Source organism: Filicampus tigris, chromosome 3 (genome assembly GCF_054856515.1).
Source record: "Filicampus tigris isolate MCC_2025a chromosome 3, RoL_Ftig_1.0, whole genome shotgun sequence".
Classification (NCBI taxonomy): domain Eukaryota; kingdom Metazoa; phylum Chordata; class Actinopteri; order Syngnathiformes; family Syngnathidae; genus Filicampus; species Filicampus tigris.
The window spans coordinates 20,586,801-20,700,224 of record NC_141219.1 but is presented as its reverse complement, the minus strand read 5'-3'; the positions used below and the strand labels follow the sequence as shown (position 1 = coordinate 20,700,224).

The window sequence follows — 113,424 nt, the reverse complement described above, 5'->3', positions numbered from 1 at the left end:
TACCATTTTGTGGCTTCTGAGTGTCAAAGCACTATATGCTGAAGGGAGTTGAGGATCTTCATTTAAATGCAGTGGTTTTCAACAACTCCATGCTACTAATACTGCTAGTGACATTATAAAATTCTTTAGCACAACTACACCAGTAGTACTAGTACTACTACTACCACTTGCAGAGCATAATCGCTTCTTTAGTTTCTTCTTAGTTTTAATTGTGAAGAATGAACGGCGGCATACAATGCTTTGCATTTTGTTTACACCAACGTTCACGCCTCTAAATTGCCTTAGAGCAGTTAAACATGGCACAAAGTGCATCTGTCGTTTTGTCACGTAAGGCTTGAAGCGTTTGAAACAATGCCTGTAAATTTTAAGATGCATGTACAGTTAGGCATACACCTCTGTACTACTACCGCTTGTTGTTTGGTAGCCTCTTTTTTACGACTGATTGTCATGCACGCATGCGCAGAGGAGATATGCAAGTGGTTTAAGGAAGCCCATCATCTGCTCATCACCTTTTGCAGCGTTGGAGCATGACCTGGCCTGTAATGTGCGTCACACAATCTCCATGCGCCATGCTTGTGCTGTCGGTCTTGTCAACAGCAAGTGCAATTAAACGAGCAGCAAACCGGACTCATGTTCACGTCACAGATTTACAAGGCTACTTTTATGATCTCTTTGCTTTCATAATCTCTGTGTGATGCCAATTAGGCATAGAATGCTTATAAAACCCGTGATTGGGGCCCAAAAACATCTTATTGTATTTTTAAATTCTCCATGCTTTATATTAATATATAGTATTTGAATACAGCTGGTAAATATGATATTACTGTCGTAATTTTATGTTATAACCCTGAACTGGTTGCTGGCTAAAATAGACAAACAGCCATTCACAGTCACATTCCCACCTATGGCCAGTCGTCATTGAACCCAACATGCATGTTTTTGGAATGTGAGAAGAAGCTGGACTACAAAGACAAAGCCTATACAAGTGTGCAACTCCACACAGTAGGTACAGAGCCTGGATTCAAACCCCCAAATTCAGATCTCTCTCTCTCCCACTAATAGAGATCCATCCACCCATTATCTATACCGCTTGTCCTCACAAGGGTCGCGGGCGTGCTGGAGCCTATCCCAGCTATGTCATCGGGCAGCAGGCAGGGGACACCCCGAACTGGTTGCCAGCCAATCGCAGTCTAACAGAGATGATGACATTCTCAAAATAACATGGATAAATCCTCAACTCCAAACCACCTTGCAATTATTCACAGCGGTATGTCATTTCTCACTGATGCCTTGAGTGTCTCAGTGCAACTTTGCAAATGGTTATGCACAAATAGCCTACAATAGTACAATGAGTCCACATTTAAAACATTTTCCAAATAAATACATCATGCTGATCCAAACTTACTATCTGATTCTCATGGTTGTGCAAGTCATCATATGCACAATAATGTAGTCTGTTCAATTGTCAAAATTAGTCAAGAACATAGTACCATGAATACCATATATGAATTTCTTGGGGCATTTGATAAATGTTCATGGAATGGAGCTACTACCACCGTACTCTCTTTTTTTCAATCCGATTGAGGATTTTTTTTTCCCGCTTGGGGTTGGAGAGTTTATGAACATCAGGCTGAGGTGTAGAGGTCCCTGCTCCATGCAATGGCTGCTGCATGCGAAGACATCACAGGGAATTATTGTAGGTCCTGCATCGCACTGGAGATGGTGTAAAAGTTAATGTTTGATTTAATGGATATAATACTGTAAATTATTGGGAAATCCAACGCTGGATTGAATGTGTTTCTTATGGAGTGAATTCAACTGCGGTGCCCTGACCTCCAAATGTCTGGAAAAAGGGTTCAATGTTGGTGGCAAGCCAGACCAAAATTGAGCTTGAGTGATGCGTGATGTCCAGACAGTATGGTAGGATCAATTTAACTGCCTTGGTCTTCCACTCAGGGTACAAGACAGTTCATGTGGACACAGAAATAAAGGGTGGGATACAAGGACTATCAAATCCAGATTGGTTCACATCAAGAACAATTTGTTGAGGTGCAATTGTAATAATTTGTTTTCCAACTATTTTGTGAATTTAATACTAGTCCAAACACAGCATTCTGTTTAATGTTTTTTTTTGTGGAATATGAATAAGAAAGCAAAATGCACTCGTTTTTAGCCATCTCAGGGGGCGGCCATTTTGCCACTTACTGTCAACTGAAACTTACATCACAGTTGCTATGGTATAGCAATCAATCACGGCTCAGCTTGCAAATGTCACATGACCAAACTCATAAAACTGCTTAACTTATATTCCACAAAAAAGCAATATTATTAATCAGATTGCAATGTTTAGAATAGTGGGGCAGCCTAGAATCTATTGTAGGAAAGAAATGTTTTGAATTCTCAAACTAAAACGTAAATAACAATCACAGCTTCATTTGTTGTGGAGAAAAGTAAAATGAGTAAATTGAAGGCTGTTATCATATAAGTGAAAAATTTATGTGATTTTTCTGTTATTACTTGCAAATGCAAATACATTTAATGCACTTCATTGCCAGTGACTACTAATATAAGGAATTAAACTTCTTGATGAACTGTCCAGCTACTGAATGTTAAAAAAGAGCCAAAAGAAAAACGTTGCTTGGTAATTCAATATAATTCAGATAAAATCTTGTGTGGGTGAATGAGTCTCAAGTGGGGAAGCTGTGCATATTTACAATAACTTGACCACTAACCCTGAACATGAGCAGCTAACAGATACAATTTGAAGTGATGTCCAATAAATGTGGCTGCAAATGAGAATAGCATACTGCATACTCTGTCCGATTGGTATATTTCTGGCTTTCTGTGGGAGGAGGGACAAATGTATTGGATTAACGGAATACATGTATCGACGTTATGTATTCATGATACCAAAAAAGGTAACTGTAATCTGTTTCTGTTTTACCTTTCACACACTACAAACAAAAATACCGGTAGTCACGTGGCAAGGTTTGAAAAACTATGAGGCTAGCAAATCTTCTCTCACAGCATGAGGTTATCGACCTTATCCATCGATCTCTGCATCATGGTGCGCAAATGATTATGAATAAAAGGAGAGGGAAATGTTGAAAAGGGAGGTCAAGTTGTTGCTTTGTCCAATTAGATTAGTTATTCTGCCTGATTTGTTTGAATGAACAAAATGAAGTAGGTCACTAAGAAAATACTTCCTTTTATATTTGAAATTGAATGACATCTTATCTTATAAATTCACGGCAATGTTAAAAATGATATAAAATAGATAGATGGATAGATAGATAGATAGATGGATAGATGGATAGATAGATAGATAGATAGATAGATAGATAGATAGATAGATAGATAGATAGATAGATAGATAGATAGATAGATAGATAGATAGATAGATAGATAGATAGATGGTTTACAACTGCACTGCACACATGAATTAATTATAAAGGGTATTCAAGTTCAGGGGAGGGTTAAGAAAGATAAAAAAGAAACTAATTAATTTGTGTCTCTTTAATGTAATTTGTCTGTTTTCCTTAGTTTTCTATACTTAGTACTCCTCCTCTCTCTATATATATTTTTTAATTAAATCAAACTGCTTCTGAGCCTTCAAAGACTACATCATACATGCATGACTCATGTCAAGCATTTTCATTCCTTTCAAGTATCTTCTCAACTGTACAGAAAAGATGCTATTTGAAGAGCAATTTGCTTGAAAAATATCTTATTTGGGCACAACCTGCTTGGCTTGCCTTATTCCAAAATATGCACTTTGTGGTTACCAGGCCATATTATGTTTGTGATGTTTTCTTTGTTCTAGTTGAACATTATTTATTTAGTCATTGTTTAGTTGGTTTAAATGGATGGCTATCATAACAAGCCATTTGAGTGTTTAGTCTGTATCCTTTATATTCAAGTTATGGTCTATGTCCTAGTATCCTCTTTGTAAATGTATTGGAGTATTGTTTTCTTACCACTAGAGGTCATAGATGGTTCTTAAATAGGTGAAATATAGATTACAGCTTCCACTCAGTTGGGAAGACTTTATATGTTAGAGTGTGTTTGTGGGAATGTTTATCCATTCATTCAGCAGACAATTTGTCATTGTCATGTTGGACCTGAGACACGACAGCACCATCTGTGTTGTAGTTCATCCCAAAGTCGATTGGCTTTCGGTCAGGTTTCCTTGCAAGATGTTCCACATTGAACTCAGTCATGCTGAAACAAAAGGAGGGAATTTACCAAACTGTTCCCACAAAGTTGGAATAGTCCGAATAGTCCAAAATCTCTTGGGAAGTTATGATTCAGAGGGAAATAAGACTAGCAAGTGTGTCTGGATATTCGTCCGTTTATGAGTGATTCTCAAACGTTTTATTTACACCAAGTGACACCTAAAAAAGTAAAAAAGTAAAAAAATAAAAATAATATATATATATATATATATATATATATATATACACTGAACTGGTTGCCAGCCAATCACAGGGCACATAGAGACAAACAAACATCCGCACTCACAATCACACCTAAGGGCAATTTAGAGTATCCAATCCACTTACTAAGCATGTTTTTGGAATGTGTGAGGAAACCGGAGTTCCCAGAGAAAACCCACGCAGGCACGGGGAGAACATACAAACTCCACACAGGAGTCTGTATCGAACCCACGACCTCTGAACTGTGAGACGGACGTGCTAACCAGTCGCCCACCGTGCCGCCCTCATATCCTTTTATATATATATATATATATATATATATATATATATATATATATATATATATATATATATATATATATATATATATATATATATATATATATACACATATATATATATATATATATATATATATATACACATATATATATATATATATATATATATATATATATATATATATATATATACACATATATATACAATTTATACTGTCAAATTAAGCACTGTTTGAACACTAAGATTGACTATAGAAAAATGTGTGCATTGAAAAAAATTTGCCTAAATTAATGTTTAAACACAAACGTTTCTTACAGATTAAATGCGGATGTATTGCAATTAAAAGGGAAACTAAACAAAACTGTGTTTAGTCAGATTATGATGATTATTTTGCATAGCACTAGAGGGAGCCCAAGTTCCACATTTTCAAAATTACTGTAATGGATGGATGTTGTAATGTATCGAATGTTAACATGGTGGTCTCAAGTCTGACTCAGCCGATGTGGACAGTGTTCGAGCAAAACTGAGAAGTGTGTTTATTAACTGTGAGTGTGTGTCACCACAAAGCTAACTTTTTTTGTTTTCATCTTTTACTGTAAAAGAATGAAAGGGTGGATGCTAACATGATGTCCGCAAGCCAGAGTACAAGAAGGCATCCTATGAAGCAAAAATGGTTTATATGATGATTTTTCAAAACGCATGTTGGCAAAGTCAAGCATCGGGTGTATCTTTTTGAAGCCAACAGAAAAATTGTGGCCTTATGTGCAATTTGTGGTTTATTTTCCCAATCCAATCCATCCATTTAATTCCTAGCTGTCTTGGAGACAATTTCAGCTATTTAAAAAAAGGCAGTAAAGTCTTAAGTTATTCAAGCTTCAGTGTTGTGCAAACTAGTGGCTAATATTGGAAGCGTATTTGACCATGGCAGGCATGGAAATCTGATATACTGCCTAAAAACAACAATCAATGTTGACAGTGAGCGCCAAGAAGAGAGAACCAATCATTTTCTTGCTATTGTTGTCAGAAGGAACAACAAGATGACGTTGACAAGAAATCTTTAATAAAAGACAAAGAGATACACTCTGGAGACGTTTGACTTGTCATTGGTTTTATGTACAGATGATTCATGCAAAGCCCATACAACCACACTCACACACAAAGACACACACACACACGCACACACGCGCACACAATTACCAATAATCTTCGAAATGCAAATATACCATAATGCATGATTTTTGGCCATTAGTGCATTTTTTGCACACACAAAGAAACGCAAATGGAAGCCTTAAAGCCGCGGAACATTCATTCGATAGCTTTACGATCCCACTTTAGGTCCATGTACTAGTAACATAATTCATCACACTAGTGGAATGACTTGTGGAAAGACTAGCAAAACGACTATCTTGCTAGTAATGATTTTCCACTACTGCTATCCACTCGTGTTAGTTCCACGTCTTTAGCATACTAGTCAGACAACTAATGACCACGGTTGCCAACCTCAGCACTAGCTTACATTTGGATCCTGCTAGTACTAATAGTGATGTGTTGGATGCCAACTGGTGGAATTTTCTATGCAGATTTTGCGGTCTACTGTAATGTTCAAACGGCTTTCTGCAAATCCATGACATCCAGTTTAAGGTCTTACTAGTGGGCCAAAAGTGGCACTAAAACTTCTACTAGTAAGACACAGTCATTCTGCTAGTGCACAATGAGTGACGACAAAGAGCATACTAGTACATGGACCTTTTTTTTGCTCACCAGTCCATCAATGAAATGGAATAAATGCTCAAACAGTTTCCCACGAACGCATACATGACACACATTGTCCAAGGGTGCGCGTGGAAACACACGGTCTGAACGAAACAACCCTCAGTGAGCCACAGCCGCAGGATGTTCCAACTAGCGCCATAGAAACGGATGCAGGAAACAGGAAGTTGACAGAGAGAAAGAAGGAAGTGACGCAGGCAATTCGGGAAGGGTGAAGAGGAAGCGGCCGGGAGCGGCGAGGCGGTGTAAGGCAGGTGAAAGGTTAAAGCGTCCCCTCGTCCAGCAGTTTGTTGATGCCGTTGCAGATCTTCCTCAGAGACAGTCTGTACTCGTCTCCGTCCCCGTACAGCTCAGCCAGGAACTCGCCGTGGGCAAAATGGTTGAAAACGTGGTCGATGCGAGCGTGCGAGCGAGCCGTCAGGTGCTGCTCGACCAGCGTGTGAAGCAGGTCCCGGCACTCCAGCAGTAGCTCGGACAGAATATTCCGGTCAAAGGTGTACTCCACCTCGTAGAAGGACACCGCCGTCATGGCCGCCTGGTTCATCTTCTTCTTGAAGCGCTCCACCGTGTCCAGCTCGTCGGGGCTGAACTGGTGGTTGCGGTACAGGATGCCAATCTTGAGGGCGATCTTGATGACGTCCTTGATGATCTTGTGGGCCTCCTTCTTGCTCTTGGTGAACTCGCGACTGGTCTTGTAGAGCTCGTCCAGGATCTCGCTGCTGGTGTCGTCCGTCAGCATGTTGGCCACCACCATGGTCGCCATTTTGCTCAGGATCTTTTTCTGGGCCTGCAGAGCCAAGGAGCGTGAGTTGAAGCTCTCGTGTCCTTGAGGAAGCAGAGGGAAAAAAAGCAAGAAATGAGAAGGCTCATTTAGAATAAGAGTTGCTAGGTTTTACAGCTTAACTGTTGATGCAAACAGCGCACGGGGGTGGTAAAAATACTCCAACTCTGTACTCAAGCAGAAGTACATAACACTTAAAATGAATCAAAAATAACTCTGGTAAAAGTAGAAGTACTAATTCAACTCGTGTACTTAGAGACCGTAGATCATCGGTGTCCAAAGTCTGGCTTGGGAGCCATTATTGGCATGCGGCACACTGAATTATATATGATACTGATAGACACATTACAACACACAATTTATTTTAAATTGTTAAAAAAATTCCTCATGACAACCCTGAGGGATATACAGGGAGGTGCAAAAGTAGCTATACAGTACCATAGTACAGTACAGCACAGTATCACATCGGTTAAATTAGTGACATGTGATGAATATATTTTTGTTATTTTGTATAATAAACACAGTAAGTATTGTATGTGCTTTCTGTTTTCTACAAGTATAACTGTATGCCGACTTTGCACCCTCCTTGTATCAGTTTATATTTTCATGTATTTAGTATGTGTGGGCAGGCATAAGAAGTAGCATCTAGACAAAGTAGCATCCATTTTCCCCGGCCCTAGTTGTGGTATTTGATTGACAGTTGTGGGAGATGTGGTTTCAGAACATTCATCAGAATCACCCACAGCATTAGAGAGCCGAGAGAATAGCTTCACTTTGATGAAGCCACATTTTATACTTGCCGATTCTTTTCATCATCCAAATATGGCAAGCCTGTTAACAACACTCTTCTCTGTGATGGTCAAATTTAAATGACACTTATTTAAAGTAAAAAATGTATTTACAGTGCCCTCAGTTATTGGCACCACTGGCTAAGATGTGTTAAAAGCCTTAAAATGAATTCAATTTTGACTGCAGAAGCAACCTCTCATATTGAAAATTGCAGAAAAGATTCACCAGACACAGAAACAAGCTCCTCTCATAGCCATCTCAGTCCCCAGACCTCAACCCCAGTGAAAACCTGTGGAGTGAGGTGAAGAGGAGAGTGCAGAGAATATCCTGGTCGCTGGATGATTTAGAGAGATTGTGCAAGGACAAATAGTCGAAGTATTAACATCGGGTATGCTAATAATCGTGGCACACATGAATTCATGTAAGAATAATTATACCTTAATGTGGGATTTTTTTTCTCCCACAGAATAAATGCACTTGACTTAAAGGTTGGCTTTTCTCTGTTATTAATTGTGGTCCTATGTTATTCAAAAACAACAACAACTAAAGAACACATTTTAACCGAGGTGCTAAGGATTATGGAGGGCAGTGTAAGTAAAAAAGTAAAAGGTAAATTGTTTGAACACCGTTATGTCTTTTTTACATTGTGCGGTCACCTGTGGCTATTGAATAAAGTAATACGCTTATTTTTAAAATGTAAGGAGTAAAAAGGACATATAGGCTACAGTGTGTTTTCAAATGTAGTAAGTAGAGAATACTTCCATAATGTACAGTTTTGTCAAAAATCTACTTAAACACAAACCCAACTGGCAGCTTCTGCTATCTTAAGCAGATCTTTACACGAACGCAGAAATAAGTCAACGCGGAGTGTGTGGAGCTGAACATTGTACAGTGTACTGTACAGTAGTGCGGTGCAAGTGCATTTTATAACAGGGCGGCGGCCTTCTTGGAGTTGGCAGCAATTCGATGGGCCTGACTGAGGAAGGAATGATTACTATCTACTGTGGATAACATTAAACAGCTGCAGAGTGATAACAAAGCCTCTGCAACACTCTGTCCACATGCTTCACAGCTGTGTACGCGTGGCTGTAACTATACTTAGCAAATGTTGTCAAGAACAGTGATGGTTGACATGTGGATGTGAGGAACTGGCTAATGAAAGGTTTATTATACTTTATGGCGGGGCAGTAGTCACACAGTCTGTGACCAAAAGTATTGGGACTCACAGCAGTTGGGGACGTGGTTGGATGGTAGCAATATGTTGATCACGTGATCACGATAGAAAAACTTGGTCAAGCAAGATAGCAAATACATTTTTTTTTGTACCCTGTATCCTGTACCCTTTTCACTAAGGGGACACACAATGTGCTTCACTCAGACATTATATAGACATATATAAAATACAGAAACGAAAATAAATACATTAAAAAAAAAAAAAAAAAACTAAAAACAATCTAGGCTTGCTGTAAACAACTTGCCATTAAAAAAAATGTTCATGTCTACTGAAGAGGCAGCTCAGAGCTTTTTGGGCAAGGGACTGCAGGACTCTTTCACATTTAGTTTTCAATTACATGTTAGGGACCTAACTGGACATTTTAACCATATCTACCAAAGAGATCCTAATTTGGGGTCCAACATTTGGAGTCAAGCTGTCAGTGGAAACACTTAACACTTTAGTTATCGCCACATTCAACTGAAGCACGTTGTGAGACTTAATTGTAATTGTAAGATCAATTGTAGTCAAGCAATCATGCAGTGAATTATTTTATTGGTCCTATCAGGATTAAAATGAAAACAAATCGGGATGTTATCTACATACAAATTTGCTGATGATATCACTATGAATAAGCATGTAGCGCGAAAAAAGGATGGGCCCTAAGATTGACCCTTGAAGAATGCCGCAGTAAAGGGTGACCGACTCAGACTTATGGGGGCCAACAACCACAGAAAAATAGGCATTTTATAGAAAGCAGTAAGTGAAAATACAAATTCAAATGTTCATTCATGTCTGCCGACTTGTTAACACGTCCTCCTCACAGTACAGTGGGTGTAGGTTTGAATCCGTCCCCGGCCTTCCTTCATGTTCTCCCCGTGCCTGCGGGGGTTTTCTCTGGGCACTTTGGTTTCCTCCCACGTTGCAAAAACATGCGTGGTAGGTTAATTGAACACTCTGAATTGTCTGTAGGCATGATTGTGAGTGTGAATGTTTGTTTGTCTGTGTGTGCCCTGCGATTGATTGGCTGGCAACCAGTTCAAGGTGTACCCTGTCGAAAGCTGGGATAGGCTCCCGCCTGTGACCATGGTGAGGATAAGCGGTTTGGATAACGGATGGATGGATGTTCATTCATCCAAAACACTTATTTTCCCTAAATGTGTCGTGGAATTTGGAACTGGAACACCATTTTAATGTTGGTCATTATGGTGGTACTTGGAGAGCTAAGTATTTAATTAGGTGGCACTTAGTATAAAAAGTTTGAGAACCACTGGATCATCTGAACAAGTGTTTGTGTGTGGGTGCATATCCACAAGAGGCTCAAAGCTGCACCACAATGGATGAAAGCCGGTCAGTGGCATTTCGTGAGTTAGTTTAAAGCAAAATGACATTTCACGCAAACATAATTAGCCTAGCATGACATTTAGCAACAAAAAGCAAATGCCTGTCTGAAATCATTTCAAAATACAAAAGAGGGCATGTGCCCTCTTTTGTATGGCATTATGGGAAGACGAGGCTCAACAGCAGGCGGGAGGTTGGTTTGACACAAATATATATATATATATATATATATATATATATATATATATATATATATACATATATATATATATATATTCTAATTTAAAAAAATATTTTGTTTATATAGCTATGCCAACCACATATAGTAACAGGTACAACAATAAAATGATTTTCCACTAGACAAAGGGTACATAATGACCCCTATAGCCACTTTTTGTGAATCGTTTGTGCCATGAGATTTTTTTCCGATGTGAAATATGTGCTTTGGCTTAATAAAGTTGAGAAACACTGCTCTTGACGACCAAACCATTCCATTGCAAATAAGAAAACCATAAGAATAAACAGCAAATTTTAGTAGACATTGACCTTTTGACTGAATGTGGAATCTGCATTTTTCCCCCCCAAAAAATCCATTCAACCTATGAACCACATATCCTCACTAGGGTTGCGGCATGCTGGAGCCTATCTCAGCTGTCTTCATATATTGCCAAATTTGTTGAGTTGTTTGGGGAGGGGCAGATGAGATGGGAGACTAGTGCGCTCGCTTCAATAATCGGATGCAATGGTAATCAACCTTTATTTGTATACCACCCTAAATTGGATGCCCGGCTCCCACTCCCGTGTGCTCCACCTTGCGCATGCCACTGCCCATGACTTGCTGTTGTTGCCCTCGAACAAAGACTGTTAAGTATTAGTTTAACAGCAGTTAGTTGTTTCATCCCAACTGTGTAAAGTTGAAATACATTAAGATGTCACCACACGGATGTCATTGTACACATTATGTTCCTCTAGCAAAACCTGGATATAACAGCATGGTTTTCATTAGGCAGATCTGTGCTTCACATCAACAAGCTCTTTATCGTTGACATTTCCTGTTGCTCTGAAGCATCTCTTTGTTGCTGTAAGCCTCTCATATTCCTAAAGCAAACTGGAATGATTTGTGAAAGCACACTGTTGGAAGCAACAGCCTTGCAAACCACAAAGAATGTGTGCACTACCAACTTCAAAAATGAATCACTGATGAGTGAATTCTGTCGGCAGAGCTGAAATTACACGTACAAACACCAGAGGTGGAAAAAATACTCACACTCTTTTGCATGTTCTCCGTTCCTGGGTGCCGGCTTTTCTCCGGGTACTCCAGTTTCCTCCCACGTTCCAAAAATATGCATGGTAGGTTGATTGAATGCTAAATTGTCCCGAGGTATGATTGTGAGCGCGAATGTTTGTTCATTCTTGTGTGCCCTGCGATTGGCTGACAACCAATTCAGGGTGTACCCTGCCTGCTGGCCGTAGACAGCTGGGATAGGCTCCAGCAGGCCCGTGAGCGCCCCTTGTGAGGATAAGCGGATTGGATAATTGATAGATGGATGTTCTATGCAAGCCCACTAGTTGAAACAAGGCATTCTGATAAATATTGTGTTTGTGGATTAAAAATTAATCCACCCGTTTTTAGCCATCTCAGGGGGCGGCCATTTTGTCACTTCTGTCGACTGAAAATGACATCACAACTGCTCAGGGCTCAGGTAATGACCAGTCACAGCTGACGTGTTTTCTGAAGCTGCAACACCTTGATCCCAAGATAGACTTCTTTTTCAAAGCACGGTTGGATTGAAAACATGATGAACGATGATGATGGAGAACACTTGGAGGTGTGAGTCAGAGTGTTGGTTGCTGAAGGACGCGTGTGAGTCAGAGTCTGGTTCAGGATGTCACAACAGACACCAAAATCCTCTTTGACCGGGGCAGCTGTGTCGAAGTGGTTTTCGTGGCCACCTGCCAGAGCGGGCATCCCAGTTCTCATAAAATACAAACGTGTCGGCTTCAGACTGCAGAGGGACGATCAACCACCCACCCACACTTATGCACATCGCGGAACAAATTAGCACGACCGTACTGTATATCTTTTGTGACACCCTCCTGGAACTTTTCCGACCCCCCCCCCCCCATGAAATGCATACTTTCTTCTCCTGGTGAATTAGGCCCATCCAGTGCAAAATGAAGTGAAGTGTTTCATATGTGCTTGTGGAAGAAGAGCTCTCCACAGAGGGCCATCCAACCGTAGAAGCCGCGTGTCCATCAAAGACGTTACATAAGAGTGTTTTGGAAGTTGATTTTTGGCGTCAGGATTAGGAAGGTGCCCAATACTCCACCGGTATTGGCTGTTGACTGTACAGTCCCTCTTTGTTCCGCTTGATGTTTTTGGAGTGCTGAGTCAACACTTTCTGCTGCATTACTTCAAAATACACATACAGAGTGGAACATGGAAAGCCGCCAAAGTTGCCATGCGAAAAATTATATGGCGCCCTCTACAAAGTACATCTGGATTTAGTTATTCACTTTTAGTCTGGCAAGGAATAGTTATAGGAAATACATGGGGAGGAAACTAAATGTAAAACCCAACACTTAATCTCCGGTTAACATTTTACCAAGACATGCTGTATATGATCACATCCTCACACTTACTCAGCATATTAGCGAACGTCTCCTATCCTGCTGCTATACACCATCATATTTGTTTGATTTTATGGCGTGATGCAGAGATTGTGTGAGATGTGACTAAAAGGAATGTGACATCGTCTCTGACCGCAGGCAAGCAATGACAACATTCTGCTTTTAGATGTACAGTAAACCCCAGACATTTTTTGGGGGGAATTGAACATTTTAATTGTTCTATCCGTAAAGATACCACAGACTATGATCCTTAAACACAGTTCAAAATATATTACTCACAGATGATTGTATTTCCAATAATTGCAACAGAAGCGCACTTCTCTGTAACTTTCACTAACAAGTTGTGCTCGTAGTAAAGCAGTATCACTTTCACATACTTCCTTGAAACCAATTATGAATATGATGCCATTTTGTGGAGCACGATGTAAAGAGCACACAATTGTGAATGAGTGCATTTTTCAGCAAGGACAGGTTCCACAGAAAAAAACACAAATATAGTGTTTGATTTCCGAGTTTAATTCGTTTCAATTATTTGAATGGAAGTAATGAATTAATCAATCCATTCAAGTCACACATTGTGCCCCTTCTGGTGTGCTGCACCAGGGGGCAATTATAACAAAGACATAGACGACAAAGAGTTTCACAACTGAATAATAACTCAATAAGCTGCAGTTTATTCGTTGTTTTTTGGAGGATGATGATAAGGATGATCTGCCTGAGGGGAATTGTTATACTGTCTGTCTCCATGTGTCACTGCACCGTTTGTGTTCAAATATCTGTTGAGACCCTGGGCTTGATGCTAGTTTTTTTTGCCCTTCTATGGCATTTTGCATTGACTATGGATAATGGATGGATGGATGTTAGCATTAAGATAGCAGACCCTAAACACGGCAGAATGTTTTTGCTGTGCTTCTCCACAGCTCCCCAAAATCCTGTCTGGATCAGATATCTCACACTCATGCACAAACACACAAACACGCATGCGTTGCTCGTGACAACATGCAGATGTTAAGCATTGGATGACACCAGGTGACACGCCGCAGGTGCATGTGTTGTTTTGCTGCAGGGCACAAAAACACGCACTAACCATGACCGCACGGATATGTACTCTGCATACACAAAAGCACGCATTCTATTTACCTCGGCATAAGAACCTTTTTTGTCTCCCTCTAAATATTATGAGTACAAACAGTCAAAGAGCTGAGATGTGAAAGGGTAGGAGTGTTGTTGGCAATAGTTGATGATGGTAGTATCTTGAAAATATACCGGTACTCGTATTTTCTATTTCTATCTATCTATTCTACCTTCTTCCATTGCAGTCAAAATTCCTCAGACGTGAATGGCCCATTAGGGCTTCATTGAACCTTTTGAAATGTCACAGTGATGGCAATTTTCCATGAATGGTAATCAATGTGATTGCTTCTTGGTGCTTTGGGAGCAAGCCAAATATGTAGTTCAAGTGGTTTGAATTAAGGCACCACGTTGTATCACGTCATGGAACCGAGATGAGCGGTTTGACGTGTACAGGTGCACCTGTGCTCTTAAAACTGTTTGGTTAAAAGTAATTCAAACTGACTGAAACGGTTAACCCAGCGCTGGGTCCAAAAGGGACTGAGCTAATACTGGGTTATTTATACCCAGAACATTGGGTTGAGGATTTGACCTAGCACGTTGGTTCGATATTTTGATCCAACAAGGGGTAAAACTACCCATATGGATGAGTTAAAGCTATCAAAAAAGGGTTACCAGGTTATCAGTATAGCTGTGGTTAAAAATAATGCTAACTTGATTACCATCATTTTCTAAGATGCACAACAACTTTCCCCTGTCAGGGGTCGCCACAGCAAGTCACTTGCATGAGATCTTTGGTGCAGTTTTTACTCAGGATGTCTTTCCTGATGCAACACAGCCATTTTTGTCCAGGCTTGGGACCAGCAGTGGCTCGCAATCAGCACATGGCCTAAATTAAAAGGTCTTGCCTGCGAACCTCAATCCGTCGCCACCAACATTTTCTACAAATGTTACTGTTACTCCTTTTGAGTTGAAAGCAAGGCTCAACTTTGTTCGTTTGTTTTAACAGACATTTAATGTTGTTCACACGACCCCAGAAAGAAATCAAATAGCACAATATTTACCTCATTGGCCACATTTTCTCAAAAGGAATAAAGTCCACACAAATCTTCTCGACAGAATCACGACTTGTCTTCTAGGCCAAACTCCTGCCTTGTCTTGTTGGTACAGCGCCTGCTACGGCTATCATATGCATTAGCTACCTGTGTCCCTCAACAACAGTGTATACACGCGGAACAAAGAACAAGTTCCCTCTTTTCACGATGGTTTTAACCCAAAATAGATTACCAGAAAAGTATAACTTATTTATACTTTAACAGGAAATAATGTCTTTATTTATTGTCCGTTTAAACAACATTAAAACTGTGAGATAAATGTAGGGAAAAAAAAGAGAGTTGCCTTTGACGGCAGCTACAGTTACATTGAAAATATTTCGGCTTCGTTGCATGCCACAAAATGGCGACCAGCTTCAGCTCTTCAGCCCACCCAAAATCATCTTCAACCCAATCTGTTGATTTAAAAAAAACGAGTCAACAATTTTTTACTACATTTTTTTTAATCAACAAGTTTTCTAGATGAATTTTTTGCCCTGATTGATTCCAAATCTGCCCTAGTTTTTCTCCAGCACAACAGGTTTTCATAATAATAATAATATTATAATAATGATAATAATAATATGTATTATAGTACCATTATAATTAGTCATATTTATGAATTAAGGCAGGGGTGTCGAGATCCGGGCCTCGAGGGCCACTATCTTGCATGTTTGGGATGTTTCCAACAGCTCATCAGTAAGCTCTGCAAAAAGCCTGATAACAATACTGATCATTTGAATCAGGTGTATTGCAGGAGGGAAACACGTAAAACATGCAGGATAGCGGCCCTCGAGGACCCGATTTGATACCCCTGAATTATGAATTAAAAAATGTTTAGGAACACGTAAAGCAATTCTGAATGAAATTTGCTGTTGAGCAGTGTAATGAACCCAACTTGGGTAAAAGTAACCCAACGTGCTCAAATTGGATGAGTTATGAAAATTACCCAGCATTTTTAGTGTGTGGCTTTCAAAATGAGCCTTTTTTCAGACTCTGATGATCCATAAAATATTTCTTTTAGTGTCTCGCTGTGCCTCTGTAACAGCGGACTGGTACCGGTCGGCGGTGGATGTGGTTGAGTTATCTTTGTAAAGGTCAAATAGTTGACTCAGCTCTTACATTGGATCTCATGCGATTGATTTGACCTAATGTTTGGCCAGTGGGTGATTGCAGACAGATCCATTCCTGTGAATCTGGCAGTATATGTCTGCTCGTTCTGTGGTCAGTAATGACTGGATATACTCCCGGTTGATAAGTGTGTCATCCGCGGGGACCACACCAACCTTGCATCAATTCTAACAAAATGTCAGAGGAAATTCACTTCAACAGAACATGCCTGACAGTTTGCATTTCCCTTTTTTTTCTCTGGCCTTATCTTTGCATAACTACTTTTCATATTTCTGGGCTGCAACTGGAAAAGAACGTTTTAATGACCTTCTTGGTTCACAAGCTTGAGCGGACAGACGGCTGTGCACCACAGATTGACTGGTGGAATTGGAGGAGGATTTATTTATTTGTATTATTTCTTTTTAAATGCAGAATCTTTTTCTCCTTCTAAGTCTCTCCTCCTCTCAGTCTGTCCTGTCAAGATTCCACTTGCCTATTTTTAACTGCCACTGTCACATAATGACTCAAACATGCCAGCCGTGCGCGTCACGTGTACTCTATCTGTAAATATTAAGAAGAAGAAAAAAGTAGGTAATTGAGAAGGATATGGTCTCCTCACAGGGGGGGTAAGTAAGATTTCTTGTTCAAGCTCACGTCATGTTAAATATTTTCCAAGACGTTCTGGTCTAAAGGAGGTCATTCACCTCACTATTAACAACTATTCAAGATGTAGAGGGGTAATCAGAGCAGCAGGGTTAATGAATAATTCTCTTTTAATTCCACTAAAGCTTTTCATCAGCATGAGTTGAAAGTCATTTTCCGTGTAGTGGAAGTGGATTAGTTACTGTGGCAGAAACTGGAACATGCAAGTTTTTTAATGGAGTCTCAGCTACACAAGGAGATGTGTACATCCCTCTAAAGGATCGCTGAACTATTTTGCTAACTTGACAGAAAAAATGAGCTTGTCAAATGAATGTTGGTCTTTAACACATTCGGACTTCTATTTGAATGGACGTAGCTCAGCAACAGCAAAGTCATAATGTGTACCGGTACTTTGTAATTTGTATGATTTGTTTTAATCTCTGTGTTATGATGATAGGTTTATCAGTGTAAGGGACCTACAGTATGCAAAAGTGTTGTGTAATTAATGCGCGTACATTAATAAAAGATTATCTTATGTTATTGTGTACAGTGTCTATTTTCTGGGCTACAATCCGATCCCGGGGACTGATCTACCTTTGATTTGCTTTGATTTTGATTTTTTTTCCTCATGAGAACTAGTGACAACACAATGCAGGGCTTAAACTAAAACACAAATCTTCGAAGTTTTGCACAGGTGATGTTTTAACACTTACAGACTGTTCATAAATAAAGGTGAATACATAAATAAATACATATTCCATGCACACATTGTGTGTTATGAGTCAGTTTTGACCTAGGCCAAAACTATCCTCATAGTTGTCTAATCAAATTATAAAATGATCATTTCATAATGTATTACCAGTAATAGCTTGTCTGATTTAAATAAACGTATGATTAATCTTGAATCAATGTTTCAGAGAAAAGCGCTTTTTGTGTGAAGGCACCTTCTGACCCCTTTATGACTTCTGTTATGTTTTTAGTATGTTACGCTGCTTTTCCTTTTTCACTGTTCCCAGATGACCCTTCAAAAAGCAAAAAGTGCATGTTTCTATGGGAACCAGTGCAAATGTGGTGGGAACACAGACAGTTCCCTGGGCTGTTTTTGCATGTACAATTCCCACCGTTAACACTATTTTCCTTGAAAACACGCACTGGTATATTTTGAACCTATTTTAGTAGATGTTTTTGTTGAAGCCATATTACAGTAATCTTCGTTTTGTGTCTTTTGGAATGTAGTTCCGTGATTGTAATACAGGGTCTGGTGCGTGTGGCCTTTGAGCTCATAGAAAACCACTTGCAGTAAAAGCTTTTTTGAGTCAGAAAGGGACACGAGCACAAAGTGCCTTGAGGCTTATTTGAGGCTTTGTCCCTCATCTGCGTGTCTCCCTTCTAATGGCTATGTCCCTGCAGAGTTGAGGCCAAAACAGGAAGTGGCAGGAGATGCGACTGATTAATATGCCGTTGGCTTGATTGCCTGTCACGAAGAACGTGGAAGAAAGTGACATCGGCGACCTCTACCTCGGCTCCCATCAGAGCCACTCTGCCCTATGAAGGACTACACATCCAATCCAGTCCTCAGGGGATCACAAGTGCTACAGACATCCTGTCTGATCAGATAGCGGACCTTGTGGGATCGTTGCCCTTTGACCTCTATCTGCGTTAACACTAATGCTTCAGCCAGCTGCGGATTGCTATTGTTTAGTTCGCACAGAGCCAGGCCCACTCAGCTGGTTGGTCGGGCATGGGAACTGGCTGCAGGCTTTTTCTGCTTCCTTCCCTCCACTGTGGGAGCTTTTCTCTACCACCCCGCTCTGCCAAATCCGCATCACTGACACATAGCAATACACGGAACTGATACACAGGAAGCCTCTTGCATATAAACAGCAAAAGTGGCTTGTTTGGAATGTTAACAAATACAGCAAAAGCGACAAATTTTATGCAAGCGTTTTTTTTTTTACATTCATTTTGTCGGACTACATTTACATTATGATTTGGTTGAACATTATGGTGTTTAAATAGAATAGAAAATTATCTTTAGCTGTACGCTATGCTCTTTTTGCATGTGTTGTTCTTCCGTGTGTGTTAAAGTTGCTGGAGTTGGAAGATGTATGAATGCAGGAAAATCTATGCTAATTTAGACCAACAATTAGCATCGTATGGTAGCATTAAGATAGCAGACTTAGTTCAACTTTCTAGTGCTTAAAGATTTTATTGTGTGCTGATTGTATGTGTTGATGCTTTTGGTGCGTTAAAGCAGCACTTGCTTGTAGGTTCCTTGTAGCCCTAATCCTAGTTCGAAACCCTACTTTTAAACCCTAACCATATCATGAAACTCTACTTTCAAATCCTAACGCTAATTTCAAACCCTACTTTGAAAAGTTAATCCTATATGAAACGCCTCCTTTGAAACCTTAACCCTAGATTAAAACCCTACTTTCAAACACTAACCCTAGTTTAAAACACTACATTGAAACCTTAACCCCAGTTTAAAACCCTTCTTTGAAACCGTAACCGTATTTTAAAACCCTACCTTGAAACGTTAACCCTAGTTTCAAATCCTACTTTGAAACCCGAACCCTAGTTTCAAACCCTACTTTTAAAATCTAACCCTAGTTTGAAACTCTACTTTCAAACCATAAACCTTTTTTGGAACACTTATTTGAAACCCCAACCATAGTTTAGAACCCTACTTGAAAACCTAGTTGAAAATATCAACTACCACCCAAAAGCTTTTTGTTGTTGTTGTTGTTGTTGTTGTCGTTGTTTTGTCTCCATGGCAATATCATATCTAATATTGGTGGGGTTTTTTTTCTAAATCTTGCCTTGCCAGTAATTCTTTCTTAAAGACCCCTAAAGGAATCGAAGGTTTTTGGAGAGAAAGCAGAGGAGAGAATTTTGTGCGGAAAAGTCTTATAAATAAAACATGTACATTTCATTTCATACCATTCACTCAAGGAGGGAAGAAAACATCTGAATGTGTGTTTGTCTGTGGGTGTGTGTGCGCGTGTGCGCGTGTGCATGCGTGTGCGGGTGGCCTTTGCGCAGGTGGGAAAAATAAAAACCTGCAACTATGTCGCATCATTTGAGAATGAGTGACAAAGACATATCAATCTGGAGGAGGTGGTGAGGGTGGTAGAAGAAAAATGACTAGCTTTGTAGCTCCTGTCAAAGTCCCTTTGCGTCACATCATCTTTCCCACTAGGAATATCTTTTCCCCTCCAGCATCATCGCCTCTGACACTTTTATTTTGCCAATCTCTTCCTCTCTAACTCCATTTCACCGAGCCGAGCGTCAAGGAAGTAAATGTTTTCCGGCCCTGGTTGAGTAGCTTCTGTCAGTGGCCCTCGCCAAGTCTCAGCATGGCGTAGCATTGCTTTAAAGGAGACCCACATGGCGGTGCAAAGGCTCCCACTCAACACACTCTACTCACAAGCACACACATCCAGGCAATGCCAACCTTCCCCATAACTCTGGCCTCCCGTTGGCCTCTTTACTAGTTAACCCATTTGGACTCAATTTCCAGTCAAGTGGGCCTGTGGGAAGCTCCTAAGAGAACCAGGATTGATAGATGCAAAGGCTGCAAAGGGCCGCTTTAGGAACAAGAAGACTAAAAAAAAAAAAAAAAAACTTCATTTGGTGATCTTGTGATTTTCATTCTTCTTCTGGCTTTATTAAACCCAATGTACAATTAATTTACCTTTGCAGTCATGAACACCAACTAAATCGACAAAAAAATTAAAATACAGCCACGGTGGTACCTTGACTTCAGAGTGCCTCAACACTTGCAAGGAATATGGAGAAGACATTGGACAAGCAACGTGGCAAATGGTCACTGCAGCTGGAATCAGACCTTGGGATTGTACTCACTAGGCCACGCCTCTTAAAGGCACACTCCGAAATGAATACTATTGTGTGTGTTGTATTTCACTTTATTAAACTCTAACACCAGTTTATTTCTTAATATTGCAATGTTGTTGGTTTTTGCACAGGATAAAGGATACATGCCTGCGCATGTTTTTATGTTGTCTGTCCACATGCGTCGATGCACCGTTTGATTTAAAATATTTAAAATCATATTAATGCACTTTGGATTATTTATATATTATAATGGAACATCTATCTTTTCTCAGCTTGAATTCAAAATGGCTTTCAGTTCCATGAGCAATGAAATCCGATCCTGGGCTAAATCCGATGTCGTGCTGTCACTTTGTGGCTTCTACATTACAATTAGTAACCAACGTTGGGCACATCTGCTCTCCTCACATGCCGAATCAGTGTCCACTGAAGCTGTACCACATGTATTTTTCTATTCAACAGCCATGAGGAATAAAAATAACTTGAGCGAATATGGACCGATTGAGATAGCGGTGGTGCATGTTCAGCAGAACAAGTACCTCTCGACATCATGGGAACTCTTCAAATGGTATGTGGGCAAGTGCTACATTGGAAGAAATGATGTCAAATATCAAAAAGAAAATAGGAACAGTGGCACCTTTTAATATCACTGGAGTTGTACAATTCGGGACTGAACCTGATTGTTGTGGGAAAACTGCTTCCACGGTTGCACACATCAATGACCAAGCTGTCAACATATCTTGCTAGGCCTCAGCAAGCATCAAAGGATCAATTCTAGATGTGGGTTTTATTTCCCGCTAGCATTTTGTGGTGTATTTTTCCAACTTTAATGGTAAAAGAAAGATCAACCACAATAAGGAATGTTAAAGCAGCACTGGGCAAGAATTCGACCTTAATAAAAAATGTTCACAACTCTTTTGATGAAACATTGACTTACAAGTAGTTGAATGAGACTTTTGTCATGCCCTGGTTTGGGGGGGGGGTGGGGGGGGGTCTGTATCATTTACTGGCACTAATCAACTTTGAGGAGGATCGGAGCAACCCTGGCACACAAAAAAATACAAATGTCCTAAATTTCTTTACGGCATTCTACTCACTTCTTCCTTTCGCTATAAGGATGGAAGTCGATTTGAACGTCTATGCGCTATTACTGGTGTCATGGCAGAAGCCCCAAAACAAACAAAAGTATTGTTTGAACAAAATTGGATTCATTACCTCATCGCTATTCATCTTTCACACAGCCACTGGAAATTGAAATGTAATTCACTCCAACTTGCAGGCCAACGAGAGCTCAGGATTTCACAACACGAATCAGGTGTATTGCAGGCGCCCATGGGGAATGTGGTTGACTTTTGTCAAAACACTACCGCTTTTGTCCACATGGTGCCGTCATAATCAACAATAACTGACATTTGACACAGTGTTGCTTTTATGACTGAGAGCAGAATTTAATTATGTTATTTTATGTTAATTTGCCAACTCCCAGTTAAAGATTATGGTAAAATTGACACATAAACATGAAATGTTCAACCAAACCATATACAGTAAAAATGGAAGAGTATTTTTTTACAGTGACATTTTTTTTCCTCTAATTGAGTTGTATTTAAACATTTGGAGTAGAATTGCCTCCCACAGCCTATAGAACAGGAGTAAATATTCAGAATGGATAACAATTTCTTCACACATGAGGGTACATGAGGGACCTCCCCCTACTCTCATCAGTGTCTGGGTGAATAATTTATAGTGAGTAACTAATGTTCTCATCAAATAAAAGTTGATTTGAATAAAAATTACTGTGAATGTTTTACTCTCTTCTAAGTGTAAAATTTACTCTGTTTAGACTAGGAACACATGTCATCTTTTTCAGAGTATAATTTACCTCAATTAGAGTCAAATTTACTCTCCGAATTTTACTGTGTGTCATTTCTGCAAGTGAAAGTCCGCTAGCTTCACGCTAATCCATAATGCACAAGGCCATAGATGGGCAAATGGAAATTAGCATAGGTATTATGGTAATTCTAAAACATCATCTTACCGACAGAAAAATGAGCTGGAGAGATTTGAAAGTGGATGTGGAAAACAATTGGGAGCAAAGACCAGAGGAGCCTGGGCGTTAACTTTTCGTGCCACCTCAATTAAAAGGTTGTTTGGTGTAATAAAATTGGGTATGTGTTTCACTTTGGCCATGAGGGCCTGATAGCATTGAGTGTAAAGCCCAAGTGCTTCTCTCCTCATTGCTGGCCAAAGCACCACCGCTAACTAATGACAAGGAAATAACTGTGGTTCACGTCCTCTCGCAAACACACATTTTGAAGGGTTGTCTCAGCCTCGGAGGGAATACGTTTCTCCTGGAAACTTAACCCTCTCCACTGACAGCATAAATCCAAACCCCCACATGTTTTCACTCTAATCCAAGATGACAAGAAAAACTGTCACATTTGAGCCTCCCTTTCCTTATTGCCATTAAAAACCACACATATATTTCTGGTTTGCCTTGTGCTTCCCACAGGCTTTATTGGATAGCAAGATGGGAAATGATCTGTAATTTAGAAAGGAACACTTCACAATAGAGAACGGATTGAAATTGTTTATAATGGGTTATTAATGATGTAATAAACAGTTCAACAAAATGTGTGGGATAACTATTTGGCAAGTTGCCTCAATTTTTTCCTTGCTCACCAAATTCATATGTATTTTCCTTATGTATTCTCTTCAGTGTACTATGTTGCTAAACTCCATAAGCAGCCAAGGGAGCCTTCTCTAAAGTGTAATGAGCAACTTCTATGTATAATTTAGAAAGGGGCAAGGATAGGCAGTAGAGCAAACTAATTATTGTCTCGGGACACATTGCCGTTATGGTTTCTCTCGCAGGGCCATTAAGACTGTAAACCAACTCAAATTTATGATGGTTTATTTTTTATATTATCGCATATTCACAACAAAATTATGGATAAATAGTTTTCAAATCAGAAGCAAGTCAAGAATTATTTGTTCAACTCATTTAAAATGTGTTTTAAAAGGGGGATTGGTAACAAAAAATGCTGGCAATATCTCAACTTTATTAAAAGTGAAGACAATTTGCAATTTTAGTATTTTAGCAAGAAACATGAAGTCGACGCACGTGAGTTGCATTTTCGGGCCACATGCAATGGTGTGGTGGGTCGGGTCCCCCGGGTCTTGATTTTGACACCTGTGGACTAGTGGTAAACGTTGGCTCACTATTTGGCAAAGCATAGGTCTCTTGCTATTCTCTTCAGACTCATTTTTGATTATTATGTCTTAATAAATTACTTAAGATCCAATAGACCACATGGGTGTATTGGACATTGTCTACTACAGGGGTCACCAGCCCCGGTCCTCGAGGGCACCTGTCCTGCATTTTTTCCATCTCTCCCTGCTGTAACACACCTGTTAAAATGATCAGCTCATCAGCAAGCTCTTGAGAAGCCTGATAATGATCCTGATCATTTTAACTGGTGTGTTACCGCAGGGAGAGATGGAAAACCTGCAGGACAGGTACCCTCGAGGACCGGAGTTGGTGACCTCTGAGTCTACTATGTCTACTATAAAAATATTGCTGTAGCGCCATCTTGTGGCATTTTGGTTTCAGGCAACTATGTTAAAGTGACGAGAGGATCTTCATTTAGTCAGGCCATAGCCTTGTCTTAAAGAAAAAGTGCTTTGCCATTTTGTAACATTTACAAACAATTAAAAACCTTTTTGGGTGGGCATTGGTTGCTTGCAGATATTCGCTATTCATGGCAGGGCTCACTTTAAACTAATAAAGTGTAGCCTTGAATTTTATATCAGTTTGTTCCATTACAACACTTGCTCGAACTCAAAACATTTCATCATCTCAAATCATCGTACTGATTGAAATGAATGGAAATGCCATTAATCTGTTCCAGCCTCACATTGTGCTGCCTCTGGTGGGCCACCAGGGGTCAGTATGATACAGACATGGAGGCGCACACCTGACTCCGTAGAATGCACAAAATTATTATAGTGATTTTTTTTTTTACTGATGATAAAGAATATATGCCTCTGAGCATTGTTTTGTTGTCTGTCTCATGTGTTGCGCCACCCTTTGTGTTCAAATATCCATTTCTTAAAGGAATAGCAACTATCAATGCTGTTCGTTAGTACGTCTACGGTGATTTGTGTTATGTGTTGGCATTAAATTAGCGAATATTGGAAGGCACTTGTGTGGTTTGTTTTAAACAGACAATATGTCATTCTCTCTATTGTATTGTTTTACAGTAAACTTTAACTTGTAGTGGGATGAACAGCGTGAAGTCTTTTTTGGAGTGGCAATTGAAAAAAAAAGAGAACTTTATCTTCTTGAAGTAGCATGTTAGCGTCAATGTAAGGGTAGCACAAAACAGGTCTCTCCTGTGTCTCTGGGTCGTAAAAATGATCTTGAGTTAACAAATGTAAGGTAACATGAGATCAAACTGTTTCTTTTGTTTGTTTAAACAACAACGTTATAAACAAACTCCTTTCATGAACTTATAGCTGGAAAGTGATTCATCTAAATTGCTATTGTTGTTGCCGAACACTGGGAATAATAACATTATACGAGGTAATTCCAAAGTAATGTCTCCATATTTTCCTACTCACACTTCATAATAATGAGCACAATCGGTTCTGTTGTGCCAGAGTTAGGTGTGAGGGGGGGCTTTGGGGAGGTGGTGTTGCCTTTCACGCCACCTCATTTCTAATATTTGCGATTCACCACAATCATGATCTGCGTTGAGTCACTCAGTCTAAAACCAGAAGTGGACATTGCACTAATAAGCCAATAGTCAGTCACTGTTTGCTTTGTGTCACCAATCAAACTTCCGATTTGTTTAAGTCCATGTTCTAGAAAACAAATTCCTCTCTGAATGTCCCATAGATGTCACATGATGTATATAACATCTGGAAGTCTTAAGGTTTGCTCTTTGCAAAGACGGGGGGGGGGGGAAGGAAACCTCCTGAGTTGCCTTTTCCACTTTCAGCTTTGCCCTTTTTTTTTTACAGTTTATGTTAGAATTTTCCAGAAGCATCTCGTGGAGTCTGGGGTGTGGGTGTGTGTCGTGTGCAGGGGTGCAGTGAGCACTCTCCATCTGCGGATCAGATTAAACAATGGGGGATGCATGCAAGACCAACACACTGTGCTTATGGAAAGCCTTTTGAGCATTTATTCCTTAAACTTGAGATCCAGCTTCAGGTACATGTTCTAGTATGCCCTACCAATAAGACAAGTGAGCACGTTACTAAAATGATTAAGGCGCACTAGTAAAACAACTGTCTGACTAGTCATGTTATTCCCACTGCCTAGTATGCAATTAAACCTTATTAATAAACTACTGTGCTGCACTAATAACTTACAACACTAGTTGATTTACTAGACTGCTGAATTGTCTTAATAGTGAGGACAAATAGTATACTAGTGCATGGACCTTCAAGTGGAAATCAACCCAAACACATTATTTTCAAGAATATGTTCCCAGCAGGCCCACTAGTTGAAACACGGCATTCTGTTTAATATTGTGTTTGTGGAATACGAGTTAATCCACCCCTTTTTAGCCATCTCTGGGGGCGGCCATTTTGTCAATACTGTCGACTGAAAATGACCTCACAACTTCTCAGGGCTCAGGTAACGACCAATCGCGGCTCAGCTTCAGAAAACAGGTCAGCCATCATTGGTCATCAACCTGAGCCCTCAGCAGTTGTGATGTCAATTTCCGTCGACAGAAGTGACAAAATGGCCGCCCCCAGAGATGGTTAAAAACGGGCGGATTAACAATATTCTACTAGTGCACTGAATTGTCCTACTACAGACATACCATAGTCCCGCATATGTAAAACATGCTACGACAACATTATGGTCAGTGTGATGCAATAGTCAGTGTATTTTTATGTTATTTGTGAATTTAGCCAATTGGTAATACATCCAAGAATATCCTGCCTGAGGATTACATTTGCGTTGTGTCATCAAACAACAGCTCTAGTTTCCTTGTTTATAATACAACCTAAAAGAAGCAGCCCTCATGCTCCAAGAGATGTCATGGCTGGCATACACTACACTACACTACCAAACAGTTTCTGAACAATTCTGAGCTCCCATGCGATGTTGAAGTCGACAAAAATGCGTGGAAATAACATCAGCAGATGGCAGATTCATTTCTGGGTGAGTGAATCATTGAGACGATGTTGCCAAAAAAAAGGCTGTGAGCTGACTCACTGTCCACCAGCATAATGGCAAAGTTGCTAAAAGAATCATCTTCGCCACCAAGAAGGAATATTGTGAAAGTGTAACAGGTGGGTAGAAAAAGAACTCATTGAGTCAGTGAAATAACAATACGGCCATTTTAGATTTGCACAAGCAGCTCCCGGACAAGCTAACAATCATTAAAATAGAATACAAAAGTGCATTAGGCCTACTGTAGAAAACACTGTATAAATGAACAGAATTACATTAGGTGACACCGGGCAAATCAAATGATAGTTTGTTCCTAAAAGAATGAGTCAACAATAAGACTGCTTTCTTGATGATTGCTGGTGTCAGGCTGGGATTGAAAAAAAATCTGTCTGGCACACCATGGGGGGCACATGAAATACTGCTGCTCAATCAATGTTTGATAACATTAGTTTCTGTGAATAACAAATTCACTTTCCATCCTTTTTATCAAAACTCACAAAAGAGTTGCATTATTCATATCCACACTGCACAGAGCATCCAACGACCCTGAAGTTGCTTTCAGGTTTAGTTGTGTGCACCAAATTTTACAAACAACTTGGTTTTGCATCTGCACCGTGACCACAGTGGCAAATGCTTTGACAATTTAAACTTCACACCGGGCGCCCATGGCAATCACTGCCTGTCATGTCTGCCCTTCTTGGTTTGTCTACAGTGGCCTGAAACGGGGCCGCTTGAGAACGTAGAGGCTTTCATAGTATGCCTTCCTCAAAACAGTCATCGACCTGTTTTTACTCTTGCATGGCAAACATTTTAAACTGCTTCCAAAACTGAACGTGCGGCAACCCAAAAGAGACTGTGCTTGCTAGTTACAGTAAGTGGCATTCTGCTAAGGCATTGGAACATTTGAGCGGGGATGATATTCGTTTGCAACAGGCTGCATGACCTGCTCGGATCAAACATCTTCCCCGATGCACGTCAGAGGTCACTGAGAAGAATGTGGAGGCAAGTTGCATCATAAAATATGCTTACTAACAACAATCACAAACTGCTCAAGCCAGAAAGGTCACCTGAAACAAAACACATCAATATTTACTCTTTTGACACTTTGTTCCAGCATACATAATACGTGCTATATTTAGCACACTCATCATTCTCATCTGACAAAAACTCGTTTTTGAACTGAAAAGCATGTTCGTAGTAGTTCATCTTGACTTCATTACGAATCATAATGCAAAAATGTTGACCTTTACGAGGCAGTCATGCTACTTTTTCTTTCCCTTGACAGTAGATCGAATGATAAAAAGTGCGGTGCAGCCACAAAGCAGGATGCATTTAAGTATGAGTCAGACTCTATTGGTTGAAGAAATTTCATTTTCCTTCACTCTCACAACACAGTCCAGACAGGAAAGACTCCTAGACTTCAATATATCTGCTTTCATAAAGACTTTTATAGTCTCGGACAAAACAGAAAGTTAAATAGATGGTCTCAGACCGTGGCTGCATATGAAAGTCGGGTTTCAAACCCGGACGTTGCCATGCCACGTTTATCCTGCCACCTGGCTCACATATCAGTGTTCAGCTACCTTCGCCAGGGGATCAAAAGACAGACAGACAATGTGCCAGATGGACAAACAGATGGTGGAGTTCAACAGAGCATCATTAACATACAAAGCTCATCAAAGCTCAAGAAAAAAAAAAAAAAAAGACCACAGATTTTGGGGTAACATAGTAAATAACTTTTCCGGACAGCAATTCTAGGGCTCCTGGAGACATGATGATTGACTTGTGAAACCACAACAAATCTTTGCTTGCTGACTAGAGGAGGCCATTTGAGCATTTATTCGATATCCTTAATATTCGGCTTAAGGTTCATGTACTATTATGCTCTTTGTCCATACTAGTAAAATAATTCAGCACACATCTAAAACAACTATGGCCCGAGATTACTGTCTGACTGTCTCACTACTAGTGATGCACTGCTCACTGCACACTAGTAGGACAACATGTTCTTGTGAGGCAACATTGAGCACTAGTTGAATGCACACTAGTATTATGAGTGATATGCTAGTAGTAGAATATTAGAATATCACTAGTCGCAGTTGTCAACTCGTGGAGTTTAGTGGTAGTGGTACTCAAAAGAATCACTGAATTAATGTTCAAACTGTGCATAATGTTACTGTGGCAGCACAGTACATTTGATAAGGACAGTTCAGTTGTATTTACTTTTTATGTACAATACATTCACATGTGATCTTAAAGAAATGTTTGTTTTCAAGCATTTCTTTTTGGTATTTTTTTTTATCTCTCAAGTACAGTTTTCATTTTGCTATATTTAAGTGCAGTTTTAATGTTCAAATTCAGACTAACGTTACTCTGGCTAAAGCCTCTGAATTGGTTTTGATTAACACAAAATATAGAGTACATTTTACTAAAAAAAAAAAGACTAAAATTGGCCCCAGTAGTAAAATTTGAGAGTAAAATATTCAGCCTAGAGCATGATGGTGAATAGGAGAAAAATGTACTCTATGATATTTACTTATTGTGTACTACTGCTTGGTACGCGACTGTATTTTAATATTGATCGTCAAGTTGCTACTTGGAGAGCAAATGATTTTTGTAAGCAGTACTTGGCGTAAAAGGTCGGACTCATGCACCCTCGTCATTCTACGAGTGCGCTGAATTGTCTTACTAGTGAGGACAAAGAGTGTACTAATACATGGATCTTTAGCTGGCTTTCAAAGACATGGAATAAATGTTCAAATGTTGACTACATCAACACGGATCAAGTATTAAATGTGAGATGTGTCAGAGAGAAGCGTTCGGGGATGCTGCACCCTCCCTCGCTCCACTCGAATGTGTTGATGACCAAACACATGTTGGAGCTCGCCAGTAACTGGTGGCGACTGAGCCGCCTTTCACCAGTAGACTACGCGGCCGGGCTCCGTGTCTGTCGTCAGCATCATTAACTTGCAGCAGCTTAGACATATACACATACCAGCAGCAAACAGTCTTTTTCTGAGAAATTACAGAGCTGATGAAAACAGTTCAGGTGCTTGGAAATGTCCTGGAAAATGTCACCCAATGGACAGTAATAAAACAAATCAAAATAAATAAGCATTTTTTATTATTGAATTATGATGTATAAAGTAGAATGTACATGTAGAGATTATTTTTTTAAGGAACAATACCAATATTGCTTAGTAGTAGTCAAAGAGGCCAATAACTGATATTTGAACCCAATATTCCTTTTCAATAAAAAAATAAAAATAAGAAAATAAAAAAAATAAAGAAAATAAATAAAAAAATAAAAATATTGGCGACAAAATTTTAAAAAAACACAAACTCCAACTCTTAACTTTGTTGAATTGTCTTCAAGCATCTGTTTAGTGAACAATTTTTCTGATTTGAAAAATGTTAAAACAATTTTAAATTGCTCTCTTAACGGCTGCTAGATTAAAAAAAAAAAGGCAGATGCTGATATTTGTCAGCAATGTCGGCACCAGTAATCGTTGGGATGTCAAATAGGCGGTCCACTTCACAGCAGTGATCTGTTATCGCCTTATCCAACTTATCCAACATCATCCACCCGTACAGTCCCTTATAAACGAACTTTGCGAGCTTTGAGTTTTGCATGGACTCCAGCGAGTCTATTTCTGCTTCTGCAATGTCAAAGACGGTGTACACGCCTCCTGAATTTAAAGGGAGTGAGTGGAGCCATTTTCATTGGCCAGGAAGTAAGTTGGCTGTATTCACTCCCACAACGGCGCAAACGGCCTGTTCTAACTGCACTCATCTCCAAAAATAGAAAAAAAAAGAAAAAAGAAAAAAAAGAAAACTCCACCCAACTCGAGAGTTATTTCCAATATTATATTGAGTATCCTTTAGACACACTTTTTAATATTAAATCTAGAGTATCCATTAAAGTTATTTCTAATATTAAGTAAAGCGTACCCATTAGTTACTTCTAATTAACAATTACAGTTACTCCTAATATTACATTTAGAAATACTTATTGGAGTACCCATTAGAGTTACTTCTTATATTAAATCTTGTATACTCATCAGAGTTACTTTCAATATTAAATCTAGAGTTGTGTACCTGGCGAGAGGTCCCCATCACTCTGCTCTCCGGAGTCAGAATCCATGTTGTCCTGCGGGACACAAGGAGGTTGCAGAAGCTCTCTGATTCCGCTTCTGTCGCGCTCCCTTCTCCCCCTCCCTCTCCTCTTCTGATTTCTTCTCTCCCCGCAAAAAAAAAAAAAAGGATGGAAACCACAATTTATTTTCTCCCCGCTGAGCTTTCCTTCTCCACCCAGCCCTAGGGTCACTGCAGCACTGGGAGGAATGCTATAAGGATCATTTGCTGAGTTGTCCTTTTTGTCTTTCTTTTTTTTTCTGCTTGTGCTCCCTCCTGAAGACTCCTTCACTTTCCTTCTTTCTTCTCCCTCTCATCTACTTTTCTGATGCCTCCCACCGTCTCGGTCCGCCCCCTCTCTTGCTCGTCCCTCCTCTTCCTCCTCCTCCTCCCCTCATCCGGTGCTGTCCACTCCAACTCTTTCTCCACCTCTTTCTGTATGCAGCCTGTTCCTCCCTCTCTCTTTCTCTTCCTCTTCTCTCTCTGGGTGAGAGCACTGCCTGTGTTTTTAGCAGAGCAATGGGAGAGACTCATTCAAGGCAATTTAAAATTCATCCCTGCAGTATAAATCCCATGACCTCTTGTTACTGGCTCTCATAAAATGAGTCTCTAACTATCCGTGGTGGTCACATGACGTGAGGTCAGTTGCTGTTTAACCATAGGCAGTAAATGTTCCTTGCACATAAATAAGCTCCACGTCCAACCTGGGCCACTTTAGGGTTGTAAATAAACTTGCAGCAGTGTTATGGAAACATGGCGTTGGTCAGGGAACCACAACTGATCTATTTATCATGGTTGATTTTAATGTTGGCCCTGGTGGTGTTGTAAACTTTGCTGTGTGGTTGAGTGTCCTTGAATGAACTAATGAATTAATGATTATTCCCTCCGCAGAAAATTGGTTACTCGACTATGCACTTGTGCAAACTTTTCCCATGTTATTTTCTTAGCGTGACAAAAATAATTTGATTGTTTGTAATTTTAAAAATCATACCATTGTGGCTTTTATTTGCTGTGTTTTGGTTTCATGGAACACAGCTACACACCTCAGGTGACAAGTTAAACAGTCACTGTTAATTTAAAATAGATATCCATGTGGACAATATTGTTAGTACCCCTCTGTTAGTGAAAGAAAAAACAAAGTGGTCACACAAATCACTTCAAGCTGACAAGAATAATAATACATAAACATTTCTTGAAAATTAACCAATGAAAATCAGACATTGCTTTTGAATTGTGGTTAATAAACCGCGACAAACATGAGATACAGATTGAAAACTTTGATTTGACCACCAGGACATGTTCAACCAAGCTATGTCCTTTGGTGACAAGCAGTCACTGTGCCGTGTAGTGACATGGCGTGTACCACACTAAACATGGACCAGATGAAGCGAAGGGGAGAGTTGTCTCAGGAGATTGGGAAGAAAAATGTAGAAATGCATATTAAAGGTACATCTATAAGACCATATTCAAGCAGCTTGAAATTCCTGTGCCTACTGTGTCATTGCCCCCAAGGGACCCACAAAGGCCTTCATATTTCAAGCACAGCTACAAGCAATTTTTTGGGGTGTCACATGGCCTACTTTCAAAAGTTAGTTGGCTGTGCAAGATGAATCTCACCATCCACTACTTTTTGCTGCATACCACTTTGGCTTGGAAGCAGTCCATAGATATTATTCCTCTCATATAGGTGTGGGGTAGTGGAAGTGTGTATTCATTCATTCAGTCATTTTTTGAGTTTACCATATTCCATGACCGCATTGTGTGGAAATGACTGAAAGCACAATTGTCTTTTGTCTCTGGTCGGTCTTCTGTAATGTCAAGCGTCTCCACACAGATTCCAGTGTGCGGGGGCAGGTGCGCGTGCAGTTGGTGGCCTGACAACAGTTGCAGGCCGAAGCGGCCCCCAGGTGTGGAGTTGATGGATGCGCAGCAGGAACATTGGGCACCAGATGCCATTAGCAGGCCTCAGGCTTACTTGGAGCTTCAATATTAACCCGTGCCCATGTGTGTGTGTTCATGTATTCGATACCCTTGATATTCAGCTTAATCTCCATGTACGTACTAGTACGCTGTTTGTCTTCACCTGGACAACATACTACAAGCACAACAACATTTTAGTTGTGAGGCAAAACTGCACTGACGAGATACGCGCTACTAGTGAAGTGCTGAAATGTATCATGTATCTTGCTGCACTAATAGCTGTTAAGTCAACTAGTGCAGTTTTGCTTCACTATTAACATGTAGGACCCTACTAGTGAGGACAAATAGCATACTAGTACATGGACCTTAAACCGTTTTTAGCCATCTCTGGGGGCGGCCAATTTTGTCTTTTGTCGACTGAAAATTACATCACAAATGCTCGCAACGACCAATCACGGCTCAGATTCAGAAAACAGGTCAGCCGTGATTGGTCCTTGTGGGCAGTTGTGATGTCATTTTCAGTCGACGGGAGACAAAATGGCCGCCCCCAGAGATGGCTAAAAACGAGTGCATTTTGCTGCTTAACTCATATTCCACAAACGCAAAATTAATCAGACTGCCGTGTTTCAACTAGTGAGCCTGTTGGGAACATATTCTTGAAAAAAATATGTTTGGGTTGACTTCCGCTTTAAATGGCTTTGTATAAAGCATTCATGCGATATTCTTAACCTTGTCACTAGTATGACAATTCAGCGCACGAGTACAAGAACTCGTAGAATGAGTACATCTTATTGGAAATATTTTTTCCACTACTATATGACATCCCTGAACACCAATAGAACAACTTTGGCATACTAGTAGGACAACTACATGTTACCAGTGAGGTAAAACTACTTGGCTTGTTTTAGTGCAACTATAGAGGACAAACTGCATACTAGTACAAGAGCTCTCCATGCACGCCTCATTAAATAGATAATAGACTTCTCCTGTGGTCAACATAACATTTGAATCAGCGGTAGCCACACTCCAATCCAGTTCGTCTCTGCAGGGCAGGACAAACCAAAGACAGAACACTAATAGGAAATAATGACCAGCGGTGACTTCAGTATTTTTACCCTGTCCTATCCCAATAGAAAATTGTGCATGAGTAGCAATGAGTAGCATTGTCATCATAGAGGACTGACCCTGCTTGTGTTGTAACAGGATGGAGTGGATATTAGGTAACCACCTCAAAAAGTATTGTGTTTTGAATTTATGGACACAGTCACAACAACTTAGAATGCAACCATAATGTACATGTAAAATTATGTTTGTATGTTGTCAAGTGACATTCATGAGCCCATATAATCGAGACTGATAAAAAAAAAAAAAATCTGAACAATCAGCATCTTGGAAACACCGGTTTAGCAGTCGACTCAATTAAGCTCACTTCACGGTAAGTAGCAGTTTGGCTAATTGTCAATGATTCATAACAAAAGCTGTTTATCTCTTTAAGTTTACGGTCAAACTAAACATAAAACTACAAGAAATACAGATTGGGTATATAGCCTAAGAAACTGCCATGCGGTTAGCATCGATCGTTGCGGTTTCAGAAGGGACATATATTTGAACACAAACAGTGGAGGAATACATGTTCACAGATAATATAACAATACTCACAGGCATATATCTTTATATTCGTCAACAAAAATTAGTAATATTACTGCATCGCTCAGAGACACTATTATTTTTTTGTGTCTGCACGACTGAATTACATTACCTCCTGGTGGCCCAAGTAGGCACACCAGAAGGGAGAATGCAATAAATGGGATTGCAGCCTTAAATTATGGTGAACAAACTGTTTAATTCTTTACACTGTATTTAATTATGTTATTCATCTGTTTTTATAATGTTCAATATTATATATTGTTATTTTTCCTTGCTGGATAGAGTCAGATAAATAATCAGTTCGACGTGTGAGAGAAATCTTTGTTTGTTTGTTTGTTTGTTTGTTTGTTTGTTTATTTTCCAAGTTGTCTGTGATTGGATGTGTGAACACTTGTTGTGGAAATACACATTAGTGGATAAGAGGATGGAAGTCGAGTAATTGCCAGGGCTATCTGTTTAACAGCAAGTTGCCATGGTAGCAAATATGCCTGCAGTATGAACGTCTGACCGTAACGCATGCCAAGTTGGAGTAGTAGTGTTATTATTGCATTTACACCATATTGGCAAATGTACTGGGAAACCTCACTATTACATCTACAGGTCGTGAAAATGGATGAATGGATCCCCACTTTGCAGCTATAACGCTTCTGGCAATACTTTGTGCAAGTTAGATTATGTCTGTGCCATTTCTGTCCATTTCTTAGAAAGACAATTGTGAGGTGCCTGAAAAGCATGTCTGATGGTGATCTCTTATTTTTTTTTTCAATTTTTTGTTCTCATTCATCCCTATTGTGTTTGATGGGGTTGAGGTCAGGGCTCCAGTTGGTTATATAAAATGAATTTACACTGTAGGCCGAAATGCCAAATCTTGGTGCCAAGGAACTATGTTGAAATGACTTGAGGAATTTCATTTGGACAAAATTAGTGCTTTGCGGCCATCTTGAGGCATCATTAGAAACGTTTCAGAGGGCATCAATTGCTTGCTGATTTAGGCACGGCTTTGTATCAATCCCCTGCAAGTAACGGGATAATGATGTGTCCAAGTTGTCCATGTACATTTCAAATGACACATACAGTTCACATTCACAAAACACATGAAAAATATGCCCGAAATGTACATAAATAACTCCAGAAATGTCAACTCACAAACGGGGTAGTGAAAATATTGAAGTAAATATTCCATGGTTCCATGTTGTGGTGGCCTTGTTAGAACCGGCACTGACCCTGTTTTTTCACCCTCAATTCCAACGTAGTTGCTTGGCACAAATATCCCACGAGATGGAGACTAAGCACTACTTTTGTCCAAATAAACTTCCTCAACTCACTTCCACATTGTTTCTAGGAACCAAGATGCCACAAGATGGTGCCAAATTGCTATTTTATTTGCTCTGGCCTGTGCACAAAAACAGCAAATAGTGTGAATAACAGATGATAAAGTTATCAAAAAAAGGTGAGTTTGTAAATGCTGAATGCTGGTATCGCAAGGCAAAAAAAATTTGTCAAGCCGCGGAGCGTATCTTCAAAAACTCATATTTGAAGGCACTTCTATCTCAACTGTGTTTTGATGCCGTCAAAGTTGCAATGATGGCATACATTCGAAACAAACCGTTTGTGATTCGCCTCCACATTTCCAAAGGCTTTTTTGAATTGTGCCACTTGAAAGGAAACAATTCTCAATTTTGTCACTTGAAACATATACAGCTTTAATATAATGTCCTTAAACCTTTTCCTCCCCACCCTCATTTCCAATGCAGGGCAAAGCAACGCAGCCTGGTGAATAATTAATGTAAGGGTTCTCAACCCCAAATTAATTGATATTTTTTCACATCTTTTAATGCAGCAATATTTCCAAAGAGACAATTTGAAGCATCTTTGTGTAAGGCTGAACAACCAATTGTTGTGATCCAGTCATTGCGGTGAACATTCTGGACTGGGTTTTTTTCGGCCCACCATGAGGAAGAGAAGAGATGGTATGCATTTTTATGAGCGACTCTTTGCAACTATTTTATCCTGATTATCAAAATCGCAAGCTCCTATAAACACATCCAGTGAACTTAAAAAGACTCATAAGCACCATGGAAAATGTTGCTCAGTGTTTACACTATCAAACTACGAGCTATGTAGAGACATGAGTACATTTGCCTATTAGATTTCCATGGCAACTGCAGCTTTTACTGACGCAGTATTCCAGCAGGGTGTTGAAACCGAGAGACAGGATGGCCACTGGCATTTGAGAATTTTCACACTTTGTGTGTGGTGTCCAACAAAAATCATTCAGTCAGTCAGATAGCAGAAGTCAGGGGAAATACAAACTTTTTGCTGTAACGCTCCTACGTCTGAAATATTTGGAAGGCTCACGGGCATCACGCCAAAACAAACCTGTCATGTATACGCAAGTACATGGAACACCTACTGTATGCGAGGAGGGAATGCGGCATTTGACCTGCAAAGATAACAAGACACATATTCAATTGAGCATAGGCAGCTAAGATGAATGAGGTTAAACTTATGTTAGTTTTAGTATGTTTAGGGGAACTGTACCGTTTTGAGTTACTATCAGAGGAAATGCTTCTTATGTGACTCAACGGCAAAACAGCCAAAATCATTCTTTCAAAAAAGTGACCAAAAAAAAAAAAAAAAATCAAAAGCCATGTTAGCAAGCTATTTACTTATTCATGTGGGCTGATGTACAAGAGAATTAAAGACTATGCCAATCACAAAGTTCCAGTGCAGATGACAATCTACAGTTGTCCTTGTTTACAAATTGAGAAAGAGATTGGGAGTGTCTGGAGAGTTGGTTAGGCATGTGTGTAGGCGCACAACATTTGATTGGCAATAGGAAATGACAGCATCAGGCGCTCATGTGACAAAGCAAAGTGATAATGAAGGCGTTTCACCCTGGAGCTGCTAAATGCCAATATCTATGAACGTTTGTTTTTAAAAATAAAATGCTCATGTTAAATATTTATCAGGTCTTGACCTCATTGTTTGGTTGTGTTAAGTAACTGGATATTAAAACGGAATATAAAGGCATTTCAAATGGTAAACTGACAACTTTGGGTTTCTAGGAAGAAGAAAAGACAAACTGACAACAGCTGTCAATAAAGAATAAAGTTATGCAGCATCCAAAGCACTAGGCTCTGCCTGCAGGTACTGTAGCGATTCAACTTGTACATTAAACTGACCTTTCAGCAGAGCAATAAGTGAGCAGCTTCAGGATCAGAATTAAGAAGTCATAGAAGTGAGTTGAGGTGCTTCATTTCAACAAAAGTAGTGCATTGGCACCTTGTGTAACCTTGGTGCCAAGGAGCTATTTTGATGAGTTGAACAGCTTCATTTAGACAAAAGCAGTGCTTTGCTGCCATCTTTTCACCTCTTACTAAATTGAGTTGGGAGCTTCATTTCGATAAAAATATTGCTTTGTCACCTTCTTGTATCACGTTGGTTCCGAGGAACAATGCTGATGTGAATTGAAGCTCTTAATTTAGACAAATTATTGCTTAGCCACCATCTTGTGGCATCGTAGTGCCAACGATCTATGTGGAAGTGAGTTTAGGAGCTTAAATTGGACAAAAGCAGTGCTTTTAGCCATCTTGTGGCATGTAAAAGGAATTATAGATCTTTTTGGTGGGGCGTCATTTACAGTGAAGCCACACATTTTTTCTAAAACATACCCTCCATTCTTGGTGAAAACTCACCTATTCGCTTTTGTGTGCTCAGGCCAAAGCAAAAAACAAATATTACTTTGGTGCATTCTAGTGGCATCTTTGTACCAAGGAACTATTTTCAAGTGAGTTAAGTAGCTTCATGTAGACGAAAGTAGTTCTTTGCCACCACCTTGTGGCACTTACAGGCTAATACAAAGTTAGGGGTGTCTATTACTCACAGATTTTTAACATTCACAGCAGTGCTCAGTCCCTATCCCCCAGAATAGTGATAGCTGCTCCTGCAAGGCAATGTTTCCCAACGTTTGATTATGCCATGGCACATATTTTATACTTGAAAAATCAATTGCACACCACCAAACAAAATCGTCCCAAAAAGCTGAGCTGGGCACTTGACCCTTTTCGCCGGTCCATCCTCCGTCCACGACCTGGGTGCCCTCCCGGCCTCGTCCCTCCATCCTTATTCCTAAAAAACATCGTCCTCCAACCCCGTCTGTCCTCTTCCTTTTAAAGCTGTTCCATCCTTATGTCCGTCCCCAACCCCCCCCCCCCCCCAAAAAAGCATCCGTGCATGTCACCGTGGGATAAATGCTAACGGCAGAGGTTTATTTAAAGCTCATTAGCTGGCTAATTTACTATTCAAATCCGCTTACCTTATGGGCACCCACTTCTGGGTTAACGGTTTGACGAACCGCTTGCCACCACACGTTGTATGTAAGGAGGCAAAGCGAGCGAGTGGAAAGTTGTAATGTAACTGCTTTATTAACAGCGGTCATTGTTTATATGTCAATGCAGCAGACGTGAGAGAGGTCAGTCTCTGAACGGATGGGCGCAGGGAACGCTTCCATTGGTCAGCCCTTCAGCTTTTTGTTTTGCCACTCGTCATCTACGACCAAGGTAAAGCCCCTCCCCTCTCTGATGTGTGCGAATGAAGCAGCTGCGGCATTCAAACGCCAGCGTTTCTTCTTTTTCTTCGTCTCCTTCTTACTTTCCTTCTCCCCTTCGTGGAGAGTGAACATGTGAAGTGCACAGAGTTCCCGCCGGGGCGTTCCCAGTGCAAGTAAGTACGCGCAGCTGGGTAACTAGTGGCGCGATTGAAGCGTTCGGATGCAATTTTTGTCATTTGCCCATTTCGCCGACTAGGTTGAGATTAAATCGCCCACATCACATGCATGAGGGACGATTAGTGGGACAGACTAAAATCCACCTGTCCGTTAGTTCTAAACTCGTCACACCCTGTCCTCCGTCCCTAAAATCGGTGTCCGTCCGGGACTTGAGGGTTGGACCGTTCCACCCCCGGGACGGAATGCCCAGCTCTGACAAAAAGTATATGCGGTATATGATCTCATCTAATTTACTCACAGCATTTACTTCAATGTATGCATGCATTAACTACTGTAAGAATTCAACACACGGACACAGTCTTTTGTACATTCAGCCATCCAGCATAAGACCATTTAATGGTTCTTTGCATGTTACTATAAATCACTGGCAGAGACAGAAATGATACATTTGTCATAAATAAATAAAAGATTCAGACCAATTTAGTGAATGTGGCGGTGAAAAGGTAGCCAGTTCATTCCAGCCACTGGGGACTGAACGTAACCAGAACTCAATCGGAATAGTCAGCCACTCGTTTTTCTCCTCGCTGTCGATGGAATAGTTTGCATCCCGACCTGTTCCAGAGCTGAGTTCTCTCCCACGCGCATGGTATTAGGACTTTCTCCTCAGCGGTCATATTGGAAGTCTTTTGAGAGGATGAAATAGCGTCATCCGAATGCTCTGGTGAACTTTTCTGGACATTGCTTCCGTTACCCCTTCCAGCAATGAACATGTTTGTCTTTGATCCATGCAAAATTACTGGCCAATACTGGAAAGGGAGGAAGGTGCACACTTGTGCTGGCAGCGGGGCTGCATCCTGTTTGTCTGTCATGACCAAACTGAACTTTAATTTCTCCAAAAAACACAAAGTAGCTTATCTAAATTCTCACTTACCGGTCATTTGGATCACAAGAAGACAGAACTTTCCTTTCAAGGGGCGAGGCATAAACAAATGTAATCCACAGATCATTTATCACAATACTTGGCTAACAATACACAATCTTAGCAATCTGGCAAACAGTGACTCAAAATACCGCAATTGTAAAACATCACAGAGCATAGTTCATAGTTGGTCTTAAGTCCACAAAGGAGACATTTCAAAAGTGCTCATATTAAAGTCAACAAAGAAAATAACATCAAACACACCTTATGAAACACAGGAAACTTGTAAAAAGTATGAAACACAGGAAACTAACTAAAAATAAAAGTGCACCAAAAAGGCAGTACAGTGCTGATGAAAACACTGCCATAATACCAGAATCATTTTGGCCAAGGGTGCTATGAAAAACAATTTCAGCATTCGTTCTTGATATCCAGCTTTTAAGGTCCATGTGCGAGTATGCGCCTTGTCCTCACTAATAAGAAAATTAAGAATACTAGTTGAATGAATAGCAGAGATGGGAAATCCACATCCAGAAAGTAACCCTGCCACAGTTTAGCTTTATAGGCCTAGATACGCCAATCCGAACACGGAGGTCGTGAAGCGTCGTGGCGTCTGATTGCGCCGTCTGATTGGTGTAGCTAAAAGCCAATAAGAGTGACCAAATGTCAGCCGGCCCGACGCCTTAACCACAGGTGCTTCGACTCAACGGGCAGGTAAATGATCTCAGTTGATTAGAAGCACCTGTGGCTCATGACAAAGCCCAATCCCAATACCCACCCCACCCTTGCGCGTTCCCGCCGAGGGTACGAGGGTGTAGGATATGTCCCAATTCTGCGAGGTTCTCTGTCATCCCGCCCTCTTTGTGCCCTTGTTGCGCACTTCGGCTGAGCCCGCATCCATGGCCCCTAAACTGAAGAATATTACCCGCCATTCATTGTGGATTTGACCAAAATAGCGGGAAACTGACGAGATTTTATGGAATACCTGTACCTGAACAGAAAAATATTTGTTCAAGTATAAATATCGATGTATTAAAAAATATATCATTTATATGTGTGTACTTTAATTGATGTTTTAATGTTTTAAAAACCCGTTACTGTTTACCTACGAGTTTTGTCGCAATTAGTCCAAATAATGGAGCCATAGCTCCCATCGACTGGAAGACCGAGCCCGAGTTTTATTTCATACTACTTTGCTGAAGTTTTAATCTAATTGTAAACAGCAAAATTGACAAAACAACAACCCGTGCCGTCATGCTCGCTGACGCATGTGCATACGTCGATTACGTCACACTAAGTGTCCCAATTCTGCAACTTAAGTACACTTGTTACCTGCGCCCTCGAAACCCTTCGTGCCCTTCGACTACGTGTTCACTTTAGCGAAGACTGTAGGGTACAAGTGTGGGTATTGGGATTGGGCCAAACTGTGGCAGGGTTTTCACTTTCTGGACCTGAATTTCCCATCTCTGCTGATTTAGGGTGCACTAGTAGAAACACTGTATGGCAGGAACACTAGAAAGACAGCTACATGTTACTAGTGAAACAAAATGTCTATTCTGAGGCTACTGTTGTATGACATGTGCCTACTTGTTGTAGTGTTACTACAACAAGTAGGCACATGCACTACTGTGCAGCACAGTAGTTGTACTAATCTGCCAAAAGTGGCACTAGTAGTGGAAAAACATTTTGGGCCTACATTCACATTTAGGCATGGACATAGTGTCTTCATTCTATTTAAAGACGTCATACTGGATTTATCAAAGCATCTCTGTGTAAAATAACAAATAAATAATTGAGTAGAATGGAACATCATGAACATAAGTTCTACTAGCTGAACTGGTTGAGGCGCTCACCATCATGCATGTAACAGTGACCTCTTCTGACCGTTATATGTAAAGACAACATTATGTGAAACAGTATGAGAATAGGTTTCTTTTCTGTTGGATTGCTTCCTTAACAACAAGAGTGGTAATTTTCCACATTATTGTCATTGATCATCGTCATACAACTACAATGCTGTGCAACAGCAAGCACAAATTGCAACAATCCTCTGCAATAATTTATTGAAAGTGAAAAATATAATAATAAAATACAGATTAATACGATATGACAGTTAATTCAATACACACACGCAAATAAGCTCTGTACAGCCATGCAACAGTAAAACACATAATAGCGCAATGTATTGAATGTGTTCACTTGGGAATTGTTTGTATTGAATACGGTGTACCTAATAAATAGGTAAGCAATATTGTACTGAACGTATGTGGTCACTATATAAATGTCTGGGAACAGAGAAGGCAACCAAAAAGTCTCAAAGAGGGTCCCAGTGTCCTCTCTTTCTGGGTAAGAATGTCATGGTGAGACTTTGGCTGTCCTGCTGGTGCGCCACAGGCTGCTGGGAGAGGTTGTTGGTCTGCGGGAGGCAGTCCAGGGTCAAAGCCTCGTGAGGGCACACGGAATACTGGGAGAGCAGCGTCACCAGGATTGATTTCATCATGACCAAAGCAACATGTTTGCCCACACAGGCTCGAGGACCGGATCCAAATGGCTGGAAGTAACGACGTGGAGCCTGGAGAAGGAAAGACACTTGAAAGTTATCAAACACTTCATTCCAGTTTTATTTCCGTGAACCCTGACATATTCACAGATTTGCATTTGCATATTTTTTTTATCTTCCTTTTGTAAAAGTATGAGAAGATTGATTTGCACAAAAGCCATCATCTTGTTGTGTCTTGTCTATACTCGCGTGAACAGAGAAGCTTCATTTAGATAAAAGTGGTGCTTTGATGCCATCTTGCAGCATATTGGTTAGAAGGAATTATGTTGAAGTGAGTTAAAGAGGAATTATGTTGAAGTGAGTTAAGGAGCTTTGTTTAGACAGACGTTGTGCTTTGCTGCCATCTTATGGCATCTTGGTGCCAAGTAGCTCAGTGGAAATGAGGTGAGGAGCTTCATTCAGGATAAAGTAGTGCTTTGTTCCTATCTTGTGGCATCTCTAGGCAATTATAAACCCTTTAGCCAGGGTATCACTTACAGTGGACCCTGCATAATATGTTTACCATATAAATATTGCTTTGGTGCCCAAAAACTTTGTTGAACTGATGGGAGGAGCTTACTTTTTGTCAAACCGCAGCCTTGTTTAATAGAAAAAAGTGCTTTATTAGCATCTTGTGACATCTATAGGCAATTCCAATCCTTTGGGGGCCCCTCAATCTTGCTGCAGATTTTTGATCAATAAAATGTTAAGACAACACATTAAACAGGCCCTGGACATGAGGAATAACTCAAGTCCGAAGGAGCAACCGCGACTCAATCGAGGGTGGCACTCTTGCTAGACCAAGATTGCAAGGATTGGAGGACAAAGTAACTACGTTTGTTTGGCACAATTAAAAATGTGGCCTTCAAACTTTGGTTTGCCCCTTATAGTACAGTTTCACCCCAGTATTCATGGGGTTTGCGTCTAAGTCCTGCCATAAACAGGGAAAATCTGTGAGTAACTAACAACCACCTAAAATGTTTATACTTGCCGATTGATGACTCAAAATGGCAGCAAAGCACTATTTTTGTCTACATGAAGCTTCTCAACTCACTTCAACGTAGTTCAGGAATGGGCAACTTAAATGGTGGCTGATTATTAATGATTTTCATCAGCACTACTTGGGACTCACAAAAAGGGGAACCACACACTTCCTAACCAGATGTAGGCCAAAAATGCCATTTTAAATATGGACTAACTAAGTGCCAGCTCGCGAACAGCGGAACATCTAGGTAAAAAAATGATCGTATAAACTACAAGATCACAGAAAAGCTCTTTTTTGGTGTAAATGAAGCACTCTACTCACTCCAAAAGATCCTGGCACCAAGATGCCACAAGATGGCACTCAAATAATAACATTATTACTTTTGAATACTTTATGTGATGGTTCACTGTATTGTAAATATTTCTATTGGACTCTTTGAGTCCCAATGACTTCAGTTAAGAAAAGGAAAGACAAAAGCAAAATATGGTGAGAACATTTCTTTTGAAAAAGTGCAGATATTAAGATGGGTCTTGTTCCTCTGAACACATTTTCTTGTACTTCAAGAAAAAATCTGTACTTACATTCTTTTCAAAGTTTTTTAGATTCAATTCATTGGGGTTGGGGAAGAATTCTGTGCGATGCATGCGGCCGGTGTTCAGAATAATATTTGTGCCCTTTGGGACCTTGTAGCCATCAATGACATCGTCCGATAGTGCACGCCGCATGGTGAAGTCCACCACTGGGTGGAAACGCAAGCATTCGTTGATGAAGCTCTCCAGCACTTGCAGCTTGTGAAGGTCATCATTTTGCAGGGGGCGGTCACCTAAAAGCAAATAATTCATCTGAGTTCAAAACTGTTATTTTGACATACGGGCAGTGGAGCGCCGGACATTTGGAGCATGGGTGTGTATATATATATATATATATATATATATATATATATATGTATATATATAAATACTTATAATATGAGTAAATATAGTGATATTTGTTATAACATTTCCAACAAATCCTCACCAATGACACTGTCTATCTCCTGGAGCAGCTGAAGCTCCACATGTGGATGCTGTTTGAGAAGCAGCAGCATGAAGAAGAGGCTGACTGATAGAGTGTCCGGTGCAGCGATCACCATCTCCAGAACACACTGAGTCACATTCTCAGCAGAAAGTTCGCCGCAATTCTAAAAACAAATGGGGACAACAGTAAAACCATTTTGTCCTTGTAAGATGGAGGAGTCTGTTTGTTTTTGTCCAACCTGTGCGAATATGAGCTCGGCAGTGAAGTTGATGTTGTCCAGTTTATCCGCTTGCTCCATTTCTCTTCTTTTATACTCCACAAGGCCCTCGATGGCATCTTGGAGCTCCTGGCTGGGAAGTGAACGATAACATGAACAGAGAATTTCGGGGCTGGATTTTATGGAGTCTAGTTGTCCATTCACCGGACTCACGCTGCCGTCTTGTGCCTTTGGTGGATCCAGTCAAACTTAAAGTAGACGTCTGGCTTGATCAGGACGCTCTGCCATGTCTCGAAATACTTCAAAATCTTCTGCATCAGCTCCTTCTCTGGACAACAATGCAACATTAGAGAGGCTTGTTTACTCTAGATAACAAGTGTTAATAAACTCAATAAAAGAAAAGAAAATCTACTTCATGTTTCTTGCTAAATGGGTTTTTGTTCCTATGATTTTGACAGAAAATCTGTACCAAATTTCCTTCAATTTCAAGTCCTTTTTTGAGTTCCTTTAAAGTCCACCTTTGTCACTTAAGATGTCTTTACTGTTCATGCCATTGGAGAAAGCTTAATAGAGTTGTTGCAATACACCAGAGGGGTCGGTGAGTGCCAGGAAGAGAAAACCATCTCTCTTTTTTCTTCTTTTCACAGTCATAACGGCCTTCTGCAGGAAACCGAAACTACGATATGGCCAGTGACAAAAATGAGTTTGACAGCCCTGGTCTAAATCAAAGTCCAAGCGCACTTACCATTGAAGGGCACATCCAAGAAGAGTCTATTGGAGATGTCGACCACAGTGCAGCGCAGCAGACCGAGGACATCCACGTTTGTCAAGCTGTCTCCTCCCGCAGCCATCCTCAGGTTCTCCAGGTGTTTCTGTGTAGAGGAGACGCACACCTCCAAGGTCTGTTGAAGGCCCGGGCCTGTCAAGGCTGCAGCAGAATGTCGAGGTCGGTCGCGTCCTTCTTATTGACCCAATGGAAGTGCAATTGTTACCTTTGGTGAAATAGGTGCGTGTCTTTTTCCACTGGGTGACATTGTTGTTAAATATAATCCCTCTCTCGTTCATCCCAATGCAGCTCAGTCCTAATTTGCTCCCAAACCGTGAGGTGTAATGTCCATGCTTTAAAACGTGGTGCACCGCCGATGCTCTGGTAATAATAATAGAATTTTTAGGGTTATAAAATGCCAGGAATTAACAAGGATTCATGGGAATGAACCAGGAACATCCAATTTACAAAACTGAAGGTTTGCGCTCAATAAGGAATTTAGATATTGTTGGCGAAAATATAATCCTGACTAAAACCAGATTTTGTACAGTACAGTGTTATGCAAGAACGATTTTTTTTTTATTGGGGGGGGGTTCTTTCAGATAAGTAGCGTAACTGTCTGTTATTTTTCACTTTGTGTCACAACAACAATAAATAAAATGCCAATGTGCTTGCTAAAAATTGAGGGGTTTTTTCCCTATATGCCCGTCTAGATTCACAGTTATCTAGGTCACTGCAATTCACAAAGGTTGAATCAAGGCAAACGGACTGTTTTTGTATGAATGTGTTGTGTGTTTTTTGTTTTTTTTATTATTTTGAAAAAACATTTCATTAGTGGTTGAGGCTAGAGATTGTTGAGTTGTAGTACAAGTACCGTTAGTAGTACGTGGGCTGCCTCTAGTTCACACTGTGCATAATGTCGACGTCAATTTTTAATTGTTTTTAAAATCCAATGCGGTGGATTTTTTGGTTATGTACAGTTCTGTTGTATTTAAATTGAAAGCACAAAACTTGTTTTCAAACATTTATTTATTTACAATTGTTTTTCAAGGTGGTACTATGTGAAAAAAGTTTCGGAACCATTGACATTTATGCTATTAGGCCAAATATTTGCATTTTGAATCGGACTTTGTTGGAATTTTGTGTTAATTTGGGGTTGGGTAAATGGGTTGGGTCAGGGAGATGAAGATTTAACTCAATATTCATGTTTTTGTTATTCCGTTAAATAATTGTAAAATAAAATCTTTAAAACTTTAAAATTCTACTAAACAAATATCTGTGGAAATGTTATGCTTTTTAATTGTATTCTTTTGCATGGACGTCTGCTTACAATTGTAATTTATGCTTGAATATGATACCTTTGCATTAAATTACCCTCCTTTCCAGTTCATTCCGTGATTTCCATGCAAAGTTTCCAATTGGAAATATTTCCCAAATTCCTACATATTCCCATGAAATAATCATACTATTATTGCATATCACAATGTAAATCGTAATGTGAATTGACTTAAAGAGCCAACCTGCTGAGAATGACAGTCTCTTCCCCATCAATCCAAACTCTGACAATGTCACCATACTTGTCATTGTAATAATTGCTCGCTGTGCCTATGCCCGTCCAAATAAATCTCACATATGACAGAAGTGGCCCCAATCCCAGACAGAAATATGGACCTGTGATAAAGCAACATAAAAAAAAATTATACTAATAATACTTTACTGTTATGACAAATGACTGAGAAAGACATGATTGATATTTGGAGACCTACCTGGTACTCGCCGCTTGTCCGCGTGGCCCCAAACCACCAACAGTAGACAGACGAGTAAAAGCAGGGTTCTGGTTGCCACGGAAATCCCAACCGCTGCCCCCACAGTTACATTCTGGGACGGGGGGGCCAGTTCGGATGCTATCGCCTCCAAGTCGAACACAGTCATGGTCCGTTCACAGGCAGAGATCAGCTCCATAAGAAGGTTGATTGCAAATACGTAGAACGCAAACGCCACAATGAAAGCTGCGCAAGCACGAGTCTTTCTTCTTTATTGGCTGTCGATGTTGGTTATGAGCCAGGTCATGGCAACGCAAAAGTCACAACACAAGGGGGAAAGGGTAAACAATACACTTCTAACCTTGACGCTTGGATTGGGGCCTGTGTCCTTGGGCATACACTACAGTGCAGTATTTGACAATTCGCTGATGAGAAAAAGGAGTTGCACTCTTCTTTTGAACATCAAATGATTCTGCTCGGAAAACTCACAAATGAACACCTGCTTGAATCACTGAATGAGTAGTGACTAGTGAGGGAGGAAGATTTTTCATTGCAATCTTTTTAATTGTATCTTACCATCAAAGACTCACACAGGTCACGGCATGGTGTAACAGTACACCCACACAATCAAAGAGTTAGCAAAAGCACTCAGACTAGCACCTAAAATTTGTGTAAATTAAATGTCTTGTAAATTTGACACACATTGAAAAGTGTTGCCTGAATTTGAATGATTAAAAAAAATCGCCAAGAAGAAGAAAAAAATCCAAACAAATCAGGCTTGTCCGCTGAATGATTGCAACCACGGCGCTCTAAAAAAATGAATGCTATTTCGTTTTACATATTTCATATGCCTATTCATCCTTAAGTGTTTGAGTTGTGAAAATATAACCGCTTAAACCCTCCGACTGCTGGAATATATCCCACCGGGTTGACGCGTGGCTTTGCACACCGCAATGAGGGGCACTCACCACCAGCTAGCTCGCAAGCTAACAGTAACCAGCTAATAATAAGTAACTCGCAATTGACCCAGATAACCACTAAAAACGCTTATCAAGCGGGGGTTGGGTTGGACTCATGCCCAATGCCATAATGTGTCACTTCACTGGGCAACATTTTAGCCACACTCAGAAGGAAAATCTAGATTATTACTGAAAAACAGTTTAACGCTACATCGCCACAATTGATTAATACATAGTTCTCGGTCTTTGCATGCTTTCAGCAATTTCATCAAATGTGTATCATGTATTTAGAAACAAACCTATCTAGATAGGTTCTTTAAGTAGAAATGCATTGCATAATGTTGCTTAAAATCTAGCTAGCATTGGCTTGACACGCTGTCAGAGAAACATACTCAATGAAAGTACAGCTAGCAGCATGAAAAAGCGAATTATTAATAACGTATTTGTACTTCCTTACTTCCTACTACTGCCAAGATCACTCCCTTATGGACTGACAAATATCAGAGGAGAATTCGTGTTTACAGACGCTAAAACTTGTGCTTGGGAGGAGTTTGAGGCCATAGAAAACTTCCAAACAGCTTTGAAGAAATCCTGGTCCACCATCCAGCGTCTCAGGGAGTGGAAGCAGTGCACCATTAATCAATCAATCACATTTATTTTTAAAGCACTTTTCATACATAAACATGCAACTCAAAGTGCTGTGCAATAAAACACCGTGTATACTGGAAATGGAGTGCTGCTGACCTCTACTCATGATGTTGTGAGCAGGTGGAGACAGAGCTGGGCATTTTACTAAAAATTTGCTGTCCCTTTATCACCTTTCGCCTCCAGCTGGGGTACCCCTGCGCCGTCTGTTTATCTGCCATTTTCTAATCCAACTATCATTTTAACCGTAGAACACTAACATCAGGTGATTTTCACCCACACAATTTCTTCAAAGTGATATTTTGTATTGGGAAATTAAAGAAGACAACTTCCAATTTGGCATACAGTGTTATACTTTTACATAAATTGATGAAAACTGTATTTTATCCGGGATATAATGTAATGGATTAAATGTACCCGACATTAGTGATGGTGTTGCTAATTTTAACATTAGTGTCCTAGGCTTAAACGGTCTTCGGTTACCGACTACTAACTTTGACAAACTATCACCATCTAGCTCTCCAATTCTCACTGGAGCGGTTTGCAGACATGGCATGAAAATGAATACCTCATAAACCTGAGACTATGGTCTTCAATCGGAAAAGGGTGGCGTGCCCTCTCCCTGGCGGGGGTGAAATCGTGCCTCAAATGGACGCGTTCAGATGTCTTGGTGGCGGATTGGTGCAGTGGCTGTAGTGATGCGGACTCTATATCGTATGTGTATAATAGAATAAGTTAATTTTGTAAGTGTTTTTACATTTTGTATATGATTTTGACATTTGTCTGAAGTAGTTTTTAATTGTGAATGGCAAACAAATGCTTGTAGTGACTGGATTTGATTAACCTCATTCCATAAAGTCTTTACCACCTACGCTAGCACGCTATCATCCCAAGTTATAAATTGCACACAATTTGTTGATATTGTTATTGAACTGAACTAAATGTATTAAAAGAGTAACTGCAAAGAGTGACAAAGCCTTTTCTGTTTGAAGGAAAAGTGCCTTTTGTTATGTCGAGTATCAGCCAGCCACCACCCACTCTCGTCCAAGAATGTGCTGTGTTCAAATGGCCGACTGTGTGCTGAGACGCTGAAGTGGTGGAAGCGTTCCACATGATGTCAGAGACCCAGATTGTTTTGCATGATTAAGCAAGGCTCCTCATGAGCAGATGTTAATCTAACCTCGTCTCTGGGCCCTGGGTTGCGGTAAACTACATCCCCCTTTGTCTCGGGGGGTCAACAAGCACATTTAACACGCGGTCGAGTATACTGTAAATTATTATGGCTACATCAACAATCAATAAATACAGTTACACACAGAGAGCATAACATTACAATTAATAAGGGGATTTAATGGTAAATATTTGTTTGATTTTTTTGCTTATTTATATTTTGCTGTTTTTACAGCATAACATTTTTAAACTATTTCCTCTTTTTGTAAGTAGAAAATATCCATCAATCCATTTCCTTTAGCTGTTATGCTCATTGGGGTCAAGGGTGAGCCTATCTCAGATGACTTTAGGCGAGCAGTACAAGGTTTTTAAGCCTTTAAATTCCAGTTTGTTTGCACAACAATATAAAAGCTCAAAATTGAATTTTTTATCTACAGTGAACAACCACTCTTCACGGGGATAGTGGCTGTGCCATGAATAACGTATGACCACCCAAAGATGGTTGACATATGCCACAAGATGTGACAAAGCACTACTTGTCTCAATGAAGTTCCACAGTCCATTTCAACATTGTTCATTGACACCAATGAATTAAAACCAAAGAAAAAAGTCAATGTCATAACAATAACGCATCTGTGTATCATTTGAAATACAAAGACTGTTGTCCTTGTCTGGAGCAACAAAGACTGACATCATAGCTTGTGTTTGGAAGGAGATAAGGCCAACAGCTGCACCACAGGATGGGCGGAGGAGGGACCAGAAGACTTTCACTGTGTACTGTGCTTGTGTTGATTTTTTTTTGTAAAGTTTGGTACACTTTATGGAAAAAAACAATTGGGATTCATTTCATCACCCATTATCAGCCATCCGTTTTCTAGCGCTTGTCGTCATTGGGGTCGAGGGGGAGCTGATGCACATTCACACAAATAAAAATGTGTCTTTTCTTTCATTTTCCCCCCTGATCCTTCTTGTATGACTGGCCATTCGCTTCAATACTTTTGTCCACATTGCGAATATCCTTGCAGTGCACGCATATAGAAATCCTCTTTAAATTGTGTACCTTAAGCACGCGATCAGAGTGTGTTATGTTTGCTCTTTTTTGTGTTTTTGAACATTTTGCCCGCAGCCTCGACTGTCTCAGAGCAGTGTGAATGAAAGGCAACAAAGAAGAGCGCCCTGATGTGCTCTTAATGCAGGATGTGTGTGCACACATGTGCTGGAGGGATTCAAGCTGGTCAACAACTGACTGTCGGTGACCCACAGCTTTAGGCAAGAACATGAACTCTGCTCCACAGAGTCCAGGACCTGGAACGAACTGTAATCTTACACTTGAAGCTGTCTTTTCATGCATATATGTGTGCACGGGTACTTTTACTTTAGTAGAAAACACATGTGAACAAGGATTTGGATTTCTTTAACCCTTACATATTGTTTGGTACAAATTTCACCAGTTGTGACATCTATCTATCTATCTATCTATCTATCTATCTATCTATCTATCTATCTATCTATCTATCTATCTATCTATCTATCTATCTATCTATCTATCTATCTATCTATCTATCTATCTATCAGCCAATCACAGGGCACACCTAAGGACAATTTAGAGTGTTCAATTAACCTCCCATGCATGTACCGGGAAAAAATCTTTTTGTAGTTCACTGTGTTATTTTATATGGTTCTAAATTTGATGTACTGGTGAATATAAATGTTTGAAATGAATGAAAAAAAATGAATTACTCCATAATTAGCTTTTTTTTGTCAGTGCCAATTCTTTAAAACTGGTAATTTATAAACAATGAAAAAAATTTTTTTTATAGCCCCTCCCAACCCCCAACCCTTGTCCACCGATCACATCTTCTGCCGCGGAGGGCTGAAAAAGTCAGCCACTGTCCTCTTCTTCTGTGAGACGTAATAGTCTTTTCATTTGTATTTGGGGAACTACTTCATATGCAGTTAAATTGAACCCATTTATAGTGTTTCCGGGGCGGGGTGGCCATCGGGAATTTTTCCGAAAGGCCAATATATTTCCGGGCCGGTCCCGGCTGTCACGGCCACTAGCGGCCGTCTGCAACGTCAACAATTACGTTTCAGCGTGTGACAGCCGCACCCCGTCGACGACTACGTTTTGGCGCATGAGGACCCTGTCGACGACAACTTTTCAGTGCATGACGGCTGCGGTGTGCCCGTAGGCTCAAGTTGAATGAGATTTCAGGATCTTACATTCACATCGTTTAATTAGCCGTTTGTCTGGATGCACTGCATGCAACAGGAAGTAGCCACTTTTACACTGTCAACAAGGATGCATCAATGCCTCCAGCAATTAGGCAGACCTGTCATTTTCCTACAGAAATGTCACTTTTACGGCCCAAATCGAAGCAATGGAAACAGGTCATTGTCACAGTTGGTGGATGGACGTTGCGAAGATGTGACAAGGATGAGAGCTGCGGGGCGGAAATGTAGTGTGGGGTGGGGGGAGCACGGCTTGCTGGAGGAGAGGTCATGAACTGACTTGTGGAAAAGTCTGCAACTATAACACATTAATCAAGGAATAAGGGAATTAAACAAGATTCAATCATTGAAAGCAAAATAAGTGAACAGCACGTGTGCTTCACAGTTTTAGATTTTGGGTTTGAACAAAGAAGAGTTGTTAGAAATGCAGAGTTAGGAAGATTGGAAAAATAGTCTAGGGTCTAAAATCAGAAATCATAGTGTTACATGTTATAAATTATATTATTATATGTTGCACTAAAACCAAATATGTACAGAATGTGAGTGCTTTTAGCGTGTGTGTGCGTGTGTTTGAATGTGTGTCTGCCCACGGCGATGCTCTAGAATTGACTGTGCTGAATATAAATCAGGTGACTGAACAGGCGGGGGGCTTCTTCCCAGAAGATTGTGTCATGCCCACTCCTACATAACTGACACATACACACACATGTACGCAACCCACTTGGCGAGCAACACAACAGGCACTGTATTTACCAGCCAGTCTTCACATATCCAGACTGACTCACTGACTGGCCTCTTTGGAGGGCTCATCTCATCTGTGTAAGGAAGGACTACTTTTTTTTTTGTGGAATTCACTGTGGTGGTTGTAAATATTTCTCAAGTGGTGGTACGCTGATGCTGAGGTGTATGGGTGACGCCAAGAGAAGAGCAGGTGACGCGGTAACCATGTGGATCCCGACCCCCAGCATGACTCGCCCTCAGCGTCTGGTGCTGTACGGGACGTGTGCGCTGGCCTTGTTCAACTCTGTGGGCCTCCTGGTGCTTCTGCTCCAACAGAATCAACAGCACGTCCTTCTGGAGCAGGCGGGAGCCAGGCTGACCCAGGTGGAGCAGAGCTCGGTGGTGGAGTTTCTCCAGGAGGTGCCCAGAGAACGAGCTCAGAGGAATGTTGGGAAACCGCAGTATCAATACTCCAGAAACAAGAGGAGTGATGCGCTCGAGCTGGATGAGGAGCAAGAGAAGGCGTTGGAGGTGACGAAAGAGAAGGAGATGGAGGTGGATGAGGAGCACGAGGTAGAGCAAGAGCTGGAGAAGGAGCTTCACCCCGGGGAAGATGTGGAGACCAACCAGCAGGAGGTCAGCCAGGAAGTCGGAGAGGAAAATGAGATGAAACCCAGGCACACTCGGAAGCACAAGCACCGTCATAACCATCGTTACCACAAGCAAGACGTGCACGATGACATGATGACGATGTTCACTTACTCCATGGTGCCGGTAAGATGACATCCAACTGGATGGATGGATGGATAGATATTCAGTTTTGCGTAATGATAACAAACAATGCATGGTTCCATAGGCAGGCTAACAAATACAATCACTGTTGTAGGGTTTCCACTGATATTTGAACACAACAGTGCAGCAACACATGATGACAGGAAATCTAGCATTACACAGGCATGTATTCTTTATCCTCTGCAAAAATAATTCATATGACTGCAGCCAGTGCACACCAGATGGAGCAGCACTTTGTCCACTAAATAGAAACAGGAAAATGTATTAACAACTGTTTCATTATTTACATTCGCTTTAATTATGTTAATACTGTATGTTTTTATGAAGTACAATATTATAGTGTTTTTTTTAAATATTATTTTTTTAAATTAAAATCATATGACAAAATTTGGGGTTGATTTTTGGGAGGTGAGCACAGAACATATTAATGGCATTTTCATTCATGTCAATGGGAAAAGATGACTTTGAGTCATGGAGCATATTTGCATCTCAAGGAACCACTGTACAGTATTAGTAAAACAAACAATTATGTATCAATTACTTCCCTGCCATCAGAACCCTGTTGCTGATTATGAAAATTGTTTAAATGAAGCACCTGAACTGAGACACATATGACCTTGGCATCAGCATGGCAAAAGGGCACAAAACAGCAATTAACATATACCCCCCCCCCCCCCCCCCCCACATACACACACACAAAGTAAAACGTCAAGGAATATTTAAATTTGCCATTCTCTTGGTATGACAAAAATGGACAAAAACTAGCATATTTTTAATAGTTGAATAATAATTTTAAACACTTTTTCTCCTTTTTTACTTTATATACAGAAAATGTAGCCCATGTGTCCATTTTAAAAATTGTAAAAAATGTTATAGCAGATATTTAATTACAATACACAACATGGTACATCAGAATCAGACAAAAATGTAAATAAGATCAGCTACCCCTTCACTCTTACTTGTCATGTCATGTCATCTTCCAAAGCGCTTATCCTATATAGGGTCGCGGGGAGTTGCTGGAGCCTATCCCAGCCGTCAATGGGCGAAGGCAGACTACACCCCGAACTGGTCGCCAGCCAGTCGCAGGGCACACATAGACACTGTCACTGAGCGGGAATCGATCCCACGCTGCCCGCACACAACTCAGGCGTGTGTACCACTACACTATCAGCGGACATCACTCTTACTTAAATTACTGTAAATGTTCTTTTTTTTTTCAGATTAAATTGTTGATCGACATTTGTAACAGCACCAAAGGAGTTTGCCTAGCCGGTACTGTCTGACCTACACGTAATGTACATGCTTCGTATTCACCTTCATAATGTCTAATGTTCCTCAATTGTCTGTTGCAGGGCCCCCAGGACCACCCGGTATGTGGCATTCACGTCGAGCCATGATGTTTTGTATGTTGCGTATCCTTGCTCCGGTTCAGAGCCCAGCAATTTTTTTTTGTTACTGTAGGTTTGCCTGGTGCGGATGGCATGCCTGGCATTAATGGTACCGATGGCATTCCTGGACTGAATGGGCTTCCTGGTGCTGATGGTAAACGAGGAAAAAGAGGTAAGGACCAGGTGTTAGTACTTTTTACTAGGCCTGTCACTAACAAAGCTCTTTAGAATCAATTATCCAATCGATTTTTCGATCAATTACTCGGGTAATCGGCAGTTCAAAGTCAAGTGCCTCTCACGACCGTTGAGGCTGCTCCGATGGAGTGGACGTGAGGACTTACAAAGAATAAATGAAGAAATAAATAAAGAAAGACAGATAAGATCCAGACACGACTGTCACATCCGCCTGCTATTTATTTATTTTTCGTTCATATTTCCCAGAATAATTATGTCACTTTCCATTCATGCTTGATCACTGCTTAGCGATGTGTTGATAGTGCAAGCTATGCTAAGCTCAGTTAGCTGCAGAAGCTTTAACATGCACCGTTTTTGTTAGAAAGCTTCTTTCGGTTATCGTAAGAGTTTTTTTTTTGGGGGGGGGGGGTGTGAGAGAGGTTTTTTGTTTTTGGTGAGTGTATGACTTTTTAGAGAATTTGAGAGTTTGACAAGTCCTTAGGGTTTTTTTGTGAGTGTGAGTTCTATTGTTTGTGATTGAGTTTGTTTTGTTTGTGTGACAGCTTTTTGTGTGAATAATAGTTTTTTGTGATTGTGAGTTTTTTTTTTGATGTTTCAGTTATGGTGAATATGAGAGGCTTTTGGGTGTAGGTAGGAGGGATTTTTTTTCGAGGGTGAGGGAGTTTTGGGGGTCTGAGTGAGAAGTTTGATTGGTGTGAGTGACAGGCTTTTGGCAAGTTTGAGAGTCTTTTTTGTTTGAGCGAGAGGTTCTTTTGGTGTGAGAGAGGCTTTATTCAGACGTGGGCATTTTACAAAATTTTGCTGGTCCCTCGTTTGCCATCGACAGCGGCCAAGGCACCTGTCCATCATTTGTCAGTCCGTCATTTTTCGTGCCAATCTGAATTGTTCTCGTCAGTCTGTCAATCCGTCAGTCAGTCCGTCATTAAAGTCCGTCAATTAGTCTGTCAGAAGTCAGTTGGTCCGTCAGTCGATGAGAGTTTTTTTGTGCGAGTTAAAGGTTTTTTCGTGTACAATATGAGACTTTCTGGTGTGAATGACAGGCTTTTTGGCCTGTAATTGTTCTTTTGTGAGAATGAGAGGTTTTTCTTTTGAGTGATTATTGTGTTTTGGTGTGTGTGAGAGTTTTTTTTTGTGCGAGGGAATTTTTTGGGGTGTACAATAAGTGAGAGTTTCTGGTGTGAGTAAGAGACTTTTTGGTCCTATGAGAGTTCTTCGATGAGAATGTCGATGAGAAGTTTTTCTTGTGAGAATTGTTTTTTGGGTGTGAGTGAGAGGTTATTGTGTCATGTGAGAGGTGAATGGTATTTTGGGCCCATACAGCACCTCATATGATTCTCTCCAGTTCATGGGATGTTTTTAAGAGTAGTGTTGAGTGCATGGACACAGTCTTGGTTGTCGCCCACAGGACTTCCAGGTGAAAAAGGAGAGCCGGGAGACAAGGGAGAGCAAGGAGAGCCCGGCCCCCCCGGAGAGGATGGCCAACCAACCAATGACGTCATCATCGAGGGTGAGTCGCGACGGGCTGTTGTCACTCCGATAATCATGATATCTGAAGCTTTGAAACTTTTTTGTGCAGGTCCTCCTGGCCCTCCTGGACCCCCTGGAGCCGTGGGGCCCCCTGGACCTCCAGGACCTCAGGGGCCCCCGAGAACCAGGCACCATAGAGCCCACCTACAAGCGTCCGAGACCGTGGGTGAGGGACGATAGATAGATAGATGGATAGATGGATGGATGGATAGATAGATAGATAGATAGATAGATAGATAGATAGATAGATAGATACTTTAGGGGTGTTTGAGAGCTAGTTGGTATTTTAAATATCTTCCTTTAATTCCTTTCTTTCATGCCTGTTCCAGAACCATTCTATTCAATTCCAAATGATGAGATGTCGTTTGTGAAGACGACTGTGAAACTCCACGAGAAGGCACCTAAGAGGAACGGTGTGTTCAAAGCCGGGCTATGATAGTTTGGGAATTTTCATTACACAGTAGTTCATTTTTTTTTATTTTGATTTTCGTTTTTCATATTCAGTTAATTTTAATTAGATTTTAGGGAAGGTTTGTTAGTTTTTATTTAGACGTCTTGAGGATTGGCTGGGAAAATACTATTTCCATCCCACATGGGTGCACAAAGGCGCAAACGCCCAGTTACGTCCAATTCTACCAGTTCAAATTCTGTAGCAAAAACCCGAAATGAAGAAAACTCCACCCATGCGCACAGACTGTTCTTTGTGCTAGACTTGCGCTCTGAATGAAAATAGGGCCCCAAGTGTTTATTAACAGCAGCCCTCTTTTCTTGATTGCCCAAAATAATAAATTTTAGTTACTCTCTGTGATCAGTTTTGTTTTGGTTAAGATGAAGGAAATCCAGTTGTTAATACAGTATTATTTAAACAGTGACACAAATAGTTAATTGAGCTGCTGTCATCTGGAGAAATTGTTAAATATAGCTGCGCGTTATCTGCATAGCCATGATAGCCAACATTGGCGTTCTGAAGCATTTAACCTATACAGACAAAAAAAATGGGTTCGGGGACTGACCCTTGAGGCACCCCGCATCTCATGTCCATTTGATTAGATACAATACTTCCAATTGTCGCAAAACAACTCCTTTCCTCCAAGTAAGACTTGCACCATCGTAGGATTGGGGCCCGACCAATTAACTTTCTTCCTGTCTTTCTATTACACATCAACTCAAAACAACGTAAGACAAAAATTAAGACATTCAAATACCCCCCCAAAAATTGGCAAAAAGCATGTTTTTGCCAATTTTTCTCTTTTCTAAACTTAAACAAGTACTAAAGGACAAATTAAAGTAAAACGGTCAAATGTTATGCCTGTAATACATAACTATCATTGTAAACATATAACAAAAATATGTTATTTTATTCATTATCTAATTATTTTATTAATCAGCCGATTAATTGGTTAATGGAATTTTAGTCTGCCAAACACTGGAATCAACATTAACCGAAAAAAAAAAAAAAAAAAAATTAGATCGAGCCCTATTTGCAACTTTGATTTTGTTTTCCCCTCAGAGTGCCTGATAAAGTCTCTGATCAACCCCAGAAATGTGACAAAGATGGAGAGCACATTTGGCACATGGATGAAGGACACCGCCGTGCTCAATGACGAACGCGTATGGGTGGCGGAGCACTTTTCAGGTTTGTTGAACTCTGATGGCATCGCACTGTAGAACAGATATGCTTTGAAAGAAGAATGAGATGTCTTTGCTCAAAGGTCGTGTGTTGAGGGAGTATCAGAGCATTGCAGCGTTGCAATACAACAGCAGTGACATGGTGAATGTCCGAAAGTTCTACCAGGGATGTGGTCACACAGTGCACAATGGCTCCTTCTACTATCAGATCGCTGGCACGTCCAGCATTGCCAGGTAAGCAATGCCACCCAAACTCATGGAAAGACTTTTGAACTTTTTTATTCCATATCTTTAATTTACTGATAGGCTCTGTGTCTTCACTCGTAAGACAATTCAGCGCACTAGAAGAATGATTGTGTCTTTTTATTAACCTTTTTTTTCTGCTACTGCTGCCTGCGCACTTTGGCACCAAGAGCAATACCGATGTATCGCTTTGTTCTCACTTGTAGGACAAGTTTGGCGTACTATGTTACAAGTGAGGTCAAAGTACTAGTAAACACTTTGGTACTATTTGTAGGATCCAGGACGCTACAAGTGCATGCCACATGGCTACCAGTGGGGCATGTGCATAATGTTACAGTGGCTTAAACCTAAAAAAAAAAAAATGTATTCAAGTTTGCCGTAAAATCCATTTAAATGTATTCTTTAACAGTTTTTTTTAAAACATTTATTTGGGCACATTTTTGATTTAATACATTTTTTGTTCTTATATTTAGACTCAAATTGTGCATAAACCTTACAGTGGCTTACAATACAATACAATAACGCCCCCAAAAAATTTAAGAATGAAAATTCATTATTGATGTTGAAGACTTACGCCTACTAGATAGGATATTTGTTTTTATTCTAATGTTGGTCATTTTAATGTTACTTGGTGAGCTAAGTATAAATTATGGTATTATTATATGGTGTAAAAAAAAAGTGTGAAGCACTGATTTATAGGTTTAATGCATAGCTGACGTGTTGTGTTTGGTGACAGATTTGATTTGGACACCAAGAAGCTTCACACACTCACAGTAGATAACGCTCTCTATCACAACCTGGCCTATCTGCTGCATAACTCCAAAACCTACTTCAAACTAGCGGCGGACGAGAATGGCCTTTGGCTGATCTTTGCCTCCAACATGGACGAGAGCATCGTGGTGGCCCAACTGGACCAAAAGACTTTCTCCATCACCTCCCATATAAACACCACCTATCCCCGCACTAAGGCCGGCAACGCTTTCATCGCCTGCGGGGTTCTGTACGTCACAGACACCAAGGACGCAAGAGTCACCTTTGCTTATGACCTGCTGAAGGGAAAACCGGTTAATGTAACCTTTGACCTGAGACCTCCAGGTGGTGTGCTGGCTATGCTCTCCTACAGCCCCAAGGACAGACATTTGTATGTGTGGGACAACAACTATGTCAAACTCTATGTGGTCCACTTCATATCTGATGAGTGATGACATGCAACACAGCTGATAATCAAACTCTTGATTTTTCAAAAATACATATTGGAGCGTATAGTTAGCTCTTGGAAATGATGTCTATAATCTACTCTTAGATCAGGCATTCTCAAAGTGTACACAAACAGGTCAGTGAATCAAATGTTCAAACTGTGCATAATGCCACAGTAGCAGAAAGGGGAAGTCAACCCCAACTTTTTCTTTACAATAATATGTTCTATGCAGCCCCACTAGTCTCAACACGGCATTCTGATATTGTGTTTGTGGAATGAGTAAAGCAGTAAAATCTACTAGTTTTCGTCCATCTCAGGGGGCGGCCATTTTGCCACTGTGGTCGACTGAAATTGACATCACAGTTGCCCAGGGCTCCGATAATAACCAATCATAACTCAGCTTCTTTCAACATTTAGGTACAATTTTTATTTAAATATGTGCAATACGTCCTAATTGAATCATTCTTTAAGTGAAGTATTCCCCACCGTGTTTAAGAGCAGTGTTAATGTTCAAACTGTGCATAAATGTGTCTTAATATAATGTACAATACACTGGAATAAATCCTCCGCCTCATTTCATCAACACGTAGGCCTACTAGCTACTGTATTTTAATGTTGGTCATTAAGTTGGTACTCGATATAAAACGTCCAAGAACCACTGTATTAGAGAACAATTACCATGATGTGTATACTGTATTTAAATCCCATTCTCAATGTTTTTTTTTGTTACTAAGATATTTTTCACAATTTATATCAAACAAAATATAATTTATGCCAACTTTTTTAAGCTATGTGTTGATATATAATTTGCATGATTTTATCTAGATGTATTTGATCTCTTTCTCTATATCCTGTACATAGTATGCAATAGTAGACTTGTGAAGGAGCAGAATTGGAACACAATTTTCGAGGGACAGGAAGAAAAAGGAAGACATAATGACAACAGCGTCAAATCACCGGATGAAATAAAAATAATTTATTCACTTTACAAAGGTAAATCTCACATCATGACCTGTTCTTTCTTTCTGGCGTCGGTGCCTTTGCAAGCACCTGCCCGTGATACTAGTTTGTGTTGCCGTGCATGCACACACACTTATACACGCACACATACACACATATACACACCAGACACCAGTCGGGCCACTGGTAGAACATACAATACATATTGTGGGCGGAAATACGGGACAGAAACATAAAATCTGTTTGATAAATACCTTCCAGACGCCTGACAAAAGTTACACTAATTCAGCCACTGTGATACAAACCAAAATAAAGAAATGCCTCATGTTTGTACAAGCTGCTGGGATATTTTATATATATATATATATATATAGAGAGAGAGATATTTATATAGATATTTATATCATTTATATATTAAATCTATTTCAAACATTTGACTACTAGGCCAAAGAAAGCCAGACATTCATTTGTATTTAACAGATTCTTCTTCAATAACCTATTTGAAATAAATCCTTTTAGTGTTTCCATAATTTGAGTGCAAGTATCTATTCTTTGTGGTTGAACAGTAAAAACAACTAGCAAGGTAACACAAACTTACAGACAGTAGACTGTGTTGCACGTGTCCCAGTCAAGTCAGATACAGTAAAACCCCTTACATTCCTAAAATAAAAGGCATTGAGTTAAACAGTTTTCAACACAGGAATTGTCAACCAAACATCAATAAATAATAAAATTCAATTATTAAAAAAAAAAAAAAAAAAAACTAAAACAGAATTCACTATTGTGTGCAAAAATACCAGAAGTGAACCTTTGTTTCCGCTGAGGGTGACTGATGATGAGGGGAGCAAACAGACGAAAACATTGAAATCACAGTCACGAGAGTAAAACATCATCTTCCCAACAGGAATGTTCTAGCAGTGAAGCTGCCGCACAAACAGGCATTTGAGGGCAGGTGGGCGGGCACACACAGCAGAGTCAACACGCGCAGACACACCCCCACACACACTCACAAGGCCAGACCAGGACAGGTCAGTGTCCGTGAAAGTGGGGGATCACTACAGGAGCAATGCAGCATCAACTCTTCCATAAGGGCTGAGAAAAGCCAGGCATTAATGAGGGAGGAGTGGGGGGGGGGGGAAAATTAACAAAAAGTTGATTCACACTTTGGATACCACTGACTAAATAACAAACCACAGTGCTGGTTACAGTAGATGCTAAGAGAGTTCAGCTGTGGGCACAAAATGACGACAGATACACACTTTTTTTTTTTTTTTAAAGTTTTGCCAGAGTACTTTTACAGACCACTATCAAGAGACCTGTGATTGCACCGCGTAACGAGAACAGGACATGCATAGCTTCCCTACGGACACGCTCTAACAGTAGAGATTCTTCAATAAAATAACATTAAATCTAGCTTTAAAATCAAGTATGTTACCTTATGCTTGAAACTTTTGCTTGTAGCCTTTGGGAAAACACATATTTGCAGCTCCACTTGTCACTCAGAGGTGAACGTACGGACACTTTAAAAGATGCCCAAAGTACGGCAATCTCTTGACCAGCTTAACTATTACTCTATGAATGCCTCGTGAGTGTTACATAAGCCTTTGTGATATTTCCCCCCCCACTTTCTAGTTCCTCTTTGGACCTTCAAAAGTGGAAGAAAATTACAGGACGTCGAGCAAGCTGCTGGGGATGTTGTAGCGGTCGGGGAGGACCCTCATCTTCAGGGTGCCGTCCGCCCCGCAAGTGAAGATGCGATTACCGGGGCGCGTTTCCACCTGCATGACGCCGGCGCCGATGTTGCGAAAGATGGACTGTTTGGCGTGTTCACTGCCGAAGGAGTGCATGAGCCCGTGGCCGGCGAGCTTCCACACCTGGAGAAAAATGACGGCATAGTCCTTAAGATTAGTATATCAAATCAATTTTCTCCATTGAAATGAATTGAAAAATAAAGAAAGAAAGAAAGAAAAATAGCATTTCATAACATGATTGTGTCGATGCTTGTATTTGTATTTGTGGATGTCTGTTATTTGCGGCATATAGATATTTGCCAGGCAGTATTTATCTTTTTTGATTGAATAACACAAGTCAGATGTCAGATTTCGTTGTGGGTGGACTTGTTACACGAAATTGCACTCAAGTATTCCCAAAAGTTCTTTTAATTTCGTATAATTTCTTTCTCTGCATCCTATATGTGATTTAGAGTTTTTCTCTGATCTGGTTTCAGCCTTTGTGTTGCTATGTCAATCTAATCTGCCCAGAGCCTTCAGAATCACTGGTAGTGCTGTCATATTTAATTCAAAATATATGATAAATTGATCTGTTTCTTAAACCAATCAGATTTCAAATTCGCCCTCCCAAGGCCACCGATCTGATTGGTTAGTCGCATCAACACTTGTTACATCCAACTTTGACTAGCAAAATACATCTGTGGCGACCTGCACACATTACATTTAATAATCATCCTGTCATTTTGTTTATTTTTGTCAAGTTATTATATGATTACTGATTCAGCACTGCGCTGCTATATTGCGTTTTTGCATACAACTGATCGTTTCTAGAATTGCTACAAGAAGGTGGCGATTTTAATAAGTGAATTAAGTTAGGTACGGCCACATTGAAGGCTCAGGCCCCAAATGCATCTTCCGCAACTGGTCAGATTAAAGACAGAATGCATGGTTTATTTTAACAGTTGTGTTTATGTGAGGAATATCTGTGTTTTTTTTTAGAGGAGCATTGTCATGTCACCTTCATGTTGCCCTCTGCAGAGCCGGTGACAAAGAAATCCTCAAAGGCGTCCAGGGCCAACGCCTTAATGGCGGAGTCGTGGGCTTGGAAAGTGTGGAGCAGCTGCCTCTGGCGGATGTCAAACACGCACACGAAGCCCTTTCTGCCTCCAGTGATCAGCAGCTGCTGTTTAGGAGCATACTGCAGCACGGTGGCCCCGTTCTCATGACATGGGAAGGCTAAAGGTAGAGAAAGGCCCAAATATAGACGTCATTAGAGGAATATTAACATATGGGGAAGACTGGAGTAATGTGTGGAGATGATTGGCGTTCTTACCATGGACCATGGTATTGCTGGGTGAAATTAGAGTGTCCCACAGACAAACATTTCTGTGGAAGCACAAGATCAGTTGTGTCACTGTGTACCAAAAAGGCAAAGAGCGGTGCTGTTGGGACAAAGACTCGATGCTCACCTGTTATCATTGGACTGTCCAGCTGTGGCGATAAGACTCGAGGATGTGATGAAAGCAAAATCTCCACAGGTCTTTGTGTGGCACTGCCAACTCTGCCGGTGAGATCAGACAAAGTAGATGATAAAGTTGTTCGAGAGAGTATCAGGCCATCTTCGACTTTACTACTTTTTTAGTTTGTTTGCGGCCCTTTTTGGCCACGGAGAAGAATTAACTTTTCAGATAAGAAGTGGAAGCTGCCTCTATTGGCTTTCAAAAGACTGTGAGAAGAAGAGAAAGTCATACCCCAATAATTATTTTCAATAATATGTTCTATGTGCCTCCACTAATCAAAACACTGCATTCTTATTAACACTGTGTTTGTGGATTATGAGTTAGGCAACAAAATCCACCGTTTTTTGTCCATCTCAGGGGACGGCCATTTTGTCACTTGTTGTCAACTGAAAATGACATCACAGCTGCTCAGGTAACAACCAAGCATTGCTCAGTTTCAGAGAAAAGGTGAGCTGTGATGGGTCGTTACCCGAGCCCTGAGCACATGTCATTTTCAGTCGACAGAAAGTGGCAAAATGGCCACCACCCTGAAATGGACAAAACCGGGTGGATTGTTCTGCTTAACTCATATTTCTCAAACACAATATTCATCAGAATGCCGTTTTTTCACGAGTGCAACATGGTGTGCTCATAGAACATATTTTTGTCAAGAATTTTTTGGGAGGTTGACTTTAACTTTGACTTTTAACTACTAGCAATATATTGCATGCAATATGCAACCTCAAAATGAATATATTCTCAGTATCCACCGCTTTTTTTGTTATCGCCTCTTCAAATCAAAATTGTTTTACCCCATTTTCTCAATTGGAGTGCAGTAAGCCTTTTAATTTCCTGTTTCATGATTGTAGAATATTACATAACCTGTCCTAAAATGTATACTTGTACATGCTGGAATCTGGTAAAGAACACACTAAATTTTTCAAGTGTTGAGTCTAGAATGAAACTCATTTCACCCCAAATTGTACAACTCAATCCAGCAAATAATAAGGAATTTAAAAAAAAAAACCAAATAATTTTCAAAGCCTTTAATTGGTCAAAAGTGGCCACAATAGAGCCAAAAGGTAGAATTGATCATTTTTAATAAGTATGATGTATTTAAAGAGGTGGAGTTGGAACCACAATTAAAAAAAAAAAAAAAAAAACTACCCTTGGAAAATCCCCTTACATTTGCATTCACATAACTATGATCGGTCAAAAAAAAAAAAAAAAAGGAAGCGAGGTAGAAACAAATGGCCAGCACAAAGCCTCAAGGTTTCAAGCAATTGGGCAGATGGGAGATGAACTCACCAGGTAGGGTTTGGGGTTGGAGGACGTCTGGTTGACTTGCCACAGACTGAGGAATCCCTCTCCGTCAGCGACTCCACACTAGAGCAATCAGAGCAACCTCATTAGACAGACTAAACAAAGGCAATGACGACGACATTGCGCGTGTGTGAATGGGTGTGCATTCGGGTCGCGCGTACCTTGTTGCCCTGGGAGTTGAAATAGAGTCGAGTGACACGAGCGTTGCCTGCTTGTCTGAAGCAGATGAGCTGCTGAGGTCTGTTCCATTCAAACATTCTCACACTGCCATCCTGGGCTCCTGTCATGTCTGACATAAACACACGCACATGCATATGCATATGACATGCTGAACGATTATCAAGTACTTTAGGAATGCAGGAATGCCTGAATGGTCGACACACCCCTGTTCAACGTAAGGTTTTTGGGGGAAAAAAAGAAAAGATAAATCCTTTCAACATGTTTTTCCACCAGTGACCTATAAACTGTACAATTCAGTTGGAAAAAAATCTTTGAGAGGGGAAGTAGAAAATAAGCTGAGACAATACGGTTGCACAAGTGTGCACACCCTCTTCTATCTGGGATGTGGCTGTGCTCAGGATGAACAAATCACTTCCAAATTCATGTTAAATGAAAGTCAGCACCCACCTGCCACCATGTCAAGTGCTTCTGATTGACCCCCAATAAATGTCATCTGTTCTAGTAGGCTTTACTTTGATGTTTTTTCCCCTTTTCAACAGAAGCCTGATGGTTAGTTACACTCCAGTTCAAGCTAAATTAAAAACAGCCCCAAAGTCTGATGCTAGAACCACCATGCTTCACTTTAGGTATGTTTTTTTTGGGTGATAAGCACTGTTGTGTTTGCCCAAATACTACAAAAAAAATGGTTATGCTTTGCCACAGCACCATCTTGTGGCACCTCGATGCCAAGGAATTACATTAAAATGAGATTGAAAAGCTTCCTTATATAAAGGTGTGGCTTATAGTCCGGAAAATATGGTACTTAATGAACTTGCCTGTAACAAAATCAAGAAAATATGTTGCCACTTTGGCTTTTCTGCGAAATAATGCCTTATGAGCACAAGTCATCCACACCATGTTGCAACAGAACCCTGTGTGAGGTTATCTGATCAACAGACTTTACTAACAATACTGTACACAGGTCTGAGGCATCATTAGATTTCATCGGTCCCATAATGTATAACTCGAATCTCATTCAGTCGAGAGCAGATCTCTACCAAGGCCAAATAGTTAACAATTTTTTCCCCCTACAGTATGCCTGTTTTAACGCGCAGTGCTGTGGTTGACTGCGCTAACAACATGGAGGCGGGGGCCATCGTGATTCTGAGCCGAATAGATACTTGGAATATAATTCAATACAACTATATTGTTTGTGCTACTAAAGTATTGTGAGAGCACAGTTAAAAAGATACTTACAATACTGATATATGGGGTGGGATGTCATTCTCTTGACATTATTAAGATTCCTCTTCATGATCTGGAAAAGGTAAATGACACATCAATGCATAATGACAGATGTGACATGTGAAAAAAACTTTTTTTTTTCCCCCCATCCTGCAATCTGCATCATAAAGCACACATTTATCAACATGGCCGGAACAAGGAGAACCCAAGCCGCATGTAAGCGTGACGCAAAGCTGCACCTTGGGGACACGGCTGTGAGAGTGGCCACTATCTGTTTCTGTGTCCATCTCAGCCACGCAAACACACTCGCTGCCTGTATCAGCCTACATAGACTCAGCAGGCCAGCTGTTTAGGCGGCACAGCTGAGTTTTCCTCTACATTGATAAGAATTCAAAATACAAACTTCTCAGAAAATGTGCACTGGCCATAGATGAGTAAAAGCTGAATTATAGTCTTCATTGATGCGATCTGTGGAAATTAGTTCAAGCATTTATTCAATATCCTTGATATCAATGTTAATGTCCATTCTTATAATTCAGGGCACAAGGATTATGACTAGGGCTCATTATTATAATGATGTTGTCTTACGTGTTACTTGCCTAGTATTCAATTCAATCTTACTAGTAAACTGCTGTGCTGAACTAGTAATACTACTAAGCACAAAAGTGTCATGCACTAGCAGCCAACTAGTAGCACCAAAATGCTCACTTGTAGTTTTACCTCACTGGGAACATTTAGTGTCGTACTAGTATGCCAAACTTTTCCTCGTGTGTAGAAATGTCATACAGTAGGCGACAGATGTTACTCGTAATACACAGTCGTTCTTGTACTACTGTAGTACAATGGGCCTCAAGCCGGATAAAAAGATATGAAATAAATGCTCAAAGGGCATTTGAAATTAATTCATTCTATTATTATTAATTGTTAATTGCTTGACATCCTGTGCTCAGTTTTCCCTCACAAGAAACATGTATTTGTTCTGCTAGTATGCCAGAATGGAAAAGAGCGTATTTGTACATGGGCAAAGCAGTTATTTGACATCAAACTTAAGGTCCATGTGCCAGTATGTTTTTTGTCATCACTAGTAGGACTTTGGCATATTAGTAGGACAACAACATGCGGCTAGTTAGGGACACGTGTACGAGTTGCTGTGCGCTACCTGTACTACAAGGGATCTTATTCAAGTCTACTAATTAACATCCAGTGCTGAAGTTGTCATAGTAGTGGTGCGCAGATGTCAATTAGTGTGCAGTTTAGCCTCACTCGTGCTAGTAGTTGTCCTACTGGTGTGAAATAGATGATATACAGTAGTGGAAAAAAAATACTATTAAGGCACAGTCCTTCTACTATTGCACTGAATTGACTTACTAGTGAGTGCTAGTACAAGGACCTTAAGATAGATATCAAGGATATTGAATAAATGCTCGGCTTTCCACAGCCATCTTTATGTATGATGTAAATCCATTCTGTGACATTACTGATGGAAAATACTAGTGTCTGTGTTGTCTGTTGCTTCAGAGCTAAGCTTAGTTTCCCCCTGGCGGCAATGATTGAGAACTACCTCCACATACATTCTGCGTTTAAATCGCTTTCCCTGTGTGGAGCTGTCACGTCGACACTGTACTGAGTCCAAAAATATGTAGATGAGGTTCATTGAGACTCTTACTTGTCCATAGATGTGAATATGAGCGGAAACACGGTTAGTTAGGATTTTAGAAATGGCATAAAAAATGGACGGTTGTGTGTATGTCTATATGTGTGTATGCGTGCATGAGCCTGTACCACGCTGGCTCCCATGCTGGTCTGCCCACTGCCCAGCCACGGCATGGATGCAGAGACAGGGATCTGCGGTGGCGCAAACGGACCAGAGCTGGCCTGGGCTATGTTGGTGTGAGATGATTTGTAGTCGATGTCGTCAGAGCTGTAGAAATATTGCATACTTTTACAAACCTAACAATACCACACATTTTTTTGCATAGCATTAAATACCGTAAATAGTTTTAAGGAAACGTCAGGATAGATCAGACCTGCGCGATTCCTTATCAAAGTCCTCTCCGATCCATGTGTAGGGCTGAACAGCCACCAGTGTTGACACATCAACTTCCTGGACATCGTGGGTGGAGGCCAGCACTATTTCATTTGAGTTTGCCTAGCATAGAGTGTGAGCAGGTTGGGGAGAGACAAGGATGGAAGGAACCATACTATTAAGGGTTTTCTCTCATTTCCAAGAAACACTATCAAAAGCAGTAGTTCCAATCAGTGCTCTACTGCTAGCCACTTTATTCTAGAGCATCAGTGGTGTTTTTGGAAGATCTTACATTTTGAGGTGTTAATCTTTTTGTGTGTCAAATCGATTATCTTTGTACATCAAATAATTTATATATGATGATATCTGACCATTGCCACATACTGTTTAATGTTTATGCTCCTTTTCACATCTGTCAAAATTTGCGCATGTAATCTAATGTAGTCAAAGACCCATTCAGCAGATTACTTACCACTTGTCTCTATTTTCAACAATAAAATCCAATCATAGTGGCTTTTTTCAAGCGACCTAATAATTTACAATGATTTCTAATCAAACCATCTTGATAAAGCTGGGATCGGGGGAGCCTTTATGGCATATTTTCCCTGAATAAACTAAGGATAAATCACACATTTTACCTTGTTGATTGAAAATGCCATGATTATGTCAGACTCCTTGTGAATGATTTTTGCTTTGCCTCCTGGATAGCCCAGATCTGCCTCCACCTGCATACATCAAGACAGCAGACAAAAAGCAAGTTCAAGAGAGGACATTTACATGTAGAGCCCTTTTAACACAAACTGTTAGTTAACTAAGTAAGTAGAATGGAGTAACTAACTCAGTTTCAGCCATCGGAATATTTTGTAACCACACATCACGTGAAAGCAGAATTAGAGAGTCAAGTTCACAAGAAATGACTAGTTTGAGGAAGATCTGACAAAAGTATCAGAGGTGGACAGATGCAGTGAGAATTGTTTGTTGCAAATCAAACAGCCATGACAAAGAGCATGCAAGGTAGTAGATATAATTGGTGTGCCGTGTGATTTAGAAGGAAGCTTTAATGCAGTTGAAACCAAAATAATGTAAAACATACGGATATGCATCTGTTATTGGAAGGAATTGGATGTGAGGTTATGACAAAGCATAGAAATCACAGATTAGCCTTGACTAGATTGTATGCTTCAATAACTGTTGGAGCAGTCATTATCAAAACCAAGCTGGAGAGGAGACACAACCAGTAGTGTGTGTATATATAGCTATCTATAGAGACACGTATAAACATATACACATATATATATATACATATATAGATATTTGTTGTTGTTGTTGCTCCTTCAAGCTTTGCCATATAGTGACTACCCCGAACAGTCAACATGGTGATACTAGGTATTACTACCTTGTTGAGACCGCTAGCTCCAGCTATGCAGTTTGGCCTTATATGGTCCATATGGTTGTCTACAGACTACACCACACACAAAGGCACAGAACACGCCAACACAACACAGCACAACACAAAACCCATGCACACACAAAATAAAAAATGGAATGAAAAATGAAAATCAAAAAAAGGCTGACAGGATTTTAGATGTATAAACTATAGTCTGAATGTATTCTGTGATGAGGCCACCTAATCAACATGCAAAGAGTGTGCACTGTGGAACACTTTTTTGATAGTTTCTGTCTCCTATCACACAGTAATGAGCAGTTCTATCAAGTACTTGAAGATGTCTCAACAGTCAAAGCAAAGATAGTATCAATATCAACAGTTAAATGCTCAGGGCCCGGGTTACTAAAGGTTTCCACGTGCGACAGGCGCAGATTTGATTGCTCATGCAAACAGATGTGGAAACTGATCTACTGGTGCACGCTGGATTGCGTCTACCAAAAACGCAAAATTGTAGCGTAGTTCATTTTAAGCATTCTGTGAAGAGTGTATAGTCGCTGTCTGGCGGAAACCTCATATGTACAAATATGGTCAAATTCATGTTTTTCCACAAATCGATACTATGGTCCATCCCCACTTCGTCTGTAATTTTTATGCAATTTAAGACAATTTAAAGCAGTGAAAATAGCAATTACACAAATACTCTGTCACACTTGAACACTTATGTTTGATAAGTGCATGTATGTTTACAGAAGTGTGGCAAAACTACTTCAGTTTCCTCATTCTGTGGAAGCTGTGTGGCATCCTTGTCGACAATAACGAGTGAAAATAGTAAAGCTCTCTGGATTAAGTTGGCTTTTTTGTTTAACGCCGATCCCTTTGATGCTTCGATGCAGACGGACCATCGTGTGTCATGTAGTAAGTAAGGCCTTCAGTGAGGCCTTCTCTCAGTACTCAATTCCAATGACAGAATAGATCAAGAGTGAGCGTTGGTCCTAAATAATGCACAAGGATGACAATTACTACACATACTATCAGCCTTTGTCTAAACATCTGACAGTAGTTGCAGTGGAAAATAAAACATACAAGAAACTGAATATTTGAAAACAATGAAGATGTTGAATTAGCATTGGCAACAATTACTACTGCTAAGTAAAACAATTTGTATGTATTAGTATTTAGTATTTCTATATTTAGGTAGCCGCATTTTTATTTGAGTTCATGAAATTTGACTGCTCCTCACAGACTCATCACTTAATCGTGTTGGAGGGGTTTGTGTGTCCCAGTGATCCTAGGAGCCAAGTTGTCTGGGGCTTTATCCCCCTGGCAAGGTCACCAGGGGCACAAGGATCCCCTCAGGAGTCAGGCCTGGAGGTAGGGCACGTCCCAACAGTAGTTCACTTGCTCGAGAAATTTTCTTTATCATTTCTACTGAATAGAAAGAATAAAACAAACAAATACTGCAAAAGCATGTAAGCAACTAACCTCGCTCTGCTTCCTTTTCTTGGTAAAGATGTAACGGATTAAGGTCTCCTGAAGAACATCCTGTTTGACCAGGAAATGCCACAGGCGTCGAGCTGGAAAGGACTGATGATTTTTTGTCCTGAAAGATGTGAAAATTTAAACATGTCACAATTTATAAATTCTCAGATTTTCTCAATATTATCCATCATACTACATCAAAATATGAGATTTGGGTGCATGACACAGCTAAATATGAGTCTTGAGTGTAATGCAGGGATGGGCAACTAGCGTCCCATTGGGCCACATATGCAACCACCGACCACACAAAGAGTGCCTCTTGATTAATTTACTCCCAAAATTAAATCATTTTTCCATTTTTTAAAATTGTTATTTCCTTCAGAGAAAATGCATAAAGTAAGACGGATAATCCCTTCTGCTGAAAAGGGGTGTCTAAATCATGTATTGACGTTTAACTAAAGGTTGCAGGCATTACCTACCTGCCTGATGTTTACATTTATGGTGACTCCGAGGTCAGTGTGTGTGTCAGTGTGATTGATTGACTGCACAGTAAGTCTTACTTGAAAGGAGTGTTGTCTGGCTCCAGCATGGCCTTGTGTCTCAGTATGGCAGGACCGCCTCCAGCACTGAGGTCAGTAGGGTAAGTGTTAATGTAGTTGGGGGGCGGACCATCAAATTTATTCATGGTCTCCAATAAAATATGTTCCCAGTTCTCCAGAGTCTTCAACACAGCGTTTGTGAAAGGCGAAGTGACTGGCAAGTCTGTAGCAAAACAAAAAAAAGCACACAAAATATTACAATTTAATTAGATGAATATTCTACAGTTAACTGAAGAGCAACCAATAGTGGTATGTTTGTACCTGCAAAGTCAAGCCCAGTGATAGGGAGGAAGTTCTTAATAGAGTGATGAAACAGTTTCACCATGACCAAGCGGATGAGAGCCCAACTAAGGTGTCAAATAGACAGCACACAGGATTGGTAAAACCAAAGGTACAGCCTCCCAAGTGATGGGCTAGAAAAGAAGCACAGCCCACCTGTAGGAGTTGGGGTCAGAGTGCTCAGTCATCTGTGTGTCAGAAAGGAAGGCATCATCATCATCTTCATCATCCTCTGCTCCACTTTCATCCGAGTCACACAAAGCATTGCTGTCTGACAGTGGCAGGAAGGGCTGAGAGGGAGAGAGAAAAAAAAATGGAGGTGAGAGGCAACAATAACACAAGTTACAAATATCACATTTCATTAGTTGGGGTTTAAATTATGATGCAAACATTGTGTTTCGTTTTACTCTCAAGTGTAATGCATGACAACAACCACATTTTATTGATTGATTCTAAATGTGAGAAATGCAGTAAAATGTCTTACTTTGGCCACAAAATAGTCCCACATGCTCAGCTCTGGGGGAATAAATTTCTCCCTGTAAGTGGGTCTCTCCGCGGGCAGCGGTGGTGGGGCGGCTGGCGTCTCCTTCACAGGGCGACCAGGTACCAGCATCCTCATATTAAACCTGCGCCTGTATCGGTCCCCATCTTCAGCTGGGGGCTGAGGCGGCACCACTGATGGACAAGACAAAGAACATCTTTCAGATCTTAATGATAGAAGTTTGCTCCAGTCTGAAAAATGCTAAACAAAAAGGATCTGAGACTTTGCATCACTGTAATGGCAAAATATCCAGAAATAAATCAGGATGAAGTGAACTGAATCTACAGCCAGAACAGAGCAGAGTACACATCCAATTGGCAATTTGTAATCTGTGCAAAAATGCACTGTACAGACATTGAGCATACATTCACTTGGATATGCACAAACCTGCACTATTATCCTGCAGGACTATCACTGGCATTGCACCAGACAAAACAAGACACAACACAAAACAGAGTAGACAGAGCAGTTAGACTCACAAAGATACGACACACACACTCTTGTATTAGTGAAAGTGATGCAGTGTAACACAAAAATATAGAGACACATCAATGATGATGGTGACTATGTTGAGGAACTCAAACGATGATGAAAAAGGAGTGTATCATTTTCTTAGGCTTACTATGTGAAATGTGTGTGTCTATGTGTTTGTCAAATGGAGTTAACTGTACTCGAAAGGTCAGAATGTAATCATTTGTTAAAATGATTCCTATGAATCGTTTGGATTCTAAGAGCGCCTCTACTTTGTCTCTTTTCTTCAAAAGCTCCTCTCCACTTGCTATCTCTCATTTTTAGTCTAAATGCCAATCCGTATCTTCCTCCTCCAGAAAATATAAAATAAAAATCTGAGCACTGTGGAGTGTGAATTTCAGGCAATGGGTTTAAAGCAATGCTACTCAGTGAGTCAGTCTACAAGTCTACAATGAAACCATTAGTTGTAATTACGTTCGAACTACTGGCACACACACACTATCGTACATTGTTAACATCAAATGATGAACACTCGCTAATAAAGGCTATTTAAAGAGTTTTGGGTCCACTGCTTAGTTTCTCTATCAACTGCACAGGGTGTACCTGGTTTAGCCTTAACTTCAGAATTAGTCTGTGGGAGATCAGCTTGGGTTTCTGCAGCTTCATAGCTTGCCCCAACTGTTGCTTCAGCGGCACAACAGGGAGGGATGACAGCATGAGTTGAGCACCAAGGACATTGCACGCACATGCAGTACAACACACATACATACACTACACACGAACAGGAAAATATGCTGTTGGCTTATCAAAAAACTCACTTCAAATCACACACGGCTGTTTGTAACAGACATTTAGTGTTAACCACACGACAAAGAGAAGGGGGCTTCATCAGCAACAGTGCAAACCTGTACATCTACCATGCACTTCAATCCTGCAAACCAGAACTGCAAACCACCAGCTTGTTACTCACAGCCGGTCTTAGTTGCTGGTGCCACAGTGGCTGGCCCACCTCCCCTTGAAACGAGAGGAGGGTACTGTTTGGGACACGGGGTTTCATAGGGAATGGGTTTGGGGGTTTGGGTGAGGCTGCCCTGCTCAGGTCTCCGTGACTCCTGAGACTTCTCTGGCCTGGCTGCCTCAAAATCAGCTGGCACTGGGACACAGGGCAGAGTGCACACTCACACAAGACACTACACTTGTACAACAGCATCGTCAGGGAGGACGTCAGGGCTGAGTGGATGTTTTGTCAGAGAAGCATTATGACGGAGGAGACAATGACAACAAGATGGCGCTAGGGCATGTAAGCGTCGAGACAGTTAAAGAGACTCAAGACAGAAAGTGCCACAAAACACTGCCTGTACCTGGTGGGGCTTCGGGCCTCTTTGGCTTTATTGTGACTTTGGCTCCTCCTCCAAAGATTGCGGCCCACATGCGGTTGTTGAGAGGATGTGCGGCAAGGCGGAAGAGTTCATTGCTGTTGTGAGTGCCCAAGCCATGGATGAGCAAGGCTAGATAAACAGCCATGACCGCCTCACACAGCAGCACGTTGAGTCTCGGCTGGTCCTCCTCCCTGGCAGACGTCAACAGAGAAATCAGGGACGACACACCTGGAGAAACGGAACACACATTCATAACATTATCAAATATCATCATATCAAAGAACAAAAATGCAGTCGCTGCACGATATAAAGCCAATTCACAAAGCATTAACATAATGAGCAGGGTCTGTCTTTCTGTTTGATTCCCAGAGGCCATGAAGCTCCTATTATAGAACACCATCTGCCTATTTGCATAAACACAGACTTCCTGCCTTGCACTGCTTCCTCTGCTTTTCATATTCTCTCGATATCATGCCGCTGATGTTCTTTCATACAGTAGGCCATTTTATTAACACTCAGACTTCTGAACTCTGAACAAATTATAACAAGTCAAACGGATGAATGAAAAGTCAAGTCATTCAAAAACAAAGAATGGAGTGCCGGTATTCGCTTTTCCAAGTGTAGCACTTCTTACCTGGCCACTGAGCAGGAGCCGAGTTTGGAGTGATATGTTCCTCTATGCTTTCTGTGCGGAGTCGTTTCCTCTCACTGAGCAACAAGCCCTGGTACACCATTCCAGTAAACTGGTTGGCCTCTGTCTGGCTACTGCAAAGTCAATAAAAAGGCATGAGTTTTAGCCTGCAGTGAAAAGGACCATTACAATAAATACCTTGTAATCGTAACTACTCTGTCTGAGTTGTCATTATTGTGTGTCTCTCAACCCTCACTTCACAATAGAATTGTTTAAAAATAAATAAATGAATACATGCATCCCAAAACGCATGAGTGGAAGAGTACCTGTAACTATGGCTGTCACACAGTGCCTGATAGATGCAAGCAGACAGAGACGCTGCCAGTGTGTGCAGGGTATTTACCTGAGGCACAGAGACAGAATTCATTTTTCTACATTTCAATTAACTCGTGCAAACGACACTGAACGGCTGCGTGATTAAATTAAATTCTGACCCGGTCATCTATGACATCTGGATGCGGCGGAGCCTCCATGAGGGTGATGGTGTGCAAGATATCATGAATGTGGTTGCTGAGATGAAGCACAGGATTGGCTATGACCGTTTTGGTGGGGGCAATACAGGCCGAGAGCAGAGGCAAGGTGGTCGGAAGAGGCAGGGGAGACTGCAGCTGCTTCACTGTGATCTCCTAAAAAGGAAGATATGTGGATTCTTCACATACTGCGCATCAATCAAGTTACAAATACATGAGGCACCTAATCCATTGGTATTAAATGAATCTGTGGCTACCTGTTGGCTCTCCTGCAGAAGGAAAAGGAGTTCCATGCGTACAGAGGTGACGCCTCCTCCCTTGGCGCCATGGAGGCTGCAGTAAGAGAGGAAGACCCTGAGCAGGGCCTGGTTCTTCCTCAGCCAAGCCTTGCGCCTCTCCGAATGCTGCTGCTTAGCTTGAAGGCGACGCCGCTCCATTTGGTGACGCTCATAGGCACCGGCGTCTGTTCTCTCCAACATGTCATCCGATATATCCACAGATGCTGATCGTTCAGCCCAGTGCTCTGCCTCTGACTCTTGGTCCTTGCCTTCTACCTGCATATTCATTAAAAAAAAAAAAACATTTTTAAAATATCATCGGGTTCAGCGATTACAAGAAAAATGTGAAATACTTTACCTTGTAGTTGCAGATGTTATGCATGGCTGCAATCTCCTTCTCTAGCCAACTGTAGAGCTGAAAACGAAGTTTGCCTCCATCCACCTCGAAGCCCGTGGCGAGTGTGCGCAGCTCTGTCATTAGGATTTTTAGACAGGCACGGAACTTCAGCTGCTCTGCTATCACATCCACCTCAGACTCACCCTAAAAAATAAAAAGAGAAATGATCATTTTCTTGTTCACTATGAAGTGTTATATCAAGCTCTACTAGTGCCTAAAATTATTTTTTTTCATACCTTTAGATCACACGTGTCAACCCCAGGGCCTGAGGGCCACAAAATTTTATGTGGCCCGCGAAAGCAAATCAAGTATGTTAACTTCTCTGATGCTTGCTAAAATATTACCCAAATTTTAAAAAATGTAATAAATGATAACATTGATATTGCAATCATTTTCTTGTTACTTTATTACAGTAACTTGAAAAATAGTTAAACTACTTTTTGATTTCTGATTTCAGAAGTGGTTAACCATCGATTTGTCGTGTACTTTATATGTAATAATATGAGGTGATTAAACATTTAATGGTTACACAGTCACAACAGCCCTCCAAGGGAAATTGTAACTACAATGTGGCCCACAACAAAAATGAGTTTGACACCCCTGCTGTACAGTAGATTAAATGTTTTTTTTTTTATTTCATTCAATCATCTAAATCAGAAAAGTACCAAAACTGCGAACTGTACCAGTTTTCAGCAATATAGGTTAAGGGATGAGGACATTCACTACAACTTCAGCCATTAAGTCTAGGGTCCAGTTTGAAAATGTCCAAGTTTTGTTCCACTACAATGGAGTGAATCTCTACACTTTGAGTCATCCATCCATCCATCCATCCATTATCCAAACCGCTTACTCTCACAGGCATCGCGGGGTTTCTGGAGCCTATCCCAGCCGTCTTCGGGCAGTAGGCGAGGCACACCCTGAATTGGTTGCCAGCCAATCACAGAGCACACACAGACAAACATTCCACCTCACAATCATACCGAGGGACAATTTAGAGTGTTCAATTAACCTACCATGCATGTTTTTGGAATGTGGGACAAAACCGGAGTATCCGGAGGAAACCCACACAGGCACCGAGAGAACATGCAAACTCCACACAGGAAGACCGGGGCAGGATTCGAACCCACGACCCCTGCACTGTGAGGTGGATGTGCTAACCAGTCGACCACCGTGCCGCCCTCACTTCACTACATATTAATTGAGAAGGTTTGGATGACACATTTAAATGAGTCATTAAATCAAGATGTCTTTTAATGCCAGAGCTGCACATTGTGATAGAATTATTATAAACAGTTTGAAGGTACTTGTCCAACCTGTGAGTCATCTCTGTGCAGTTTAGATTCAAAAGTTTCCTCCACTTTCATCCCCGTTTCAAGTTTCTTCATAGTCAGACAATCCTCATCGTCGTCTTCATCATCTTCCTTGTCATCCCCCCAGTCGAGCTTTAGCTCATCATCCTCCAACTTGGTCATGGGCTGACTCCAGTCCATCCCAGCTGCACTTTGATTTCCTCCCCATGCAGGGGCAGCAGGTGAAGCCCATTCTATACCTGTGCTCTGTTCCAGTTGTTGGCTTGAGTCAGCCTTGGATGAAGCCTTGCTGAGGGGAGAGGAGCCTGATTTCTTGGTAACTTTGGGAATTTTGGAGAGAACCTCCAGGGCCAAAACTGGGCAGCCCACCTGTAGGTATAAGAGTAAATTGGAATAGCTAGTGTGAGTAATTGTCAATTAGCCTCCATCTAATGCTTTTTAATCATTTTTTTTCATCAGATTTACAATTTGAAATAGTCAAGAAAAGTTTAAATTACTGAAAACAACAAGGGAAGGGAAATTATGTGAGTGGTTATGGTTGTAGCCATTGCCACCAGATAAGTGAGCCCACCTTGAAATGTGCATTTGCTGTGGTGAAGAACAATTTGCGCTCTATGAGGTTGATCTCATCAGCACTACTCTTTTCTGCTGTGAGACCCACTGTGGTTGCCGTACCCTCTGAACTCGCAAAGTGTCGCCGGATGATGAGTGGGTGAGTTCTTAGATAGTTGTAGAAACTGAACACGACAGGATTGCACGATTTGACCATCGCATCTGAGAAAAAATGCAAAAAAAGTGTGGGAGAGAGAAAGATGGAAATACTACCGAAAAAACAAAGCCTTAATAATTAATATTAGTGAGACTTAGCAAGTGATTTGCTGAATGTCTCCAACAAACTCACCAGTATTGTCATCATCTTCTTTGGGAATGCGCTCCAACAGTGTGTCCAGGGCTTGGGTGTAATCCTTCATTATCCAGTATGCTATGCTGCGCAGGAAAGGGTCAGGGTGAAGTCTAGAACAGTGGTAATGACTTCCGTCCCTGTTACAACCAAGAACCTTCTCATAAAGGAGGCCTTGGCAGGTGGATGAATTCTCAAAATCCGCTTCATACAATCGAGCGACTATCATGGCTAACTGGAGGTCCTCCATCTTTTCCATCAACACCTACACACCACAAAACAGTACATGGGATATGAGAGGCAGATTAAAAATGCATCTTAAATGCAAGTTTAGGCGTGTAAGAACGTTTATTTATTTTTTGCTATCTATGTTTTGACTATATGGTATTTTAAACCTTGGTCAAGGAAAGATATGTGGACATTTATTGCATCTTATCAATATAATTTGGCTTAGAGCTGAAGAATAATCAGCTATCTCAGGAACAACAAGAATCTCTATTTAAAGCAATCCATACAGATGTGTAAAATATACTGCATGGAAATGAGAAATGCTTTTTGAGTGCAAAAACTATGTGAGAGTTGCTCACACCTCTATCGCGTCTTTGAGCGATCCAGCAAGCAAGAAGAAGGCGGCCGACTGTTCAAAGCGTTGTTTTCCAAGTAGAGAGAAAGCATTTTTTAGAGCTGCCTTTCGCCAACGGTCTTCACTGAAATTATTCTTGAAGAACTGAGTCATCTTCTCATCATGTTGGGATCTAACAGGAAAAAAATATTTAACTCAATATCCCCAGTGTGTTCTCCATTGAATAAAACAGCCTAATTAAAAAAATAATAATAATGAATAACAAACAAAAAAAACCCTGAAAATTCACCAATATAGATGCACTTTTTGGGAATAAAAAAAAGTCACACCTGAAGAGCCCCCACAGGACAGCCTTTTTCTTCATGGCCAGGTAAAAGAGAGCAGCATCTAAGGGATCATTGTGCCTCTGGAATGCAGCTTTGCCCAACTGATAACACAGAAAGATATTCACTACTTAAAATGAAACTTTACAATGAACTGACAGACTGAACATATTGCCTGTTCAAAATGCAATTCATTTCGGTTTTCATTTAATTGTATAATGTTTTAGGAAGATTATTTTGGTACACAGCTACACTGTGCATATTTCAAGTCCAAGCACATTAGACATGAAAGTGTGTTCAAGCTATCAAAGCATACAGGAGTGCTTCTTGGATGTGTTGAGTTTTCTCAGAAAAATATATTTTCGGTGCTCTTCAGTCGAGGGCTCAGCGCAGGACTTAAAATAAAAACTGAGGAAACTGAGGCACCCAAAGTGATACTGAATTAAAAGGCCTTTATTTTAACATGGCCAGTTGAAAAAATGCCTACACGTTTCAGCCTTGGTAGGCCTTCGTCAGGCCAAGCTCGAGTAGACAGTCAAGGTACTGCTTTTATACAAGTAGGCCACATGGCTGGACACATGCAGTCAGCTGGTGCAAAACATCCAATCAGAAACACTCCAAAAACAACTACTAAAAGTAAATTACAATTGGCAATTAATATACACAATTATTTACAATATGCTCTAACAAAAGAGACCTTAAAGAAAGGAGAAAATCCAGCTTGCCACTGAGACCTGGAAACTGTGGCTCTTAAAAGTATAAATCCAATAATACTCCCTCTGTAGGAGTCAGTCTGTCACCTCACCTTACGTTTTGTGAAACAGTAAAATGTAACTGTAATTGTCCTTTAGCAGCACTCTCTTAACCCATTAAGGCCTAAAGCGCCTGGCTCAACAGCTCCCCAAAACCTAAGGTCGTGTTTGGAATTACCCTTGAAAACCTGAAGTTTTCCCAGAAATTCAACACCTACAAATTAATTAATATATCAGCCCATGTAGCAGACAGAAACATAATTCCAAAAGAAGTTGAGAGCTTAGACATGTGACTCTCACACAGACCCAAATTTATTAATCTTAACTGTTTCAATCGAAGAGGTAAAAATAAACTGTCAGTGCAAGAGATGCACTGTTTTTAATTTAAAAAAATTGAGTGGTAATGTGTTACAAAGACGCCGACATTGGCATTGTCTACAAACATATATCTTAACCATATATCACGTTCAACTGGTTCTATTGGTTCAAAGTCTACAATCACGCAGGCTATATCACTGCCGTTACTCATATAACCTACAAGAAAATATTGAACAACAAACAATAACATCAATAACAACAAATCATAAGGGCTTTTAATGCCACATTTTCCCATTAGTACCATGTTCCTTAGAATTCAGATCTCATGGTACCTTCTCCACCATTTTCCGCAAGGTGTTAATGTTGCGTATCCACCAACCAACACCAACAGCTCGGAGCTCAGACCACTGGGGGTCACCTCGTTGCATGGCCGGAATCATATTCAGCAGCTCCTCCTCTGCCTCAGAATGAAAGGCCCAGGCAAAATGGCATGTTGACAGACCTAACAAGGACAGATGCAGCAAGAAGATGAGTGATGGTGGCAAGAAAGAAACTGTCAGGATGAAATGAGCTGGAGAGGTCACCGTATTAAATAAAACAGCAGTGTCAAAAGCCAAGTGTTTTACCTTGGTGAAGAAGCTGCATGCGGTAAAGTGGGGGCAGAGAGGTGAGCAGGCAAGTATGAAGACGCATAGCCAGTAGGTACCTCAGTCCACACTCATCCAGAGCCTCGCCTCCTACAAACACACCAGGTAGCTGTCAACTAGTGCCATTGTTATTCATAGGATCAGGGAATCTCCCCTTTAAACCATTAAAAAAAACTGTCCTTTAGTATCACTACAGTTCATGCATTCCTGCCACTCTGTTCCTCTTGTCCCTGAACCTTCTTACCGTCTCTGTGCTGGAACAACCTGCTAATGTCTTCTCCCCAAAAGACTAAATAAACAGGATTATAAATTACAGAAAAAAAAGACAAAAAGATAAGGAAAAGTGCAGTCTGTTGACATACAGTTTCAACAGCAGAAACAACGTTATTTAAACACAAATATATGATGGTTGAAGATTACCTACATTCAGAAACAAACAATCAAGAAAAATCATACTAAGCATAATATTCATAAACTTTAAACAATCAACCCAAGGACTGTATGATGTCTTACCAATGGTGAATGTTTCTGACAAATGACAATATAACTACTCAGAAATATGAGCACCGGATCGGCTGGAAAAAAATAATCGTAATTTGCAATCATAATCGTAATCTGATCGTAATTGTAATGACTTTGTCCTCACTTTTTCTACGTTACAAAGTGAGGAGCCACCCACGTACTCCCTGCAGACTATAAATACACTGCCATTTTCCATCTATTTTATGAGCGGTCAACTCGGCTGAGGCGCCGGCTTCCTTGGCAACAATTACCAAAATCAAACCTGCTGGAGAAGCCAGCGCTGTTAGTAAATCAAACCACTCGCTAAATGATGACATGTATTATATCGAAGACGTAAGGCTCCGCAATATATCTTTATTACTATTTACAGTTTCGTGGGCAGTGCGCACAGCAGCCGGCTTTAAGACAATGTCATGAAGAGGCGCGGCAGCCACATGGAGAGAGGCGGGGTTTGAATGAACCAGCCGTCTTACTTCTGAGGTAGCCATCAACATAACTCATATTTTATAGGAAATTAGATCACCATTGTGCCAAAGGTAATATATAATTATATATATGTCTATAGTTGACTGTGGAAATCTTAAAATAGCATGATACAGACCTTTTAAATTTTGGTGCGATTAATTTTCAAGGACATTTGGATAATACTGCACAGTGCTTGAATAAAATGTGGTCTACACAGCCTTATCTAAATATAAATCATTGCACCAGTTAAACATTACACAACCCAAAATTATATGTTGCACTTGTATCGTTTATGGCATACAATAAAAATGGCAGCACATTGACACCATTACTGACCGGTGTATTGTTGGTCAGTGGAGCTTGTGACCTCAGCACTCGTGGTTGCGACTGTGTCAGCCAGGGCCACCAAGAACATTTGCTCAAGTCGGGTTAGTCCAGGGAGGCTGGAATGCATAAGGTGACTGGACAACACCTAGACAGACAACAAGGCACAGCATGTGTGGGTGAAGGATGATTCATGAAGCTGCTTAATGTGGTCACCATGTAATTAGACTATTTCTAATAAGCAACTCTGATGATTTCATTCACCATTAAAGCATTTAAATTCCCCTCAAATTCTACAAGTTATATTAAAAAAGTAGGTAACACATAACCTTCATTGACAAGCACATTTTTTCCATTTCCATTGAGTTAGTTCTGCTTCTTAATACCTGTGCATGCTCTGGTCCAAAATAGGCAGGACCGTATTGTGAGAGGTTAATAACTCGAGACTTCTTCTCTGGTTTGTCAGTGGCAAAGTTCACAAAGTCATCTGTGGTGACTGTTGGCACCTGTTAACACAGTGAAGAGTATAATACAAATCAGCCTCAATCTTCAATGACAAAATGCATTCTACTACAACGCGTACACACCTGGAAGAGGTCAGCATATTGGTCCTCGGCAGACATGTGCCCTGCCTCACCATTGGCGACTTTGGGTCCTTTGACAGTTTCTTCTGCCCCCTTGAAGGAAGTATCTTCATCTGCCAACATGAGCGCGTAAAGAGGCAGCGGGGGAATGGAGTTGATTTCGGTATAATCCCGGCCTCCGTCACGACCGGCCACGATGGTGTCTTTTGCTGTGCTGCCAGTCACACTGATGGTTCGAGACAGATGTCTCCTGGCTCCACCCTCACCTGCTTCCACATCTCTTACTACAGCGACCTCTCCAGCAATACACTTCACCAAATGAGCAAGAATGGCCTGACAGAAAGATGAATAAATATAGACACATCATTTGAATCAAGTGTATTGCAGCAGGGAGACATAGAAAACCTGCAGGATACCGGCCCTCGAGGACTGCAATTGCCCACCCCTGCTCTACTGCTATGCTAAAATCACTGAATTATGTGTTCAAGCTTTGCAAGGAAACTAAATTAAAAAATGTTCTCATGTGGATCGATCTTCTTAATTCCTCTTCCACAAACGCAATACACCAGAATATTGTGTTTAGACTACTAGGGGACATATAACATATCATTGCAAATCAATGTTTGTGTTTCGTTTCCCCTTAGACTTCGTTTAATCCAGTAATTGTTGAGTATAGTTCAGCTGTATTTAACTTTAAGTACAATTCATTTATGGTCGACTGGTTAGCACGTCCGCCTCACAGTTCAGAGATCGTGGGTTCGATCCCGGCCTCCCTATGTGGAGTTTGCATGTTCTCCCCGTGCCCGTGTGGGTTTTCTCCGGGTACTCCGGTTTCCTCCCACATCCCAAAAACATACATGGTAAGTTCATTGGACACTCTAATTTGCCCCTAGGTGTGATTGTGAGTCTGGATGTTTGTCTCTGTGTGCCCTGCGATTGGCTGGCAACAAATTCAGGGTGTCCCCCGCCTACTGCCCGAAGACAGCTGGGATAGGCTCCAGCACGCCCACAACCCTTGTGAGGATAAGCGGTATAGATAATGGATGGATGGGTACAAGTAAGTTACATGAGCAATACATTATTTTAGTATTTATATGTCTTTTCACAGTCCAGACATTCAATCCTAGGAACCAATTTATATTATTTTACAAAAAATTCAAACGTTAGGGTAAAAGAAGGTCTGAAAATGTCTGGCAGTGAATAAGTAAAAGTATTTTTATTTTATTTTTTTACTTTCCTATATTGAAGCACAGTGTTAATGTAAAAATTATTTTTTTATGCGGTACTTGGTATAAAATGTTTGAGAACCACTGTACTAGGGATGAGGAAGACTCACCTTGGCACGGCGAACCTTTCCCAAATCCATTAGCTCAAGCAGCTGGGTGGGATGATACTGGGGTAGAGTCGGGGACAAGGAGTGAGCTGCCTCAAAAAGTCCACCCTCTTCAAGTCCTGCTGGGGCACGTAGGGCTTCATCCACTGCGGCGCTTCCTTCAAACACACTCTTGGACCTGGCTCTCCCTTCAAAGACTGAGGAAGAAGCTGTGGTTTGACCTCCAGCAATGTCAGCAGATGACAGGTTGCCTTCATCTCCTTCACCAGGCTTCTTGTCCTGGTGCCACTGGGCATATACGTGCATCTCACAATCCATGCCAACCACCAAGATGCCATCTCTCACCCAAGACAGCGAGACTGGCAGAGAAGGAGTGCCATCAACAGAGGACAGAAGGTCCACGGCCCTTAGTAGGATCCAGCGAGAGCGGATCCCCTGTTTGATACTGCCCCCTAGAGGAAGGGTGATAACAGCCACACCCTCTTTGCTGCTTGTCTGCTCATTGACCATGCCAGAGATTCGACCATACATAAGAATGTTGGATCCAACCCCCACTGTAAGGATGTGAGAACCATCTTCTTTTGACAACCAATCCAGGTGGACGTAATGCTTGATGTTGGGTGAGCTGTGGTCTCGGGTCATGTACAGGTCCGATCTGGTACAGAGAGAAATTCCCTTTTAAATTTTAGACAGCTGGTAGCAGTACAGCAGCGTACTGAAATAGGTAACACCCTCCTGACCTGCTGTAAACAAAGAGGTTGGAGTCCACGCTGACTCTCGGGTCCAAGGTTGATGAGGGTCTGTTAAATTCTTCCAAGTGGAGGGTTTGCTCCAAAACCCACTCTGAACCACCAGTTGATTCACACTCATAGATAGACACATGCATGGAGAACTCTTTTCCAGAAATCTAGAGGGGAAAATTACATATGTTAAAAAATATATTATACAAAATACCGCAGAAATGTCAAAAGTAATACTGTATTTAAATGTGTTAAAAATGGACAGCTGAAAGGCTTCAGTGGAGAAGGAGCTGATCACTCACAAAGGTATGTTTGTGTGCGGATTCATTTCCGCCTCAGTCAGCAAATGGTTTTATTTATTGCACCATTCATGCCTTGCAGACCTTTTTGAAAAATGTTTGGGAAGACGATGTAACCACAGTTGTTTGCCTTTGGCTTTCTTGTCTAAAAAGGGGTGTGAGTGCAGACTTAGATGTGCACGGCTGGTGGCAGCAATGCGTCTGTACTATTTCAATCAATGAGCAGTGACGGGCACATCAGTCCGTCAGTCATCATTCCATCATTATTTCAAGCATAACAAAGAACGCAATGACATTGTCAAATATTGTTTTTATTCCACTATGCGCATGTGTCTTGTTGTTGTTGTTTTATCTATATTTGGCTGTGTGTCTGTGCTGCGCCGGTGTGTGACATCGTAAGCATGTTCTTGACGCCGATTGGCTGTCGCTGACGACGGAGGGACTGGCACCACCTGGGACGGCCTGAAATAATGACGGAATGATAACTGACGTCGCCACCACTGTAAATGAGAGGTGTAATAAATAAATTATTTTTCTTTTTTGAGTTCATTAAATTAGCAATTGAACATGATTGTTTTGGTGGTTGTTTGGTTGTGTTGATATTGGTGCACAACAGTACCTGTATGTAATGACCTGCAATATAAGGTATAATACCAACAAGGACAACAGAGTGCTTGATAACTAAAGCAATATGGTATTAATTTGTGATTTTCTGAAAAGTAATGATTTAGGTGATGTGAAGATCCTGTCCGACAGCTATGATATGTACTAAGTAAGTAGCTTGCACATAGGGTTTGCTGAATAATTCACATAAAAAAAAAAAAAAAACTTTACACCATTGGGGAATTGCATCTACAGGCAACAATTGATTTGAACATGTATAATATAATCTTGGAGCAATGGAACGCTCAAATACCTTACCTGTCCTTGACGTGGCCGTTTAAAAGCCACAGCCAGCCTACCAATGTAGGAGCATGACACGGCAACAGGCCGCCCCGACACAAACACAGCGCTGTTGTTGTCTTCCTCCTCGTTCATTAGAGCCCACGGCTCCCAGCGGTACATCCGCTTGTCCTGGTCACCGTCGCTATCTCCATGATCACCCTCTACGGCACAACGCCAGAACCGCACCCGAGAGTCAGAGCAGGTAGTCACAATCAGATAAGGTGCCAGGCACACAGGGTAGATGGAGGAAGAACTGAGATGACCTAAAAGAAGAAGAGGGAAAGATGAGAAAAATGTAAATAATCAGTTACATGTGGTGCCAGACACTCTTTTCTATGTAGTACGTAAATCATTTGCAACTCATTTACAGTATATTAATGAATTAACTAATTAATAGCCAAACATAGATTTGCAGTCCAATTCTTTCAATTTGTGAATAACAAAAGTGAGGACAATGCTCAGGCTGACCAGCAGACGGTGTGGCTCTGGTAACCTCTACCCCATGGGGCAGGTCTAGTCGCTTGCTGTACACCAGTTTGGAACTAAGGATGAGTTTGCTGGCTGACTGCAAGTTGACCGTGGAGGCTGAGCGGGGAAGAGGCCTGATAGGGGAGGTCTCTGGAGATGAATCGGGGTTCACAACTTGATTGGGAACTATCAGCTGGCTCTGGAAGCTAGTATCTTGGTTCAGATCATCTGGACACAAAGATACATTAACATTAATGCCGGCTTACACCTCTATTTTACATATGACAGTTGGTGCAGCACACCGCAACTGATAAACAATTATTCAAACGAATACTATAAAATAAAACTAAAAATAATGCTTTCATTAAAATAAATATCTTACCGACACAGGCCTGGACAGACTGGAGGTGCAGGTGCCACATTTGTAGCACAGAGTTCCTGTTGAGATCCTTTTCTATCACCACCAGGAAAAACTTCTCCGAAAAAGGGGGAGGGTGGTAATCTGGTTTCAGAAAAAAATAATGAATGTAATCTTCTAATCAGGTTTACTCTGGTTTGCAAATTTGCAGAAAGTATTGATATGCAGCATTTATCGGATGGTATAGTGCACCTTCGCCAGATGGAAAAGCAGTTGTGTGTGTATCGAGTTCCTTTTGAGGTTTGTAACCTAGAATGAAGTCCTCTTGGAAGACATGCAGGAGTTGGGTGTTGGCACCACACTGTATTGTACATGGAAATAGAAAACACAATTATATGTTCACAATTTTAGCATGTCAAGCTCTGGATTTTTTTTTTTCCTGCGGAAGGTGATATTAAATATAGAGCAAGCGCAATGACTCACCTGGTTTGTAATGACATCTAGCTCTATGATACAGCCAGGTCTGGCGGTGGACTGCTGACTGACAATGTTGAACACTTCCCCCACTAATTTCTGAACCGTAACACAAAATGATTGTAAGTATACAGAAATGCAAAGATGTTTAAGCATAATATATTTATTATTTACTATGCTTTGGTGTAAATGGTTTTCCAAAATGGGGGGTTGGGGGGGCGGTTTTATGTATGTGTGTTAGTCCACTTACAGATGTTTCCGGATCTGACAGTTCATCTAGTAGCTTTCTGGCATCGACCACAGCTTGATACAGACGAAGGTTCTTACCATCTGATGCCACAAAGCAGGCACTGGCACTATTACAGTACGTTCCTAAAGGAAACAAAACACAGTTGGATAGTAAATTAAAACGTAAGGCTGTAGAATATATGGAGACAATGTTTTTTTTTTCTTTACATATTGTAGCTGAATAGTGCATAGCATTGAAGGTACTTTGATGGTCTGAATGCTTGATATTATGCACTCATAAATATCAAATGCATGACTGCTTCTCAGAACTGAACGAAATGTTACTGTCTTTTTTTTTTTTTAACACTGACATATTCTTGAAATATTGCAAACATTTTTATTATGTTTACCAAGTACAGAGCTGGGAACAAGTGAAGGTAGCCAAGCAACATTGCTGAAAGCAGAGGTGTGCAGAGAGTTGATGCGAGCTAGTTCAGAGACCCCTCCGGTGCATGAAAGGGGTCCAATGTGATCCACTCTCCACAAGATGAGTTCACTGTAAATGGCATTGGGGTCATGGAAGGTCCTTGTTGCTGCATTGCGAAGCTGCTTCCTGATAAACAAAAAGAGTCATACTTTTATTGTCCTTACCTCTTCTGCTTCTTGTGATGCTAAGTGCATTATGTCTTTTCTTTGCTCCTCACCTTGGAAGTCCCTTTGGAAGGGGAAAGGTGGGAGGTTGTTCTCCATCCATGCTGCCAGGAGCCGAGGGAGGTGTAAGCAGTGCATTATGGTGTGAGGACGTAAGCAGCAGTGGCAGCACTGTATGACAGGCTTGGTCATTCAGATGGAAGCGGTGGCCGCAATAGCGAAATTTGTGGGACACGGTCAATACGTTGGAGAAGGCAGAGCGCTCGGCGAATGTCACAGCCCACTGGAAACAATGCCGTTTTTTTATGCTTCTGCTAGCCTACAAAAATACTGGTTCACAGAGCCCGCCCCCAATAAACACACACACCTGGTTAAGAGATCCATCAACATGCTTGGAGACCATCATGACAGCAGGACTGGTGACAGGATTGGGAGTAGAAGAAGAGGCTAAGGCAGGCAAACCAAGGCCAGCCGAGGCTGAGGCAGAGTGAGCGACATGTTGAACCATCCTTCCCTGCTCGCCTGCCCTGAAACTCTCCCTTTCGGTCAAAGTACAGGCATACATCAGGATGTTTTTACTCAGCGAGTTGGCATCACCTGTAGGAAATGCCACTGGGATACGGGAGGAAAAGGACACCTGTAGGCACATTTGGAAGGAAAGAAAAACACAATAATTCAAACTAATTTTATTGTTTAATGTACAGAATAATAATTGCTTATCAGCCATGACCTTACACTGTATTTATTTGCTGATCGTTAATGAGAGCTGTATAAAACGGTCTGCCTTTACAAAGATAATCATATTGAATTTCAATGTACACTGTCAGAGAGATCTGAACTGATACTGAGAAATGACTGCAATATTTAGTTTGCCTTATTTAGCTTCCCGAGAGGCAAATCCCCCAACACTGTAATCACCAGTGAGTGCACTGCATGGCTGAATGAGCATGTGGCACAGTAATCACTGATTAAAAGCAGCCAAGCTAATATTTAGGGAAAATACTTAACAATTGCACCTGTGTGACATTACAAGCAAGACAGAAACTGCAATGTTTTCATATAATCAAAGCTGTACTTACCTGAACCTGTCTGAAGATGCCTTGGTTATATTCATCCAAGTACTTGACATGCCAAACAAGGAAAGAGCCATCAGTTGGGTGGATGGTGAACAGCATGTCAGGACTCTTATTCCACTCTGTGATTAGAATCTCCATCCTCCTCTCTAGCAGCATTGAGGGCAAAGGCAAGCTGGAGCTGGATCCTGGCGAGGATGCCTTTGTGCTTCCTTGTTCCCCTGGCTCACCCTCCTCTCCAAGTTCGGATGAGGCTTTGTCAGACATCTCGTCCAGGTCTAGAAGTCCAAAGAACATGTGTTAAATCAAGTGCTTGCGCTAAACATGCACTGAATGTGTGCCACTAAGGGATGTCCATTGCATTGTGGTCATACCAAAGTCAAACTTCAAAGGGGATCCTTCAGGGTCCAGGGGCTCTTCTGTTGTATGGTCTAGCTGCTGCTCAGAGAACTTGCGGAGCTGTAGCATAAAAAGATCCATCGAGCAGGTGAAGCTTAGGTCTTTATTATTGAGCCAGTGAACCACAAATCCTCCTGCCCCGGTGCCATCATCCGTGTTGAAGAGTGCAGAGTCTGCCAGCATTGTGGGGATGTCTGCAAGTGAAAACAAGGGATAAAGAGGAAGCATGGACGGATCGATCATTGAGACAGAGTAAATCAATACAGATAAGAACAGCGTATGCTGTAACTAACAGACTTCAAATGGATCTAAGGGTAAAGACAGCGGCTTCGGAGAAAAGGCTACCTGTGTTGGGATTAATACTGGCTGAAATGTGGAAGTGACACAATGCGTTGGCATGATGAGCAATGTGGCGGTGAGTGTGGGCATCTTGTGTGCCAAGCTGAGAGGGGAGCAGCTCACTGTGAGCTACTAAAGCAGATGATCGTCGCCTTCCCCGACGCAGATGCTTCAGGTGATGAATAGACTGTTCAAAAAATGCAAAATAAGAAAAGATTACAATGTAGAGAGCAAAGAAAAAAAATACATTGTTGCTATAAATTATTTCTGTTCAGGTCTTTCAAACAATGCAATATTGAATACCTCCAAGGCATGCTGAATCTTGTCCTTATTGCCTGCCAAGCCTGGCAAGCTAGAGCTAAATGTGTGCGTGTTCTCAGATATTTGCCCCCCAAGCAAGCTGTCTTCTGGAAGCAGGGTCTCAGACCACAGCCTACACACGCCATCCTCACAAGATGTCAGCAAAACATTGCACACTGAACCCCTAAAAGACACATGAAGGATGCACTTGAAAGAAACAATTAGGACTTACAGTACTTAATTTTGCAAATATGTGTTAATTTCTTACTTTGGCATGTACTTGCTAGTCTTCCTCCAGGACATACCAGTGACCGAGCGGGGATGGGCCAGGTAAACAAAAGAGAAGTGAACAGCAGGATTTTTTTTATCTGAGGGGTCCTGGACCACCACTGCCGAACGCCAGCCCGTGGTGGGATACCACACTTTGAGTAAACAGTCATCCTACATACATGCAAATGCAGATAAATAGGGATACAAATGTCATTTTGCGTTATTTATTACTGTGTCCTTATTTTGCAAAGTCACATTGTTAGCACACCTTCCCAACTGTTGCGAAGTACTCTCCATCAGGGGACCACTTGGCAACATGCACAGATGCAGCAGTCCTGTAGGACGCATAGTCACATTAGCTTTATGCAAAGGAAAGACAGCTCACTCATGGCTACCAAATAAGCTGTCTATTTGCGATTGTGTGTGTGTTTTTTTGCACTTTAAAAACGTTCACTTCCCTCTTGTGGTGGTTTTACTGATATGCAAGTTTGTCATAAGATGACAATTACAGGATGGATGACTGACTGACTGACTGAAGTTAAATCACATGACTCACTGCGGCACATTTCGGAAGCATTTCACAAATGTGTTTGGCTATTTATCAAAAAACAAGACCTCATAAGTATTTTCTCATTTTTAAAGATTCTCACTAGATTTGAGGTTTCCTGCAAATCATGATGAAGAAAGGAGGCATAAACAAGACGCACTTGCACTGCCAGACACAGTTCCAGTCATTTAGAACGGGATGGAGCTTGTCCTCAGACGCCTGGCCATCCTCCTCCTCGATTAGGGCGTCTGCCAGCGGCGGAGCCCACAGCTGGAGCTGCTCGGTTGCTGCTAGGATACGGTTCCCTAAGGAAACAATGGCACTAGGTGACGCATTTCACAGCCAAGTTGATGACTAAAGAGCACGCAGCATCATGTATCAGGGGAATACATGATACACAATTGCACATGTTCTTCAGGGCAAGGAGTACAAGCGGTGTATGGAGAGGATTCAATTAGTCCGTTTTTGGAGAGAAAAATTAACGGCTTGATTTATCACACATAAAGCATAGGCATACCCTGTGGGTCCCACGCCAGGTTGTAGGTGATGGCATCAAGGAAGAACTGCCCTGTCTTTTGCCACTGATAGTTAAGCTGCTGTTAGTGACAGGAGAGCAACACACACACACACACACCATGCAATGTTATTGGCTCCCTCACCTACTTCATCATATCACATCTTTTGTAAACAAGCATTTTCATTAAACAACTGTTTGTATGCCTACCTTGTGGCGTTTGTTTGGGTTTGTAGAGAGAGGTTCAAAGATGCAGACTGTGTTTCCGTAGGAGGCAGCAATCTACACAAAAGCAGCATTCAAAACCATTAGGAAATACAGTAAAAATTACCATTTTACAAAAAGTCACGCTTGAAGAAAAAAAAAAAAAAAATCCTCGCTAAATAGACTGGAGAATGTTTTGAAAAATTATTACAATAAACACTCTGCTTGATAGCATTTTAATGAGTTTAAAACGATGAGAAATCTCCTTTCATGAATCAGTCAACAGAGCATACTGTAATTACAATGATAATGATAAAAATCATCATCGTCATAAGAAAAGAACAGCTACAGTAACGTTCAGTCCTTTTACTTGTTCTCTGTCCTTGCCCATCTGCTGTCTTTTAAAAGCTGGCCACACTTTAAGAGCTGTGGCCAACAAAGTTAGAATTGCACAGAACTTTAACTGCACTTTGGATTTTGAACTCAATGAATGCAGATAATGTGGGAGGAAAAAAACAAGACATTTCAAGAGGAAATTAATTTGGGTGTGAGGTCAACACTTACCCTGCCAAGCTGATGGGAGCACTCCACACAGCCCACCTGAATGTTCCCATTCTGAGCTCCTGGGATTATCTGCACACACTCGAAGTCACTGGACAAGATCACGACATCACAACCTGAGCCATAGGCCTGAAAATGAAAAGGCAAACAAATACAGTATGCACATTCACATTTCCACAAACAGTATTTAATCCTTCTATCACTATTTGGCATTTACATACAAAAATAAATGTTGAGGCATATAGGCAAATTGTAATGGTACACGGGCTATAAGTAGCTATACTAGGAGAGAATCAGAAACATACTTTCAGTTTCACTTTTGACTGTGCGTGAAGTGCATTCAAGTCCCACCAACAGAGCAGGACACAACTATTATTGAATTTAAACCTATGAACAACACCAAGATTCCATCAGATGGCACTAAAGCAATACTTTATTTGGCCCGAGTACAAAAACAGCCAATAGACCCCTCCCAAAAAAAAAAAAAAAAGAAAAGATAATTGGGGGCTCAAAAACATTTTTCTCCCCAATGCATTTCAATGGGCGTCAATTAGAGGCGCCGTTTTGATATTAGGTTGCTGGCCCGGTCCTAATCCACTGCATAAGTATCATTATTAATACTAATATATTGTGATGATAATACACACGGGAAAAGCATAGCAATAGCGTATACTAGGTGACAAGCAACCCTTGCTCATTCTGAATGCTAAATAATCAGATCGATGTTCACATTTAAATTCGGACCTGCAAGGTGAATTGGTATCAGAGCAACAGCAATGCCTGAGCGGCAGCTTGTGTCTTTCATTATTCAGGAGAACAGGAGGAGAGGCTGGGAACCACTGAGTCACACAATAGGGGCGCTTTACAGTCACCACTCAAAAACAAACTAATCGTAGCGGTTATGGCCCCGGTGGTTGAAACAAGATGACACTTTGCACACTGTATGCGAGAGGCAAGTAAAAGAAAACTGCAGCCTGTGCGTTACTAGTCCCTTGCTGCATTTGCTGCAGCACATTACGACTTGGAATTAAAACACGGTCACCGTCACGCACTGTCTGAGGCTGCTGTGTATGCGATGGAGATTCCCTTTAACTCTCTATGAGCGCAAGTAATTTCCACCTAGCGGGGCTCTGAGCCAGACAAGTAAACATGAGTACACCGATCACGAACTGGAGTCTCTCATCGCCTCTTTGTTCATTTGGTTTGTGTGTCCTGTTTCTCTTTCATCATCTACACGCACCACAGTCTCATGCATAACAAACAAGGTGCCCGAGGAAAAGATGTGCAAACAGGGACTGTTTGTTAGGTATAAGAGCATAATACTGATGTATGGTAGAATGGTTGACCATGACAAAATTAAAATACACAATTTGGAAGCACATTATAAATCTCATTGACAAATACAGTAGTGTTGTTTTGTTACATTTATAACATCAGCGCCAGCAGTTTAAAAATAGACCACTTATCATCTCTGGTATCAAATGCAAAGCTGACTGTATGCTGGGATGATCAGCATCTCTGCACAAGAGAGAACAAGCACTACAAAACTACAAAAACTGCCCATCCATCCATTTTCAATACCGCTTATCTTGTACAGAGTCGTGTAGCGCTGGACCCTACCCCAGCTAACTTTGGGGGCGAAAGCGGACCACACCCTGAGCTGGTCGCCAGTCAGTTGCAGGGCACATACCGTAGAGACAAATACTGTAACCATTTACACTCACATACAAACTGAGTGGGAACTGAACCCACACCGCCTGCCCTGCTCACAAGTCGGGCCAGTGTACCGCTACATCAGTGACCACACTAATATCACAGTATTTGAAATATATACACTAGTATACAGGGGGACATGCAAATGTCTCTTAGGGCACTGCGATTGGAGTTGTTTTGATTAACTTTTTGCACAGCAGAATAGAACTATAATTTAAATAACAGGAAATAGGACCGATATAATCAGATGGCTTGCGCAAAAAAATAGAGATACAACCAAAAAAAAAATACAAAACGGATATTAACAAACCTTTGCTGAGGGGTTGTGCATGGGCCGAGGATTAACTTATTACATTTTGGTGAGGATCTGGATATATTTTTTGCCACTTGAGTCACCGTGGCAAGGAGCATTATACTGTATGTCATTTACATTATTATAATGGAAATGTCCGCCCTGCAGAATCACAATGCCATCACTGGTCTTGTCATCTTTCATATTTCATTTTTCTGTTATTATCCCCCACACCCCCAACCAACAAACACTTGGCAGAATTCTGCACTGTAATGACTGACTGACATTTTGGTTTGTAATTTTTTTTTTTTTTTATTATAGCATTGCTCAAACAAATCTAATGGTGGCTTACAATGTTTACACAGTACACACACTTTTGGAAGGTTATGGTTTCTACATTTGCAACCTTCTGGACTTAGAAATAAACAGTTCCACTACTAGTGGGAATATACTGCACCAGATACTGGAGTTACAAAATCAATTCATGCATTTATATAACATGTTTGGAAAGGAAGATTGATTAAATAGCTTGAAATATTTACTAGGCAAATCTAAATAAATATATTTGAGCGGGTAATGCTGATTTATGATTTCATCCAAATCAGCACACAAGAGTTGTAGTTTTGATCTGCTAAACTGATCAATGCAACATTCCACCTTATCAGTCTTTTCAGTTTACACCAAGAATGTAGCTTAATAACTTGTTTTTTTCTTTTAAGCGCAGTAGTGTTAACAGAGTAACGCAATCATGAGTGTGAAATCAGAAAGAATTATTATACTTTAGTGAATGTCTCAATATGGGTGATTTATGGTTTCTAGTTAAAATGTTTACCCTTGCTCAATTGTGGGAAACCCAAATGTGATTTTACAATAGAGTCAGTTCTCATTTCCTGAAGGAGAGCTCTGTCATTGTAGCGTTTATAGTAGTTTATAGTAGTAATGACATCTGCATACATCCTTGTTTGAGAAGAGCATCTTTTAATGGCAATTCTAAATAAACCCAAACCTTAAGAGTGGAGGAATGCAGCTGTTTTGTGTTGTTTTTTTTTGTTTTTTTAGAACAAAGTGTGCTTTTTATAGACGAAACGTGTGAATGCTGTCATGCACTGACTGTGGCAATGAGACTAGATAAGAGGAAGCGAATGAGAGACCACTTCTGTCTTTCTTCCATCCAATGCCTCCAATTCCCAGTGCTTAACTCAATCATGCAGACATGTTCTGCTGCTGCAGCTGCTCCCAACACTTTCCTGCACGAGCTTGGCTGCCGCAGTCAAAAGCCTGAGCTGACAATATTTTTTTTCTAGCCCAAATTAAACATTTTCAGCTAAGCGAGAGCTCTTGAGTAATTAGCCTACACCCCAGAAATGTACTTTGACCCCCTCCAAATTATAGTCACGTTGTATAGGCCTTTTTATACTCTGCAGCATGGCTTTTGCAAGCAACATGAAGAACTACTGTGGACAGTCAGAGTCAAAAAACACCAGACAGTTCTACCTATAGCAATTTTGTCCAAACATTTACAACATTTACTTTTGCCAGCGAGGTCGACTTCTACAGTATACAATTATTAACTCTGGGGATAAAGTATTATTATTCAAAGTGAATAGTCAAAAAAAATGCACTAATTCCTTCAGAATACTGGACTCCCCCTGACTGATGAATATGGTAGTATGTCAATTTTGAAAAAAGAAAAAAAAAGACACTATGCATGCACATGCACACCAACTGTATGTCCCCCAGGGTCTTGTGTAAAACCCTTTTTTTTTTTGCATACCCCTTACACGTGATGAAAGTAATACAACTCGGCTTTGCTGGAGAAGCGTTAGGCAAGACACTTTCTTTTGAGCAGCACAAACCCACTGATAGCTGCAATCAGTCACTGAGTTTTTGATTATGAAGTATTTGCACAGGAACATGCATTGAAGTCCTTCGTTTTGACAGACAACCATTTCTGGTTTTACACGCAAACTACAACAACAAAAAAAAAAACAACTTTGCAAATTTCCATGTTTGCCAACAGCGTTGTTGTGTACAGACGCTGACATACCAGTAATTGTTGGTACGTCTTTGTTAATGACAGGCAATCCCACAATGATCACTAAAATCAATCTCAATAAAGCTATTAGCATGCCTCAACAGATATTTTCGCCCATTATTCATAAGAAAAGTTCTGTAACTTTCTCAGGTTTTAAAGGGTGACTGTGTTTTAGCTTTTTTTCATGTACCGGGAGTCCTTTCTGATATGGGGCAGCACATTTTGCTCCAAAATGTTAAGATAGTCTAGCGATTTCTTTGCACCAACCACAGGTTCAATACACCCTGTGCCAGGTTTAGCAAAGCAACCTCAGAACATAACTGAGCCTGTTGTTTGTTTTGAAGTAGGTAAAGCGTTCTTTTCTTTGCACAGACACAATTGAAAATCCCACGATCGTCACATGACCACAGTCTTAGAAGCCTTGTGGCTTATCAATTTCAAGTTATTCCAGTCATGATTGTAGGTTTGTGAAATAACATTTGATCTGTTTTAGTGTGAAACTGTGTTGTGTCAACAGCTCATGTGCTTGCATGTGTCGGATGTGTATTCCGGGGGTCTGGCCCAAGAGCCCATGGGGTCAGTATGAGTGAAAATACACTGGACAGATCATCTAGTGTTCTTCAAACGTCCTCTCGGACAGAAAGGGAAAGCACCAAGTGTAGAAACTTGGGTCTGGAGGCAATGTGCACAATTTTTGCTTCAGAGCTACTCGTTGTTGTGCGAATATGAGCCTCGGAGCAAAGCTCGCATGCGTTCACAGCCTCCATCTGAGGTTAATATGAAGGCAGAAGAGGACAAATCCGGTATATATTGCAGTTCAAAAAGAAAGGAGTCAGGCCTCACTAAAATACCTTAATAAACTTCAAGAAGTAGACAATGTCTGGAAGAAAATGTTCGCAAACAGACAAAGAGTAAATTTGGCAGCCAATGCACCCACCGGCTTTAAATTTTAATAGGACACTCACAACACTTTTGAAGCAGTCATTATACAGAAAGCTGCTAAAATGTTTACTAAAATCTTTGCAATTTAACTCTTACCACAAAATGTCAATGGAGTACGTTACGTTAAACAAAGCCTACATCAAATCAGGTATCTATCAAGACAGTTTCACAAAGTTCTGCCATGAAAACCTTGAGATTTGCAGGGCAATGTCTCATGGGACGAAATAAATTACTGTCTCCGTATCATCAAACAAAAAAAAAGTATCATCACCATTAGCATTTACTTTACAAATGAGCTGAACAAAACCATTATGCTTAACACTATTCTCACCGTGATTTATTTCAAAATGATTCATTTCAGGTAAGCGTGAAAAGTAATTGGAAAGGATTGAGTGGACTATTTCACATTATTTGCCATCACAATAGCCACTGTAAAACTATTCTATACATGTCTTGCTAGACAAAATGCAATATTGACCGGTTCTCTTGGACCTGTCTGCATAAGGCGGAGAGAAATGCTGAACAGCTGCCAGATTTGAAGATGAAGAAAATTTATTACACACAGGTCATGTAAAAGTTTATACATATACTGTTGAATTCGGAAGTGCACTCATATTCTGCATGTAAACAGATTAGCACAACTAACGCTCTAATGGTGTCCAAAAGAATCACTGAATTAAATGCTCAAACTCAGTATAATGTTACAGTAGCTTTTTTTTGGTCTGTTTAACTCAGTGCAGTACATTTGTTAAGTACAGTTTAGTTGTATTTAACTTTTATAGGACGTTTGTACTTAATTTTCTGTTGTATATCTTATTGTTGTAAGATAATACGAGGGTTTGTCCTGCCAGACATGTCCCAAAGGTTTACATTTTTTTTTCCTTCAAAGAAATTTTAATAAAACCAGCAGAACTGGTGGATGAGGAGAATAAACTGAGGTAATGTTGCAAATAGTTGTGCAGAGAAGATTGCAATACTGCCTGAGGTGTAATCGGCAGTACTAAAAGGGGCCGTAGGGGATCAAACCTTGATCACTGGCTTTGTAGAAGGCATTTTCTCACACGTATGTATAAACTGTTTTGTTGGATTGTCTTACAATTATTTAGACAAACAAGACTACAACCCCCGCACCATCATTACCCAATCAAAAGAGCACATCTGTGCCATTAATTATGGCAACAGGAAAGTCAAATTAGAAGCCAGCCGCTCAAGGATCATGTTAACTATGTCTGAATTTCCACCACATATATTTTTTAAATCAACGGACCTGTTTAAATATAATTATTACTGCCGTGTCTACTCTCTTGGAAGCAAATTACATCACGCAACAGTCTTTTTGACTGACACTTCACACATTTAAACTACAGCGGTACAGAGGGAGGCTCAAATCATCATTCATGCCATGTATTTTGCTTTCACAATTGCTCTGCCTTGGTCAAATAACATACAATACAATACAACACAATATAATTTTATTTATATGGCGCACAAGGGTACGATTACAAGTAGTGCCATCAGAGAAAGCTCTGGCTTTTGCCACCTGGTATGATTTTGTGACATCATGGTGAAATCTCTGCAACAGGGCAGGTAACCCCGAGCGAAGGGAGCCCAGAGAGGTGTCTGACACGATTCCACATTCATGATAAAACAATAGCACTGCTTTTGACACTGCGCCAACTAGTCAGTCCATCACATAAGGCCCGTTAATAGTTGTCCCTGGCTGGTGGCTAGTAGGCTGGTCCGAGACACAGCTGACATTGGTGCATACAAATGACCCAAATGGGAACTCCTGAAGACACTCCAATGACAACAGATTCAGGAATCTCCCTAGTCTGCTCCCCTACAAGAAGACTTGCTCATTGTAAAGGGCTTTGAATTTTTTTTTTTTTTTTTTTTTTGGGGGGGTGGGGGGGCTGCATAGTCCTCGCATGGGGGACCCTGCCTATATGTAACAAAACGTGCATTTATACTGTTTCATAAGCATCGCATAAATTTGGCATTATTTCCAAGAGTCACTGAAGCCTCCAGCACGTGTGTCCATATAAGGTCGTCTACGTCATGGCTGATGCTGGGATGAGAGTGAGCTAATCATCCGTGAGGAGGATTTAACGCCAAATGGTTGCGAGCTAAGCCACTTCTGCAACCAAATACTACAATGCCTCTCACGCTCAACACAGACCCCCTTCTCGTTTCAAGCACGGTAACATATGGACCACCATACAGAACAGCATTTGCCAGTTACGATAATGGACGCGCAAAGGGATTCCCTTGCAGTAACGTGACAACATGCTGCTAAAGGTCATTGAGTGACCAGCGTTAAATCCGGTGCATAAATAACAGCAGTAATTGACAGATGCCGATATTGGCGTGGATAGGTCACTAATTGAGGATATTTTTCAATGCGGGGCAGACTAACCACGAGGAAGGCAGGAGAAGTCCCGAGTGTTTGGGATTCTTACAGTGCGGCAGTTTGCTAGCGTCCTGCCCGGTTAGCCTTTAGCTTTAGCGAGCTAGTTCGCCCCCGTCCTGCTATAAGGCGAGCTAGCTAACCACTTACTTAGCTGGTCACTAGTTAGCATCAACTGAAGTCAAATAATATGCGAATAGAAACTCACCGTGAACGGAACGTCACTCACGCTCCCCACCGAGTAGCAGCAATCCCCCGGGTTCACCGCTCCCGTCAGCACCTGATGCAGATGCATGTTTCGTTCCTATTTTCCCTTCTTTCGTCTTCTTCTTCTTTTTTTAGCAGCAGCAGATGCCGTTTTTAATTATTTAGAACGAGTCCACCCTGTCGGTTTCTCCATCTAGCAGCAACTGGGGATTCCATCAGTAAACGTACGAGTCTTCCACGGCCTCGCAACGTCGTCTTGCTCCTCAGACGTCGTGGTTGGAGGGGAGATTTGTTTTCCAGCCGTAAGATTGTAATTTCACATGACCATGTCATCCATTTACGCGAGTAAAAGCGGCCATCCGTCGCCTCTCGCTGTCAACACCATCCCCACGATTAATCGTCAAAGCAGAGGCAGCTGAGGTTCGAGCTGCAGCGAGCCAGGCTGACATGCGCGTTCACGCGGTTGCTTTGGCACGACGAGAAGGGTATGCGCAGCGTGTGGCTACCTCGACGATAACGGGGGACCTCGATGAACGGAAGCTCGATGAACGGAAGCTGTCGAATGCGCCAGTAAGAGCTGTAGTGTATTTATTTTTCGACTTAAAAGTCACAGCCCGTAAGGTATGTTATTATACAAGAGTATCTGAAAAGTAGACTATAAATAATATTAGCAAACGTAGGATAGCCAGCCACGTTAGCTGCTAAATATTCATTTTCTGTTCGTAAAACGCAGATGCTTATTTCGTGGTTGCTGATTTTTATTTCTCAGCACCTAGATTTTATGGAGTAAGAAATACATGATATAATCAGTAAAAAAAAACGTTATTTAATCTCTATTGTTTCTGAATGACATTAGTTTTGTTGGTCAGAGTTTTATTTCAAATGGCTAATTTTTATCACACCAAGAATTCATCTTGAGCTTAAAGAGGTTTAAATGCAATCTCTGATGGACTCATTATGTCGTTTAGAATTTAAGTTTGCCATGGTACAACCCAGTCTATATGTTTTCTTATTTACTGAAAGAAAAATTGAAGTAGGTGAGATTTGTATCTCTTTAAAACACAACAGTATAACATTGTTTCAGAAAGATATTGCACCCCACAAAATATTTTATTAAATAATAAAGGGAAATACGTGTTATTTAAAAGAATGCATATGTATTGTCCATGCTGGTTTTCTTTTCTTTTTTTACAACGGGCCAAAAATAGACATTGATACTGAGTGTTGTTTTGTGATTTTCTGCTAAATTATGAGAGATATTTAAATTTGATTTTTATTTTGTAGAACCACATCATCTCCTTTGCATTAAAAATTTATTGTTTGTCTTCAGCAACTATGCAACAGAAAGTGAATAAAAACAATTTTATGTTATACATTTTATGATACTATTGTCTGATTATCATATTTACAGATGTCATTACGCTAATCAAAAATCTCGTTTTATACATATTTGAAAATTAAGTAATATATAGTATAATAAATGTATTGTTGTTGTTTTTTTTGTTAATTAATGTTTTAAGGTACAGATGCAGCAAAGCAGCAAGGACCACAATATGACTGGAGGTAGGAGGGTGAACAATACTAAATTATAGTTTTTCTTAGGCAATGTTTGAACAATTATTGTATCATTAATCAATCATGTCTCACATGCATGTCTTTGGCAGTGAACAGGAACTGCAAGGGCACCAACGTGAAATGGGGCAGTCCAAATGGTCACAAACATCTAAGAAAAAGTGTATACCTACAGACATTTATGTGGTTCATATTGTTTATTATCTTCAATTAGCCTTTCCAGACCTGTTGAATTCTGCTGAGCATAATAAAAATATATACAATCTAACATTACAGCCTACAATAAAGAGAGACAATTAAAAGGCCAAAGTTACTTGACAGACTCCCTTTGGCCTACATTAAAAGTAAAGACAAGCTAATTTCTCCTCTTCCTTCACCCTATTCATTGCTGTAACCTAAAACCATATACACCTTTAAATATACATTCATATTTAACTATATTTTGCTATCAAAGAGACGACCAAACGGGAATTTTTGACCTTTATTTTGTAAACTAAAAGCTGCCGAGACATATTCCCGCTAATCGCGCTTCCGCTCATCGAGGTCCCCGGGAGCGTCGAGGTAGCCACAAGCCGCGCATACCTTAGAACCACAGCACCTCGATCAAGGGGTCTGACAACTAGATCATTAATATTGACGTTAGTGCAATGGATTTATATAAAGGAATCAAATGAACTATATAACAGGTTTGCCTTTTACATGAGGTACAGTATGAAGCGCTTTGAGTACCAAAGGTAGAAAAGTGCTATAAGTGATAGCCCATTTGTTTTTATTTGAATGAGTGGCTGTTCCGACTTCAGACTATTAACACTGTTCTATGATGATGATAAAGGTTGTGATGGCGCACCTACTGTAGTGCTCGTACCTCTGTCATACGGTTTAATGTATTATGTAAACACTGGATCAACATTAATGGGAAATGAACAACAATGAAAAAGCGAACACAGCAGAGAGCATATTTCGACAGAATCATGTGTTGGGATTTATTTGTATTGATTGATTATTGATTAGGGCTCCAGCTAAGGTTGGGGCATCCCGTCCCGGTCCGTTGAGCCGACCAGATGAACCAGGTTTTTCCAGCGCTGGTGATCTTGTGTCATTTGTATGTACCAATAGGCGAAGAGTTCAACCCAAAACACACTTAAGTCCGCCCCCTCATTTAAATAATATTTCCTTCTACATTTCAGGACCAAAACTTCCCAAAATAAATAAATAAAAGTGAATATAAAAATAAAATTGACAAAATAAAATAACATATATATGGAAATAAGAACACCAAAAATATACATAAAACAAAATAAAAGTAAAAATGCATCTAAAATTATTTCAAAAAATAAATGCGGGAATAAATATATAAATGCAATTAAATATCAATGTATGTATAGTGTATTTTATTTGTTCAGTTATATTTTTGTTATATTTGTTTTTATATTAGGGTCACACATTCACTTTATTTATATTTTTATTTTGGCAGTTTTGGTCCTCCATAGTTCTTCCGCTGGCGAGTAACACAGAAGGATTGGTTCGAATCTCCTTTCCCATGTAGTCCTCTCCCTTGCTTCACTGTACTCACTTCGCTAGAGAAACTTTGCTTTGTGCAACAGACTACCTTACTACCATTGGCACTGTATAATTTGGAATTGTTTACTTTGCACATTCAACATCCTTGACTTGACTCCTACTCTATGTGTGTCTTACTTCCATTTTATGTATTAATGTAGTTTATTATAAACAGGAGTTGTGCCCCAATTGTGTCATGTCAATGAAAATAAAGGCTTTCTATTTCATGCTATTGTAAAATGAATTGCTGATGCAATGGTAAACAAAAGTTCAATTAATTTTCGAGCCATTCATCTTCACAGTGCCATCCTCACTAGAGTTACAGGTGTCATTGAGTCTATTCCACTGACTTTGGGTGAGATGTAGGGTACACCCTGGAATGATTGCCAGCCAATCACAACAACAACTATTCACATCTATGGACATGTGAGTCTTCAACCTAGCATGCATTTTTTTTTTACAAACTCACCACAGGAAAGTTGCAGTCCAGGTCCAACCCAGAAAAACCACCCACCCACAACCACCGATCATCAGAACTGTGAAGTAGATGTGCTAACAGCTACCTTGTCCCCATTGTTTTGTTTTATTTCACTCAAACGTCCTGTATTCCATTTCCTAAATTATTGCTCTAGCCTACATTTTTATGTTAACAGACCGAGACAATAACATATCTATCTGATATGTCTACAGTGAAGTTTGATCACGACAAATGAGTGAGACAGACCGGGCTAAAGTTCAGTGCCTATTGTCTGTTATCACTCTATTATCTGTGCTTGCTCGTCTCACATTGATGAGATTTAATGAAGCAAGTCACATATTATTACTTTCTTCCTGGCTGTTTTCCTCTGATGTCCTAAAACATATCCATTGTCACATTACTGTGGTCTCCTTGAGTTGTCTGTGTCAGTAATGAAAGTATTAACACCGGCTACTGTATGCAAAAAACAGCCATCAAAGCAGTGGTCTTATTAGTTATTCACTGTGATATCATCAGAAGGAGCATGCCTGTCAGCAAACATGACATACAGGACAGAAGGGTGGGAAATGGGAACAAAGCAGTGGCCTTGCGACATTAACAGTGTCAGTAACGATGCATGGCATATTTTATCGTTTGCCTACCTGCACACCTTTATATCACAACAATACAGCGATTGTTCAGTGTGTTGGAAGAAAAACATCCATGATATATTTTGTAAGGGATTACAAAATGCTGAGGCAATAACTCGGGCATGGAAGGATTTTGGAGAGACCATGGCGCACGACTTCAGGATGGCTTCGAGGAAATTCTGCAACAACATCTGACATTTCAGGAGGGGGAGGTAATGCGGCATCAAGAATGTGTATACTGTAGTGGGATGGAGCACTGCTGACCTGGACTCTGAACATTGTGAAACGCTAAGAAAAGTTTAGTCGGAATCGCTGACGGAAACCCGTTTAAAATTAGAGGCATACCGGCCTATAGACGGATACTATTTGTTTTTCCCCGGTAAAAAAGCCGCACAATGAAGGGTACCCATGCTGCTGACGGATGATGAATGACGGATGCTCAATGTGTAGTAAAATGCCCAGCTCTGGTGCTCCCGGAGTACGGGTTCTGAACCCCCCGATAAGGGCTGTATAGTTCCTGTATGACTGGTGTCAGAGTTTGGTCCGCATTGCCGGTGAGTCGGATTCATTTCCAGTGAGAGTTGCAGTCCTCCAATGCTGCTTTTTGTCACTAATTCTGTTCAGAACTTTTATGGACAGCTGAGGTGCAGAGGGGTTCCAGTTTGGTGGCCTCAGTATTGCATTTCTGTTTTTTTTAAACAATGTGGTTCTATTGATTTCATCAAACTGTGATCTCCAACTCTCACTTGGAGCAGTTCAGAGGTAAATTTGAATGGGTTGGGATGAAAATCAGCACATCAAATCTGGGACTGTGGTCATCAGTCAGGAAAGGGTGGAGTGCCCTTTCCAGGTCGGGGAGGAGATCCTGCTCCAAGTGGAGGACTTCAAGTATCTTGGGGTCTTGTTCACAAGTGATGTGAGGATGGAGTTGGAGATCGACAGGTCAGATTGGTGAAACGTCTGCAGTGATACACACTTTGCATCGGTCCGTTGTGGTGAAAACGGAGCTGAGTCAAAAGGCAAATCTCTCAAATTAACGGTTGATCTACGTTCCTACCTTCACCTACGGTGATGAGTTGTAGGTGGTTGCCTGAATGAAAGGTCTTGGATACAAGCAACCGAAATTAGTTTCCTCCCCAGGTTGTCCAGGCTCTTCCTTGAGATTGGGTGAGAAGCTCGGTCATCCGGCAGGGGTTGTTGCTCCTCCGCATTGGGAGGAGCCAGGTGAGGTGGCTTGGGCATCTGATTAGGAAGCCTCATGAACGCCTACCCGGTGAGGTGTTCCGGGAATGTCACACCAGGAGGAGGCCTCGAGGATGACTGAGGACACACTGGAGAGACTATGTCTACCGGCTGGCCCGGGAACGCCTTGGATTCCCCCCGGAAGAGTTGGATGAAGTGGCTTGGGAGAGGAACGTCTGGACTTCCCTGCTAAAGCTACTGACTCTGATACTCGACCGTGGATAAGATGAAGAACATGGATGGATGGGTGCGTGTGTGTGTGTGTTTGGTGCTCATGGGTTGTCACAGGAAGTCACAGATGGGTCATTGTTTTACGGTCACGTGAAGCCAAGAGGGATGTTTAATTAGAGTGTGTCACAGCTCATTTCCAATATCAGCCTGGTTGCCACCTTAGGTTGTATTTGTGCTTGCCAGTATTTTGAGGGTAATGACTTGCAGCAACATATTGTTAAAAAAATATGAACAAGTTCATTTTTAGAATGATGAACTAGTTCAAAATGTTGAATTATAAACTATGAACTAGTTCATTTTAAAATTTGTGAATTGAACATTGAACTAGTTCGTGCAGAAAATGAACTTTCCCAACACTATATGACATTTAGAACTAGCTGTAGAATACAACATGCAATGTTTCACAGTAATTAACATAGATTACCAATGTGGTTTACCAACCATGTTGAAATACTCCTTATTTTCAAAACTAATACAGGACAGCGATTCTTGCAATCAAATCCCTCATCATCAAGGTGCTTGAATGTGAAGAAATATCACAGAGTTCATGTTTATGTATCAGCCTTACACATTTCATCAGCCAAGGGTAGGTTAGATTTACGTACAGTTGCAGAAAATGTGCAATATGTAGGACTAACTTAAGATAATAGGAAACATGCTCTAATTTCGTCATGCCAAGACTATTCTGTTTATTTCCGAATGAAACAAGCATTGCTCCTTGTAGCGACATCAAAGTTGACCTGTGAATAAGGAATGTAAAACACATGTTGTTCATTGGTGTTACAGAGAGTGAAGCACAGATGGTAGACACTGTGAATAACAAATAGCAAGTATATGTCTATACATTGTATAAAGGTTTCTTGGCGAGTGGCTGATGTTTGCCAGACAAGCCTGTGCCATCTAAAGAGAACATAATTAAATGCATTATAGATTTTCTCATTTCATGGATGGCTGCTAGCTGGAGGCTGGACAAGTGTTGCCCTGAGGTGCAACAAATTCTATGGGTAATGGTAACGACAGAATGGAACTTGGACGTGTAGTTGAATACATAAATGAGGGGATCGTTAAAGTTGTACGGTACCATTGTATCAATGTGAACGTGACTGTAGATCTTGTATCAAATGTCAAATGGAAATTGTGGAATAAACAATGCATATTCACTGTGATTTTTGAATGGAAGTAGAAATTACCCAATAATAAATGATAAAGAAATCATAATACTGAAATAATAACAAACCCTCTCCCCTCAGAAAATAACTCATTAGGCTACTGATTAATTACTACTTTAAAATCCCTGCATATTTTGGATAATTAATGAGATGGGATAATTTAATGTAAAGTACCAGAAAGCCTTTTTTTTTCAATAATAATAATAATAATAAAGCACAAAAAAGGTCTCATGCATTACACAGTGAGAGTAACAATGTAAGGTTAAAGTGCTAAATAAGTATGAAACCAAAACCACAGTTGTGCATGTGAGCGGACATCCACCCACATGTGAGAGATAATAAAGTGAGGAGAGGATAATGGAGGAAGATTCAAGAGCAGGCAGGCAAGTCAAGTATTCAACCATTCACCTGATTCATGAACAGATATGACGCACACGCCTCCGGTCTTCTGCTTGACCCACAATCTGTGTCGCAGTCTTCATCTTATTCCTCCGCTCACTGAGCTGATTGTGTTGGAGCTGAAACATTTATGTCAACAGCATACTGACATTTAAACTATAACTTCCATCTTACTTGATTAGACACCAACGGCTGTTGTTTGATATGTAGTCATGTTTGTTTTCAATTTCTCCTTAGTTCTGGATAGAGAAAAAAAGGAGCCTCCCTTTAAGGTAATAACCGGCCTATTCGGCCTATAAGAAAAGACTGAACTTTAAATGTCAAAGAGTGATGTGCCGATGCAGTAACATTTTTTTAATGATTCAGTTGTCACCTAAGTTGGGGAATGCATTTCTGCCAAATGATTGAAAAGTAATATCATAAACCAAGTACAAGTAATTTGACATTTCCATGCTCAGACAATTAAGCAATTCATAATCAACATTGATTTGTTTGTTTTTTCAATTATTCTGCTTGTTCTTTGTTCGTACTGCAAATATTACCTCAGTAATGCCCTCCTTCTTACTTGACTTTTTAAAAAATATATTATCATTATTTTTATAACCCTGCACAAATCTCTTCTTTTTTCACGCTCACTGGTGCTGGCGTAATTATTTTGCAATGGGACACTATATTACATTACATTTTGGGCTGAAGTGAGAATGGCCCATTGAACTATGGTCTTGAAAATGGAGCAATTTCAGCCCTTTTCGATTTTTTTTTTTCCAAGTACAAAAAGCTTGTTTTTATGATTGAGACTGTTTTTTTTCTTTATTCTCAATGCATCATGTGCAATAAAAAATACATTTAGTGCTTCTGTACTATTGTGTTGTATTTCATTGTACTCCATATTTTCCATCACTATTATCACTTTTCTGGGGGAAACAAAGAAAAATGAGCCCTGAGGATTTTATCTGCCACAAATATTTTCATTATCCAATTAATTTTTATTACTCAAACCTTATTCCAAAAAAAATCCATTCCACAAATTGTAATTGTCATTGTAAAAAATGTCACCATAAACTTTGCAGATGAAATTGAGTGTGATGTCAAATATAAGCCAGAAGAGGTCACCACTGACTAGCAATATAACCAAGTGCTTTCTTCATAAGGTGGAAATGCTGTACTGTAATGAAATTTAAAGTGAATACATCCACCCATCCAATCCGCTATTGCAATTAAATACATGTTCATTTCACACACAAATAATCTAACACTGAACACTTGGTTGTCACTGTGGACCTCCATGCCATCATGATACAGAATACAGACGTTTATAACCAAAAGAACGGTAAAATAATTTTATTAAAATTAAGAATGTACACTATACAACATAATCCAAGCTTCCAGATTTAATGGGCACATGGAAGCAATAAGTCATCATATGTTAAAAAACAACCAAGTGAAATTAGATCTGAAACAACTGAATGTATACTGTATCAAAATACTGTATCTCAAAAGGTATCTCTCTCCCTCTCTCTCACCCTCTCTCTCTCTCTCTGTCTGTCTGTCTGTCTGTCTCTCTCTCTCTCTCCCTCTCTCTCTCTCTCTCTCTCTCCCTCTCTCTCCCCAAAAGTGGGAGTGTGTTTTTGTTCCTTGGCTGATCATTAATCTGAACCATCAGATAGAAAAATATTCCTCATCAGAGAAACAATGAGAGGATCACTTTCAGACTCATTACATTTTGAGTTTGTATGTGCATTCAGGTGGGAAAGAGTGACTTTGTGAAGCCATAACACTGTAAAAGACCTTGAATTTAATGGTGCTCATACAGAGGCCCTTGTAAATTTTAAAGGAAGCTCATAATAGACTTCTTATCTGAGCAGAGGAGACAATGAAGCCAGCCGAGATGGCCGTTCCAAATAAAGGGAACTGGTCAATGAATTTGAGAATTAAAGAAGACTCTTCTCAAACTGTTAAAAAAAAAGAGTACGGTAATTCTTCTTTGAGAGTCCTCAGAGATTTAGGAATTTGAAAAAGAAATTCAAAGGTAACGGCATGAAACTTTACCGCCATGTATAGTGAAAGCCACAAAGGTTTAAAATCTATTTTTAAGACACCTCATCATTAGTGGGACTGTGAACCTGAAAACGACAAGCTTGGCCAGGTCATTTCCCCTGACAGTGAACGATATAAGGACTTAAGAAGGCATCGATTCAAGGCCCTATACTAAAAAAAAAATAAAAAAAAAGAGCCAGAGCTGCAGTCATCATCATATTTTCAGTCCAGACATTAGCACAATATTCTATATATACTGTATTTTCACAATCCTAACCTTAACCTTTACTGTAATGCTACTGCCATCATGTATGTACGGTGAATACAGAAAGTCTACACAGCCTTGTTCAAAGCACGCTATTCAAACTGTTTTCCACCATTTATAATGTGCCCCATAACATGTACAACTAAAATGAACAAAGAGGAAATCTTTTTGAGACCGGAAGTAAAAAAATAACAAATGACATAATGCGGTTGCATAATTGTGCACACCCTCTTATAAGTGGGTTGTGGCTGTGTAAATCACATTCAAACTCATGTTAAATGGGAGGTAGCACACAAATGACGTCATTTAAAACAGTGATTCTCAACCAATGTGCCAGGGCAAATTAGTGTGCCGTGAGATCTCTGAAGGTGTGCCGCAGGAAACGATCAAATTTCACTTAATTGGTTAAAAATGAATGTATTCATAACAAATTATGTATCTTTATTTCTTTATCTATAACATTGACATAGTTAGTGGAAAAAGTTCAGAAATTATTTCCATCACAAAAACCCAGCATTTGAACAGGGGTATGTCGACTTTTTATAGCCCCTTTAAATTCCTTTCAGGAAGTTTGAAGATCATCCTAGTGCAGTGATTCCCAACATTTGTGTGCCAAGGAAGAATTAGCCAATTTCATACATATGCCAGCAACTTACTGGAGAGTGACAAGCAGAACAATTCAATGTTTGGTTATATACTTCATTCAGGAAACAGCAGGTTAAGACAGGATTTGTGTCACAAATAAATTATGGTAACATAGTTTCACAAATCTCAGATCTAGCACCAGGGTGTGTTTCAAAGCTTGTGTGAACTGAGGCCAAAAATAGATTTTATTTTGGCCCTTGGTTCTGGAATGACCTTGAGAATCAATTCAAACTGGCCCTGTTGGTCTCTTTCTCTTTGAACGGTTTTTAACTGCAAGTTGCTGAATTTCTTGAGAGCAGTTGCTCCAGCTCTGACGTGCAGCACTTTTCTTTACACTGTCAGTCTTCCTCATGGCGTTGTGTTGTGCAAGACTGCTGTTGTGTTTGCATTATGCCAGTCTTTCCTGCTCTCCACTCTGTGTGGACGGTAGTCTGTTAAAACTAGTTTTCTACTTGTAATTGCGCTGTGTTATTTTTTGTATACTCAAATGATGTATTATTGTTATGATGAGAAATGTACTGCGCCTTCTTGGCCAGATCACTCTTGTAAATGAGACATTGGTCGCAGTGGGGTTTTATTTTCTGGTTAAAGTTAAAAAAAAAAACGTTTTGATTGGTTGATTGACATAATTAATCTGTGAATTCACTTGTGACATTTGTGACATTTTTGTTTGATAATGTATTGTGTGATTTAATTTTTTGTCAAACATGCTTCGGCTCACTAAAAGGTTGAGAAACTGTTCATGAACAGTAAATTGTGTCTTTCTATCATTAGGGGGCAGTAGAGAATAGGAAATACATTACGGACACCATTGTGCCATTTTAGAATAAAGTTTCTTTCAACAGACGCATGAAACCCCCAACTGATTTCAGCACTGTAGTTTGAGTACTTTTATGTGCGTATATGAACTCAATGGGTTTTAAGTCTTCAGCATGTGCATTAAAGCCACCATTAATGAAATGCTGTCCACCAAAGCGCTCTCCAGTCATCAACGCAATGCAGTGGTATTAACATTCGATCTTATCGGGACACTTGCATTTTGGTATGTCAGTGGTATGTTAGCAAGAACAGGCATTGTCCTTAGAGGGCCATTTGTTTCTGTGATTAGATTGTGCCTCCTTCCATAATCACCTCGCCTCCCACCCTTGCCAGTCAGCCCTGCACATTTCCGCAACCCCCCCCCCTTGTCCCTGCATCTATTTTATTATTTATTTTTGTATTTATTCTAAACTCCGAATCAAGGCCCCCACATCAGCCGCTTGTCTCTTCAGGTTGTGCATCTTCCCTCCCTCTTATCACCATTATGGAACGTGGCTGGATCAGGCCTGTAAGAATGAGCAATGAGGGAGAGGAAGCTGTGAAGCGTGCGGTAGCTCAGGCCAACACGGTAGCCATTATGGAGCTAAAGCACTACCAAAGTGTTTGATGAGGGGGAACAACGGAGACTTGCCCTAGGATACCCCATTAAACTCCCCCTCTTTGTCTTTCTGTCTGCAGCCGAACTCACATACACACACGCGTGCACACACACATTCTTTATGGGTCTTGGTCGTGTTGTATGCTATCCTAAAGCTATGACTGTCATCTTGTCTTAAAGTATAACCTAGAGTAGGGTGCCTTGACTTCTTTCAACAAGCAATGCTTCACTTTTGTCATCACTGTCAAGCAAAAGAACAGAAGCCATAAAAGAGCATAGGTATCAATAAATCCACTTTAGTTAGTT

At 40.6% G+C, this 113,424-nt stretch overlaps 4 protein-coding genes and 2 long non-coding RNA genes across 10 annotated transcripts; 3 read left to right on the top strand and 3 right to left on the bottom strand.

Annotated features, from left to right (window-relative positions):
• Positions 1 to 5,756: 5,756 nt before the first annotated feature.
• Positions 5,757 to 31,665, bottom strand: tnfaip8l3 (tumor necrosis factor, alpha-induced protein 8-like 3). Its single transcript, XM_086025606.1, has 2 exons — positions 31,298 to 31,665; positions 5,757 to 7,313 (listed from the first exon to the last, which is right to left on the bottom strand). The coding sequence occupies exons 1-2, from the start codon at positions 31,341 to 31,343 to the stop codon at positions 6,751 to 6,753; spliced, it is 609 nt and encodes a 202-aa protein (XP_085881732.1). The 5' UTR covers positions 31,344 to 31,665; the 3' UTR covers positions 5,757 to 6,750.
• Positions 31,666 to 39,234: 7,569 nt separating this feature from the next.
• LOC147150222 (uncharacterized) lies at positions 39,235 to 51,031 on the top strand. Its single transcript, XR_015086311.1, has 3 exons — positions 39,235 to 39,462; positions 39,576 to 39,625; positions 45,954 to 51,031. It is a non-coding gene; the product is annotated as an uncharacterized LOC147150222 (long non-coding RNA).
• On the bottom strand, positions 42,606 to 48,098 carry cyp19a1a (cytochrome P450, family 19, subfamily A, polypeptide 1a). Its single transcript, XM_086026808.1, has 9 exons — positions 47,839 to 48,098; positions 47,593 to 47,743; positions 46,299 to 46,453; positions 46,052 to 46,234; positions 45,520 to 45,634; positions 45,328 to 45,439; positions 45,090 to 45,252; positions 44,654 to 44,895; positions 42,606 to 43,120 (listed from the first exon to the last, which is right to left on the bottom strand). The coding sequence occupies exons 1-9, from the start codon at positions 48,032 to 48,034 to the stop codon at positions 42,863 to 42,865; spliced, it is 1,575 nt and encodes a 524-aa protein (XP_085882934.1). The 5' UTR covers positions 48,035 to 48,098; the 3' UTR covers positions 42,606 to 42,862.
• A 2,517-nt stretch (positions 51,032 to 53,548) lies between the features above and the next one.
• Positions 53,549 to 61,937, top strand: gldn (gliomedin). The gene is made up of 10 exons (XM_086025186.1): positions 53,549 to 54,335; positions 55,574 to 55,625; positions 55,706 to 55,723; positions 55,815 to 55,913; positions 57,342 to 57,443; positions 57,513 to 57,629; positions 57,793 to 57,876; positions 58,974 to 59,099; positions 59,176 to 59,326; positions 60,072 to 61,937. Exons 1-10 carry the CDS (start codon positions 53,736 to 53,738, stop codon positions 60,535 to 60,537), a joined length of 1,815 nt encoding a protein of 604 aa, XP_085881312.1. The 5' UTR covers positions 53,549 to 53,735; the 3' UTR covers positions 60,538 to 61,937.
• dmxl2 (Dmx-like 2) lies at positions 61,487 to 102,012 on the bottom strand. 5 transcript variants are annotated; one of them, XM_086025185.1, is made up of 56 exons: positions 101,476 to 102,012; positions 93,882 to 94,007; positions 93,324 to 93,395; positions 93,117 to 93,195; positions 92,760 to 92,904; positions 92,321 to 92,387; positions 92,051 to 92,223; positions 91,786 to 91,966; positions 91,489 to 91,669; positions 91,119 to 91,337; positions 90,751 to 91,022; positions 90,039 to 90,308; positions 89,725 to 89,954; positions 89,431 to 89,633; positions 89,043 to 89,164; positions 88,802 to 88,891; positions 88,571 to 88,679; positions 88,343 to 88,462; positions 87,961 to 88,188; positions 87,469 to 87,755; positions 86,249 to 86,415; positions 85,512 to 86,163; positions 84,179 to 84,508; positions 83,978 to 84,097; positions 83,604 to 83,739; positions 82,260 to 82,370; positions 81,966 to 82,135; positions 80,570 to 80,667; positions 80,247 to 80,412; positions 79,658 to 79,922; positions 79,328 to 79,530; positions 78,760 to 79,125; positions 77,408 to 77,590; positions 77,029 to 77,325; positions 76,736 to 76,927; positions 76,568 to 76,644; positions 76,245 to 76,375; positions 75,593 to 75,838; positions 75,202 to 75,384; positions 74,835 to 74,915; positions 73,704 to 73,894; positions 73,376 to 73,509; positions 73,202 to 73,287; positions 72,902 to 73,103; positions 72,345 to 72,462; positions 70,872 to 70,937; positions 70,114 to 70,200; positions 69,477 to 69,598; positions 69,232 to 69,370; positions 67,462 to 67,522; positions 66,207 to 66,334; positions 66,031 to 66,108; positions 64,693 to 64,784; positions 64,557 to 64,609; positions 64,242 to 64,459; positions 61,487 to 63,367 (listed from the first exon to the last, which is right to left on the bottom strand). In XM_086025185.1, the coding sequence occupies exons 1-56, from the start codon at positions 101,560 to 101,562 to the stop codon at positions 63,158 to 63,160; spliced, it is 9,420 nt and encodes a 3,139-aa protein (XP_085881311.1). In that variant the 5' UTR covers positions 101,563 to 102,012; the 3' UTR covers positions 61,487 to 63,157. The 5 variants fall into 5 exon arrangements, with proteins under 5 accessions (XP_085881311.1, XP_085881307.1, XP_085881308.1 ...); XM_086025181.1 differs by lacking the exon at positions 75,202 to 75,384; XM_086025182.1 differs by lacking the exon at positions 75,202 to 75,384 and having other exon boundaries at positions 93,117 to 93,192.
• Positions 101,962 to 105,385, top strand: LOC147150219 (uncharacterized). The gene is made up of 3 exons (XR_015086077.1): positions 101,962 to 102,095; positions 102,995 to 103,037; positions 103,139 to 105,385. It is a non-coding gene; the product is annotated as an uncharacterized LOC147150219 (long non-coding RNA).
• The last annotated feature ends 8,039 nt before the right edge of the window (positions 105,386 to 113,424 follow it).

Coding starts and splice junctions, on each gene's coding strand:
- tnfaip8l3 (XM_086025606.1), bottom strand. CDS start 31,343: ATGGATTCTGACTCCGGAGAGCAGAGTGATGGGGACCTCTCGCCAG. Junction 7,314..31,297: donor TGATGGGGACCTCTCGCCAG/GTACACAACTCT, acceptor TGCTTCCTCAAG/GACACGAGAGCTTCAACTCA.
- cyp19a1a (XM_086026808.1), bottom strand. CDS start 48,034: ATGGAGCTGATCTCTGCCTGTGAACGGACCATGACTGTGTTCGACTTG. Junction 46,454..47,592: donor GAGACTGTCATTCTCAGCAG/GTTGGCTCTTTA, acceptor TATTATTACCAG/AGCATCGGCGGTGCACCACG. Junction 46,235..46,298: donor ACGCACCTATTTCACCAAAG/GTAACAATTGCA, acceptor ATTCTGCTGCAG/CCTTGACAGGCCCGGGCCTT.
- gldn (XM_086025186.1), top strand. CDS start 53,736: ATGCTGAGGTGTATGGGTGACGCCAAGAGAAGAGCAGGTGACGCGGTA. Junction 54,336..55,573: donor TCACTTACTCCATGGTGCCG/GTAAGATGACAT, acceptor TTTTTTTTTCAG/ATTAAATTGTTGATCGACAT. Junction 59,327..60,071: donor GGCACGTCCAGCATTGCCAG/GTAAGCAATGCC, acceptor GTTTGGTGACAG/ATTTGATTTGGACACCAAGA.
- dmxl2 (XM_086025185.1), bottom strand. CDS start 101,562: ATGCATCTGCATCAGGTGCTGACGGGAGCGGTGAACCCGGGGGATTGC. Junction 84,509..85,511: donor GAAAGGTTCGCCGTGCCAAG/GTGAGTCTTCCT, acceptor TCTTTCTGTCAG/GCCATTCTTGCTCATTTGGT. Junction 73,104..73,201: donor CACTGGGCTTGACTTTGCAG/GTACAAACATAC, acceptor GTTTTGCTACAG/ACTTGCCAGTCACTTCGCCT.